The sequence below is a fragment of the Anastrepha obliqua genome, chromosome 3 (genome assembly GCF_027943255.1).
Source record: "Anastrepha obliqua isolate idAnaObli1 chromosome 3, idAnaObli1_1.0, whole genome shotgun sequence".
In the NCBI taxonomy this organism is placed as follows: domain Eukaryota; kingdom Metazoa; phylum Arthropoda; class Insecta; order Diptera; family Tephritidae; genus Anastrepha; species Anastrepha obliqua.
In genome coordinates, this window is record NC_072894.1 from 72,814,304 (window position 1) to 72,958,482 (window position 144,179).

Genomic DNA, 144,179 nt, shown 5'->3' on the forward strand with positions numbered 1-144,179 from the left:
ATTATTGCAGGTGAATTTTAAATTTAAAAAAGTCCAAAAAATTATGTTACATAGGACAATTAAGAACTAAAATATTCTTCGAAAATATGTATTTCTCAGAAATGGTCTTTGGAGATACGAGTACCACTGACACAAAAGTTCTCAATATAAGCATTTACTCGTAGTCGATCGAAATACTCTTCGAGTTTCGCCGAGTTTTCTCTAAACTACATATGTTCATTTACCGCCCATCTTAATGGGGAATGGGAGTTATAGATTGTAGCATCAGAATTATGGACGGAAATCTAGTTTTAACATATAAAGAGTAGGCGTGGCTGTTTTCCAGCCTCACTGATATTTGCGCCTCACTGATATTTACGTATTGAGAAGGGGATCAACACGTGTGCCAAGTTTAAGCTAGTTTTATGAAATCCGTACCGTGGTACATAGGTATAAGCGCATTTATCCAAAAGTCGACGCTGCATTCGCCGTAGCCGAATGGGTTCGTTCGTAGCTACCATTCGGGAGTGCGTAAGTTCGAATCTCCGTGCATGAAACACCAAAACGAAAAAAAAAGTGTTTCTTAATAGCGATCGCCACTCGCCAGGCAATGGTGATCCACCGAGTGTATTTCTGCCATGAAAAAAAACATGTGCCGTTCGGAGTTGGCTTACAACTGTAGGTCCCTCCATTTGGCGAACAACATCAAGACACACTGAAATAAGAGGAGGACCTCGGCCAAACACCTAACATCTGATTTTATTAGACGCCCAGTTTAGCATCGACGTTTTGCACTTACTTCCTATCGAGTTTTACGTTATTTCCATCGCAGCTCAAAGTGCAATCAGGTTGAAGGAGATTGGCCTCTGGAGGCAATCTCTTAAGGGACATGGTAGCATATTCGGGTAGTTAACACCGTATTTCTCTGTACTTCGAACAGATCTCTCTATCCACAAACTAGAGTTTGAGGGTCGTGCTACGACAATATTTTCAAATAGGCTGGATTGGATCAAGGGGAAAATCAGCACCGAAGCTTACACCTCTATCCTCACTGATGATTCCAAGATGGAATCGGGAGTCGGAGCAGGGGTTTACTCTAAATCAGCCAATTTATCTACCTCCTTTAAACTACCGAATGCTGCTAGTGTTTTTCAAGCAGAAGTGTTTGCGATCCTGCAGGCATGCAAAATGCTTAGGAAGCGCGGGAGCGAGTGAGATATTAACATTTTCTCTGATAGTCAAGCTGCGATCAAGACTCTGACGACGCCATGGTGCAGAACGAAATTAGTAAGCTCCTGTAAAGAGGAGATCAAATCTATTGGCTGTGTAGGTAGCATTTCCTTGATATAGGTTCCAGGATATAGGAACATAGAGAGAAATGAAATTGCTGATGAGCTTGTAAGGGGACTTAATTGGCCTCGGAGACCTTCTACCCGGTAATCGGCATCCTCCTGACAGTTGTTAAGGGGGAACTGTACAACTGTACAAATTATTTCTCAAAAAAGCACAGAAAAGATGGCGCTCCATTTCTTCATGTGCTATTTCGTTTCGCATCAGTACAACATACAAACGACTCAGAAAGTCCGTTGGACTCTTCGCCATTCAATTTCCAAACTCCTAGCTGTGCTTACCGGTTACTGGTCGATCGGCACACTCGCGGAAAAGCTAGTGTTACCATTTAATGCCCATTGCAGAGAAATAGACTACTGTACTTACAGTTTCTCTGCAAATGTCCGGGTTTGGCAGCTAGACGACTAAGGTCACTGGTTGCTCCTTTCTTCGACAGACTGGGGCAGTCCGCCAACCTAAGCCCCATCCACCTTCTCCATTATGTCAACAGCTGTGGCTAACTGTAGATATCTGCCCGTTGGAGGTCTCATAATGGTATCAAAACGGAGCTTCGGTGCCACTTGAGGAGTGCCACACTGGCACCGGAAACACTGATTTTATACCCTTTCAACATTCGTTCATAAATTTTCTTTTCTTTTAATTTTTACAAAAATAAAAATTCAATCACGGCACGAGACTTGATTTTTCCATTGCAGAAAATATTGTCGCACGTCAAGAATAAATGGCTTGTAAACAAAAAATTAATTGACAGATAAAAATGCAACCTCAAATTCATTCCAATGTAGAGTGCACCAACATAACAAAAATGAGTATGCTAATGTGTATTTACCAAACGAAATGAAAACAAAATCTTTCTATGCTTATTATCTTTAAGCATTTGCACTCAACGGTATTTGTTTACATTAAAAGTACCATCTTGATCAAAAAGTTTCCAGAAAAAACGCCAGGGGACGTTGTTTTGATATCGCCAAAGATAAGATTTCCAAGACCGAATCCGATCAAACATTCATCGAACGCATCATTACTGAAGAGGTGGGCTTATGAGCACGCCACGCAATCGAGACATTACACGAGTGAGTGGAGAGCTCAGAATTAATCAAAACTCAAAAACCACGTCGTTTTCAGTCAAGAAAGAAAGCGCTGCTTACGGTTTTTATGGATTTAAACGGTATTGCATACCACGAAATATCGCCTGAAGGTCAGACAGTTAAAAGGAACTATTACTTCGGCCTCATGAGTCGTTTACCTAAAGCAATTCGGCAAAAAGAAAAGATTTGTGGGTAAACAACTCGAGAATTTTGCCCCATCACACAGCGCTATCATTATCAGTAAATTTTTAATCAAAAACGAAACGAATACTATCCAAAAGCCATCGAGCTCACCAGATACGAGTCCCTGGGACTTTTTTCTGTTTGATCGAGTCAAAAAACTACTACGGGGAACACGTTTTAACAGCCGAAAGGAAGTTATTAAAAAATCGAAGACGGCGCTGTTGGCCATACCGAAAATAGAGTTCCAAAAATGCGAGGGAAGTACTTGGAAGGTACATTAAATGTTGCTGGCGTGTATTTGGAAGGCGATATCACTTTTGAGGAATAAACTTGTATTTTGAATTTTCTGAACATATTCAGCGAACTTGTCGACCAAGGTTTTGGATGTTTTATTGCTATTTATTTTTGTTATTTGTTTGCGGCTAGAATTCTGTTTCATTTATTGTAGTAAATCACTTGCTTTGCTTTCGATAATTAATGCCATGACCGCAAATAAACTGTGCAATAGATTTCCGTACATACAATACGCAGAAACACAAAGCCAAGTACGTATGTATAGTATGTATAAATATATACTCGCGTGTGTGCGCATGTCGTACACAAGAACTACCTACGTATAGCTATTAATGTGCAAATAAGATGCAGTGGCTCAAACACTTTATAGTACATACTCACTGTTCAAATTTAAAGCAAAATTTCGAAACTGTAAATTAATTCATTTTCGGAAAAACCTGTTTGCCATTTATTTAGGCTCAACTCTATTTATTTACATAAATAAAACATATTGTATGTATGTATGTACATTTTTGATTTTTATACTGAGAAGTAAAAATAGACTGCACCACAGAATTCATGTCAAAACGAATAATCGTACAAAATTTTAATTCCCTGAAATATTATACAAAACTCACTGATCACTATTTCTTCTTCTTTCATAGCGTTGCAACACGGGGTGCGTCAAAGCTTCCTTCAGAATGCTCCTCCAAAGCGGTCTATCTTGAGCTGTTGCTTCGTAGTTACGTATTCCCAGCTTCTTAAGATCATGTTGCACTGCGTCTATCCAACGGTTCCTCGGTCTGTCTTTGGCCTGCACGCCCATTAGCTTTCCTGTCAAGGCTTTCTTCACGGTACAGTCAACAGGCATACGGATCACATGACCTAGCCATCTTATGCGCTGCGCTTTAACAAAACGCACAGCTGTCTCGTTCTGAGTTGGATCATTCAGTTCAGAGTTCAATCGGATTCTTAGGTACCATCATCCATTCTTATTGGGCCAAAGATCTTTCTTAAAATTTTTCTTTCCATGCGAGCAATCTGAGCACAATCATCAACCTTAAGAGTCCATACCTCACAACCATATGTTAGAATTGGTCGAATAAGAGTTGGTTGTTTATGTCTATGCCAGTCTATGCCGAGGTTCCCAAGAAGTGATTTGCCTTCCATAGTGTAGGGCATTCACAGAGGAAGTGGAAGACAGTTTCTTTTTTCTCTGATTAATTACAACTATAGCAGTGTAAGGGATACCCATTTTGTCTGCCTTGTCACTGGCGTGAGTCTGCAGGCATACATTCATTTCATATTTGTCAATGTTGTCGTTTATTTGTGGTTGCAGAGAAGTCATAACTTTCTGCTGACTTTGCAGGTTGTCTGATACCTCTATCTATAATCCGCAATTCGTAGATATTTTGAGGAGATTGCATTATTGATTGCATCCAGTGGTGTGAATACCGATTCCGCAAGAGTGTTATAAATGGCAGATTTCCCCCTGCCAATCCGTCCGCTTTTTCGTTTCCTTCAATGTAACGATGTCCGATTAAAGTAAAGTTATCGTTTGCACTCAAGGTGGTAAGGGTATTTTCTCCAGTTTAGAGGTTGTTGTAGCCGCATCCAATGCCCAACGGATAGCGATATTTCTCTTAAAAAAGAATTCTGGAATTAGTAGCCTACAAGCTTCCCCTATTGTCAATACTTCTGCCTGGAAGACACTGCTAGTATTAGCAAGATGCACAAATTTTTCAATTCTAAGTACAAGAGAATAAATACCAGCTCCAGTAACACAGTCCATTTTTTAACCATCTGTACTGCCGAATTATTTGGTAAAAGTCCTTAACTCCATTCCTTACGAGATGGAAAGAGAGTGGCAAAATTGGATTGTCACGATGTAATCAGTCCTCCTGAGGCCAACTATGTTTACCGCAATAAAAGACTGGTGTGACCATAAGTTTCCTTCCAGCGACCCGCTTCATTTAACCTAAATACACTCATGGTTTAGAAACTTGCCTGGACTTTATCTGTTATTAACTGTTATTTCACAGGCTAATCTTTGTATTCTGCCAAGTAATTTGATGTTGTAATCGCTTGCAAGTGCTTTTCCCCAAACTACCGATCCATATGAAAAAATACTTTTGTTTTCATAAGTGTATGTAGAATACCACAGAACTACGAAATAAGTGCAAAAAGTAATTATTTGGTTATACTTATACTTCAACGTTTTCCAGAAGTCTATATCATAATTATATATTCAGTAGCAAATTTCATAGTATGAGCGCTCTTGTTTTAAGATCTGATAAACGACACCTTTCGCACAATTCATCCGTGGAAGCCATATTTTAATATTTTGCAAAAACATTTTATTATTATAAGTTAACATTAATTCTTTTTGCAGAAGATATTCAGAGTGACAAATTACTTAATTTCAATTTTTAAAGCATTATCGCGATAAAACCAGTAGAAGCGTTGGCACGAATTACTTCAGCACAGCTATAAGAAAAATTAAAAATTACTTTCCTGAGCAATTCAACACGACTCTGGCATTATCTCAACACAAATAGTGACGAAATTCACATTGAGCCATTTGGAATTAATACTGGATCTCTAGAAATTTAAATAGTAAAGCTTTGTGAAGTGAAAAATTTACAGAGTTGAAAAGCAAGTTAGAAGAGTTATAACCGATGCATGGAATAGGCTTCTAACAACTAATTAAATAACAAGTGAAAATTTAGAGTCGTGCTCAAAAATTAAAACAAGAAGTTATGAGCCAAATTTATTCTACTTTTTTAAAGTCATCGGTCCCATTTAATTTTTTTGCTCAATTTTTTTTATTCCATAAATAGATTAGTGATAAATTCTAGATAATGAACAAATAGTTTATTTTTTTATCAAAAAACACTTTATTTATGCAAATACCATTTCTTATTGGCAAGAATACATTGTGTGGATCCTTAAAAACTTTGAAATTATTTCACACTCCCAACTCAAAAGGTTGCAAACCCCTTGCCTAGGCGGCTTTTATTTGCAATCAAAAAGTTTTTTTAAAGAAATTATTGTTATTTCTCTTTATTATGATAATATTGGTATGGCTCAATTACGTATAAAACAAAATATCGGCCAAATGGCCGCCGCGGCTTTGGCGGCACACTTCCATCCGATGGTCCAAATTTTCGATGACGCTTATCTCATCCCTTAGCCCTTGAATTGTTGCTGGCTTATCGACGTATATCTTTTCTTTCATATAACTCCAATAAAAGAAGTTCAACGGTGTCGTTGACGTTTAGGTGTGGTTCACATTCAACATCGGCACATGAAATTTAACCACCCTTTATCTTCTAATTATGTATTGCACTCTGAAATGAGTGTTGTTCATTAAATTATCGATTTCTCTAAAAGTTTTCTCGTCTTCATGCCATTAAACAGTTAGCCGATGCTTCTCTATTCTTGCCTGTTTTCCTGACAGAGCCATTGCTCAAAAACTATGTTTATTATTTCAAAACTTGTAGCAAACTAAAAACTGTAACGCTTTTTATGAAATTTAACATGCATATTAACCGCGCGTATGAAATGCCATATAATGGGATTATGTCGCATCCTAGCCACGTACGAATATGCGTTTCGACATAAATTCACCTAATTTGTTTATTTTTCATTTCTCAGTATAAAAATGTTGAATGTATAAAAATATAATTTTTTGCATGGGGCTAAATTGAGTAAACCATAAATAAATTAAAATCTTGTTTTTCGCAAATAAAATTAATTTATCATTTCGAAAATCTTTTTTAATGACGAACAGTGAGTATGTACGATTCAGCATTTGAGCCACTGTGCATATTTATTGAAATGGTTGCATTCTGAGAAACTGCAAGTAGAAATCGAATATACAAATAAAATAATATAAAATAAAATGTTCCTTTATTCATTTTAAATAAATCCACAGTGTACATGGCATGTAATTTACTTAGAGCATACAAAAAGTGAATGTGGGTTTTATCTAATCTCAATAATATTTATGCCGGGTGTGGCACCGTTCATTTTTTCTTTCATCCTATTTCTGTTTGTGCGTTTATTATTTTTATTAAATTTTAGTAATTTGACTTAATTTCTTTATTAACGTTATAGGAATGGGCGTGGTTAGTGACCGATTAGACTAATTTTTAATGCCTACTTACCTCAGAAAAAGGGTAATATGTGTGTCACGAATTTTGGTTATTTGACGGACGAATATGGCTAAATCGACTCCTTTCATGATTCTGAGCATTTTGGCACATACGTGCGTTTGTACAGATGTATATGTCCACATTATGCACAGAAATAGCTTGAAAAAAGCATGGGGAAGGTTAATAGCTTACGCAAATCCTTAGATGTCATGGATGTTTTAAAGCACACCTTCATGGCTTTGGGCATAAATGGACTCCATACTACGGGCATTGCGAGCCGGGAATCGACGAGGATGCAGAACATGTGCTTTTCCTAGGTTATCTTTTCAGAACACCTAGGAAAACACTAAAAGATAAACTCGCCTGTAGCGTAACGCCTGACAATTTAGTGCCGAAATAATGCAGCAACTTCGATACGGTGAAGAGACAAGGCGAAAACTCAAACGACAAGAAAACGTGTAGGCCATCAAACACGAAAGTGGAGGCAAACTGACACTGCCAGACATAGAAACTTACCTTTCTATGGCACGGACAGAGGCATAGCGAGTGGAGGAGTACTCTCATCGAAAGGCCTAAGCAGTGGATATAAGATGCTACTTTTGACGTATTGCATCAGGACAGTAACGGGTGTTGAGCAATGTGCTCAAACCACCTCCTAACGAAATAATTGACGGTAGTGCCGGGTGGTTCGGTACTTTAACGGTAGGAGATTTTGTTCGATTTAAAGTTCCACACTGACAATTTCAACTCTCCCATTATATGTCATAACTAAACAAAGTAACTCTTTCAACAAAATTAGTTTTTCTGTAACAACGATGCGCCGGATAATAGCTGATATTGTATTGGTAATTGTATTGGCGATATTTAAGTATATTCAGAGGAACCTGTGCCGTAATTGATAATCCACGATGTACGTAACTTAAGTTTGTTTTCAGTTTATATTCCGTCAGTATTAGAATAATAATTTTCTGGAATTCCCAAGGAAATTTATATCAGATTAATGTGTGGCTTATATTTAAGTAGAGATGGGTTACAATAAAATTATTTAAATGGATTTAAATTTGATTTTTTTTTTTAAGTGGATTTGAAAGTAAAATTTTAAACACTACTCAGGCGGAATACTGGACCAATTTCGGAGTTAATAATTTTTTCTTTATTTACTACATCGGTCGTTTAGAAAACAGAATGTCAACAAATACTACTTGTCATGTATGGCCCGAATAAGCCGGCAGCTATTTTCTTTTAGCACAAACTCTTAATTTATTAGTTAATGGATCACCTGTAAATTAATGTCAATCCAATACTAAAAGCTTTACTTATATGAGAGACAGGGCCTTAAGTAGCATTTTCGCTCAAAACTAATTTTGGAAAGAAACATAACACATTTTTTAACAATACCTGAAGTGGGCCTTTACCCAATGAAGTATCAAATATTGCTAAATAAAATTGGCTTAGTTAACTTAATTTCTTTGCATAGACTTTATTGCTTTGATAAAACTTTTTCTCTCAAAGTATGAGTATTTGTCTTTCGAAAGAAACATGTCCTCGCGAGCTTTACTATTAAATTAACTACAAACGGTATATATAAAATCTGAAGTTAAGTTGATATTCAATTTCTTGAAAGTTGATTAATTTTGAATAATTTTGGTCTAAGTAAAAACTTAAACCTGTTACATGCACAGGGTAGTAATGATATTTTTAATGTAGGCTTAAGTAAATCACGAAATATAGGTAGTTGCAGTATCGATAAATGTCAATTTATCAGTTCATTTGCAAAAACGATCTGCGGGAATCAACACAATATTATTGTTGTATCTCTAGGCGATAAAAAATTTAAGGCCGTTCACAAACAAAATTAATTACAACTGAGTTATACTACACAACCCGTATAACTGCATGACTATCTGGAGAAACGTAGTTTAACTTCCTAGACATGCCACTTCTTAAGCATTCACTATACCATTCGATTGTTCGGTTCAGTTAAATCCATTATTCGCAAGGACATTTAAAGAGAAGTGAACTACTCCGGTATATCTTTAAAATGGAAATATTCTCATAAAAAATAGTAGATGTTATCTGATTTCACAAGATAAATGTGTATTTTGCTTTAAAGCATCCTAATCTAATTAATTTGCCATCTCTATGGAATACTCATAGCGTACAACAGTGCGTATGCGTAATATTAATATGAAGTAAATATTCGACTAAAAGCAATTTTGAAATATGACATTAAACCCATCCTCCGCACGAGTTGTAGCAAGAAAAGATGGTCACATTAATTTTTTAGCTTGTGCCATATTAGCATGTATTCCACTACGTTGATAAATAATATCTATTAGTACAGCTATGCGTACAGGCAACATTAAATAATGTCTTTTAAATTGTTTGAAAACCATTTCTGCGAAAAACAATTGTCAAGAGAGAGAAAATTCCCTTAAGCGTGCCATGCTTATATTTTAATATAAAGCAAAAAATTTATAAAATGTAATGGCAAGACAATTCATACAAATATTTAGATCATAGCAGATTGGGCTATTTGAAAGAGGTGGCATGTACATTGTCAGCATCGATACTTATGCCAAGCGATCTTATTAACGACGTGAATCAGTTTATCTACTTTGCATCACTGCTATAACTCTTTCCTCAGACTTCACAGTTAATATGGCCTCTAGACGACATTCTCTCACTGATATCGAAGATGAAACCATACACTACGTCGAAGACTGCAAATACTCCGATAATGTAGTTGCTTCCCCCGGCGTACTGTTCTTCTTCTTGATATGTTTATACGGCAGAATGAAGTTCAAACATTTTCTTGCATTTTTTAAGAATTTATTGTGATTGAGCGAAAAATGTTTAATTCTAATAAAATGAGAAAGCAAAAGGGTTTAACAAATCAAGAAAACGGACAAATCAATAGCTTGACAGCAAACTTTGTAGATCTTTACGTGAAACCGAAGGGGGCCTCTTACGGTAAGAAAAGAGAGAAAGTAGTATTTATGGTAGTGACGAAAAGAATCTGGATGAGCCGGAGGGATCCAATTACAATTTCCATGACTTAAGAAATCAGGAAATGGGGTTTGTCGACTTCACAGCCGTGAATTGAAAACTGTGGACTACAAAATAACGGGAAACAGGTATAAAGCCCTGTTGGAATTATCGGTTTCTGAGATTCGCGAAAGATTTTGCCCTACTAATAGGGTCTTTCCACAGGGTAGTCCACCTGTACACACTACAAGTGTTGTCAACGTTTGGACTGCGTCCCAAAACTTTGAAATTGTAGCATGGTCACCGTATTTCCCAGTTTTGAACATTACTGAAAACCTATGGAGATGCCTTGCTCGAAAGGTTTCTGCAAATGGACAACAATTTGAAGACAAACATGCTTTAACTCGATTCATTAAAACGGCTTGGTCTGGCATTTCATTAGACTTATCTGGAGAATTTGTATAAATCCATTCATCAACGAATTTACGAAGTAATTTATAAACAAGGTGGCCGCACAGATTATTAAGCTTTTAATAGTAAATGTAAAAAACAATATTTCCTGTATTTATTGTTACTTTTTCTTCTTCTGATGTTTCAAATAAATAATTGGCGCGTATATTTCTGTTAGATCGGTCTTTGGCCTAGCTCCTCCTCCTATTTGTGGCGTGTGTCTTGATGGTGTTCCATAAAAGGAGGGAACTACAGTTTGAAGATTAACAACTCTTCCAAATTTTGGGAATTTACTTTGAAAAAAAAACATCTGCTCATGAAGTTCATAGAACACTGGCTCCATCATTGTGTGAATAGCGACGGAATACTGTCTGAATTTTTGTTTCCAAAAATTGATCAACGACATGGTCCAGTATTGGTACCAATAAGACAGCACAACTTGCCATACACCGCGCTTAACAATATATTTATTATAATATTCAATCAACCATTTACGCCATATGGCCAGATGTGTTGGAAAAGTAGTCAAAAATTTAACTAATCGATTGAACCATGCCATGAAATAATCTACCAGATTATAATAAAAAAAATTATTTACAAACATATATTATTTTGTATTATTACTTTAAGTTCTCAAGCTCTTAAAAAAATGCCCGATGTCAAAGTTTTTAGTTGCATTTAGGAACGCGATACTTTGTTCAAGCAGGCGTTTTGCAACACGCCCACTATTTCATTAGGAGTATTATATTTGAATACGAGAATTCAGGCAGTGAGAATGGCAAAGATCTTTCTGAGCCAGTATCGACATCTCTGTCACTATTTGCTATGAAAGTGTCGACATTGTTGGTATTAGTCAGCGGGCAGTCAGTACAACTTTCTGCAATCTTGAAAAAGAATCACGTCGAGTGAGTCTTGCGGTAAACGAGGGCAAGACAAAGTATCAACCAGACCAAAAAGTCTACGCGGTAGGGCAGCAGGTTGCGAATGACAATTACGAGTTCGGCCATAGTCAAGGACTTTATCTACCTGGGATCCAGCATTAGTTCCAATAACAACGTCATTCAGGGAAAAATAACACTTGCCAACAGGTGCTACATTGGTCAGGGCAGATAATTGAAGAGCACTCTCTCGACGCACGAAAAAGCGCATTAAAATTCAGCGGATGCGCTGGGCTCTTTGAGCACATGTACAATAACGCTCTAGTAAAGAATATGCTCTTTTCGAAATGTACATGGGGAACTCGCAAAAAAGAACGTCCTCATCTACGTTGGGCAGACCAAGTTGACGACGACTTAAGCCCTTGATGTTTCTAACTGGCGTCAACGTGCGCAATGCAGAGGCGATTGGCGCAAGATTTTGGTTGCGGCCAAGACCGACCTTAGTAAGTGATCGGGGAATTATGATGGTGCAAATTATATTATGGACATAATAATCCAAATTCCTAAACCAGCGTGTGGATAAGTGTTTCACTAATTTCATGAATTATGTCATAATACAGTGCAACCTCTCCTAACGGGCACTTCCGTTGAGCGGACATTTTTTGCTATAACAAGTTTTCGATATCGGGAGTAAATTACCTTATATTGGGTTTACACCTCTATAAAGCGTACAAAAGTCCGTCCAAGCGAGGTTTCACTGTATGTGGGTAATATGTTTCGTATTATGATTTCATTTTTTTATATGTATAATGCTTTAATTCGTTTTTTTTATTAAATTTGAAAAAGTTTCACTGTATATGGAAATAGTTTAATTCAATTTTGTGTAAAGTTTCGTCTATTTTAAAAAAGTTTTGCTTTAATTCGAAATATTTGAATTTATTTAAACTGAAAATTCAATAACTTTCATATTTTCCGCTGGATTTGTTAAAGTTTGCACTTATTTGAGTGCTTATTAATTACAGATTATTAAGTACACTCCAAAAACGATATGACGGTCGCAGGCAATGGCAAATTGCTGTAAAATTTCTTATATAAAAAATATAATATTTCTTGGTCATTGCATACCTGATATCGGCGTAAATCGGAACCAAATCGACACGAATAATTTATCTTTATTAGTTTTATTATTACATTATACATCAATTTTTTATTTCAAGATGATGACTGTAGGCATCTAAAAGGTGGCTTAAAATTACTTAAGCCATTTTGTTTTTGAATGACGTTTTCAATTTCATTTTTGAATCATTTTTTACTGAATAAGAAAGAAAATGATTTTGAGTGATGTACTGATTTACTTGTCTGTCTATAAACCACAGTTGTTCAGTTCACAAGTATTAAATATGATTGGCATACGACGCCATTTACAAAATTTGTAAATCTTTGAATAGGGGGATTAATTTTGTGTAAACTTGCATAATCCTAGAACCAGCGGTAGTATATAAGTAGCATTGCTTCAAAACGTAAATGGAACTGGCTCGGCCACTCCTTACGCAGACCAAATAACCACATCACCAGAAATGTAGTTAAGTGGAACCCGCAGGGCAGTCGCCGCAAAGAAAAGCCGTCAGACACATGGAGACGGATGATAGAGATGGCGATGGAGAAAACAAATAAAACATGGAGCGAAATTAAATTACTGCCGCAAAACGGGGTCCAGTGGAATCAATTTGTTAAGGCTCTATGTTCCAAATAGGAACAAAAGGATCAAATATATTGCTTCAAAATAAATCTATTCAAATTCACATAGCTATAAATAACAGAATTTTTATAATTAGACACGCGTGCAAATCATTGAACTCATTATTTTGTACAAAATTAACAAATTTTTGCGCAAAAAAACTTTTTATTTCGTTTACTTTAAAAAAGTCCTGCTTACTTCAGAGTGCTCTTGTACTTGCATACCGACTTAAGCACAAAGCGATGAAAGCTTCTTATCTATTTTCCGGCATTTATGTGACATCATTAAATATTCATATATTCACCTTCATGTAAATAGTAAGCCGAAAATTACAAACAACTGTCTGATTTTGCGAGCATCACGTGGGGCATGTTTACATCTTCATGTGCAGACACTTGCAAGCAATTTATGAACTCATCAAATGAGTATCGAATAAGTAAATAAAATAATTATAAGAATAAATCATTATAACAATATATATGTTCACGCGAAACCTACAGTCTGTGTCAGAAAAAAGGAACCGCGATTATTCATGCAGTATAAAAGATATATATTTAAAATTTTTTACATGAAAGTATGTACAAAACTACGAGTCGCAATCACTCAATAAACCGTGTAGTCTTCAAAGTTGTCGAGTATAGCCTAGCATCTTCTTCATGCTTTAAACCAGCTTTTTTGCGTAGCTCGTCGACAAACAGGACTAGATTTTGCGAACTTGACTCATTAAATACTTGACTCTTTAAATAATGGACTGGTCTTCAGGTAAGATGCGTTGTCATAGTTCCCCACACATTTTCAATGGGGTTGGGGTCTGGGGCCTGGGAAGGCCAGTCCAATATAGTGACGCTATTTTTTTTTTTTTTGTTTCTCACTGTGTTTTTCGGTGAGCAGTTGTTTTGATGATGTGGGACGGTAGGATATGTTCGCCTCCTTCAGTCGACGTTCGATGGTGTTGATATTCATATCTATTCCTTTTTTAGCAAGAACTGATCGTGCTTAGCGTAGTTACAAAGGAGAGTCCCGCTTAAAAAGTTGGAAGATCACTTTATCCTGCTTTTTTGTCATCACTCGCTTCAAGCCGCGCTCGGAAAAGTCATCAACATTTTTTTACATCTTATACCGGTGATTCCACATCACAATAAACTTTTTGATTTTTTAATTACTTTTGCTACCGCGGCGTAAGGTAATTTCGGCTCTTTCGAATGCATGCATAAAAATACCGCCTCAAAACGCTGCGCGTATATCTCACTCATTTTTGTTTGGTTGCGTATACGGGAAAGTATCGAACGACACTAACCTGAGTTAGCACTGGCGTCGTAGTCCTTGAGTGGGACTATTACGCAGCAAAAAGCAGAACGCAGAATATCTTGAAGTTACAAGAAAAAAAAGCGGTTCTTTTCTCCTGATACAGACTGTATCAAACATATGAAATAAAGAAAGGTCACTTACAGATAGAGCCTGTTGAAAGGGAGCAACAACAATACAGTGATGAACGGTTATTTCTTTCATATAAAATTTCAGAGAGAATTTCAGTTCAATAGAAACCGACATCGGAAACGGAAACGGCGGCACCAACACTAATGTGAGCAATTGAGGGACATAACTGTGGTTATGCTTACTTGTTTACTTGTCACTTTCACTCGCAAAAGTCTCGATTGCAAATAGATTGGTCACTTAGCAAAATCTTGGTTGTAGGTTAAAAAATATTGTTTTTAATTTTTTCAATTTTTAAATATTCTCAATGTCTTTTTTTTCTTTTTTTGAGATCAACACTCCTTCGATTTCCGTTATATGCTATACATCGCAAGTAACGATTAATTTTTACACTTAAACTTTTTTAATGTATCTTTATTGTGCGTCCGAGTAGATATTTGCTAAAAAAAATAAATCAAGTTAAATTTTAAGCAACTAAATAAATCTTTTAAATTAAAGTCAATTTTTTCAAAAACTTTTAAATATTTTTGATTTAAAAAAAACATTCTAAATTTTCAAAAAACTTTTTATTTCAAAATACTGAGAATTTTTTGTAATTTTATCATTTTTATTATTTTTTAAATCTAAAAACATCTAATTTTAAAAAAATTTTTAATTCCAAAATACTCAGCATTTTTTTCTAATTTTTAATATTTTTGTATAAGATATTTCCCAGATTTAACTAATGCCTTTGACTATACTATTACATTCTGTTTAAGTTTAAAAACCATTCTACATTTACAAAAATTTATTTATCAATTTTCAATTTTTTTTTTCATTATTTTTTCATGAAACTCTTTCACCAACTGAACTAATATATTTTAATATACTGTTACATTCCGTGACTATTTGCTTACAAAAGTTTTGCTTTAAAAAAAATTATTTCTTTTCATTGACTCAATGCATTCATTGCAACGAATATTCTAATACATTCAATGAATATTTCTTAAAAATTGTTTGAAACTGTTTGAAATAAATAAATTTCTAAAAAAAATTGTTTTAAATAAACAAATTTTGAAAAAACAAAAATTTCCTTCTAATAGATTTTTGCAACATATTGCAAAATATTTCATACTCTGGAATACTTCTAGCCTTAACATTTCTTACAGGTATTTTTGTTTTTATATTTTTTATTTTTTTACCATTTTCTAATTGATAGTTTTTTAACTATTATTATTTTTTTTTTTTGCCGTAGTGTTTCACCTTCTGATTTACTCAAATATTTTTATATAATTTATTATACATTTGTTTATATTTATCATTCTTTTGTATGTATTTGCACTACTATATTCGCACTACTGTGTTTATGCCCAACACCACTTCAACTTCCTTAACACAAACACTCCATCATTTGTAAATCATTTTCATGTACATGTAATGTAAGTCTAATATTTGTTTCTATTTTTGTTTAGCCATCACATTACTTCCATTTTCCGAATTCTTTGTTCCTTTACGAACGCTGTAAAACAAGCAACTGAAGTTATTTTTCGTCGGATGCCTGAATTTATATGCCCGCAGTGAATAAGGAATTTGTTTATGTGTCTGAAAAGCTGCGCGACGCAGGAAAGCTCTCAAGCATCGCACGCTCTTCGACGTTCGTTCGCGAAGGCGCTCTTATACAGAGCTCTATGGCTAAACATTCAGTTTTACATATTTCATTACAATGAAGAAGTAAACAAGAAAAAAATATTAAAAAGGATAAATGTTACTGATAATTAAAATAGTAATTACAACAATAATAATAATGATATTTTTTTTGACATTGCCAACCGTTTTTTCGTTATGAAACTATTTATTTAAGGAATTAAAAACTTCAGTAAATGCAAAAATATTTTTATTTTTTTAACGGCATTTCTGCAAGAAATTTATATATATTTACAAATTATATAGGTACAAACTATTCATACCATAACAAATACCTAAATATCATAAATATCCACCTTTTGCTATTTTGCCGCCAAAAAACTCAGCAACACATCAACATTTCACATTTGTTTACACCTCATATAAAAATTCTACCAGTTGCTTTTATAAGAGAATTATGGACGCCAGCAAAACGCAACAGCTGTCTGCCGCGAAATGCCGCCTAGTAAGACTAGGAAAGTATATTAATGAAAACTCAAATAAAACCAAAAGTTTTGTTGTGCCTTTCTCTCTGCAATCTCCAAATCTTCAACAACCGAATAAACCAATGAGAGAGACATTTTTTCAACATTGAGCACTGCCTCGATAGTAATAAACTTAGGTATGAGCCACTTGTTGATCAGATATGGAAACTCATTCCATGCTTATATCCGCACGCATTTGTGTACAAGAGTCTTATAAATTTGTATGTCACAGCGCAAAGGAATCGAGATAGATATAGACATACATACGTATATTTTCAGTCCCAAATGACGAGAGGAATAGATTTAGCCATATCAGCCCGCGCACCCGTTTATGTGAATGATAATTCGGCACAAAATTAACATATTTCAATGAGATTTGGTACACCTAGATGGTTTGATTGAAAAGTAATGAGCCTTCCCGCGCGGAGCGTCTGCCAAGCGATCAACCGAATCGGCTGGTGGGGGAAAATGATCGTTGGAACCCCTTCCACTAGAAACCGGTCCCAGTTCGCTGGCAACAGCGGTGCAGTCAATATCGCTCCGCGTTAAAGCTGTTTTAAAAACGTGTTAGGATTTTGCAGTGGTGCAAATGCAACGATCGTTGGGGCAACGTTACTTGATCAAATTTTGCGTAAAGCTAAACAAAACGAGTACCGAAACCATTGGGCTACTCAAGGAGGCTTGCGGCGACCAATCTCTGTCCAGTGCCCAGGTAAAACGGTGGCACAACTCGTTCAAGGAAGACCGGGAGGACGTCGAAGACGAACAGCGATCTGGAAGGCCTTCGACGACGCGAACAGACGAAGATGTGAACCGGGTTCGTGAATTTTTGAACATTGACCGTCGTGCTAGTCTACGTCAGATCAGTGAAGAATTAAATTTAACTTATTACAATGAACAACGCGTTAAAAATATTAAAACTTTTTATGAAAATGGTCGCTTTTTATGAACAACATGTCGCAAAAGTCGTGAAATTTTGGTGGAAATAAAAGTTCGAATGTGTCGACAATTCAAACGTTGGTGACCCAGTTTCTAGAAACTGGTTCTTCCGAGGATTGAAAAAGAACTGGCAAACGAAAAACTGGACATTCTGTTGAGAATATTGCTGAAGCGCAATTCTGAGCAATCTTTAACATCGATAACTGGACTTCTCAACAATTAAGCATTCATGAATCGACTATTTGGATATTTTACCTATAGACGGGATCTTGGTGGATATTTAAGTGATGCCATTTTTCACATATAATTATTAAGAGCCGTATTTTGAATAAAAATAGTGGAACCTGAAAGAATCTAAATTAAGACCACATCTAGGCGCGTCTTTTAAAAGACGCTTTATTATTGAAATCGGACAAAAACCATGGCCGCTATTTACGTGTTAAGACCGAATTTCCGTACATCCGTCTGATGCCGAAGTTTGAGTTTCGTTCAAATGTACGCAGGTATTGTATATTAAGGTCGCTCCAGACCGTATTTAGCACCTCTTTACTTTTTACTCGTAGACAGTAATTAACCTTATATGGGAGTGGTTTTTGACCGATTTCTCCCATGTCCTGATGGATTGTTTTGGGAAGCCAAAGAGTTAGCACATTTGCATATTTCATACGTTTCATGGGTATTTGACCTACATCTACTATATTTTAATATGTAAATTAACTGTTATCGAGTTAATCACTAAGCCAAGCATAATGCGACGATTGCCAATAAAATTTAATTAATAACCCCAGTCATGTTCAATGTGGACATTTTTATTTTTTTATCATGAAACCTTTTACCTTTTCAGTTTTACATGTGAATTATAAATAGGCCTGTTGAATATTATTAACTTTTCGCCACCAAACGACTCTCCGGTCAATAACTAATCTTGCAACACCTCGCTATCCTTTTCGTTCACTCTCATTACATTTTATGTTAATTACCAGCAGTCTAACAGTGGCTAAACATATTTGTATTACTTTTGTATATGTGTACATATAATATATTTACTTACATATTATACACAAGTATAAGCAGAAGCCCTTTGGCTTTGTGAGCATATGTTATAATATAATAAAAAATCAGTTACAAAAATTCAAAGCTCTGAAAACCCTCAATTTTAAGTAGTAAATTTAAATTCAACATTAAGGCATTTGGGTTAAAACCAAGGCAAAGTGAGAAACTAAGGTGGCGTCATTAAAAAACTGTTACTTTATTTTACGCGATTTTGACAAGTCTGACATCAGCTTCCTTCGCAAAACAAAGCAAACAAACAAAACAAGAAAGAGTAGAAGAAATTACAACAAACGAAGTGCCGCTAGTTAAATTGTTAAAGCACAAATGAATATAAAGCCTTAAAATGCAGTGTGTTCGCGTTTTTGAGGGGAAGACCCCGTGGCCAGGAAGTATGTATGTGTGCATATATATATATTTCTTGTATATATATTTCTTGTGTTTGGTTGTTTCCATTGCTTTCGACTACTCTTCTTCCTCACAAACAAGTAATTCCCCTTTCTTTTATTTGTTTATTGATGGTCTCTTACGACACGGCGAATTCAGATGACGCAACCTGTTTCTCTGTCATTCTTGGGTTAAAACTACGTGCATATTTTTGGTGTAGCTGTTTTAGCTGTAGCTTTTTACCTGAATTGCATATGAATATAGACTATGAAGAAATATTAAATTCAATAAAAGAATTAATTGCAAGCTAAAAAAGAGGTTTTTGTTACCTGAAGTAGTAGACGGTAAAAACTGTGGCGCGAATGAACTATCAAACAAGAGAGGAAGACCGAATTGGTCTTCATCCAGGTCTGGTTACAAATTACGAAAAAAACAACACCCAAAAATTAGTCATCGTTCAGGTTGTCTTCCTTGCTTCCGTTTTTTTTAGTCGGATACTACTTCGATTTATTACTTTAATGTATAAGGCGTGACCGTTGTATTGTTGGAGCTCAACATCCTCTTTGTTAATAATAGGGGTTAGAATTGAATCTGTTGACCGATAGCAGCAACTCATACGAGTAGTAAATTATTCGCTTCCAATCCCCCAATAATATATGGAAAAATGCTACTGGCTGTTATTTCGCGCTTAGGTTGACTCACAGAGATTTTCGGATGATATTTCTTCAGGTAGGTCAAATAAGACATTCTTCTCTACGCCAGAATTATTCAAATAGATCCAGACGGTTTTCATAGCATACCTTATAAATTAGTTTTGAGAAAAGGAAATACAAACAGATATTCGGCCGCCGCAGCCGAAAGGGCTGGTGCGTGACTACCATTCGGAATTCAGACGGAACGTAGGTTCGAATATCCAGGAAAGGCTAAAATGAAGAAAAAAAGCTTTTCTAAATCAATCGCCCCTCGACAGGTAATGGCAAACCTCCGAGTATATTTCTGCCACGAAAGACTCTTTATAAAAAATATCTGCCTTTCGGAGTCAGCTTGAAACTGTGGCTGCCTTCATTTGTGGAATAACATCAAGACGCACACCAATAGTAGGAGGAGGAGCTCGGCCAAACACCCAAAAAGAGTGTAAGCGCCAATTATATATGTACATATATATAATGTATACACATATATATAATGTTAGAGATCCCATTGCACGATTTTCATAATATCATAGCCTATCAGAGTTTTAATGTCCATATTACCAGAATGGAATTATTGTAAGTCTCGCTTTGGGGTTGCTTACTGTATCGAGTCCATAAGCAGCACATATTTGCCCTTTATTCTTTATTCGTAGCCGTAAGGAGTCATTATCGAATATTCTCTTTTTTACCTCTATTTTGGAAATATTGTGCCACTCAACTACCTTCCCATAAAACTATTGAACTTTAATGTCACCTTTGCCGCACAGAAAGCCGTTCTGTTTTTGCACAATAGATCTATTTTGGTCACAGTGCGCAGTAGCCACTTCCCATATAGGAAAAAAGTCAGTATTTTTAAGTTGCCCAGACATAGGCTCGGCAGTTTTTAACTCATTACGCCTATTACTTAACTTAATTAGTAGACATAGACAAGGCAAGTATTTAGGACCACCAGAACTTCATAATTATCACTTAGTGGTTAAACTTTAAGGAAGGGTAAAGGTAGCGGTCGCCTATTGGCTGGCAATAGAAGTTGTACGAGGAAGCTTCCCATAGAATCCGTCGCTGAAGGCGGCTGTGGGTTCGTTACTGTCATACTAGTTGAAATAATAATATGATTCTTGTACGGGCGATAGCCATTGATGTTGTGAACAACATATTAAAATTTCAGACGATTGAATATTTTTTGTTATTTTTTACAACACCAGGCCGAAAAGGTCGTTTCAAGGTAAATGAGTTTGAAGTTTGAGGTATAGGAGCGCGCGGACCGCTCTCTACCTAGTTAATGGGCTGTAGAAGCTATAATATTGGGAATTTCCGAATGAAAATTTCACAGTATATTCTTAAGATACTATACTTTCGAAATATTGGAAAAACAAAAAATTGATTTTTTTAAATTTCTACACCACCGGGTCCCCTTAAATAATTCGACTTACGAGCCAGTAAAGGAAGATTAGTCTAAATTTCCAGTTAAAATATTTAGCGAAAATCGCGGATGAAGGCATTCGAATGGTCCATTTAAACATCTGATGAGCCTGTAACCAGGGATATTCACCTGCTGCAATGCACCTGGTGATTTGAAAAATATGTTAGAACCAAACACTGCAATCACTTTCCGTACTCTAATCCTATTGTGTTGAGCGCCTTGAAGTTATTCTTCAAATTGCCAACAATACTAACTACATATTTATGTTTGTAAGTATATATGTGTGTATATTTCAAAAAATTGATGAAAGTCTTATTTGAATAATTTAATAGGTACGTTCTGGCCTAATTGCATTAAATGCGAGCTAAAAACAAATCAACAAATAATGAAATTGTGTATACTGTAAATGATGCAATATTTCCGTTCTAGAAAAATCTGACGCGCTTCACAACACGGTAATGATAGCCATCGTCAAGAAGGGCAGATGTTTCCTGTCCTGGACCCTGCGCCTCTACTACACCTGGTTCAAGTGGTGGTAGATAGGCGAGTTCTGGCTCAACTTCATTTATTTGTTCTTCTTCTGGAGTTTGCTCAACTGCTGGCTGCTGTTCGGGTTCAAGTGCCGATTCAACTTCAGCTGCCTCTACTGCTTCTGGCTGTGATTCTGGGGCTACATGCCCTTCTGGTACATCTGGCGCTGTATCGGGTTCAGCCACTTTTACCAAAGGTTCCATACCTAGATCGGGTGAAACTGCTGGCTTTTTATAATGGTAACCATCATCAGCAAAAACAGCTATCTCTACGGACATTGCTTCTGTTGTAGGGGATGCTTCGGTGGTTGGTTCTTCTGTTTCCGGTGCTTCAGTATCAACTGTTTCAGTTGTGGGCTCTTCAGATACTAACTCTTCATTCACTGGCGGCAAATATTCATTAGAAATTTTCAATTGTGGTAATTCTTGTGGTACATCCAATTGTGGTGGCAAATAAGTGGATGGTAAGCGCGGATTCGCTACTGGTGGCAGATAGCCGAGGTTCAGATGGGAGACATCACGACGTTGACGTAGTCTAAGCTTGCGTACAGTGCGATATTCGTAGCCATTCTCACCAAACACGGCTGTTTCAGGCACAGCTTCGGTGGCGGCTTCCACAACTTCAGCTTCTTCTGCAGCATTGGCTTCACGGGTATCTGGTGACGACTCTTCTGCAACAACTGGCTTAGGCTCCATTTCAATTACTGGTTCTGCTGCTCCCACTGATTCAACAGGTGGCAAATAGATGCTTTGCATAGATTCAGCAGCCACAGGTGCCGGTGGCAGATATTCTTTCGCTGGTTCGGCTGCTACAATTTCGGATACATCGCGGGCTAGGCGGTGTTGTTGCTGCTGTAAGGGAAGAGCTGCAACTGCTACCCCAAGGCATAAAGCGACGAAAATGATTTTCTAAATGTAGGCAAATACGTTCAATTATTACAATATATTTATTAGCACATTTTTACACTTCGGTTTTAATAAAAATTCATTAATCTATGAACTTTATTTAAATTAAAACAATTTAAATGTGTCTGACATATTTCATTTCACAATTACCATTTTTGATGTGTAATTTGATGTTGATGTGTAAAAATTCATTAATCTATGAACTTTATTTAAATTAAAACAATTTAAATGTGTCTGACATATTTCATTTCACAATTACCATTTTTGATGTGTCCCAACTATGAAGTATTTTCACAATTGCTATTAAATAATTATCTTTCCGCTTGGCAGTGGCCCACTGAGTTGAACGCAATCGAATGATGTTGATACTGAAATCGTATTTTCTATTTATAAGAAAAATTAACGCTTCAACGCCACTATCCAAAAATAAAAATACAAAACTGAAATCAATAATCGAACTCATCAGCTACGATCCACATTAAACTCTTTCAATGAGCTGTCGATAGTTTTTCGCTCACCGCCACTCTTCAGCATTTAAACGCCACAAAACTATATAGTTCACACTTCGTTTCAAAAACGGTCAGACACTTGTGCCAATCGCTGTGAAGAGCGTACGAGACATGAAGAGAGCAAACCGTAAACGTCTGCAAAGTTTACGCATGCGCTAACAAAAAATTTTAACAAATTCAGACAACATCCAGCTACCCAACATCTTAGCAGCAAATCAATCAAACGTACATATCACACTTTGCATGCCACAATTATGAGTATATTTTTCCCTACGCTTGAGGGTCTTTGTACGTTCGAGCAGCACCACTTCAAATTCGGCTGCAGCACAGCGGATAGCAAGTGGTATACGCGCGTATATGTATGTATGTATGTATGTATGTACATACACACATACGTGCTTCTATAGATATGTATATACATTCGTATCTAACTGTCTAGCCATTTATTGCTCAGCATCAACTATCAGCTGTCTTCCGCTTTAATGTTCGACCAGCATTCAGTTTAAACCTATCGCTTTGGCAAGCGTGTAATAGCGTGCATTGCGGCCTTTCAATGTCACCATAGATGAAATTTGATTTCGATTACTGTTAATTTTTAACATGTAATGCGATACCATGGCCATTAAGACCCCGTGGTAATGCAGATTGTGCGGTAGTGGCCTAAAGATCTAAAAACAAAAAAAGGTGTTAACTATCGATTAATGCCTGTAATTCATTGGCGCATGTGTGACAAAATATTGGTAATAGTTTTTTTTTTGTTTCTTCGTTTCTTTGTTTCTAAACGTTACTACTTTAATTGCTCTTATTTGTTTAGTAATGTGTGCATAAGCGTTGAGAATTTTAAGTGCTGAGATAAATTTTTTTGTTGCGTTTCAGCGTTTCTTTGACGTTTATTTAACTTATTTTGCATTTCTATAATTAATATTGTAAATATTTTGTTAAGAGAATATGAATATTTCAGCAGACGTTAACCAGCAAGAAATGATTGATAGCTGCTGGTTTAGCTGAAACTGAAACTGCAACTCATAGTGCTTTCTTTTCTCGAAAAAACTGTGAGCACGTTCTGCGAAAATCTTACATATTTCATATGAGAAAGAACAACCAAAATGCAACCCTTCCACACATTATGTACCGAATATAATAAAATTCGAATTACTTACAGTTTCTGTATAAATTTTGGCGAATTTGTGTACAGAGGTAATTAAAATCAACTGGACAACGCTCATCACCAATCTTTGTATGGGGTAGAAAATGTTGCACTTTTGCCTGGTTAGAGTCTAAAATTTGATAAAAGAACCCTATGAAAATGCTAAAAAAAGAACAGCGCCACTGTGTTTTCCAAGCAGAAGTAGCCGCAATTAAGGAAGCTGTGGATTGGCTGCTCACTTCTGTAATTACTGTAAAGGAGGTAAATATCTAAACCCATAGCCAAGCGGCAATTAGGGTCTTAGGCTCGTTGTTTGTGCGTTCGAAATTAGTCGGGGAATGCCTGACTTCCCTCTCGATTGCATCGGAATACTTCGATGTTAGGCTCATTTGGATTCCCGGTCACAGCGGCATAGAGAGAAACTGTTGGGCCGATGAATTGGCCAGACAGGGGACCCTTGAGACGGCTTCTTCGCAATATGAGAACATTGGAGTTCCTTTAAGTACCTGTAGTCTGCTACTGGAAAGATGGACCTCGTTTGGACTCAGCGAACGCTGGGCTAGTGCGCAAACGTGCAAAGTCGTGAGATCCTTCTGGCCGCGGGTAAATTGGGGAGCTGGAGAGAACTTCTAAGGATAACAAAGCCACAGCTATGGAATTTGGTAGACATCATCACCGGATACTGTGCTTCAGGTATCCATGCGGTGAGGCTTGGCATTTCTTCAAGCCCTTTCTGCAAAACCTGTCTAGAGGATGAGATGGAATCATCTCAGCACCTTCTTCTCAGCTGCTCTGCTCTCGTCAGGCTAAGATTTAAACATCTGGGCTCTCACTTTTTCGCTACACCAGCGGATATTTCGGATTTAAATATCACACATCTGGTGAAATTCATCAGCAGCTTGAAGCGGTTAACACAAACGTAAATCGCCTCTCATTGGTCATCATCCCCAAACCCTCTAATCCAAATTTTAGATTTTTTTGTCCAAGAGGGCCTCTCGCAAGGACAGACATTTAACCTAACCTAACCTACGTGCGTGATTACCATTCGGAATTCACAGAGAGAGTGTTGGTTCGAATCTCGGTGAAACACCAAAATTAAGAAAAACATTTTTCTCATAGCGGTTGCCCCTCGGCAGGCAATGGCAAAAATGAAAAAGCTCCTCATAAAAATATTGCCGTTCGGAGTTGGCTTAAAACTGTAGGTCCCTCCATTTGTGGAACAACATCAAGACTCACACCACGAATAGGAGGAGAAGCTCGGCCAAATACCCAAAAGGGATGTACGCGCCAATTAATGGTCTATGGATAAGTTCGTGCGGTTTTACAACAGATGGCGTAACTTGATTATTATTCCATCGATCCACATTTCCAAACATTCATTGGAGAGCTACTGTCGTAAGGCACAAACGTCAGTATAAGTTTTTTATTTGAAGCGTAAACAACAATATTTTTACCACACTTGAAAATGTCGAATTTCGTGCCAAATAATGTGTTTTTGCGGGGAATTCTTTAATATGAAGAAAAAAGCAGCCGAAAGTCATCGTATCTTGGTGGAAGTTTATGGTGAGCATGCTCTAGCTGAGCGAACGTGCCAGAAGTGGTTTGCACGCTTTAAAAGTGGTGATTTTGGCCGCGCCGCCAAAGTTCATGGATACCGAATTGGAGGAATTGCTCGATCAAGATCCGGCTCAAACGCAAGAAGAGGTTGCAAAAACTTTGGGAGTTGATCAATCAACCATTTCCAAACGTTTAAAAGCCATGGGAATGATCCGAAATTCAAATTTCGAAAAAAAAACCGCACGAACTTATTCATAGACCTATTATATGTATATATGATGTAGTCTAATCTTCCGTATGAATCCAGAATATTTCTGTGACCAAAAAGCCTCTGTGAGAATTGTCCTGGCATCTTCAGTCTTAGAGCAGATCTTTTGGCTGAGGTTTATTGAATGCTAGTTGAAAACTCTTTCTATTAGCGCTGTTGGAGTTGTGCTCATAGCCCGGGTTACATACATATTTTTTTTTTTGTGATGTGTGAGTCGAAGAGATACGCCCCAAGTCTTACCGAGCATTCTTCTGCATACGGCATTAAAGGCTTTCTTTGCTCTTTGGTAAAACAAGTTGTTTATAATAGTGGTCGTCCCTTAAAATTAGTTCATTATGTAAGTTAAGTAGAATATCGCAATGTGGATGTGAAACATAGGCTTTTAAATATATTTTGCGGCAAACTTTTTTCCTAACTTAATGAAATATTGCAAAATGGATATCCAATGAAAAATATTTCGAAAAGCTTTATTAGACAATTTTCTGAAGCGTTAAAACAAGAATTGCCAACATATCATCAAACGAAAATGTTCAAAAACACTTTGAGTCCGGGTTTTTCCTCAAAAGATTTGGTATTGAATTCAAATATCAAAATTTTTACGAAAAGTTTTTTTTTACAGAGTTGAAAAACAAATTATGAAAATGAAACACCAAATGATAGAAACAGGCAATGGCGAATCTCCGAGAGTATTTTTGCCATGAAGAAGCTCCTCCTAAAAAATATTTGCCCTTCGGAATCGATTTGTGTAACAACACCAAGATGCATAGCAGAATTAGCAGGAGGAGCTTGGCCTTTAAAGGGTGTAAGAACCAACTATATATATGTATACGTGCATATACATATCTGTCGCCGAAATATTGGTTTATCTATGTACATGTATACATTGGTGGTATCAGAATTCGTGTATACACATTCTCAGCCATAGATATTTGTGAAAAAGACTTTCTGATATATCGATATACCTATGTACGTTTTGCACTGATTTCAAAATTTTAATTTTCAAAGTTAAAAAATACAGCAACAAACTGAACGCAGTTAGTTTGGCGCAGTTGTGTCAATTATTTGCTAGTACTTTACTGAACAAAAAATTAAGAGCTTTTTAACAAATTTTCATTTTGATCATTTTAGTGATCATTTTTGCGTCGTATTATGCGGAGTCCCGATTTTTCAGAATCGTATTATATGGGGCACCACTGAATTTTAGTTATAAATAAGTTTAAAAGTGGCTAAGTAAGTTTGAGCTCGGACGATGGCCAAATATTCGTAATGAAATATTAGGCGAGTATAACCATGCCTATGGTATATTGAAAATATTGTCGAACAAATATTGCAGATTATGAAGAGAATGCACTAAATATAATCAATTGTTAAAAACTTTGTCTCTTTGTCCTGAACATTTTAATCTCGAGAATTAGTGAATCAATTAGTGAATCCAATTTACGACTACCAATAGGTAGAAGAATCTTTTGAACTACTTTTGTCCTGAAAATATTAATATCCAGCTGACTCTGTCGCTGAAATATTTTTGGTCCGCAATATTTCAAATATTTTTCCAAAAAAAGGCCTTAACCGAGTTGGAATAGTTGTTTGTATTTCTGGTTCGTTTTCGTTCAAATATTCGAGTTGAGATACTTCCAAAAACTGCTTTTAAGGTGCATTTGCGTTCAAGTTCGGCCAAACACCTAACAGAAACGTATGCGCCAATTATTTATTTTTATTTATACTTAACAGACCGGTCATAGATCCATCTGTTGCCTTTCACGCTAAAAAAAAAAAACAAATGTTAAAATTTCTTGGTTTATTTGTTCGCTGAGATGAGTAGAAAAAAAATTTTAATTTATTTAGTTGCACGAATGCATTTAATTTCGGTTGATTTAATTTTAAAATTATTTTTGGTTGAATTTAATTAAATGGTCGGACTTAATTTAATTAATATCGATTAATTAATGTTGTTAGTGGCAGAGATATATAACAGACGCCACTGATTTGTGAAGACTTGAGGGTAGGGATTGGTGTGCGATTTCCGGTTATTATCACTAACAAAAATTCTTTCGCCACAATTTCGGAAAAAAACCATGCATACATGCTCGTATAACTAACTGAAACAGAGTGGCATTTTCAGCTGTTTGTTGACTATAAGCCCATTGTGCACTCATCTCGGCAACTTCTTAAAAAATTTTGCTTTTTCTTCTAACTTGATTCAGCGCACATTTCGAATATTTGTACAAGTCAATGTCAAGCACAATGAGCGTTATGATGCTTCAAAATCCAATGTCAAACGCAGTACAGCAGACAAAACGAAAACAGCCAAATACATATCTTGCTGTATGTATGTATGTATGCCGAAAATCACAGTTACAAAGCAAATCCAAAAGCGCACCATTAACGATGAAAGAACATCAATGTGGAAAGCAAAAGAGGAGCAATGCAAACTGCTACAAAAATAAAGACACCTAAAAATATTAAAAACAACTTAAAAATATGCTTACATAGTGGATGCTGCTACAAGTAAGCTTTTATAGGGTCATTCGAGCTCAAGCTTATCAAATTGAACACATATTGAATATAATTTTATTATCTTTTTATTGATGTAAATATATGATAGAGAGTATAGAGCGTGAACGCTTACAAATAACGATAATTTTAGTGAAATTTTCTATGACATTTAGGCGTATTTGGATCTCTACCTCGCCAATTTCATGCCGAATCCCGCAATCGGGTGACCTTTACGCCCAAATTGTTGAGAATATCGTGCAACTATTATGCCTGGGTATGTCGATTGCCATAGCTTGATTAGGGGAAGTGAAATTCCTGATGAGCTTACCAGGAAGGGGACTGAATTGATCTCAAAGACATCCTACCCGGTCGTCGGCATACCCCTGACTGTTGTTAAAGGGGAATTGCACAACATATTACTGAGGAAAGCGCAGAAAAGACGGATCTCTATTTCTTCACGTGCTATTTTGCAAACCCTTTGGCCCCAGTACAATAAATGGAGAACTCAGAAAGTCCTGAGGACTCCACGCCATTCAATTTCTAAATTCGTAACTGTGTTCACCGGTTATTGGACGATCGATACACCCACCGAAAAGCTAAGTTTACTATTTAGCCCCCATTGTAGAAGCTGTGGGGATCTTTCAGAGAAGGAGATGGCTGAACACTTTCTCTATAAATGTCCGGATTTGGTAGCTAGACAATTAAGATCAGTGGGTGCTCCTTTCTTCAACAGCCTAGGGGAGTGCACCAACCTAGATTTCATCAATCTTCTCCATTGTATCAACAGCTCTGGTGGGCTGTAGATATCTGCCAGCTGGAGGTCTCATAATGGTATCAAAATGGCGCTTTAGTGCTACTCGAGGAGTGCTAGAGTGGTACTTCAACCATTTCACCTAAAGTAACAATTTAGTTTGTTCAGGTGTCCGTTCAAATGAAAACAAAATTCGTCTAAGAAGATGATCATCGTCCGTAACAGATTTTAATTTGTTATATGTATCTGGTTCAAAATCGCATGCCTTTTAGTAAACTGTAGATTTTCTACCTAACATGACATGCCAGTAAACTGTGACAGCTGTCAAAACAAAATGTTGCTAAAAATTAAACTCGAACTGAAACTTGAAAGACCCTGTATGTACTGTACTGTGTTAGTTTCTAAATAGGTGGTGTTGGGGTAATTAGTTTCGATATTTACAATAAGTAAAGTGCTCTAAAAAACACATTTTTTTTAACTTGCCTCCGCATTGGCATTTTTCACGGTTCAGATGAGTAATTGATGAATTTTTCAATTTGCAAATAAATATTTTCGTGACAGATAACACCAATACCTAAAAATATGATATGAAATTTATTTCCTCTTTTATTGAATTTTAACATTAAGAAATGATACGTAATACACAAAGTAATAGCATGCATATGTTTTCAATAAAAATTTTTTTATGTTTCCTGATTATTTTATCATTAAAGAAATCTGAGAAAAAAGCGAACAAGGGTTACTACATATAAAAATCTGCATATAAAGCACCACCGATAGGCCTGCTGAAATAAGTTCATTGTCATGTTGCCGATACCGACAATCTGTCTATTAAGTATTTGACACTTGAAGCGAATTATTGCAAATAATAGAATAAACAATATTTCTGTTTTTGGCAAAAAACCGTGACAAGCCACAAAAATTATTGAACTGATTGAAATCTCTGTTAGCGGTCGGAAAACAATTAGCAAAAGTCGGAAATAAACAATAGTGAACCAACGTACAGTGCAAGCAGTACATTTTGCACTGTAGTTGGATTTAATTCAATTTATTTAATTATTTATTTTATTAACTTCACTACATGTGCCAAATGAAAAAACAAAACGTCAAAGTTATTCTAAAAAATATGCATCCTTCTATATGCACCCAAGAAATTCTAAAGGAAATAAAAGAGCTTGGCTACACAGCATTAAATATCTTCAATATTGAAGACAGAAATACAAAAACACCTCTCCCAATGTTCATCATTGAGTTGAAACCAAGCCCGAACAATAAAGAAATGTATGATGTCAAGTATTTATTCAATACAAAATTGTTTTTGAGCCACCCAAGTCCGAAATGCGAAATCCCTCAATGCGCTAACTGTCAGCAGCACGGCCACACTAACTCACTGCGGCAAAAAACCCGTATGCATAAAATGCGGTGGAGTCCACTTATCCGCGAATAGCTTGCGGAAAACAAGAACAGATGACGTCAAAAGCGTCTTACGAGAAAGAAGTCATTCAGCGAATTACAAATGCTGCATGATATACCAGAAGGTTCTAAAACTCAAATATCCGCCGTTGAAAAAAAAGGATGAAAACACCGCACTCGCTCAGCCTCAAAGCTCAACCAGTTCGATAGCTGTCACCAAACCACTCAGGCACGCCTAAACTCACTCTCATACTCACAAGTTGTAGAACATCTTCCACACAATACGAATGCCTCTTCAATCCCTCAGACTAAGAAAACAGCATCCGACTCCTCAAGTGAAATGCGAGAAATGATCGAGCCTCTCAAGTAAGTATTGCAACAAGTCTCATCGATGGTGAATCTGCTCGCTACTCTCACGACTCAAAAATTAAGCCTTTCAAATCCATGAATATTCTTATCTGAAATGCCTATGGCCTATTAAAACATATATTGGAATTGAAAACTCTGCTCAAATTAATTACACGATATAGATTTTATCCTGATCTCTGAAACTCACTTTACAGATAAAAAGTAATATGAAGCATTACGGCATAAACTCTTTTTGCACAGAAGCTATTCAAGGTACAAATATAGTTGTGGAAAGTTCGAACGGACATGCCACAATCTTATGCTATCAAAACAAGGGAGTATGAAAAATGCTTTAAAAACCTTGGAAACAGGTTTTTAGCTGGAGGAGACTATAATGCCAAACACACTCATTGGGGATTCCGTTTCTCTATCTCAAAAGGTCGCAAACTATTGACAGCCATCACGAAATTGAACCTCACCACAGCCTCCTCAGACTCTCCAACGTATTGGCCCACTAGCACAAATAAAATTCTGCGTGAAATCGCGTTTCCTCTGAGTCATTAAAAGAATGTTTTCATTTGTCATTTTCGAGGCGTCAAAATGTTTTTATTACATCTTACACTATTGCTCACCATGAATTACAATATGTAACAGAGTTCAAAGGTCTTGGAATTACATTCGACGCGGACCTACACTTTTATGCCGCCTCCGAACAGCTGGTGGTTTTTTATGAGGAGCTTTTCATGGCAGAAATACTCTCGGAGATTATTCATTACTTGCCAAAGGGCGAACGACTGCTTTCTATCATTTGCTGTTTCATTCACCAATCCATTCGGCTATGGTTATGACTAAATTTCGCTCCCGAAAGACAGATTATCTAGAAGCCCAACAAAAAGCGAAGTGCTTTAAAAATACTTAAAACAAATTAAACCTCTATACCATTTCATCCTTTCCCTATTTTTTCTTTGTTTTTGTTTCTTTGTTTTGATTCACTTAACAGCATTTGTGGGAAAACTTTTCTTATAAGCCCACTTATAAAAGGCCTCCAATTTCTCAACCTTTAAAGAGACGCTGCATAGCATTTCGCAGCTTTGGAGCAACTATGCACAAGTTAACAAACTTTTTCATAAGCAGCAATTTGTGGCAAAGTTGAATGCAGCAGCTAGGAGCACCTGCTGGGTGGCTATTTTGTTGCCACAAATAGGACTTTGGAAATCCTAAGCAAACACAACAAAGAAGGAGTCAAGTTAATTTGCCTGCATTTAGAAAGAAGAGCTGGTTGTCTGTGGAGCGATTATTTTTATACCCAAGAACACTAGTGAACAAAAGTATTAGATAATTTTGTTCTTACAACGGTTGCTTGTAGTAGCCAAAAGAGAAAGGTACGAGTATAACCACAAATATCTAGATAATGCATGCCAAAAAGTGCAGAATGATGAGGATAAGACGTACATGTCACTAGAAGTATAGGAGCTTTTTATCAAACTGCGAATGTTGTGCAAATCGTGATACAAAAAAAATTGTGGGCAGTAATTAACTAACAGGAATAGCAGTTAATCAAACCTAGAGACGCGTCGTAACCCAAAGGATTCGTGCGTGGCTGGCACTCGTACAGGTTCGCATAATGCACAGAAATTCCGGGCGAGAAAAAAATTTTCCTAAGAGAGCGCTCGCTCCTCGACAGGCAATGGTAAATATCCTAGGGTATTTCTATTATGAAAAAGCTCCTCATAAAAAACCTTATTTGCCGGGCTCTGCATTTGTGGAACATCATCAAGACGCACACCACAAATAGAAGGAGGAGCTCGACCTGAAAATAGCCTACGCCCCAAAAGAAAAATTATAGAATCAAATGGTACAATCTTTAACACAAATTTATTTTTGAGGAGTTTTAATGACCAATTATGCGGACGATATTCAGGAAAAGTCCTGAAGGAATTGAATTTTACCCACTAGGAAAGTGGAACTGACATCATAATGGATTCACCTAAACCTCGAGCTTCAAATAAGGAGGCCAGTAATTAAAACCATAAAAAAGTAAGTTAATTATTCACAGATGTAACACCAGTAGTACTTCGGTAGTGATTCCTTAGTCATAGATCTGAAATAAAATCGCGAGCACCGAAGCGCACTGAAAAAATTATCAAGTTTTAAATAAAAGCTTAAATTATTTTTTTTTTCATCCTTTAAATATTCACTGTTCCAAAACTTATCCCATCATATCCTTTCTTATTCTGCTCTATCCCAACCTTTTCTATTCTATCCTATCCACACGGTCGCTTTTATTCTGTCCTATCCCATCCTGTTTCTATTAGAGCTATTCAAGCATTTCACAGGCATTTATCTGCAATATTTTCAAAACTAAATGAAGTGTTCACGGTTTTCCAAGCCGAAGCATACTCTATTGATTCAGCCCTGATTTGGGTACAGAGGTGTTTGGTTACACACAAGTTACGCAATTTTAGCGAGAGTGAATCGTGTCGTTAATCCATTAGAATTCAAAGGAACACCCCACGAATAATTGCTTCCATACACCAATGTTAGTGTAAACTTCGCCAAAGTCACTCCATCAAATTTTCGTGTGTGTAAGCTCATATTGGCATAACAAGGAATTAACTGACAGACGAAGCTGTAAAAGAAACCGCAACCCAAAAACGTGTGATTCGATATTCTATAAGCGTTTCCCCCGGAGTTACGCTAAGCGGTTAATTACAAGAAAAGCGACTAAGACCTGACAACATAATTTTTTTCAAGAGCAATATTTTAGTGCGTGCTCCGAAGTTACCAAATGTTGAACCAGCTAGAGTATTTGCTTCGGCATATTAATTAGTATTTAGAACGCATATTAAATTTTTGCTGTAGTCTATGGGCATCCCGCTAAAGCTAATTTAGATTTCTATTATGACGCTTACAAATACCACAGCGAAGGTCATTGTGCAAGAAGAGTGTACCGAATCATTTCCCATTATATCGGGAGTTAAACAGGGAGACGCTTTATCAACATTGATATTCAACCAGATCCTGCATGCAGCAATTACCGAACTAAATCCAAATGAGACTTTATACAACAAGCCGTTCCAGCTTTGTGCATAAGCAGATGATATACATATGTACTTACCATGGCGAAAAGCAAGAGTGAATCACATAGTGCGTTTAGGTAGGTAGGTAGGTGAAATGGTTGAATTGCCAGGTCGGCATTCCTCAAGTAGCATTAAAACGCCGTTTTGATACCATTATGAGACCTCCAACAGGCAGATATCTACAGCCAGTTAGAGCAGATGATATATTTAATAGAGAAGATTGATTGAATTTAGGTTGGCGAGCTACCCCAGTCTGTCGACGAAAGGTGCACCCAGTGATCTTATTCGTCTAGCTACCAAACTCGAACATTTACAAAGAAAATGCTCTACAGTCTCCTTCTCTAGAAAGTCCCCACAGGTTCTGCAATGGGGGTTAAATGGTAACCCTAGCCTTTCCGCGAGTGTGCCAATCGTCCAGTGACCGGTAAGCACAGCTACGAGTTGGGAAATTGAATGGCGAGGAGTTCAAAGGACTTTCTGAGCCCTTAGTATATTTTACTGTGGCCAAAGGGTTTTCGAAATAGCAAATGAAAAAATGGAGCTCAATCTTTTCTGCGCTTTCCTGACAAATAATTTTTGCAGTTCCCCTTTAACAACTGTCAGCGTGATGCCAGGTAGGAGGTCTCTGAGGCCAATTCAGTTCCCTTCCTGGCAAGCTCATCAGCAATTTCATTTCCGTATGTGTACCTATGTCCTGGAACCCAGTTCAAAGAAATTTTACCTGCACACCCAAGAGATTAGATCTTACAGGAGTTTGCTAGTTTCGTTCTGCACCATGGCATCGTCAGAACCTTGACCGCGGCTTGACTATCGGAGAACATGTTAATATCTCCCTCGCTCCCGCGTTCTCTATGCATTTTGTATGCCTGCAGGATCACAAAGACTTCTGCTTGAAAAACACTAGCAGTATTCGGCAGTTTAAAGGAGATAAATAAATTGGCTGATTTAGAGAAAACCTCTGCTCCAACTCCCGATTCCCTCTTGTAACCGTCAGTGACAACAGAGGTGCAAGCTTCGGTACAGATTTTCCCCTCGATCCAATCCTGCCTATTTGGAAAGATTGCCCTAGCACGACCCTCAAACTCTAGTTTGCGCATATAGAGCTTTATTCGAGGTTCAGGGAAATATAGTGTTATCTGCCCGAAATTGCTACCATGTCCCTTGAGACATTGCCTCCAGAGGCCAACCTCCTTTAAACTGATTGCACTTTGAGCTTCGATAGAAATAACGTAAAAGTCGATGAAAAGTAAGTGCAAAATGACATTCAGAATAACACTGGGGCAAGTTTTACATGATTTGGTAATGCCAATGCATTGCAGTCGTTTGCATCCTCCCCAGTTTAGTCATATTATAGCCCTTCATATATGTACATCCACAACACGACCAGTGGTTTGAGTCCAATTTTTTACCAAACATAGATTTGAGGGCTATACTGGCCTTCTTTACCCGATTTTCAATGTGTAGCTTCGAATGGAGTTTGGAGTCAAGTATCATTCCAAGATACCTAACTTCCGATGAAAGCCGGAGAACGTGGTTGTTTAAGTTGAAAAGTCGAAAGGGTGGGTTTTAAAAACCAGTGCTTTTAAAAAACTAGAAAAACGTACGAACTAACGGGCTAAGAATTTATACAGAAAAAAACGAAGTTTATAGTCCGGACCAGGCTTAAGACATGATAGTCTCCGATCACGCCTATTTTGGTATCAAAATATCAGCCAATAAGGTTATGTCATTGACAATAAATGACAAAGTTTTAACAGCAAATAAATCTTATTACACTAATTTGAAAGTGCTTAAGTCAAAAGTATTAATATATCTAGCGACCAAAAGGTAAGGATGTAGAAAACCTTAATCGCCCTGTGCTTACATATGGTTGCGAACTATGGACGCTAAAAACCACTGGCATTAATCAACTAATGCTCTTCGAAAGAAAAATTTTACCAAAAATGTATGGACCAATAAGACTGCAGGACGGTACTTATAAAATAAAGTATAATCATAAGCTGGAAACTGTGATACGATTTATAAGATCTCAGAGGATAAGATGGTTTGGACACGTATGTAGAATGCCCAAGGAAAGAACAACTCGAAAGGCAATTGAGTTACGCCCTGTTGGAGGCCGAAGAAGAGGACGCCCCAGAAATACAAGGCTCGAAGACATTGAAGCTGATCGTATGGCAGGGGAAAGAAGTAGCCTTAGATAGAGACGGGTGACGAAAGGTTGTGAATGAACCAATGGTTCACCGAGAACTGTGATGCTAAGAAGAAGAAGAAGAAGTATTTGCAAAGTGTCTTTCAAATGTTTTACAATAATCGAAGAAGGTCCAGTATCATCGCAAGCAGTTTTCAGCTTCTCATTGAATATCCACGCTATGAAAGTGCCAGAAGATATAAATCGACCAAAGAGGAATAATTTTAAAAAGGTATCTACAATACTATCAGTACTCTTAAAAAGTTCAATGAAAAGTTATTATATATTTGAATAATTAATTTAAAGTTTGCTAACTAAAAGAAAAAATGTTTCAAATTTCTCCACCTGACATCAACAGGTAGAAAAAGAATTTCGTGTTTCATTTTTAATAAACTCACCCTTTCCTACGCGATCTTATCCTACAGTATTCTATCATATTCCACATAATTTCCTGCTGTCCTATTCAATGCTATCCTATTTGATCATGTGTTGGTGGCTTTAATATTTCAACATTTCATTCCTAAATTTGCTGTGAATTTACATTATAATCATTCCCAGTTACATTCCCCATTTTACCATAAATGTCACGGATAAAACAAGTAAATACGATTGTTATGCGGGGTTTGTAATATTTGATTTAGCAAACAAGTTGGTGGAGATTATTGGAAATTGAAAATATTCCCAGTTATTGGCGAAAGCGCAGTGGATGGGTGGATAGGTAAGTGAAATCTACATAATCGATGTCGAAATGTTTTGAACCTATTTGTTGGTATGCTATGGAACTGTGCGAAAATGAAAGTATGTAAAGTACATGCATTCCGTCAAAAAAGTACCAGGAATTTTTCAATACAACGCGAAATAATTGTTTAATTATCAAAAACTGTTTTGTCACTTTTAAGATAGGCTCCATTCGAAGCTATACACATAATAGCATCTATCTCAAAGCGGTGTCCGCGGAGTAGTAATTTAAGTTTTGAGAAAAAGAAAAAGTCACAGGGAACTAAATCCGATGAATACGGTGGTTGTTCTATGATATTTGTCAAGTTTTTGGTCAAAAAAGTGTTTATAATATGAGCCTTAACTAAAGACGATTGCCGAAATTGCGTTTGAAAAATATTTTGACTGATCATTCTTTCGGAAGGTACCTGCTGTAGAGGCGAATAAAAATATTTTGTATTTTATTGGCAAATTTTCGGTACTTTTTTAACAGAATGTGTATTGCATAGGTGCCTTGGAGTATAGTTCTACCCTTATTACCACACGCAGATATGCACGTGCTCCATACCACCACACGGCATGTAAAATTAGTTATTTGCTTTTTCAGTTTTCTTTCTTTTTTGATTCGCCTAAATGTTTGCTCTACTAACTGTCTATATATTTTTCTCACTTCCAATGGGATATGCCTACATACAAATAAATATGTTTGCAAGCGTGAGACGAGATCTCGCAAAATATTCAAATTAGGTATTTTCCACGAATAAATTTTCAATTTGAAGATCTTGAACACAGCTCAATGGGAGTAAAATATTATATTAAAATCACAATCTGTTCGCCTTTAACAGCATGGCTGTATTATTCAGTAACTAAAACCAAGCAAATAAAAAATAAAACAAATAAGTGATTGAAAAGTGTCCATTTGTATTTAAAAACACCTTTTATTCTAAAGCTTCGGAGCGATAGTCCGTACACTAATAAATAAATAATATTTAAGCTTCATCAGTCTGCCCTTTCCTCCACAATTTCCCCAACTTTATAAAACGAATAGTTCACTAGATGTTTATTGAAAAGCATATGCGCCACTTCGCGCTTTACCAAGAAGTTCCACGATGGCTTACAACAATTCAAAAGTAGTAAACTTTAATAGCGTTTCAGAGGCCAAGCATTTCATAAGATTTGACCCGTCCCAGTTCATTTAATTTCGATATTCTGATATGAAAAATAATTTGATATATGTAGTTATAGTCTTCAGAAATAGTGGAAGAACTAACTTTCCAGGATTTCATGACGGCTATTGAAGCCCAAAAACACACCAAATCTTGTGGTTTTGACGAGATCCCAGCAGAGCTCTTTAAAAACATGAGTAATAATACTATATATCTGCTGGTTTGCAAAATCTGGAATAAAAAACGCATGCCAAAGATGTGGGAAATTGGCATATTTTGCCATCTACATAAAAAAGGAGACATGTTGATCTGTGAAAATTACCGGCCCCTATCTCCTTTGAACAGCATATACAAAATATTTTCAAATATTCTAAGCGCTAGACTTAAACCGCATGCTAAACGCATCATTGTAGCTAACAGGCTGGTTTTAAAGGGGGCAGATCAAGGATTGACCAAATGTTCGTACTAAGACAGATTTTAGAAAGTCTCGCGAATATGACATGGTGGTGTATCATCTTTTCATAGACTTCAAAGCGACTTGAGACAGCATAATTAGGGACCAGCTCTTCTTAGCGATGGCAGAATTCGGTAATCCCGATAAGTTAATACGTTTAACACGCACGACCAACAATCTGCAGCGAGAGTTCGCAACCTATAACGGACGTAATCATTAATCATGACAACAAAATTTCTGCAGAAATCGGCCAGAGAATCCTTATGGCAAACCGCTGCTATTTGTTTCTGTATCAACATCTAAAGAGTCACCTTCTAGACAGAAAAGATTTCAATAAATCGCTCAATTATAATTTCCATCTTGCTATACGGCAGTGAAACGTGGGCACTCAAAGATGCAGGTAAACAGAAGCTACTGATTTTCGAGAGGAGAATTATGCTTAAAAATTTTGACGCGATATGCGATAAAGGCGAATGGGCAAACGATACAATCATGAACTCGAAAAACTATATGCGCAGCCATCTGTGATAACCACAATCATGATGAACAGATTGAGATGGGCAGTCAACATATTGCCACCACAACAAATACTCTTCGGTAAATCCACCCGCCGCCTAGGTGGATAGACGGCGTAGAAGAAGACGCAGGCTTATTGGGATTTCGAGCATGAAGGACACGGGCACGAAACATTTGGAGGCTTATGCTACAACAGACGAAGACCCAACCAGGGTTGTCCAGCCAACAATGATGATAATGTAATTAGTTATATTAAAGATACGTTTATCTACTGGAAATTGAGCAATGCAACATTTATTCCTCAATTTTACTCAAATAATTGTGTATATTCTCTTCAGCTCACGAATTTGATCAAACTTTTGTAATTAACTAGTTGCAGAAACATCGTTGTATTTCCGTATTGGACTAATATTATGCTCACCGTAGCCGAATGGGTTAGTGCGTGACTACCATTCGGGATTCATATAGAGAACGTAGGTTCGAATCTCGGTGAAACACCAAAATTAAGAAAAAGTTTTTCTAATAGCGGTCGCCCCTCGGCAGGCAAAGGCAAACCTCCGAGTGTATTTCTGCCATGAAAACGCTCCTCATAAAAATATCTGCCGTTCGGAGTCGGCTTGAAACTGTAGGTCCCGCCAATTGTATATATATATATATATATATATATATATATGCTCACATTTCAAGATTATCTCTCCCTTTCGAGTTTAAGGAATTAGCCGCGATTAAATAAGCGGATTAGGTATAAAAATTCTACGCGTCATAATGCTGACTTTAAAAATAAGTACAGGATTGTAACAATAAATAAATACAATTGTAAAACCTATACCCTATATAAATACCCTAAAAAGATTACAACCCTGATACTTAATGAAAGTATTGTGTTCATAACAGACAAAAATTAGAAAAAAGTTCTATGGGAACGGCATGTGCGTAATCTATCCAGAAAAAGTAGACCATTTTTTAACCGAACAAATGGGATCCCCTGTTACAACATAACATTAGACGAAATAGAAAAAGCTGTAAGTTCCTCAGAGGGTAACAAAGCAATTTGTCCTGATAAAATTGCTGCAGAAATTTTAAAACTAATCCTAAACTGCAAAGATGAGCAAAACGATATTTTCTATACCATAATAAAAGCTTTCGACACAATGTGACAAGACAAGCTCTTTGACATCCTAGCATCACTCGACATTGAAACCAGATGGCCGAAATTAACGTTGAAAACGAAAATTCGCAAGAAATCTCCATTCTTAAAGGATGTGTCTTATCACCTCTTCTTTTCAACATCTATGCTGAGAAAATCTTTCACACGAAGTCATAAATGTTAGTGGAGTGGTTATAAATAACATTAGATACGTCGACGATACTACACTTTTAGCAGGTAACTTGACTGGTTTACAAACGAGGCTAACTATATTTAGTTCTTTATCACAGAGAAAAATACGGTCTTAAAATTAGCACCAATAGAACAAAATTTATGCAGGTCAGTAGGAGTCACGCAGGCACAGTCGTTAATCATACACTGAGGTTCACAAGGCACAGATAGAAAAAGTTTCAAATTTCAAATACCTTCTATGCTGACTTAATGAAAATTGAAATTGGATTGAAATAAGAACTAGAATAGAAATGGGTATATCTGCCACGACGACGATATGAATCGTAAAGCTCGTCTTGTGAAATGTTATTTGCTGTCTGTGATCTTATATGGCATGAAATGTTGGACACTCAAATTCGTTGCCATGAAGCGACTGGAGACATTCAAAATGTAGATTTTTCGGCGAATTTTGAAAATTCGGTGGACCGATCTAGTTTCTAACAAAGAGGTTCTACAATGAGTTAATCGGGGCCTCTTCTATTCGCCATTTCCCCGCTCGCTATCTCTATGCTCGATTAACTTGACGAAAATTTTGCATGCGAAAGCAACAACAAAGTTATCGAGTAAGTATCGCCGCTAGCGAGCAATGCTATAGCTCATTAGGCCGCACTGCCTTACCAGCAAATGTAATTTAAAACAGTTCTCTTCCCGCATTGCCGGCATATGTTCATTTGCTTCATCTATTCGCCACTTGCTAAGTCTTGGCGAAAAAAAGGCCTGTAGTTAAGGAACAAAAAGATATAAAATATCGTATGATCTCTATACATTCGTAAACGAATAAGCAAATAAAGAAGAAGGCAATAACTTTCGGAGTGTAAATCTGTGTTTTCGATTACTTTCAATCATTTATAGATTAGTTCTGTGAAGCAGTGGAGAAACGTAAAAAAAAAATAAAAAATGGACACCCACTATTTTTTATTTTGAAATACATAAAATTAATGAATGTGTATTGCTGCAATATTCTTCTGCAATCTTAGTGGTCGCTTCGCTCTGATTTCTGCTAATTGCCTACTCCATACCCTAACTTATTGTGCCATGAACACCTAGGGTTCATCTAAGTCTAACTCTGCTTTCTAACTAAACTACAAGGTTAAGTTCAAAATAAACAAGACTGGCGTCATAAATATATTTTTAATGGCTCCATATTTTTAATGAGTTAGTGCGTTGGAAGTCACATTCCTAGTTGACTTCCAGTGAAAGCTTGACGACATTCGGTTCAGTGAAAGCGAAGTTATTGCTTCTAAAGTGTCAGGATGTTTGTGTCATCGGTACAAAAAAGAGCTCCGGACAAAGAGCTAATATCAGATTTTGTTTTAAAATCGTTAAAACATTTACCGAAAGATTTAAATTGATGAAAAAAGTTCATGGCGATGATCGTCTATCCCAGAGTTTATGAGTGCTTTATACGTTTCAGAGATAGTTGTGAGGACATAAATGACAATGAACAAATTCAGTAATAACCGAAAACTCCATCAAAATTGTTCGTAATTTTATCAAAAATGGACCGAAATCATCGTTTAAATTCATAGAATCGGAGTTGAATATCTCCACAACATCGATATATCGCATTTTAACTGATCATTTGGGCTTGCAGAATGGTCTGTGCACGTTTCATTCCACACAAGTTAACTGAGAACCAAAAATAGGTCAGATCTTCCTTTACAATATTGTAACTAGTCATGAATCGGGGTATTTTCAACATGAACCTAAAACTAAATGTCAAAGGACCGAATGGAGGGCCCCAGACGAGACACCACTCAAAAAAATGCGTTAGGAAAAGTGAAGAATCAAGTCGATGTTCATTTGTTTTTACGATTTCAAGGGAATTGTCCACAAGGAGTTCGTCCCAATGGACAATGCAATTTTCTATCTTGGCGTTTTGAAACGTTTGTTGCATCGCTTTCGTCGAATTCGCCTGGAATACCACGAAGGAGGAAGCTGGCGCTTATTGCATGATAATTCACCATCTCATCGATCCACTCTTGTGACTGATTTTCATCTGATATGGCCCCCTGTAACTTCTATCTATTCGGAAATTGTATTTGGTCATGAAAGTAAAACAGAATATCGAGGCCAGAGGAGACTATTTTGAATAAATAAACACGAAGTTATCAGAACAAAGCTTCTGTCATTTCTATTTCAGCCCAGTCTTGTTTATTTTGGACTTCACCTTATAAGCTTGCACGGTGAATTGTGCACAGATGAACTCAGCTTAAAAACCCTCCACAAATAAATTAACCCTAAATAAATACATTGAATTAATTTGTCTCTAATCGATATTTCTAATACTATTCGCCCTCACTCAATATCAACTAGTCAAAGGTACTCAAACTTTACAGCTAATTCAACTAATCGTAAGTCTGATTGTGTAAATCAGCAAATTACAATAGTTATCGCAATTTGATGCGATAATTTCACATAGGTATAGTTTCTCAACATCAAATAAACCTACCTCGTGCCATGAGTAACTTGCGAAGCAAAAGAGAAAGGAAACTAGAAAAACAAACAACTAAGCTGTTGTAAATCTCACATGCGAATCTCATCTTTACATGCTATGTGGTAGTAAGGAGCACGTGCATACTCAAATGCACCTAAGCAATACACATTCTGTTAAAAAAGTACCGAAAACTCGCCAATAAAATATATAATATTTTTATTCGCCTTCACAGCAGGTACCTTCCGAAAGAATGATCAGTCAAAATATTTTTCAAACGCAATTTCGGCAATCAACTTTAGTTTTCGCCACAAACACCATTTTACGTATTCCATCGTTTAAAAAAGGGTGCCCCGAAGTAGTAATTTGGAAAGAAAAAGGTCAGCCGGAGCCATATCAGGCGCATGCAATGGCTGATTGATAATATTTATCGTATTCTTGGCTAGACATTTTTTCAAATTAATAGTCTTAGGAATGAGCCGTTATTGTAGTCCAAAATTCTTAATTTGTTCCACTAATATCGAGGAATTTGCTCTTACAATTCCTAAATAATATTCTGCCCTTGGCTTTTTTTAATTTTGGCCATCCATTTAAACGTGATTTTTAAATTATCAATGCTCGGTACTTGTTTGCCAGAATGTACATACGAGTGGCACTCGCACTTCACATACTTTTATTTTAACACAGCTTCATACCATGCCAACAAATAGGTTCGAAACATTTCGACATCGATTATGTAGATTTCACTTGCCTATCCACCCATCCACTCCGCTCTCTTCAGTGATTGAAAACATTTTCAATTTACAATAATCTCCACCAACATACAAAACTAAATAATATAAGCCCCGCATAACAATCGTATTTACTTGTGACATTTTTGGTAAAGTGGTGAATGTAGCCGTGAATAATGCATAGGAATAAAATTTTTAACGATTGAAGCCATGATTACATGATGAAATAGGATAGCATTGGATAGCATTGGATAGGAGAGTAGGGAATTGGGTAAAATTCTGAAACATGAAACGTGAAGTTCTTGCTTCTGCATGTTAAGGATCAGATGGAGAAATTTTACACATTTTATCGTTCAGTTAACACAATTGAAGGTAGCTTAAAAAACACGAAAACGTGATATTTCTACTTTAAATGAGGCAAAATTACTAGTTTTTGGTACAAATAGTTAGCCCATAAACCTAAATTCGAAGAAAAGAAAATTTTTAAAAGTAGGCGGTGTCATACCCATCTTTGGGCAAATACGTGTATCTCGATTACAAGTTAAAAATAAACTCGCCCAAATTAGTACACATATTGCTCCCCACCTTATTTAGATCCGATTAACAGATATATTATTGAGATAGGACAAAAGCCGTACCTACATTTTATATGCTAAAATTAAATTTCCGTGCGTGCGTCTGGTATTACAAACGATACAAAATCAGTTAACCACCACGCCTACGGTCAAAAAAACTGATAAATAATGAGAAATATAGTGTTTTTTCCGTTTTTTCGTACCCAGACCTAAAATAAGTTTTACCCGGTTATACAAGGTGGCGCAAAGTTAATCTGTTGTTGAATAACTATTTACTAAATAAAAAAAACAATGATTTTAAGTGATAGAAATCTTTACCGTGTGACCTTTATGCGCTCCAGTTCTGTTCTATATTGATTGACGTACGACTCCATTTGCAAAAATTATAAATCTTTCGATATATATATGTACATATATAATTGGCGCGTACACTCTTTTTGGGAGTTGGGCCGAGCTCTTCCTCCAATTTATGGCGTGCGTCTTGATGTTGTTCCACAAATGAAGGGACTTACAGAATCAAGGTTTGGTTTATTATCTTTCAAACTACATACCTCTGTGTATCCGAAAAACGATTAGAATATATATTTTATATCAAGCATTTACACGTGGAAACATTTTTCTACAGTATTTTAGCCCACAAACTCTCCCACCAGGAAAAAAAATATTCGGGAGATCGCTAGAGGGTTAAAAGGGAATTATTCGGCAGAAAATTTTTTATGGATCTTCTTACTGAAACTATAAGAAGAAAGTATACAGAAAATAAAATAAAAAGGAACCTCGCTAAAAATATCAATAACAATTCCTATTAGAATTTGCACTGAGAATAAACAGAGCTGCTTTGTTTATATAGGGTCCGCCATATAACTTTACGGAATTAAAAATGCTATAAAAAAGAAACTACTCAATATTTTTCCAAACTGTTTTTTTTATTTTGAAGTACAATTCTTCCGGTTAATGATAGAATACAACTTCATTCATATGGCTGCCTCAGCTAGCCATGCACCATCCCATACGATCGGTCCAATTTTTCAACACATTTTCGATTGTATGCGGCGGTATTTCAGCTATGACATCGCGTATGTTGGTCTTCAATGCATAAATTGTTGCTGGTTTGTTGGGATAACACTGGTCTTTGACGGCACCCCAAAGATAATAATCCAACGGCGACAAATCGCAGCTCCGAGGCGGCCAAACGATATCAGAATTTCTTTCTGCTTTTCTTCTTCCCATTGCCTTACGTAATTTTCGTACACATTCTGCAACATTACCATGATTTTCAAAGTAATGTCGCAATATTTCCCAGCGTTCTCTGAGCGTATACACAACCATTTTCGTTCAGCGGAAGAATAAAACTAATTTTCTGTCAAATCAGATGACAGCTAAGTGTTACCATTCTTCAAATAATACCTAGTTCAAATCCGTAACGATAGATGGCGGGCCCTATATTTATCTAACCAAAAATGTGCCTATGTCTGAAATTTTTTCTCTTCTTTACAAAGCTACTTTTGCTAAGCTATTTGAACTCTCTGGTGATCTCCCAAATTCATTTGTTCCACACTTTCCTAGAATTGTCTACAATAATATTTCCGGCACTATCTTAATTTAAGTGGGGTGTTTTTTATTTGCATGAGAACTGTTGATATCGATAGCTATGGATTAACAGCTGAGCATTCAAACAATGCCGTTGCTGTTTTATTTCGAGGTAACTTTGTTCGCTGGCGATTCTATCTCGATAATTTAAGAACTTGATTTCGCATTCGAAGCTCAAACTGTACTCTACCGCAGTGTATTCAAAATTCCTAAATGCAGCAAACTTATTTCTGTGGAGCAGAAGAGTCAGTGTTGACAATAAAATTAAATATTTTTTTTATTTTTGAAGCAGAAATTTTATAGTTCTTGCATCTAAAACGCCACTCAATTTTTTTATATAATATATATTTTTTTTTCTTTGACAAATTATTTCAAAATTTTACATGAAAATTTAGATAGTGATTCATATCGAACTAAGTGGTGTCTCGATACGCAAATTGTAATGTTTTATTTTTATTTCGCACCTGAACCAATCTTCGCTTATATTTAGTTTACTTAACGGAGCACTGTTACATTCATATTCAAATTTTCTTATTTCTTTTCCAGCCTGCTGACCGGATTTCTTATTTTTTTACTCCCTGATATGACAAACTCACGGCATCTTTATAGTAAATGAAACTGATATAAAATTCCCCCCTCCGCAGTCAATGGCAATTTTGGCATGGAAAAATGTTTCATAAAAACCATCTGCAGCTCGAATTCAATAAAAAACTATTAAATAAAAATACACAAATTGGAGAGGAAGCTCGACTAAATACGAGTAAACCTCAGGGTGAACTTTGCCCAACGTTTGACGTTGCATCTTTGTGAAAGTAAGTAAATTTTAGCATCGCAAAATTATTTTCCAAGCATTTTTTTCCCGTTAAACAACTGAGAGTTTTTTTTTTGTATCTTTCATGAAACCTAAAAATTCCCCTATTGTAGACTTTAAACAAACCTAGCAATGCATATAGTACAAGTATTACACTTTCCTCTACGCAAAGTAATTCAATTAAACTCAATTTGTATTTATTTGCATGTTGCTCATACGCCACCGTCATGCAGCTCGGCAGCAGTAGTATTACTACCGCCATGGGTTTCGCGTTTCGCAAGTGAAAAATAGATTAAACACCACCTTTTTAACGCCAAAATTCACACATCTTACAATATTTACTTCGCAAATAACTTTCTAACTTTAATTAAATGAAAACGTTTTACTTTGAATTTGTCCTCATTTCCTTTTTCAAATTTAAGTTGTCTCTTGCTGTTCTCTGCTCCATGCTTTTGCGGTTTAATTATTCCTTGCACTCACATAAACCGCTGATCCTTGTAAATAAGTATTTAATTCACTTATAAAATTTAATTTTTAATTTTTCTGGCTTTTATTTCCTGAGCACTTTGTTTTTGTTTTTCAATCGAAATATATGCGCAAGTACACGCTTTGCAATTGTATGATACTTGCTTCCCTTGTTGTAATACGATACGCACCTTTTCCCTCTCCTTTTCTAAAGACTTTCGAAAGTCTTTGAACAAATTTCAAATTGAAATGCGTCAGCACTTTTGTGCTGGTCTTCGGAGCTATGTAACGCGCAGCACTTTTTGTGTTTTTGTTTACTTGGTATTTAGTTTCTTTGAGTTCGTTAAAATTCGCTTCAGCTCAGCAGATTTTAACCGCCTGTTTTTCTCTTCCAGGTGTCTGCTAATGAGTCAAAAGTGCATTCAACTGTGTATAAAATATAGTATAAATATTTTGGCATCAGTAGAACTTACGGCACCTTACACCAAACCATTTTATGTAAGCTAAGTCGGCAATACATATAACAATAATCCTCTTAGAAAATACGATATTATACTGCTGTTTAATATATTAATAACTTTTGTGTGTATATACATTATCCCACAAAGATAATACGATAAAGTGAATTTTGTAGATAGTTCAGTTGTTACATATCACGCAGGTTGAAAAGCTAAATCTCTTGCTTCAGTTATTCAAACTAGCTTTTGGTTGAAGTTTGTTTTAATAACAAAAAAACTACTACCTTTTGTGCTTTGCTAAAACTGGGAGTCCAGACCAAAAAGTAAGTATATCTGATAACCAAATATACTACATCTGACTTTTCAGAACAAGGCCGCAATGAGATTTTACACATCTATGTAAAGAGATCTCTGTAGAAAGAGGTCACAAAAAACTCTCCTAATGCATTGTTAAAACACTGTCTGCTCCATGAAAATACAATACTAAGTAGTCTTGCAAATAGCAAGTCCCAGCACAGAAAATCGTGTGCAAATAGTTAAAAAATATTTTCTCCTGCAATTTAGTCTGGAATAGACGATGAATCTTGCAGACATTATTTAAGTTATTAATATATTTAGATTTAAAAAGGCAAAAATATGCCGCAAATATGAAAACCCTAATAAAAAAAGGCCGCCCTAGCCGAATGAGTTGGTGCGTGATTACCATTCGGAATTCACAGAGAGGTCGTTGGTTCGAATCTCGGTGAAAGCAAAATTAATAAAAACATTTTTCTAATAGCGGTCGCCCCTCGGCAGGCAATGGCAAACCTCCGAGTGTATTTCTGCCATGAAAAAGCTCCTCACAAAAATATCTGCCGTTCGGAGTCGGCTTGAAACTGTAGGTCCCTCCATTTGTGGAACAACATCAAGACGCACACCACAAACTCGGCGAACACCTCACAGAAGTGTACGCCCAATTATTTATTTATTTATAAAAAAAGGACAGTTAGCTCGAGAAAGAAACATGCAAGTATCTAGCATTCTAAGAAATAAGAATTTAGGGCAAATGCAGGAAAATCGATATCACTGGAAAACTACCATCATGTTTTTGAGCGTAGGAGCTATCCTATCTTACATATTTCCATTCAGTGCGTGTCAAATTGGACTTGGTTAATGCAGAAGCTATCCATTACTCAAAGCGTAGTGCAACAATTGTTATCATTGGATGAAACTTGCTATTGTGTAGCGCAAAAAACATCGAGGTTTCGAAAAACCGATTTAATCGTTTTTTGCTCTGCTAAACTAAGAGCCAAATATTTTTTTTTTACAGGGTAACACTATTAGTTTGTATATCTTCCACATACAATTTAAATTTTATGGCGCACCAAAAACTTCAAAGGCACTAATCATTTTTTTCTTATCTGGTAGCTAAGGAAAATCGATTGTGAATAATAAAATTCCGATTCGGTTTTGAATAAAAAAAATTTCTATCCTCATACAATAAATATGCATTTTAATATAAATATACATATACATACATATACGGTACGTATGAAAAAAGGAAAATTGAATTTAATTTTATATCGATATTTCTTGTGGTGTGTGTTTCAGATTGATTTTTTTCAGTAAATCGAAAAGATCAGGTTTTTAATCCATTTTTTAAACGAAATGAGAAAATTGTTCATTTTTATTTTTGTAATTTAGTAAATGTACAAAAATTAATTCAAGATAAAAAACAACAAATTCAAAAATAGGTTTTGGTTGTTTGAAAATCTATAACTTTAAGACTTTCAATACAAACAAAGTAATTATTGAACTTATTTTGTAAGAAAATCAACGCACCCATTAGAGAAGAGTAATTTTTGTGTGACGTAAGACTGGTACAGGAATGGAAAAAGGAAAATAATGCAAGCAGAAGAAAACACACAAATAACATAATCAAATACTATGTTTATTATCCCCAATTGCACCAGTGTGACGTCACACACACAGCGACTCTGTCAAATTTTTTGACAGCGGAATATCAGTACGATGTATTCTCTACATCATAACCATAACAGCGTTGATGGCCGCATTCAGCTATTTTGAAGGTATCAGCTGATTTTTGATGTGGCAGCGGTTTTTTTACAACAAAGTCCGATTAAAACTGAGATTGTGTTGGTCATGTTCGAAAAAATCAACACTGTCCCTGCCCATGTTACTTCGTAGCCATTTCATTCGTCTCTCTCTTTGTCAAATACCCTATGACGTACAAGTAGCAACCAAAGTTACTCTCACAATTTTACTTCGGATCTCTCTTTTGAGCCCTTTTCAAGCTAGTCGCAACTTCCCATACAGGTTCAGAACCTATCTCTTCCAGCATAAAAAAGGGAAAAAATTCACAGGAAAATATACTGGAATAATTCTCGTATACCAGGGTTGAACCACTACTGGAAAAAGGACTAAAATTCATATAAATATTTGAACGAGACACCATAGATCACAGTGCACTATCCCTTACAATAATAATACTACTAACCTACATATGCTTTTCTTACTATACTTGTCTGTTCTATCCTGTTCCTATCGTTTGGTAATCTTTACTAATATATCCCATTCCTTTTCTATCCTATACCATCCCTAAAATATAGAGGTATAAGATAGACTAAGTAAATTACACAATTCTTTTATTTGAAATAATTTCACAAGAACCTTATTCTAATTTAAATTTAGCATTTAAATATAATAAAATGCGCATTTTATATAAATAAATAACCGTAAAATAAGTAGTGTACTCCATTATTTTCTGGTTTCATTCACTCCATACTTCTTCTACAAAGTCAAAATACAGTACCCCTTGGCTGGGCAAAGTATATAAAGCTCAGTTACTAAAATTACTAGCTTAAGAAGAAACAAGTAAAGAAGTACCAGATTCGGCCTGAACCAAACTTAGTATATCCGCGCACATTTTAGTAAAATTTATTTTTTTTTTTAAATCAAACAAATGCAAACAGACAATAAGAATTATAGCTCGTAAAATCAGATGAAGGGGCAGTAGTTTACTATTGGCACGTAAAAAATGCAGATCGTTTTTGTACAGCCTCAAGGGCCGTGTTCACACAGGGCAACTTATGTAGAAGCAACTCGCACTTCATCTCTGTAGAGAGGGAATGATGAGGAAAGAAACGAAACTCTAAGTTGCTTATGCTCGGACAACTGGCTTTGAGTTTTCCTTCTTCTCAATGTTGTTGTTTGTTGTAGGCAAAACACTAAAACAACTGCAAGCAGCGGAGTTGGCCTGAGCGAACGACACGAACAAGAGTTTCCCTGAACACGGTCCAAATATAGTTTTGCGAAACTCAGCAAGAACATTTATCTTAAAAAATTCTAAGTTTATGCTAATAAAAATCGAAAATATTTGTTAATCACGCCCATCTCCTATTATTATTATTTGCTATCACGCTGCCTGGGGGCGCAAAGTGCCGATACAAATAAATTCTATTGGCGTCAATTTGCAGCTTTAGACTTTATCTGTGGTCAAATGAGCGAGTCGTCGTGAATTCATCTTACAGGCTTCGTCTACATGTTCCTTTCGGCCGTCTCTTCGGCGAGAGCCTTTCGGATTCCAGTCTAGTGAGATTCGGCTGACGTCCTCTCAGGTTTACGGATTGTATCACCCATCTATTTCCCCTTTCGTTGCCGTATTTTAATCTCAACCAGACTTTGTTCGCTTCGAGCAAGGGGCTCGTCATTAGAAATCTAGTTATCTGGCCACCATAAGCGCAATATAGCTCTTAAGCAGCGGTTTATGAAAGTTTGGAGCTTTTTTGTTATTGAAATGTTATGACTCGATTATAAATAAAAGTAAAAACAAAGATCCAAAAAAGTAATGCGATGAATGAAACGTTTTCGAAAATGGACGGAGCCAAACACTTCTAATATTACAAATTGAATATAGCTCTTATTGCCTAAGGGTTTGCTAGATTCCGAAAGTTGAAAGCCAGCCCTAATTAAATATTACTTAAGTGTGTGCGGCAATAAAAAGTTCTGTCCAGAACTTCTTTACTCGTTTACTTTTGTCGTTGTTGGTGGCCCCCAACAGTCTGTGCTCAAAATGAAAGAAATTACACGATGCGTGCGTAATTTTCTAACCCATTAACAAATTGAATTGAAAACAAAGCAGGCCAGAGAGAAAAGTATGCAAGTTGATAAAGTAAAGGAGTAAAAGTAGAGAGGAATTGAGCCAGCAGTATGAGAATAGCAGCAAAAGTTTACGGTAACATTGCTCTGGTAATTGGCACAATTAAGTCGACTTTTTAAAAGTTAAATTGAAAGTGAAAATAATTTTCTCAATGATTTTACAAAGCTGAGAAGTAACTAGATTCTATTATTTTTTTCCGGTACAATACGAAGGAAAATTTAAAATCGTAAAGTGATTCTAAGATAATTGACCTGTTTCGTTCATTTGGATTTGAAATGAAAGTGCAAACGTGGTTGACTTAAGAAATGATAACAATGACAGTTGCGAGTAATGAATAAGACAAACCTGCGATATTTCGAACCTCTCATTAATTCAAAGTTATCACGAGTCCCCTAACTACAAAATCTCTTTATATTTCGAATTATGTCCATACATTTTTGTGCACTCGGTAATTCGAACGAAAAAATCATTGCTACGACGTGGTAATTCGAACTCATATGGTCAAGAACTCGACAATGCAAATTTGCAAAGTTTCTTGGTGTGTTAGTATGAACTGTGAATTATGGGACTCCCTGAAAATATATTTACTTCGCGTGGTTACGTGTTACGCATAAAACATAAGAATATTTTGACACACGCTTTCGCACGAATCGCTTCGTTGGTATACAGATTAAAAATGTGTACTAAATATGAGTCCTAAAAAGTATAAATGTTTGACGATTGCTGAAAAGAAGAAATTAATTGAAAAAGTAGAAGGAGGTGAGAAGAAAAGCGATGTGGCAAAAGAATTTAAGATTCCTCTCAGTACTCTCTCAACCATAATAAAGAACAAGGAGAAAGTTACTGCTGCCCAAACTGCTGGAGCACGGAAAAGAACAACTAAAGGTGAATTTCCTCGTCTGGAAGAAAGCCTGGGCACTTGGCTTAGACAGTGTAGAGGACGATCAATGGCACCAGTATTTGACATCAGCGGCGTGAGTTTTTCTGACTATGTTCAAGTGGATGAAGATATTGCTGTCTCAGGATCACTAACCTATGGCGAAATTTTATCTGCGACAGATACGAATGAAAAGAGCAACGATGAAGATGAAGGCGATACATCAGAACCTTTGGCAGAAATGTCAGTTAAGGTAGCAAGAGCTTCATTCGATAACTTACATAGCATTTGTCTACAAAACGCAACTGAGAAACAGCATATCACGCACTTTTTCTCCTTAAAAAAAATTATTGAAAATCTGAGCAGTAGCAATGTGCTTCAAAGCAAACTCGTATAAATGAGTTCTTTTCAAAGATTAATTAATTCACACTATGAATATGTAAAACATTAGCAGTTAAATAAAAACACTTGATAATTCGAAGTTTATTTTCTCCAAAAAATTTCGAACACTCGATAATTCGTAATATTTTAACAGCCCCTCGAATTTCGAATTAACGAAAGTCGACTGTACATTAGCAGCAGTGCATTATTTTCGTTTTGACAAACTGTTATGTAATAGCATTGTTTTCCAAAGCTAGCTGGATGCAAATGTACGCAAAATATGATATAATAAAAAAATATCAGTACTTATAATTCTCGCTTATAAGCTAAGCGGCTATAAACAAAGTCATTTAATCTTCTTTGTTATAAGTACTTTCACATAAAAATTTTTCTCTTGATGTGAAGCGGAATTCTCTAGCGAGTAGAAAAGTGGCCTAGCAGTAAATGAACACGACGATAACACTAAACAAAATTGAACAGCATGAGCAGTGACGAGGAAATAAATAATTTATTCATTAATATAATGTGATTATGTACCACAATGCAGCAAATCAACAATCAGATGTTTATGTTACAGCGAAAAACCAAAATTCAATTGGTCTTTACAGTTACGGTTATGACTACGGCATTATGTTATATCACCTCTAATCGATTACCGTGTTGCCCATATGTTGGTTCGATCATCAGATTTATGATTTAAGATTATGGCACCTCTACTTTGAGCTTTAAGCAGAAATAACTGATAGCCACCTACATAAACGAATATGCTCTCTGATGTCGTGTAACTAGCGAACATCACACACATATGGCTCTAAAGCATCCCTTGCAGTTGCAATGCAGTCCACTGCTGTAAGAGCAACCAGAGCAATTAATAGCAAAGTGGAATTAAGTGTGAAGTTCACCTTCATCCAATTAGAGTTGGTTAATGGAGTTCTGTTACAAATGTACCAATTTGGAGACCACAACGGTTGCTAAAGCTAGCTAGGTGGTGCAAAATTAGTCGGGTGACGCAAAATTAACTATTCAACTTTTTACTAAAAAAAAATTATTTTGAATGACGGAAATCTTTATTTTGACCCTTACGTGCTCCATTGCTTGTCTGTTTGTATGCTGCAGCTGTCTAGCTCACAAGTGTCAAATATGATTGCCGTAGGACGATATTTGCAAATATTATAAATCTTTCCATAATTGATTAATTTTGCGCCACCTGTTATATAAAATTTTTGTAAATTCTTACTCTTAAAAAACAAATATTTTATAATTTATACAAACACACAAAATGAGGTAAATAAAGGTGAAAATAAAGATATTTATGACTCATTAATTTTTTTTTTTTTTTTAATTTAATAAAAAAGTTATTCAGAAACCAAATTGGATGATTAATTTTGCTTCACCTTGTACGTAGATATGTAATAGGACTATGTTTAAGTTCGTGCGGTTTTTTTTCGAAATTTGAAACTTTATTGACGTAAAATGGTTACAAATTTAATATTCAAAGTATTGTCCATCGCTTGCTACTACTTTTTCCCATCTTTCTGGCAATTCACGGATTCCCTTTGTGAAAAATTCGGTCGGTTTTGCCGCAATCCACGAATCGATCCATTTTTTGACTTCATCGTAATTACGGAAGTGCTGGTCAGCCAGGCCATGTTGCATCGATCGGAAGAGATAGTAATCGGATGGCGCAAGGTCTGGACTATACGGCGGGTGGGGTAGGACATCCCATTTGAGCGTTTCTAAGTATGTTTTGACCACTTGTGCAACATGTGGCCGAGCATTGTCATGTTGCAAAATAACTTTGTCGTGTCTATCGGCGTATTGCGGCCGTTTTTCTCGCAGTGCTCGGCTCAAACGCATCAATTGTCGTCGGTAGACATCCCCCGTAATCGTTTCATTCGGTTTCAGTAGCTCATAATACACAACACCCAGCTGGTCCCACCAGATACACAGCATAACCTTCAGGCCATGAATATTCTGCGCCGACGTCGATGTTGAAGCATGGCCAGGGTATCCATACGTTGCCCGACGTTTTGGATTGTCGTAATGGACCCACTTTTCATCGCCAGTCACAATTCGATGCAAAAAACCCTTTCTTTTGTGCCGTTGAAGCAGTTGTTCGCATGCCATAAAACGGCGTTCAACGTCTCTTGGCTTCAATTCATACGGCACCCAATGGCCTACCTTTCGGATCATTCCCATGGCTTTTAAACGTTTGGAAATGGTTGATTGATCAACTCCCAAAGTTTTTGCAACCTCTTCTTGCGTTTGAGCCGGATCTTGATCGAGCAATTCCTCCAATTCGGTATCCATGAACTTTGGCGGCGCACCCTCGCGTTCTTCGTCTTCCAAGCCAAAATCACCACTTTTAAAGCGTGCAAACCACTTCTGGCACGTTCGCTCAGCTAGAGCATGCTCACCATAAACTTCCACCAAGATACGATGACTTTCGGCGGCTTTTTTCTTCATATTAAAATAATGAAGAAGAATTCCCCGCAAAAACACATTATTTGGCACGAAATTCGACATTTTCAAGTGTGGTAAAAATATTGTTGTTTACGCTTCAAATAAAAAACTTATACTGACGTTTGTGCCTTACGACAGTAGCTCTCCAATGAATGTTTGGAAATGTGGATCGATGGAATAATAATCAAGTTACGCCATCTGTTGTAAAACCGCACGAACTTAAACATAGTCCTATTAGATACGGGTAATCTGATTTTATTTCGATCAGAAAATGACTGCTAGGTAGCCTGTCCTTATGCAGTTGCACATTTGCTGGCAAAAACCGTTTATTTTTAATTACTGGAAAACACAAAACTTGCTCTAGATAAGTTTTCAGCGTTTCAGATACTTTTTAGAGGCGCGCTCCAGGCATTTCAGTATAAAAGATATGCAATTAATAGGCCGAAAACATTCTGTGCACCATGTTTGCTTAGATGTAATTAATTTTCTACACGTATAACTTTTTTGGTCGCATGTCAAACGTTCAGAATTTTTAGAGTTCTCAGCTCCACAGTGGTCATCGAAGCCAGGACTAAGTACGGTGCACAAATTCCCTCGACTCCGACGGCCTCCAATTGGCTTAAAGCATCAAATGATTATTTAGAAGGCAAGATAATATAAAATTTTATTGTAGAAACTAAAATTTCTCTGCCTAGACCGATTAGCCTATCAGCTATCGTCGTCAATATGATCTAACGATTAGACCCAAAAACGAGCTTTTTCGATAGGGTGAGATCGCAGGAGATGCACTCGATATAGGTTTAGTTAGCTCAAGTGCCTTTCCGCACTAAACTGCTCATTTCTCTCAACAAGAATACGAATTCAAAATAGGTCAGAAAAATGCTTGTTGCCTTCTTGCGCACCTCATCGCTATGACATTTATAGTGCAAGAAAATTTGCTGCTGGAGGTTGGCTCTTTCAACTGTATGCCATATATGTAACTTTTAGTCTCCAGTTCTAAACGTAGAATTTTCGGGCACTAGTTCACACTAACCTACCATTGTTTGTTCCTTTTAGCAGGAATTCGATCATAAGCACTCTCATAGGCTTTAAAACAAAAAATATTTCTCCCTCTGAGCCGTGCAACTCTTGCAATCAACGCCCTCGGCACTTTAGTTGGTATTAAAATGAAATGTCGGCGAGTTTATATCATCACCTGATATTTTCCGCTTTGTCGCTGCAGGGGGGTAAACCGAGTATACCACTGCTCTTAGTTAGAGTTGCTACTTTGCCTTGATTTCTTTGACATCTCAGTTATCAATTCTAACACTACAACTAGAGTCCGGTTTGATAAAGCAGTAAATTGCCTTTTTCTTTTCTCCTGCGAATTCGGTGCCAACAGCATACTTCTGTTAATAAGAAAATAGTAATGAACTATTTGCAGCAAGCAAATTTTTTATTTGTCCCATATTGAGTTGAAGGAGCTACAGCCAAAGTCAATGAGCTTATATTAATGGAATAATGGATAGTAGATAGTGGATAATGGACGAATAGAAATTCTCTGCTTGTCCGACCGACTTTCAAACAAATTTAACTTTACTTATTTGTAGGAGAAGTATTCGTATGCAAACTATAAAAATTCACTGCACCTATTTGGATTATAAATTGCAAAACTAATACCTGATAAGAAAAGTAGAGCTGGAATTTTATTTACACAGTGACACACAGCAGGCATTGGCCTTGCATTCGAAATTAAAATCGAACGGAAGCCAATAAATTTGCAACGTAGTGAAATGCATACTTATACATGCGCCTCTTTGCGCACACATACGGAAAAAGATGCCTCAACAAGTATTGTAGTAACCCAATAAACATTTTTGTGTTGAGAAGTTGAGAAGCATTTGGTAACCAATAATTTTCTCAAATCTTAAACGTTAATTCTAAAATGCATCTAAACCTACTGTCGATAGGATTTTCAAATTAAAAGTCATTAGTTCTCCAATTGCAAATGGTGGTCATTATTCAACGTCATCTCTCAAACCGACTGACTGGAACGGCATGAAGTCCACTGCTCCCATATTTGGCTCAAACGTTGGCATTGATACGAACAAAATAAAAAATTGCGTTTCGAACCACTCCTACTCTAGCACTTAATGCAATGTTAAATGTGGTACCTGTAGACATCGCGAGTAAAACTGCCCCTGCACGTACCGCAATCAGGCTGAGAGGTTCGGGCATCAGACTGAACCTCACTTACCGGCACTCAAATATCCTTAGAAACTTTGAGCTCATCACCCTGTCAATGAATCAGTGTCCAAGCGAAACTTTCTCCACTCACATTCCATCAAAACAGGAGTGGACTGTGTACAATGCTTGGGTACAGGGCTTGGTGAATCTGTTCATGGATGGCTTGAAGTTGGACGGAAGAGTTGGCGGAGGAGCATTATGCGAAAATCTCCCTATCAGACTCAAATTCAGGTTACCGGATCAATACAGTGTGTTCCAAGCAGAGGTAGCCACAATCAGAGAAGCAGCTGATCGAAAAATAAATATCGAAAATAAATATTTACTTCGATAGCCAGCGGCAATTAAGGCCCTGGGCTCAATAACGGTGCATTCGAAGCTGGTCAGGGAATTTCTGGTTTCACTTTCAATTGCATCCGAATTCTTTGACATAAGGCTAGTTTTTGCTAACTGGTCATACCGACATTGCGGGAAGCTGCGAAGCGGATGAGCTGGCCAAACAAGGGGCTTGTGAGGTAGCTTCCTGCGAAAGTAGAGGATTGGGATCCCCTTGACAACGCGCGCTCTACTCCTAGAACAATGGGCTTCGCGTCAACTCAGCGAGCGCTGGGTAAGTCCAAACACTTTTAAGATCGCGAAACTCTTTTGGCTACGTGGGGGTCGGAGGCGTTCGCGGCATATTCTGAGAATGACAAAACCTCAGCTCTTAAATTTGCCGTGAGGTTTGGAATTACTTCCAGTCCTTTTTGCGACAGCTGTATGGAGGATGAGGTGGAATCATATCAGTACCTTTTCCTTAGCTGCCCTGCTCTCGCGGGACTAAGATTTAAACATCCTGGTTCTGACTTTATTCCTACGCCTGCTGATATAGCAGGCTTTGATATCAAAAATCAGATTAATTTCATCAGCAGCATAAAGAGGCTAACATAACCGTAAATCCGCCACTGTTTCGTAATCCACAAATACTCAACGCCCTCCTTCCCTTTACACTTTCATCTCTCACCCTTAGTGCTATCGGTTTCCTTCACCTATTTTGCCTTGCAATGGTATCCCAAAGGATGAACTAAAATCCTGCGTCCAAGAGAACTAGATGAACCATATTCTTGGTGTTTGATATTAAATTTTCATAAATCAAAAATCAAAAATCATTAATCATAAAACTGCTCTATACCTCTTTTGTTCGGTCGCATGTAGACTATGCTGCAATAACCTGGCGTCCTTTCCACCAGTTCCATATTCAAAGGATTTGTTTCTAAAATTTTGCTTACACTCATTTGTTTTCCTCGAACGATTTGTATAGTACACATTCAACGCTGCTCAATTTAAAATCGCTCGACAAAAGGAAGTCAATATCTTAAACTTTTACTTTTTGCATTATCCAATAAGTTTATAACCAGACAGGACAGGACCTTTTTTAAAGGATAAATTTCGAGTAATGCACCTATTGAAAGGACCATTTACGAATTTAACCAAATCTCAACATCTGTCTACCTTAGTTCTTCTTTGCCTAAAATAATTTTTGCTAATATTCTTAATTCGATGTTCTAGTTTAAGTATTGTAATTGTAATTGTTAAAGAGTAGGTAAGAAATTATTATCTCACAGACTAAATATGCAAAATAAAAAATACAAAAATTAGTAAACGTGAAGAAGAGATGTCAAAATAAAATTAGGAGAGGTAAGGAGCAAATGAGGAGTGTGTTTTGTTTGTAGTGGGAGCATGGGACCAAATAACGGGTGTTTTTTCAGCTGCATTACAACTATCGGTCAGCTGTGCTGACATTTCTGTTCAGTAAGATGTCAAGTCATCATGAATCGTTTAACACTTGCAAATTCTGAAAATTTACTTTGAAAAAAATAAATCTGACGGCGAAGTTCATAGAGCGAAGTATAGAAGAAGACGCCGAAATGTCCATTTCTCCCAATGACCTATTAGCCTTTGTTCTTCGCCTACGTGGAAAATTTAATGTAGGTATATTGGCTTCCGAACTAATAAAATACACCTCGTGGAAGAATTGAAGCCAAAGGAGCATTGTTTGCTTCGCGTTTTTGCTGGTTGGCCTTATTTAGATTTATTATTCAAATTTATTGGAAAAAGTAGTCAAAACTTTGACTAGGCCATGCAACTCGTTTATTACAAAAATGTTTCTGTTTTGTATTATCATTTTTAGTTCTCAAGCTCTTAAAAACAATAATATTTTGGCTCACATATCATCTGTGTGCAGTAATGAACAATTTTCCAGAAAAAAATGTAATCTACTCAATTTGCCTAATCAATGCAAACACATAGTTTCTCACATACATATTTTTTCAGATCTGTCTCAGCGAATACTAAAATTAATAATAAACATTCAAATGGTAAATAATGCAAAATATCAAATTGAGAACTAACATTTTTTCAAAGGTTTAAGAACTTTTTTTTAACTGTTTAACGGGAAGTCAGACAAGAACGCAAAAACTAAAGGCATGTGACTACAATTCAATATCCGCTTGCTTGTAGAGAAATGCATAGCATAAACTTACATATGACCTTTGCAATTATGCAGCATAAAAGTGACGCTTGCAAACAAGCAACAGGACACACGTAACACAATTAAGCTATAGGTACTAGGTGGTGCAGAATTAATTGTCAATTTTGTTTTTGCATAACTTTTTTACTGAGGAAAAACAATGACCTTGAGTGATGGAATTCTTTATTTTGGCCTCTTCGCGCTCCATTGTCTGTTTGTACCTACATGTACTGCAGCTGCCTAGTTCACAAGTGTCAAATATAACGACTTGCAAGAATTATAAATCTTCCGATAGGGTGAGTCATTTTGTGCCACCTTATAAACGACGATGAAACTTTTCAATCTTGATACTTTTCAATAGAATCGCTGTAGTTAGTTTAGTTATTACAAAAGGCAATGGCTTGTAATTAATTAATAGCTGTAATGATGTTGGAAATAAATACACACAGGTTGCTATGTAATAAAATATTTTTATTTTCTCCCATTCGATAAAGGATAATTTAGTAAAAGCAATATATAAGTACATATGTATGTTCATGTTAACATGGCAAATGTTAATTTTCCTAAACGCCAGTCAACAACACAAGTACAACGGATGTACAACGCTGGCCAGTAGAAAAGACAAACTTAAGCAAAAGCTCAATTGAATTAAGGCACGCGCAACCAAAGCCATCGATTCCTGGAAATCAATCATGCCACCACAGGGAGCCCGGTGCATTATTAAATTTAGCTTGTAGATTAAGAAATTTTTGTATAGTAGTCAACTGAATAAAGAGAGAGTAGCTGATCGCAAGACCTTTGAAAAAAACACAACGCGAAAATATTTAACTTATATACATATATTTTTGCCAGTGTAACTTAACAAGAAGACACAGTTATTAAAGGTAATTTTTGATGACCCCACCACTTTTACCTTTGACCAAGTGTCCAAAATCAGTCAAAGTAGAAATTTCTGGTTGACTGCACTAACCGCATAAATACTTTATAATTCTTCATAAATTTTCAAGTGCACCTTTTATACCAACTACTAAATAACTTTATGACCAGTGGCAGGCAACTAGGATTTTTTCGGGGGCATTTCTAAATGTTGTAAAAAAATAATAGTAATTAATAATAAAAATGAAAATAAATTAAAACCAAATCACAATGGAAGAAAATTAGTCACATGAAAACTAAAAAAAACTGCATTTTGAAGTCAACTCGTCGCTTATTTTCAGCAAATTTTTCTAAAACTTTTTCCAGCGTGAAAAATTAAGTCTCAATAATGACATAAAAAGATTTGGGCCCCATTCATTTATTTTTGATTTTTTGTAAAATTTCTTTTTATTAAATAATTATTTTTCCGAATAATTTAATTATCTTCTAAGAAAAGTGGCGGCTCACGTAGCCGAATAGGTAGGTGTGTGTGTGACTATCATTCGGAATTCGCAGAAACGAGGTTCGAATCTCCGTGAAGCACCAAAATGAAACAAAGTTTTTCTTAATAGCGGTCGCCTCTCGGCAGGCAATGTCAAACCTCCGAGTGTATTTCTGCCATCAAAAAGCTTCTCATAAAAAATAACTGCCGTTCGGATTTGGCTTAAAATTGTACCTATAGGTACCTATCTCCCTCCCCCCCTCTATTTGTGTAACAACGTCAAGACGCACGTCACAAATTGCAGCAGAAGTTCGCCCAAATACCTAGCAGAAGTGTACGCGTCAATTATTTGTTGTTTGAAGAAAAGTGAGGGTAAACAAATCTCCTTCACTCCATTTTAGTAGTAAATTTAAACTTATTTTACTGCATCAAATCATAATCATTAAAAATTTTAAAATAAAAAGACGTTTTGTTATTGGTTTTATTTAATGATGTGTAGGGGCAACAGTTTTTTTATTTTTTTGTTTAAATTCATTTTTTAATATAATAAAAAGTATATATTTTATAATATATGCATGTTAAGAAAAAAGGTTGGAGGCACTTCTTTAATAAATCATTAGTTTAAATGCCACTTCATTAAATCTTATATATGCATGCAGCCTTGAAGAAAAAGTTCCCGAAACAATCGCCAGGTGACGCTCTAAGTCAACTGATTTGAGTTCTGTTTTTATTTTTGTTAGATCGCCACATCCATGATTAACATTCCTATTAAAATTTTATTGTCATTGCTTGACATTTGTAAAAGTTACGTCGCCTTGAGTAATTCTACCTCTGCAAGTGTTTTCGACTTTGTACGGTTTTAAAAATGGAGATGAATTTGCAACAACGAGTTTGTAATCAATTTTCCGTTAGAAATGAAAAAAACATCAGAAAAGTTGGAAAATTACATCGAAAACTGATGAAAACATCAATAAAGTGAAAGAAAAGTTCATCAATAACCGCAAATTAACCATCAGAATGCTGGGAAAGGACTTGAGCATCCGTTCAGGTCATTGCGGTTAATAATTTAATATTGCGCCATGTTGCTGCAAAGTTGGTCACAAAGCACCTGAATTTCAAGCATCGCGTCTCTATCGGCAAAGACATAATTGCCAGGACTGAATCCGACCCAATCGACCCACGCAATCCAGACATAAGGCGGGTGAGCCGAGTGCAACGAATGAACTAAGGCTACCAAAACACGTCGCTGTCAGTCAAAAAAGAAAGCAATGCTCACGGTTTTTGTGGATTACAACGGTATTGTACACCAAGAATTTTTGCCAGAAGGTCAAACAGTTAATAAAGACTATTATTTGGACGTTATGAGATGTTTACGTGAAGAAATTCGCCAAAAATGAAATGTTTTGTGGGAAAACAACTCGAAGGTTTTACACCATGATAACGAACCGTTGCACAGTGTCATCATTATCAATGAATTTTTTACATAGAACGAAACGAAAACCATCCAACAGTCATCGAATTCACGAGATAAGTAAAGGAAAAATCGAAAACGGCTCTGAGGCTATACCGAAAATAGAGGTCCAGAAATGTTCCGGGAGCTGGATCAAAAGCTGGCATAAATGCGTTGCAGTTGATGGGAGTACTTTTAAGGAATAAAGTTGTATTTTTGATTAAGTTGGTATGAAGTTGCCATTATGTGTGGGGTGTGTTATTTGACAAATATAACACACATACGGCAGAAAGTAAGACTTGTGCATGAAAGTGTCCAAGCTGAACAGAAAGAGTCAGAATATTGCAACAAAGATCTATACATTCAAAAAGGATTAATCGTTGGTATAAGTGATCAACAGAGTAAAAAAATATCGGCACGAAATATGGTTAACCATTTTCAACCAATTTCTTAAATAACTGGTTTAGGCAAAATTTCGAATTCATTAAAAATGCTTTCACTTACTGTAGATATTATCGTAAGTTTCTTATAGTTAGTTAAACAATTTGTATGATACAAAAGTGTAGAAGTGACTGTGTTGCATGTTGCCTTCATCGCCAGGAATGGGAGCCAAAGTACGAGTATATGAATTGCATCTCAACCAGTAGTTAATAATTAATAATCGAAGCTGTGATTTACAAATTTTCAGTTTCAAAAATGGCCCTCGACCAAAAGGCATTTTTTAAACTAATTTGAAAAAGAAAATCAAAGTGGGTATATTCGTCGGTCCACAGATAAAGAAATTGTTTACGGACACAGAATTTCAACAATGCCTAGACAGTTCCGAAGCTAAAGCTTGAAAAGCTTTCCAAAAAGTTGTTCATGGTTTCTTGGAAAACAACAGGAGCAACATCGACCGTCAATTGATTCATACAATGATGAAATACTTTCAAACTATTTGCGATTATTGTAAAACGTACATACTCCAAAATATATTTAGAAAATTATGGGAACACTTACAATTAACTTTGTTTTTGGTAACAGGTGCTCGCATGTCGTTAAAAATGCACCTACTTCACAGTCATTTGGATTTTTTCCTCCGAATTTGCTACGATTGAAACGCGTTATGAGGGCTTTTGGGATCAAGGAATGATGAGCGATTACTGCTGTATGCAACTTCGTGAAGATTCCGTGCAACATAAAAGAAGAAGTTTGAGAGTAAAAGCGAATTTTCGACCTCAAACAGAGCCATGTCAAAAGCTGCAAAATCACACGTGTTGACTTTATGGGTCATAACTTCTACAATTTTTCGTCTATTCAGACCAACTTAGGCTTAAAATGTAGGTGACAAAAATGTCTTTCAGAAAATCTATCTTATGTCGGTATAAAAAAAATGTTTGTTCCAGAAAAAAGTTAATAAACTTTGATAATTTAGTAAAAACGTCAAAAATGCCTTCTTTTAACTTTCAACAGCTGTTTTGCAAAAACTACGACTTCCATTGACACGAATTATATATTGCCATGTTGGTTATGTGTGCCTTTCGAAATTTATGCACTTCAAAGAAATGACGCGCACTGTTTTCGAAACTGCAGGTAATAAATGCACTATTGCACAAAAAACTGGTTTTTTGGGAATATCTCGGAAACCGTTCTTTGAAAAAAACAAAATAAAAGTAATTTTTGGTTTCAGCGACCTCAAATTAGTCTAAAAAACGCTTTTTGGTCGAGGACCATTTTTAGTGTAAGCTAGTGTAATCTTTGATCTTATAAAAAATATTTTTAATACCTTGGAAAAGTATATATACCTCAAAGAAACAATTTTGAGAGTTCTAAAAAATGTTATGGAATGCTCGCGAGCACTTACATTGAATCTATTCCTAATGACCTTCTTCTATAATGTTAAAAGTTTTAACCCCAAACCCCCTACCGTGGTTGCACGATGGTTGTGGAATTTGAAAGTATTTCAACTAAAGCTGTGCATATTCGGTGGACATCGAAAATCCGATAAACAAATATACGCAACGTAAACTAAAAAGCCCTTGCCAGTGAAAGATGGCCTACGAATATTAGTGTGAGTGAGCGAGTAGTACGAATGAGCCAAATACGAGGGTTTCTATTTATATTTCTGTCCTAACGATGGAAAAATTAACATTGGTGGTTGAAAGTGATTTTATTGTTTTTCGAAATATTCATTAGTGGAGTGCCCGGGGGTTTTGACCTCGGATCTCATAGGGACTGAATGAATTGCCATGTAACCAACAGGATTTTCTTTTGTATCCTCTAAATTGTAACTTCTACCAATATTATATTGTGCAATTAATTTTTTCATTGTTTAAACAAAAAAATATGAAAAATTAATATATTGGAGCATAATATTTAGTTGAAAATAATTTTTTTTTAGTTCTACGTTAAATTTAACTTAAATAGATAAAGACAAACATTTTCCCAACGTTCCATTTTATTTGAAGGGTCGAAGAGACCTTGAGCAAGTAGTCAAACTTGAAGAGGGGAACGGCAGCTGCGGCGTATTATGAATTTGTTCTGCCTAGTTCAGTTATAAGTGACACGTGTTGAGTGAATGTTGTGAATACGTAATAGTGAAGGCTGCACAAATTTATCTGCAAAATATGAAGGAATTACAGTATAAAATGGATCCAGCAGAGTTCGAAAAATATACAACAGGATATTTCACATCTAGGCGATCAGATTTTTTTTTTCTGGTATTGCAAGTGATCAGACTATTGAGCAGACTTTAATGAAAGGAATGAGCGTCGTCCTTTTAAACGAGGTGCCACTGAAAGTGTAGTTTATAAATGGATCAGAGGAGTTATTTATAGTAAAGATATTATTGAAAGCGTAGAAAATTTTTGTGACATATCTTTCAATAAAAGTCATCAACACAGTGATTCTACAGATGCTAGAATAGAAAGGGATGGTATCGATGTAAAAAGATTTGTAGACTTTTTCAAAGAACACAGTCCTTTTCCTGATACAGATGCAATTATGTCAATTGCCACTGGAATTACCGGTGATAAAAGTATAAATTGTTACAATGCTTTTGAAGAAGGTTTCAAAGTTATGAAGAAAATCGAAGGCAAAAATGTACGCGAATTGAAGTTATTAAGGAAAGATAAAATAAATTCTCTATTGGCTAAAAATAATAAAATAAAAATGCATGACAATGTTATTCCCGTTGATCCATTGTTGCTGTTTCAACGTATTTGTGTGTTGAAAAAAACAGATGATGAACTAAAAACTTATATGAATTATGAACTGGCACCATATCCAGTTGCTCTGTTTGAAGATGGCCAACTGCGAAAGACAAAAAAATCAGCTTTCTACGAATTATTCCCAGAAATTCAGATTAATTTGAAAAGCTTAGAAAATGTTTATTATGTTATTGATGGAGGCATGTTGTTATATCGTTGCAAATGGCAATTAAATGAAACATTCAAAATGATATGCGAACATTACGTAAAATATTTGAGGAATAATTATAATAACGCATACGTGGTATTTGATGGATATAAGAAGGACGGTATTAAATCTGCTGAAAGGAATCGTCGCGCACTAAAAAATATAAGTACAGATATTGAATTTGATGAAAATATGCCGTTAAAAATCGCTCAAGATAAATTTCTAACGAATAAAAAAAATAAATCTCGCCTAATCGAAATGTTAAGAATAGAATTAGCTGATAACAATATTTTTACATGCCAAGCGGAAAGCGATGCAGATAAATTAATTGTTGATACAGCAATTAGTTTAGAATCTCAAAATATTGTTGTAATTTCTGAAGACATTGACGTCTTGGTTGTGTTAACGGCATTGGCGCCTACTGATCGTGAAATATATTTTTTAAAACCATCCCGACTTAACTTTGCTTTAACCAACAAATATTTTCATCGAAAAGTTTAGAAAAATCTCTACCAGCATGCAAAGAACATGTTCTATTTTTACATGCTTTCACGGGCTGTGATACTACTTCTGCGTTTTACAAAAATTAAGTTTATCAAAAATTTTGAGAAGCGGAATGATCTACATGACTCAGCAGCAGTATTTAAAAATGTACATGAAGATGCAAATAATATATTTCAAGCTGGTATTACATGTATTTTGGGACTGTATGGTGCTCCGGCAAAAATGGCAGATTTGAATACATTCAAGTTCAATTCTTTCATCAAAGCAACTGCCAAAGACACAAGTGTTCTTTTATCTTCGTTACCTCCCACATCTGATGCAGCATTTGAACACTTAAAACGGGTTTACCTACAAATCCAGATGTGGATTAATCATCCAAAAAATTGGGGATGGAACTATTCCAATAATACCTGCCATCCAATATTTACGAATCAATTACCTGCTCCAGAAAATTTATTAAAAATGTTACTTTGCAATTGCAAAAAAAGGATGTGGAGCTGCATGCGGATGCCGAAAAAGTGGATTATACTGCAGTGTAGCATGCCTACAGTGCAACGACGACAGCTGTCTAAATGTAGCGCCTATGATTAACATCAGTGAAATTGAAGATGATATTTGAAAAAATGTAAATTTTTCAATAGACAAATTTTTTTGTTAATTAATTTTTTTCTTTTAAATAGTCATCATTTTTTTGTTTTTAATAATTAATTCGATTTTACTTTTATGCTATAATAACAGAAAACAATTTTTTTTTGTATGCTAATTATTTAAATAAACAAATAGTTTACATAATATTTTTTTTAACATTTAATTATCCATAATCTATTTATTTTTTCAGTTGCTTCCACTTCTGTTACAAAAAAAAAATAAATTCTACAACGTTATTTGCATTATAGCACATAAGTTATTGCAATCATAAATTTTTGCTATTTAAAAATCAAATGCACAACTTTTAAATAGGTAGAGATTATTATTTATGTTATTCTTAACACATTTTCGCAAAGATAATTTAATTTCATCTAGTCCCTAAGACATCCTAGGTTTTAATGTTTTTAACGCTCCAGACGCTCCACTACATGGTTTAGCACCATTTTTTGTAAAGCCACTGTGCCTTCAGAGAAAAAATGCCAAACTTCCAATGAAAGCATTAGATGGCACCTGAAAATATTAGAAGCGCCCAAGGTCAGAAATATAAATCCCAGCCCTCGTAATTGGTACATATACCACACATCTTTCAAAACGCGCTGTGTTTTAAGTGTTCGCAGTTTGCTCGTTTGACCTTTTTGACTTTATTTATACCTTGGAGCTTACAGAAAAGTATCAGGTTTCCGCATTTCTCAATTTAACTTAACTACTTTGAATTGCATTTGTAGGAATTCTATTAATTAGAATTTGTTAATTAAACCAAAAGCAAGAAAGGTATCATAATCACGCTTTCGGCAGTAATTCAATCATATTTGAAAGTGCTTGGCTTAAAAAACGCATATAAAATAAGAAGAAGGAAAAATTCAAAGGAATGAATAAAGGAAGGAGAATCGCAGAGAATAGACTTTAAAATCTAGTATGCCCTAATAAATTTGCTACGAATACTCGTAGTAATTAGGTAGAAGTTCAGAGGTACCCTCAATTTAACTTACAAGGGTATGGCTGGAGGAGAGGCTATTGCCAGATGAAAATGGCAGAAGCAGTTGGTCCTGCATCCTTCAAAACTGCTTCGTCGGCGAAAAGCTGTGTAGATGCCATTACCTTTTGCATTACATAAAACCAAAAAACAAATTTGTTGAGCTTACGACATGTGCAACAAAGAATATGCATTTTTCAAAAATGTGATTAATTCATTGCTTCGTTTCTAAAAAACCCTTATTCGCACATTTCGGCAGATTTTTTAAAAACATTGATCTAATAAATTTATATTTTTTTATATTAAAATAAAGCTTTTTTTCGGTTTTTTACTTAGGAAGTGATATGGAGGTGTGACGATTTAAAATGAATCGTTTGAGGATCATATACAGTGGCTCAATAAAGAAACACCCAAGTGATATAGTTTGAAATGCAAAAAAATATATATTAAATCGCATATCCAATGCTGATGTTTTCTTGATAGTACTGGAAATTGTCCTTATTTCCCAACTTTTCAGCACTTTGGACCAAATTTTCTTTCATTATTATTAGCTATTGTTTGTGGTCCATACTGCTATTAATGAAGCACCAATTTCCAGTACCAGCAGGGGACGTACAATCACATACCATTACCGACCCACCCCCATATTTTCCAGCAACTCTTCGTTAGGTCTTCTCCACAACAAATGAATGTTCATCTGGCTTAAATATGTTAATCTGGCTTTCATCTGCAAATAAAACATGCTTCCGGAATTTTAAATCCGTATTCCCATGACGCTTTGCGAATTTTATCTCTTGTGTCGGTTAATCTCGTTGATGAAATGGTATTTTCGTGCAACTTTGCCTTTATAATTATTCCTTCACATAACTATCCGTATAGTTTTGGGGTGGCAGTTAATATCAAGGTGTTGGGTGACTTCTGTTCCGAGGTTGGAGCGAGAAAATCAGGTGAGGTAATCGTTCACTTTGGCGCACAGGCCGTCAATATCATAGCCCGACGCCATTATCGTGCAGTCGTCGGCGTAGGAGACCAGGGAGACTCCCTCAGGTGGCTGGGGGAGTGTCGAGATGTAGAAGTTGAAAGGCTAAGGGTGAAAGGACATCAACCTACGGAGGTCCTTGCTTTACTTTCCTATGTTTACAGATTTGGTCTCGAAATATCACCGACGAATGTCAACCACTCAGATAGTTCGCGGACCACCTCTTCAGCCCTGGCGGGAGCGTCGACTGTAAAATGTCATCTAATAGCGTGGCGTGGCTGACAGTAACGAAAGCCTATTAGCATATTTAGTCCGTCAGGGCCAATGGCTTTAGATGATTTCATTTTGTTGATGACTCCCTTAACCTCATCACTTGAGGAAGTAAGTGCCGCACTGTTGTTCGTAAGTTTGTACAGACGTCTGGTGGCACGACGCTTGGATCTGTCGGCCGAAGAATGCAGAATGAATCGCCGGCTAAAATAGCTCTCGCATCTCTTCGTGTCTGACTAAGTGCAACCATTGAAGGTGATATCCACCTTGTCCTTATGCTTCGTCAAGTTCGACAGGGAACTTACGGTGGGCCAGAGCTTAATCACACCAGAGGTGAAGTTGCAGGACTTCAAATGTTCTTCCCATTTAGTCCGCTTATGTTGGAGAATCAGTTGCCTGATCTCCCAATTGAGATATTTATGCGGGATCGGCCTAGCAAAGGTGATGATGCCTGTTTGCTATTACGGCTGCTTCAGCTGGGAAATTGAGACGCATATCCCCGATCCTTCAAGCAGGTATGAAACGAGCCGCAGCAGCTGTGGGCTTCTTGCGGAATGCGCGTTCGCCTACGCGTACAATCGATTTTCACCTTTGATGAGCGCTCCAATTTCAAGGTGATATCCTGCAGGGCAGCAGGTGACAGGGGTATATAGATATTGAATATTTCGAGCTCGGCATGACCTGACCAGACAGCTGTACTTTACATTCTAAGGTACTGTCCCTGCGTTCGATGCCTTCATCGATGAGACGATACTGCATTGGGTGGTGGACTATGAACGCTAGGCCTCCACCGTTATCTCGCTCGCGATCCTTTCCGTGGACGTTATAGCCATCCCTGGTTATCAGGGAGGAACTGGCATGCAGTTTTGCCTCTTAGACCCCAGCTATCTTGATTCCATGTTGACTCATGAAGTCGACTATATCGTCTATTTTACTCATGAGTCCGTTGCAGTTTAATTGGAGGAGCTTGAAACTGATCGGGAGTGTAGTCGTAACTCGGGGTGTGAGGGACGCGCGAGGTTGAATTCGTCCTGCTGTGCGTCCCGCAGTTGTTGTTGCAGGGCAGCCGCGACACGGGGGGCGGTTGCGGGTGCAGAGCCCTGCAGCAGGGAGCACCGTAGTAGCGTGGGTGATGCGCAGACTCATGGGTGGTACGCAGACCAAAGCACCTACAAAAGTGGCACCAGCCATTGCAAGAATTGCACTTGAGTGATGTCAGGTTCCGAGGAACCCTGGTCTGACACACGGAACAGTGCGGGGCACCAGTACCTTCTGACTTATCCCTGCACTGGGACAGGAGGGTTATGGATCAGCGGCAGCCTGGGGCGGGAGCAACATGTGGCCACATACCGTGTAGATCTCTCCCTCCCTGAGCAGGTCTAAGGATGGTCCGTTGCACTTATTGCACCTAACCGATGTGGAGTTCGAGTGGAGCCGTTGGTGGCATATGCAGCGGTAGAATACCTCTGGTTCAGTGTTGGGTTCGATACCAGCCCTGAAGAGAAGTATTCGGAGCAGACTTGCTGCGTAGGATTGCTCATGTGACGATTAATTGGCGGTCAGGTACGGTACACTAGACACACCTAGTTTACTGGGGCAGCAGCCCTTAGTCGGGAAAAACCCGAGTCATTCCGGTAAGGTAGAATGTTTTGGTCGTCTCGATTTCTTCTTATTTTCGACGGATTTTGTTTTTGGTCTATCTACTATTTCTGCGATTCCCGAAGCCTTTCATGATGACTAATAATAAAATTTCTGAAATTTTATTTGAATTAGTGCAAAATTAATTGTGGGATTCCTTGTTTTAAAATGCCAAACAATCGCAATAATGCCAGATTTGCGATTTCTTTTTTGACACAAATTTTGCTAGTGCTGCATGATACATTTTTTATAACAACGAGGTAATGAATTTATTATTATTACTATTTTTAAAATCCTATTTGAATACACCACAGAAAAAATTATACAGCTTTATAGCCCTTGAATTTTGATAAAATAAAATTAAATTTTCATGTGGTTCAAAAAACGTTTTGATTTTTTATAATTCTTTGGCTACAGTATTCGGTTTTTTTCATATAAAGAATACTCGACATATTTTTCACGTTCACGTTCATTCCATCCAAAGTTTAAATTTTCCAATATTTAGAAAAAGAAACTATAACTTCTTTTCGTGTTTCCTGTGTGTGTTGGTTTTCTAGGCACACTTTTGTAGTTTTTCGTATATTAAATTTAATTTGTTTGCAGCATTGTTGTCCATCATCGAACATCTTTAATATTATATTTCATCATTCATACACTTTTTGGTTGGTTTATTTTATTTTTAGTTTCTTTGGCATTTGTCTATTGGATTTTCAGCGTTTAAGATCATATTTTAATTTATATTTGAGTATCCCACTTACTTACTAACTTTTGGTCTTTGTTTTTATTTAATTTAATTCTTATTCATTTTTATTTTCGCCATTGGAAAATTTGAAGCATTTTTTAATTAATATGAAATCGATTTGACTCCAAATCACATTATCTCGATTATCCTGGGCCGATTTCCTTTTTTTTGGTAAATTAGTGTTGTCCAGTTTCCCACCATCATACGAGTATACATACGCTCTAGGTTCCTATTCTCATTGCACTATTGTGCTCTTTGATTCGTGTATTTTATGTATGCTTACACAATATGGATCAAAAATACACTCTCTACAATAACAAAACTGATTGGTGCAATTTAAAAAACAAGTCACCAACTCTGTTAATTCCAAACTGCCACTAAAAACGGATGATGACATCACTGAAACACGAAAAACACCATTAATTGCGAACTATACTTTGCCTGGATCTCCTGGCCAATACAAATACACAGATCTGCAAAAAAGACTATGCCCTCCTTTATCGAATGCAAGCTCAAAGAAAAGCGCCAAGCTAGAAAAAAAATCCCTCCAAATAAATTTCTATTACTTTATAAACTCGTATCCTGCCGAACTTTTTGTCAAACAAGGCGATGAAGCAGCCAACCTCCACAAAATAAATGCTGGTGGGCGTCAAGGCGTCGTTCTAGGCCCACATTAGACCTGTTATTCACGCATGATCTGCCTGCCTCATCAGGCGCCCTATTCGGAACATTAACCTATGATACAGCTGCCCTAACTTTAGATAAAGTCGTGAACAAAGCATCTCCAAAATTGCAAAAATGTCTCGATGACAGTACCGAATGACTATAAAATTGGCAAATTAAAGCGAATGATACTAAATCGGTTCAAGTAGCATTTACAAACAGACGTGAAAACTGTCCTCCAGTAAAACTCAAAGGCATCGAGATACCAGAATTCAAAGAAACTGCTCAAGCCCACCGGGATTTCAAAGTACAGACGGTTAAAGACGAAATAAAACCAGCTATAAAAAGAGATTACTGTTGTGCCCAAAACTTTGCCCTCTTGTCTAATGAGAGAAAACAGCCATTATATGAGGCTTAAAATAAAAACCTCACTCGAATTACTCTGTTGAGTTTATATTTTTGTTGGCGGTCGCATCACTGGATGCATCCGAACAAATTAATCATAAGAAATTTAATTGTATATTGTAAAGGGTGATCAATTAAGAGGAGTTTTTTTCATTTGCGTTTTTTTTACAGATCGCGCGCGAGTTGTGGCAAACTGTCATCGTGGATTTGTTGAACAGCGTTTGGCATTTCATCATGGAAAGACTCACACCGCAACAACGTCTACAAATTGTTCAACTGTATTATGAAAATCAGCGTTCTGTGACAAATGTTTTTCGTGCGCTTAGACCGCATTATGGTCAACATAATCGGCCTGCCTTAAACACCATTCGACATACCATCAACAAATTTGAATCCGAATATTCATTGGTGGATAATTCTCGACCGAATAGACCACGTCCAGCAAGAAGCATTGAGAATATAGCGGCAGTAGCAGAGAGTGTACGTGAAAACCGCGATGAATCGATTCGGCACCGTTCTCAGCAACTTGGACTGTCGTATGGAACAACTTGGTCAATTTTACGGAAGGATCTTCATTTAAAAGCATACAAAATACAGCTCGTACAAGAACTAAAGCCAAATGACCTTCCTGCACGTCACCGTTTTGCTGATTGGGCTCTTGAAAAGATTGAAGAAGATCCGCTGTTTTCGAGCAAAATTTTGTTCAGCGATGAGGCGCATTTCTGGCTCAATGGTTACGTCAATAAGCAAAATTGCCGTATTTGGGATGAAGAGCAACCAGAACAGGTTCAAGAGCTACCTTTACACCCAGAGAAAACAACGGTCTGGTGTGGTTTATGGGCTGGTGGAATCATCGGTCCATATTTTTTCAAAAATGATGATGGCCGCAACGTAACTGTGAATGGTGCTCGCTACCGTACCATGATATCGGACTTTTTGCTACCTGAAATTGAATCTAATGATCTCTACGACATTTGGTTTCAACAAGACGGAGCCACTTGCCATACAGCTCGTGAAACAATGACTTTATTGAGAAGTCATTTCGGAGAGCAGCTGATTTCACGTTTAGGACCTGTGAGTTGGCCACCAAGATCTTGTGATATCACACCTTTGGACTTTTTTCTTTGGGGATTCCTGAAGTCTAAGGTCTATGCTGATAAACCAGCTACGATTGAAGCTCTGGAAGCCAACATTTCGCGTGTTATTCACGACATACCAGTCGAAATGCTCGAACGAGTGATTGAAAATTGGACCTTCAGAATGGACCACCTTAAGCGTAGTTGCGGCCAACATTTGAATGAAGTCATATTCAAAAAGTAAATGTCAAAGAATGTCCTTTCAAATGATAAATAAAGGTTTTGAACATAATTTACATTTTTGTTTTTTTTTAACTATTGAAAAAAGCACCTCATGATTGATCACCCGTTATATATAATATAATATATGTATTTATTTTTTACTTATGCTACGATTGTATTAATTTTATTCTAAAACATGTTTTCAAATATTGCAAATATTAATTAACAGAAGAAATAAATGCTATTCGAAAATGCCAACATTATCAAACGAGACGGAACATGGCTGGGACTGAGTGGAAAGGGAGCTCCCGCCAAGATAATCCGCCTCGTCGAAGCCCTCTATGAGAGGTTGTCTCCTGTCGCACCTTCTCTTCGCCATCGTCCTTGATGACGTCATAAGCCAATGAACCCGGCACAAAAAAGGCATCATATGGAGTTTCACCAGATATCTTGAGGACCTGGACTTCGCCGCTGACATTTGCTTCCTCTCTCACAAGCTTTCACAGTTTTACACACTTATTCTTTGTTGATTCGATTCATATATTTGTTCTATGTTCTTCTAGGCATTGTTAACAAATTTCTTAATTTTGGCATTCTACCTCCTTGAAGTTATACCCCTTACATTCATAGTTACTGTGCAGCACTTCTATTTTGTCCTGCTTTGATATTTGATATCTTCGACCTTAAAGGTTAATTTTTCTCTTCAAGCCCATTTAAGTTTTGCCGGCATATGATAAATGCCTTGCACTCATACATCGTAGTTGTTCTTCTCCATTCTTCTACCATTTTCTTCATTTCGAATTTTTGGTTCTCCTTGAACAGAGGCGGTCAGTTTGTTTTCTAACCTGATTTGCTTTCTAAGACAACTCCGTTGCATTTTTAATAAACTCTTCGTGCTGTGCTATCAGAGTAGCATTCCTCTCGTCCTATGTTTTTCCCCACTCTTCAAGAGACCAATAAATTTTTATTACAAATTATAATTTATATACTGTGCAATAATAATACGTAGGCACTAACTGCGTAATATTTGCTTCCATTCTATTATTTTCAACTACAATGGATTATATTTTTAAGAACAGACCTTTTTGGCTTTACTTTTTCCATTCTATTTCAATTATTCTTTACTGAACAAATAATGTAAAATATGAATACTACCATATTTTCAGATTTTGATCTACTCATCACACACATTTTTGGGCTTTTTGTATTAATAATTAATCTGTGACATGATTACTCTTATTCCCATGAGGGCAAACGTCAGTTAATCATAAAATGAAAAATTGTAAATTTATTGCCATGCTTAGCTGTAGAATTTCTGACTTGAAAGAATAGGTATGTATTTTATTTAATTTGCTTTGGAATGCTCTTCTCTGTTCTGTCGTCGGTGTACTCAAATTGAAGCCTAGCAGAATATTAGCAGTGTCAACTTCCAAATCCTTTACCATATAACTCTGAATCTTCACAGCATCTCTCTAACTGAACTCATTTTGAATATGTAGAAAATATGTGCGTATGAGTTAAGCTTTGGGAGTAATCGCCTAAAAGCCATCAACGATTCGTAACGTGTAATGTGTATGTACATATGTGTGTCTGAATGTATGAGTGTATCAGCATATGGTTATATGTAATAAAAAAATTATATGTGTGTGTACATAATATGTATATTATTTTACATACATATATGTACCTACATATTATTACATATAAACATATGCCAAGTACATAAATGCTTATGTTAGGCCTGACAACCTGAGGTCGCGTGGCATTTCTTCGCATCTAAGGTGTTGTTTTGTGACGCCATTACATTTGCATAAAATTCAAAGCATTCGTGAATGGGAGTAGTAAATATGTAGCATGTTTTAAATTACGCAAATGAATGAATCCAAACAAATTTAAAAATGAAAATGATTTAAGAACCCAGGCAACACTTTTGGTGAACTCAGCATTTATTTATGTTCTGAGTTAACTGTACTTACTAAGTACTTACTAGCAAAATGCGAGATGAAAGCATTTGTCATATGCATAGGTACCATATGTAATTAATTTCAAATTTTATATCTTTTTTAAACTGAATTTTGAATATTTGGCAGTGCTCGTCTGCATTGTTTACATACTCATTTCTTTATACAAGTTAAAGTTTCATGAATTCAACTTTATTTTAAAAAAAGTTGGCGGACTTGCGTCCCTTATTATCTTTATTATATTGAATCCAAATAAAGATTAATTACAATTATTCCTTTAACTTAAGATTATACCTACTCTTGGCCCCACGTCACGTTGCACTTGCATGTGCCCTCTTTATTGCTGACTTCGATTTTAGACAATTGCTACTAACGGTGGTTTATTTGAATTTGTCAACAGCTCATGAAGCGGCAGCAGTTCTTTGGTTGCTGTTGTGTTAACTTACATGTAATCGTTTGTTTACAAATGTTGGTGTTTTTATACCTATGGAAATTAGTGCTGATATGGTTGATGGTGTTGGTGGCTGATGGTGTTGGTGGGACTGTTATATATAGATACTGTTGCAGGTGTAGATATTCCAAGAACATACTACCGTGGACTTCAGCAGGATACGGTCAATGGACTTCCCTACTTCTGTCAATATTGAGTGGCGAAATGGACCGCTACGGCGCCGCTGAAAATCTTTGGTCGTCAGCCCAAATCTATGGACAAATTTGTACAAAAACTTTCACATTTCTATTTATATATTATATATTCATGTATATTAATAAATGAAGAAATCGTACCGTAATCATACTCACATTTTTCCATTCAACCCCACTTTTTCGCGGAGGTCCGAACGCATTTAATTTATTATCCACTTTGTCCTACTGGGCATCAGATGAGAGTTTTTGAACTCGGAATACAAGAGCGCCTCTTGCCAGGTTTGGATTAGCATCACAAACTGTGTGCTAGTAGTTTTTTAACACTGAAATAAAAACGATTTATTACTAAAAAACAAATATTTCTGAAACATGACCTTTTTTGAAGAGTCCTCCATTTTAAATATAACAACGATGGAAAAATTGTTTTTCGTTTGAATTTGTTTTGCCTACTGTTCGTAATAGGGAATGTTATTTTGGTATGCTTAGCCACTTAAGAACCAGCTGATTTTGTGTTCAGGTTGCAGAATATAGGGTTTTCCAAACAGAGGTGTTATTTTGGTGTTCAAAAAAAAAATGCAATTTTTTAATACAAATGATCGGATGTTTATTTCATTATAAAGAGGAAGGTATGCCGTTAATAGTGGAAAATAACATCAGGCAAATGACCACCACGACCACGCTTACAGGACATTATCCTTTTCATGAAATTTTCCATAACCGAATTGCAAAGTGGCTGCCCTATGTTCTCGATAGCCTCAGGAATTTCCTCTTTGTGGACTTTAATCGACCCTGGGCTGTTGGCGTAGACCTTCTCTTTCACGTGGCATCAAAGAAAAAAGTCTCAAGGTGTTAAATCACAAGATCTCGGTGGCCAATTGTGATCACCTCTTTGAGAGATAGCACCGTCTGGAAACTTTTCCGGTAAAAGATCAATGGTTTCGTTGCTTGTGTGGCACATAGCGCCGTCTTGTTGAAAATAAACGTAATGCAGCTGAATATCATCCAATTCCGGCCATAAAAAATTGTTAATCATCTCTCGATAGCGCAATCTATTCACCAATAACATCTTTTATTGGAAACCTCTTTACAAACGGACGAATGATACAACTCTGCAACGAAACTGACGTTGGTTTCGCAATAGAGAATAATAGCGTAAATCACAGCATCTTCAAAAGGAGTGCATAGCATTTTATCAGAAAGTTGGGCGTCTTTCGCCATCAAATTGAGACTCATTACGTAATGCGAAACTCTTGTACTCTGCTGACTTCAATTGGATTCCTGATCGATATAAATTTTCGAATATAATAAAAAATCGAAAGCAGATGCAAATCATAATAATTCTAAGTTGCCAAATTTATTACTAGCTCTGAATTATTTTTGAAGGTATACATAGAAGCACAATTGCCGCTTCCTGGAATATCGTTCTGTAAAATTCACGACCTGCTTAAATGGCAGAGGGCAAATATATGAATTAAACATGATTCTAAAGCGACTAGAACGAATACCGTTTAATACTTGTAGATTTTCCTACATGGTTGTATGTGAACATTTCTTATGAAAATAAAAGAAAAATTATCCCATTCACTAAATGCTAAAGTAAAAGTTTATATGAGCAAAATAAAAGAGGTTTTCCTATTTGCATGTACACATTTTCATACATACATACGCATATGCAAATGCATATGTATCCGGGCGTAGAGTATGTTGAGTTACGACAAAATATCTATGCTATCTGTGTAAAATGGCAATTCAGTTTTATAGGTTATGTACGAATATATGTATATATTATTTGTGTGCTACCCTTTGCATACTATTAGGCGCACAAAGTGAAATTACAAAACATTTTGCCAAATTTATCATTATATATGAATGCAAATACCTCGCACATCACCATTATCTCGATTTTTACGTAAACAGGAGTAAATCATTTTATTGAAATTTATGGTTCACCGCAGCAGCCTGAATACTCGCACAAACATGCAGAAGAAGAAACTGTTGGTGGTTTAAAACAATACATATAAAGCTTTGCTTATGAAGGGTGTTTCAAAAGTTACGCCTAGAAGCCAGTAGTGAATAATTCCTTTACGGTACCTTTCTTATGCCATCTTTGACATTAATGAAGTAGTAAGAGGTACCATTTTATACAATAGAACAACGCTTTCAAATTATTCAAACTTATTATGAAAATATTCGATTTTTAAGAACAACAACTCGCAACATTCGTAACTTTTTTGGTGAAAATAATCGTTCGCATGAGTCGGCAATTTAAAGGTTCTGTGGAAGATAGAAACAGGACTGCTTGACCAGACTGAGGTTTGTTTGGTAAAGCAAAGTGTATTTGAATAAGACAGCAATGATTCCTGAGCTGAAACACAACATTCGAACCGAGATTGCTGAACTCAATGCGACAACGTGGGAGCAAGCCCTTGCAAATTTTAATTCGCATATAACAGCCAGTAACTGTCTAGCTCATGGAGGACATTTAAATGATGTACAATAATTTTTCTCATATAATGGTTAAGAGCCGTATTTTAAATAAAAGTAATAAAACCTGAAAGAGTCTACATTTTTACCTGTTTTACTTTAAACAGCACTAAGATGCGTTTTTTGAAATTCCCTTTATAATATTTACTCGAGCGCTTTTGTGAAAGCAAAAAGTGGAAAAAATGAGATGTCAAAATCTGTTTAAATTTGGCTAAAATGTTATATAATTAAATGATATACTGTTTCTATACCTTTGAGAGCTGAATACTTAATACCCGTCAACACTACTATAAATAGTTTCAGTAACATAGAACTGTAGGAATTTCAGGTATAGCAATTTTGTACATATTTTTTTAATAGCATGGCAAAACTTGCCTTTATACGAGTAAAAATCACAAAATAATACCTTCTTCGGATCACTTTTCGGAGTACTCCTAACTTAGTCAAATTTGAAAACTTTAAAAAAATTTTACACAGCTATTCGTGCATAAAATATTTTAAGTTATATGTTCGTAACTTGTTTTTAACTGCAGCACTAAAGTAAACAAAAATATTTTATTAATAATAACTATTAAAACTCGTCAGTGAAAGTCACTTAATGTCCCGAATACATCAGTAAGAGTAAATAGTTTTATAAGTTCCCTTAGAAGGCCATGGAAATGCCTTGATCTCAATATAAACACTCACAATTAACCAAAAGTAAATGAATCATGCGAAGCTACTGGGGTGCGTACATAATTTTGAGAATTGAAAATGAAAAGGAGGAATTGAAACTTTTTTTTTTTGAAAAATTAATGGTGACAGAAGTACCTCATTACATACGATGAGGTAATTAATATTTTCCACCCTTCTTTCAGTGATACAAAGCCCACATTGTGCAGGTCTGCCAAAAGCGATTTAACAAAAAATCACTCTATCCTAATATACTTATACATACTAGAGAGTTACATATGTATGTGGAGCTTCTTCTCCATTCTGCTATAAAGAAAAAATTATTTTGAAGTTGCAGCTCCTTTTCATTTATATCTATTAACCCCATGTAATTTTGCCGCAGGAAATATTTTCTTCATGATTTGGATGAATATTAACTTAGAATATCGGATTCATTTGGCCCGTTAGCTACTAATACGCGAAAGTTACTCAGCTGCATAAGAGCATTCGCTGCTCTTTAGTGTTGTGTTTCCGACAGTTTCCCTGCCATAGTCATCCAACCACTAAAAGCCAATGAGCATCAACCTCGCCGTTGGCTAGGTAAGTAAAGCGACTGAGTTGACTAGAAATCATGAACGGAATTTGCTTTTGAACCGTTTGCGAATCAACCCAAATGTTGCCCTTTCACTTACAGAGGTCTGCGCTCAGTTTATTCCCGTGTTCATGATGGCATTAACTTCATATTTATTTGTACAAACATATTTGTGTGCGTGGGTGTCTGATTTTTGTTTTTTTTTTACTGTAGAGCAAAATGGATTGCTTCAAATGTCAGTTGCGTCGCTGTACAATCGCAGTTCATCTTACAAATTTAAGTCTTGTAGTTCCACGATGAATTCCGTTCAAGTAAATTTCCAACAGAGCTCTTTTTTTATTGCACTATACTCTAAGCAGTATACTGATACTTCGCTAAAGGGAGGTGGATCAGTGATTGATTTAAAAAAGAACTCAAAGAGCTGCCACAACTTCTAAATTAAAATAGGAGGTAAACTTCCAAGCAAAATATTTTGAAAAACAATAAAATCACTTTCTTTGTTATTTTACTGTTTTCGTGATTGGGCGGAAAATATAAAAGACAGCCCCGTAATTATGCAACCAAGTGTCCTCAATTCTCTACGTACATATAAAAAATATCTACTTACCTAGAACAACAGTCTTATCCCGGCTCCGAATGGCAGATGGTTTTTTATAAGGAGCTTTAACATATCAGAAATACACTTGGAGCCCTAGCAGGACAGCTATAAAGAAAAACCGCGGCATCATAAAAAGTTCTAGTTATTACCAATTGGACACTGACAACCTTCTGGCAGTGCAAGAGTGTTTTTGGAAAAACGTGGGGTCTTTCTCCTAGCAAGGTCCTATGGATCTACACGGCAATGATAAGACATATTATCACCTATGCATCAGTGGTCTGTATGAGTAGAATCACTTTCATGGGAGTCAAGAGGGCCTTATCGAGACTACAACGCACTGTGGTCATCTGTTGCACCGGAGTTTTTCCAACTACTTGAGGCCCGGGACTAGATGCTCTGGATGGATACCACCACTTGACGCTTTCATCCAAGGAGAGACTTTAAAGGACATCTGCAGGCTGAAACACAATGGAAATCGGTACACCCCTGATCGGCATTGCACAACAGAATAGGCATGGACTTCGATCCAACGATCCTCGCCATGCCCCTTGACTCCATGCCATCCAGAGTCGTGCTTGACAAGAGATGCAGTGTGGTGCTGCCAGAGGCTCAACTGTGATCAAGCTCAGAAAATGAGCCCGACAAACACTGTTTTCGCATTTACTCTAATCCACAAGTGAGCTTGGCAGACTGAGAGAACCTGCAGATGGCCGAAACTGATGTTACCTGTCATGTCCGACCGACTCTCGCAGTTCCTTCTGTCACTAAGCAGAGGGGACTGTAGGATGCTGGGCACGTTTAGCAAAGTTTGTAAACAAAGAACAATATAGATTTTGAGAAGGCTTAACGACGAACGACGAAGTGTTGGAAGCAGAATTCGATGTATTGTATAATAGATAGATCTGTAAAACATAGAGGTAGGCACACTAAAAGTTTGTCGCACAATAGTTGTGAACGGCTCAAAACGGTTTAGTACTGTTACCCCGTATTTGTGGGCTATGTTGATGTGCAAATTCAAACAATAAAAGAAAGTACTCTTGATCAAATACGAGTTTATGCGTAGAAACATTCTGATATGTTTTATTAAGGGGGGAGATACATGTAAAATGTTGAAAAAAAAAAATTTTTTTTCCCCCATAATATGTTAGTATAGACCTTTCAGAATATGTTACCAAATTTTTAGAACATAATTTTCAGTATTTCTCATATTATAGAGCGTAAACCGTGACAACTCTATTCTTTGCCTTCGAGCTCTGGGACTTTTTAGTCACGTTTTTCTCAAAACTATATTTCTCGGATTGGCGTACACGATAACTCGAAAAGTTATTGACCGATCTTCCTGAAATTTTGCACACATCTTTCTAATGATATTACTTTCTATGTGAACCTACAAGTTTCCAAAAATTTTTTGAGAAAATAATTTTTTAGAGCAAAACAACATGAAAAATTAGTGCCAAAATTCATTTTATTTTTTTTAAGCATTGTATTTCGTGAATTTTTAATTTTTTTTAATTTTTTTAGGTTCACCGACAAATTATGACATTAATAAACACAAAAATGTTTGTTTTTTGGTTTTCAGATCACTAGAAACGATGCTAGAATGCCCGCCGATTAAAAAGCCTCGCTCCGACCTTCACAGGAAGAATTTCACGTATACCCGCCATTTTAAATTATTATAATCAAAACATTTTTTTTTTGTATTATTTTAATATTTAAACAAAATACATGCCAATTTTTAAAAACATATAATGACTTTTTAATAAAAAAAATAAATCACAAACATCAAGGAAAATTTAAGCATTTACATGTATCTCCCCCCTTAAAACACAGGTGCCACTTTTTTTCACTTCCAAGCGGTAAGTAAACATGAACAGAGTTAAGAAAAATGAACAACAAAAAAAGTGTATTTTTACTGACTTTAATCAATGTACTCGTACGCCAATACATGAGTATAAATTCTCATTGCTTAGTATTAAGTCCTTGATTTGTATTGCCTGATTGAATATTTCCACATATCACTTTTTACTCGCGGACAAATCAAATTCAAAACACGAAAATCCTTTTAAGCCACAAAAAATATTTGAGCAGACGCTACTCGTGTTGTGTAACAAGTTGCATACGCATATGTAGTTGTAAAGGCATTTGAGTTCGCGTCTGTGACAATGTTAAATTTTACTATGCTCATACATACCCACTATGTGGATTTGTCGCGTCGAAGTAACTTGCAGCGGCAAAACGTGCTGCTAAAGTCGTTAGCGTCTGTGACTTTTATTGTTTAATATGTAAAAGAAAGTAAAAACAGAATGCAAAATTACTTTTTCATTCCACAAAGCCTCGATGTTGGAAAATGACTGGTAAATAATATATAGCTATTTACATACGAATAAATATTATATATAAATAAGTGAAAAGCTTTTTAGCGTTCTGATGAGTTAGTGTAGGCTTTATCCGTTGCGTAAAATTGGAACTGCAGTAACACGACTTTCTTGTAAGTATGTATATATCCATAATTCAATTCACGCACGAACTTGTACTTCAGTAAAATAGCTATCAAGGTAAGGAAAAACATCAACATAAATTTGATCTAGCCGCTATTAATTCGTACCTCTACGGGTTTTCCTTATATACATAAGTATATATTTCAAACTTATTGACGCAACTTCAACTTATTAACGCATCTTCTTTATAAATATTTGTATTATATAAATATTTCACAGAACATATTTTGGTTCGAAAGATGGTGGAATTTCTTTAAGAAAAAATACATTCGAACCTAAATAGTATGCTTACTAATTTTTAATTAAAAAACTCAACATAAAGTGGTCATTTGCAATTGGTACGGCTGTTACTATCTCAAATTAGTACTTAGTGATGTCAGCCCTATCATCAATTACTGATTTGCATCGATTTGTGATGGAATACCGCAACTCCTCGCACTCTGCCAAAATAACAGAGCTCCAAATTTCTTAAATTTTAGCTTAGCTTCAAAACAGTTCTAGAGGGCAGGGTTTCTTAGCCGCTTTTTCATAAGTGCCCATGAAAATTCGATAGGGATAAGTTCGGGACTTGACGGAGGCCAGTCCAAGACATCAATATGGTTTGTCTGGAACCATTTTTTGTTTTGTAATTTTGGCTGTATAGGCTGAGACTCCGTCTTGTTGGCCGATAAATCCATTCATACGAACCATTTACGCAGATGGAATTAAGTTATAACCTAGACAGATGGTCGGGACGATCGGGATTAACGACTTAACTCGGAATTTTCTGAGGAATTAAGTGCAACTAATGCGAATTAGCCGAACTAACGGCAGCTGACGTAGCCGAATGGGTTGTTGCGTGACTACCATTCGGTTTTCTGAGAGAACGTAGGTTCGAATCTTGGCAAAAGACCAAAATGAAGAAAAGTTGTTTTCTAATAGCGGTCGCTCCTCGACAGGCAATGGCAAGCCTCCGATTGTAAGGTTTGCTCCTCGTAAAAAATATCTGCCGTTCGGAGTCGGCTTGAAACTGTAGGTCCTTCCACAACATCAAGACGCATAACACAAATAGGACGAGCTCGGCCAATCACCCTAAAAATGGTGTAAGCGCCAATTATATCTATATATATATATATATATATGGTGTATATACAATGCGGATTGACAAATAGACTTAATTTTCAAAATTTAAGCGGATTAAGGTAGATTCGATGGCAACATTCCCGAAAAATTACAGTTAATATCTATTGTGAATGAAAAATGATAAAACTTTAAAGAGAAGAACAAGAAAGACTGGATGCAATGATAGTTTGCATTAACACATTCGAAATTACATTAATTTTTTTGATGTTTCAAAGCATTTTGAGAAATTGCAATTTAAATTTTTTTCGTATTGTAATAAGTAGTTATGTATATCTTGATAACAGGACAGATAATGCTCGTATTTGCTGCCTCCGGTCCATCTTTTACTGGCAAAACTACCCAATAAGCAAATCAGCTGTTCAGTAATCTTAGTCACAGCTATCTGGCACACTACAATTTTAATCAGAATTAACTGTGCGAGTAGTCCCAATTAACGTCGCCATCTGTCTAGGTTATTAGTTTCTAATAAATTTAAGTAGTCCTGGGCTTTACGGTATCATTTATGAAGTATTACTTATTAACACCCTTTGCTGACACCCTCTTCCATCCGTAACAGATAGTGGCAGTGGTAGACTTCGTTTTTCTTGCATCCCCAGTTTTTACTGATGTCACCAGTGGAAATATCAAATTTTGTTTCGTCGCTAAATATTTTTTGAATCTCACTACCTCTGTTCCCAGTTATTTCACCAATATTAGCCTCTTTAATCAAAAGATTCTTTTTTAACTATGAAAAAAAAATTCAGTGAAACTTAAACCGACAAATTTGTAACAATCATAAAAATTAATGCCCATGTTTGTAGGTTTTTTCTGGTCTACTCGCGGTCTACTTGCTTCTCAATCCAGTCAAGTCATAGAGCTGTGATGCTGCATAGTGCCATAGTGCACAGGAGCATTTACAGCATTTACAGAAAAAGTGTTCAACAATCTTCTCTCTGAAAGATCCCCACAGCATCTGCAGCGGCGATTAAGAGGTAACCCTAGCTTTTCCGTATGTGTGCCGATCGTCCAGTACCGGTAAACACATCTATGAGTTTAGAATTTGAATGGCGTAGAGTCCTCAGGACTTTCTGAGTTCTCCATGTACTGTACTGGGGCCAAAGGGTTTGCGAAATAGCACGTGAAGAAATGGAGATCCGTCTTTCTGCGCTTTCCTGAGAATTATGTTGTGCAATTCCTCTTTAACAACAGTCAGGGAGTATGACGATTACCGGATAGAAGGTCTCTGAGACCAATTCAGTCCTCTTACTGGCAAGATCATCAGCAATTTCATTCGCCTGGAACCCAGATGAAAGAAATGTTACCTGCACACCTGAGAAATTTGATCTTCTCCGTACATGAGTTGACCAGTTTAGATCTGCACCATAGCCTTGATCGCGGCTTGAATATCGAAAAAACTTTTAATATCTTCCTCGCTCCCACGTTCTCCAAGCATTTTTCATATTTGCAGAATCGCAAGGTCTTCTGCCTGAAAAACACTAGCTTGATGAATATAATTTCTGAATATAAAATATATTTCCAGAAATAGGGCAAATATGCATATATAGGTATAAAATAAAGTTTACTGTTAGTTTTCGGAAGATTTATAAGTAGTGGAAAAAACTTTACCCTCCCAGTAAAGATTCTTCATTAGCGCCAGCTTGAGTCCAGTATCTCTAACTGTGCCCTGCTGAGGCCTTGATTGTTTTTTTGATCTACAATCCCTTGAGAGGACACAGTATTTTTCTAGCTTTGAAATGTAGACAACAGTACTATAAGAAGAATATTACTATGTATTTTGTATAGTATGTACATACCTAAAGTAAACACATTTTGTATTTTTTGTAAAATAAAATTTATTTAGAAATAATGAATGTTCTTAAAAAACAAAAAAGAGGAAGAAGCATTTGAGTTTTTTGCGCATTTCAAAAGCCCTTGAAGGCGACGGTATCTTTCTAGCACTGATATTAAATTGTATCACTATGACTATCGAACCCATAACAGCAACAAAGGGATGTAGCCAATGCGACTGATAATAGGATTCCGAACTTAATTCGCAAAAAATTGTTTGCTTGATAGGCTGTATGACTCCTGTTATACTTCTGTAATCAAATATCGTCCAAGCTCCCATCTTAAGTATTCTCTCGAGACTCTGCAACTCAAATGTCATTTTCTTCAGCATTTTTTAATTAAATATGGGCAATAACGCAACTACTGCAAAATACAAAACAAACTTTCAATATCGATAAGTTAGTATGGGTTTCCCTATGTCCAGATATGGTATGGTATATTTGTTCTACATTAGGCTAATATAAATTGTTGAAGTAGCGTTTTTTGCAATCTTAAATGCTAGTCGAAATAGGAAAATCTAAAATACTTTACAGTATGATTGGCCATTTTTGATTATAAGGCAATACCACACCGCATTAGCGAGTTCATTGGACGGAAGTCTTGACTATCTGGTTCCATTCGAAGAAAATTGCAGTGGAGACTTATCGTATACTCTTAAATATTTACCGTGAGACTGACCTTGTCGCGCTATAAACGCTTCAAGAACGGTAATTTTTATGTCCAAAATCGGTAAGTCGGTAGTGCGTTTTAGTCGCTCACTGAGGCGAGAGGCACGATACGGCTATTATCGAATATGCAACGCTCGTCTTCATTTCGCAAAACGGGTAAAGACGTATTTAACCCGAAAATAGGAAGTCTTACCCCATTCACCGTATTATCCATGGTTTTCTCTCTCCAACTACCGCTTGTTTCGGTCGATGGCTCATGATGTACCTGATGACATTTTAACTCTTATAAATAAGTTCATAAATTTATCGATTCATAGATCGCCTCAAAACGCGAGGAGTTCTTCTATTGTGGAATTCTTGCGCTGCCTGAAATATGTGAAATATAATAGTTTCCTTCTACGGACAGTATTTCTAAAACTTTTCTAAAGTAATAACATATGTACCATATGGTATTTATCTTTGATAGATAACACAGGTCTACACTGGACCTAATTTTTTTTGCAACTTTTATGTTTGGTTATTATAGTTTAAGTCTTTATCATGCAGAAATAACCAAAGATACGTTTTTCGGAATTTTTTGTTCTTATTCCCAATTTTCTCAAAACCACTTTAGAACCACATAATCGTCATTAGCGCACAAATGCATGGAAACCAGTCTCCCACAACAGCGACCTCCCAATTTAATATATTCAGTATTTCAAACAAGACTACTACACTTCCGTGAGAGAAAAACTCAAATAAATAAACTGAAATTTAATTCACACATAACAAAATTATGTCTGAGAATGTAAAACGATTACATATATTAATATTTCGGTTATTATTTTCATATTGAATTGAAATAATTGCGCTCTCAGACAATGGCTCTGCAAACGTTGTACAATGTTATCAACCATTGTTTTTATTAAATGAATTGTTTTTGTTTTTGCTAAATTGAGTCTGAATCCTACTGTCAAAGGAACGTTTTTCAATCGGCTTTAGTCGAACTGATTATAAATATCTTGAGTACTTTTTTCACCTGTATGTTCAGGTGGCAGAATTTTCCAACATTTGCTTTCTTTTCGGATACAACCTAGGTCACAGTATGAATGCAATTCGGAAGTGGTATCACGAGGAGTTCCAAGTTTACTTTTTAACCTGTATTTGAACACTAAAACACTTATTTTTTATAAATATTTGTTTTAACAGAACTTTCTCCAAGATTTTGCATTACAATTTCTTAAATAGACATATTGATAGAAAAACGAATGGCAATTATTTCTTAAAACCTATAGTCTTTCGATAATTTTTTGTGTGAATTAGAACCCTCTAGATACCGCTCACTTATATTACAAATGACACTATTTATGAAGTAAAAATAAATTTATTAATTTCACTTCAATTGTGAATTCCTTAAACCCTCGAAAGCGTCGCTAATCCCCTTCATCACAGCGCGTTAATCCTAATAGCCTTACTACTGTGCTCGCAACAAACACAAAACAGAAAATAATCGGTTGGTGGTAAGTCCTTCGTTTGTGCATGCCAGATATCCACTTGTAATTGCTTGCTGTTTAAAAATTCAAATTAACCACACCATGGCATCAAATGCAAAGCTCAGTTGCTTTGCATAACCTTTGCTTTTGCGAGCAGTCTGCGCTTTACTCAATCGGCTGTATTTTCTCCGAAAGTATGATAGTTGGCGTTTGCCCTGAATTCAATCCTCTGTAATACACACATATACATGTGCAAGTACTTACAAATGCTCATTGTGAAAGAGGGTGTAATACTTGGAAGATACATATACACCGACATCTTGTTTGAAAGAGTTTTACTTGGCGCTTAGGCGCTTACCAGTTAATTACTATTCACTGGCGCTTGGCACACGGTGGGATTTTGCAAACTCTCATTTCCGTATACACGCATTGGTACCTACATTTATATGTACATGTTTAGGTTAAATAAATCAGAAAATCAATGTTCTCAGTAGCTGGTAGTTAGCGTACTTAATCCTATAGAAAATGTATAGTACATGTTTTTCACCTGCCTACAAATTGATTAAAACGAAAAAAATCAGCAGGCCATATAGCTTAACGGATTCTTGCTCCAAAACATTTATTCTAGGAAAATTAATCGGAATTAGTAGGTCCTTCATTTGTATGACAACATGAAGATACAAATCAGAAATTGGAGGAGTAACTATACCAAATACCTCACAAAGGATGTATGCACCACTTAAGTCTACATTTGGTCTTGCCATAAATTATACTCGTACTTTTTTGTGGCAAATTTCGCTAGTTAACAATGGAGTGGGAAGCTAAAGAAAATCGTTTTGCAGTGTTACATTACAAAAGTGTGGTAAAAGTGCAAGTGAAATTTATGAATTGTTGTTATTTCGAGAATTTTTGTTTACCGCACGATTAATCGTTTTTCCCAAACGCCGGAATGACAGAGAGAAAAAAGTGGTCGTCCTCGCGTGGTTCGAACCAGTGCAGACATAGAAGTCGTGCGAGAAATAATTCGTAAAAATCCCCTTAAAAAGCAGAAAATTATGTTCAGAGAAATGAATTTATCTGCCAGACTCATGTCAAGATTAATTAGAGATGATCTCCACATGAAAGTCTTGAGGAAAATTATACTGGACAGATGCAAGCAGCTGCTTCGGTGAAATGCGGTCAACGACTGTGAAAATATTATTTTCAAAGATAAGAAAATGTTCACTCTTGAAGAAGTTTTTAGTAAGCAAAACGGCAAAATCTTCTAAATACGCAAAAAATGTTGTTCCAAGGGTTCAGCATGGCCAACATCAAGCCTCCGTAATGGTTTGGTAGGGAGTGTCTTGTAAAGGAATTACATCTCTTAAGGGATTAAGACCGGGGCAAATTGTACCAGGAGGATGTCTTATAAGGCGTGGGAAAGCAGTTGAGCAATATACTCTTCAATGGGGAGCGTTGGATCTTCCAGCAATATTCCGCTCCAACCCATAAGGCAAATATCACCCAGGGGTGACTAAAAGACCATATTCCTGGATTCATAACGAGAGGATTAGCCGCCTGGAAGTCCAGATCTGAATTTTTTGAATTACAGTTTGTGGTAAAAATTGGAGAACAGACCATGAAATTTGGAGAGTCTCAAACAATATCCATGGAAACCGTGCGTGTTCCAATACCTGAATGTCCTAATCGTTTGAAAGCTTTTGTAAAAGCAAATGGTGACCATTTCGAATGAAAATGCTTGATTAACTTTATTAAAAACAGTATTATAATTTCATACCTATAACGGACTTAACTTCTAACAGAACTTATGGCAGGACTAAGTACTTGACACTATTCATTTTTGTGTCATGACAGTAATGGCTGCCCAGACAATGACAGAACCCCCTCCGAAATTACGAGCCATTCTCTCATCCTCTTTTTTCCAATGCCAATACATTTGGAATTCATTTGGTCCTCCCAAATTGAATTTTTTTTTTCACCGGAAAAAATTACTCTTTCCATTCATTCCGAAATCGGTACTTGTCTGCAAATGCCAATCGTATTTGTATCGTGTGGTTACCTTAAGTTTTGATACTCGGTTTACATATTCTAGACTACAATCCGCTTGCAAAATTGCACGACGAGTAGTAACTTCCAAATTAAAAGCGCCATTAGTTTCAGCAGAGTTATTTAAGGGGTTATATACCTCGTGTTGGACAAAAATATTGAAAATTTTGTATGACATATTCTAAAAGCACATCATCTTAAAAATATTAATTGAAAAAATCATAAAGATCGGAGCACTAGAACGAAAGTTACAGACCGTGGAAGCGCGCGACCTTTCTTAAAACGAGAAGTACACGCAAAACTTTAGACGATTATCTCGAAGTTGGGTTTTTTGAAAATTACCGTCGCGATGATCATTATTTATCAAAAACTATTTGACCGATTTGCATAAACTTTTTTTTTAATTATTCGAAGTTACAGCCTCGTGAATCTGAACGGTTCACTTTTTATAAATATTTGCATAGTTCGCTGGAATTAATTTTTTTTTAAATTTTTCAACCCCTCAAAAATCGTTTTTTTTGGTGCAAAGCGGTTTTCATATCGAGAAAAATTTTTGGGTACACCGTTCAGATTCACTAAAAAACATTTTTCTCCAATAATCATTTAATTTTTTTGATTCCAGTTGAGCTGCTCATGCGCTACCGTGATTACGGCAAGCCTCTTCTAAAAAACGGCGTTTCGGGAAGAGGCGATATCAACAATAAATAATAACATTTTTTAAAATAAAAACACCAAAATGTATTCTTCGAGAGTTACCCTTCAATATTATATATGCCTCATTTGAATAAAAGTTCTAAAACATATTTAAAAAAAATTATGACAATCGTGATTTTTACGGGCTCACAAGGTATATAAAACTTAAAATTCTTTATTTATTTATAGCTAGACGTGTAATTTCCTGAATAACTCTGGTGCACTTTTTTGATATTTCACTACTTCTCTTTGTACATCCGCACTTGTCTTTCAAATGAAGTAATGCAAAATCACAGTTTTGCTTCTTTTTAATTTTGAAGCAATCTCTCGCTTTGTAAGGTCTCTCTCATACGCAGACAAAGCTTTTCCGTGCGATATATTTTTTGTTTATAAACCAATACAACCACATAAATATGAGAACGAGATAAAATGCTTCAAATATTCTTGATGAAAATTTGAGTTCTACGACAACTCTTCGGACTGTTTCGTGACCTACTTTTACACCCTGGCTGAGCTACGGCTCATATTCTAAGACTGCACTGCTGTTTTTCCTCAATTTGCTTCCGGGTTGACTTTTACATCCTCGGTGTAAGTTTTTTGGTCTGCCACTGGAGTGTTTCAACCACAACCTATTTAGAAAACTTTTCAGCCATTTGTTTTACTGATTTTCCTTTATGGTGATTATAATAAACCAATTGTTTACTATTTTCACTCATACAATACTCGGCATTATTGCAAATACTTTTTTTATCGATGCGATGCAATGTAGTCACTTCTATCTACCTGACCAATTTACTTACAACCAAAAATATAAAGGTTGATCAGATTGGAGGCACTTTTTCCAATAGGGTTTTTTGGCAGATCACGCGTAACTACTGCCGAATTATTAAATACATAATTTTTTTCAGTATTCGGTGACATTTCATCATGAAAGGTATAATTATATAATCAGGGCTCCGTGAAGAATGTTCATCGCGCACTCAGGCCACCTTATGGTAGCAAAACTTTCATATTTGGGCTGAAGAGCAATCCGAAGCCATTCAAAAACAGTCATTACATCTATTGAGAACAACCGTTTAGTGCAACCTATGGGCTGGAGGGATCATCGGCCCATATTTCTTCCAAGACGAGGCTGGCGCCAAAGTAACAGTTAATGGCGGCCGCTATCGCGCCATGATAAAACACTTTTTGATGCCGGAAATTGAAGTCCGTCATCTCCACAACACGACGGTGAGCAATTTATCTCTCGTCTCGTTCCAGTGAATAGGCCACCGAGATCGTGTGAAATCACTCCTTTGCATTTTTATTTGTGGGGGTATGTAAAGTGTAAATGCTTTGTGGATAAACGAGCTTCGATTGAGGCATACGGTATATATTTTTAATGAAATGTTTTAATTCTAAGGTGAAGTCTAAATATTTGCTAATTTTTTTGATATCCTCATAAAATTCGTATAATCATAATAAAACGTGTAGGCTGTAGTAACGGATATTCTGAGCACCTGACAAAAAAAGAGTTTTAAACGCAAATACTTAGTTTCAGTTTTATAACTCGCAGCTTTTAAAAGAAAATTTGCCTGGAAGTCCACCGACATAAGAAAATCTCAGTAATTCAAAAATCCATCGGTTACCCCATTTCTTCAGCTTTAGCGCATGCAGTTTGACACGTCTGGGATTTATTACCTGTCTAAGTTACCTGCTTTGCTCGTCATAAAAAGAGCTTGCGCTGGCATATATCTCACCTGACACATCGAATTAAGTGTCAGTGCCTTATATATTTCCTCTTTTCAAGAGCAGGAAGCAAAAATATTCTGTAGATAACTTAATTATATTAATAAATATATGACAAACAGATACAATTTTGTCCTTTTTATGAAAATTGATGAAAAACAGTTCACTGAAATGCCGTGTAACTTGAGAAAATTTCGAATTTTTTTCGTTGAACTCGATAATCGCGAAACTCTTGTACCGTGTATCTCGAGGGATACTAAACTTCTCTTTTTGTGAGTATTTCGCACAAATTTCCATACGCCTTACCATTCTACTCTTACAATATACTTGTAAAAAATTCGATTTCCGTTATTTGCATAACCCTGAAAAAGGTTGGTTTCTTATTGAAAATACATTTTTAATAGGCACGTGAAATGGAGCATTGAGTCAAATTCTCCTTCTTCCATACGAATTTTGAAAATAAACGCAGAATTTTTGTATTGAAAAATTTACATAATTTTTTATATGGTCGAATAGAAGTTAGTACAACCCAAAAAACTCACAAACTACTCATATACACACTCATATTTGATGAACAAACATATTTCATTTCCTTTGTATCGTCAAATAAATAATAACAATAATTTAATTTATAAAATAGACTTGAGCTCACAAAATGAAAAATACGGAAACTTTGTAAATACATATGTATGTTTGTTTAGCTAAAACATATTTGAAATAACCACCAAATTCATACAAACTCAATGAGAATTGTTCATTATACTTATTTACATACATATGTACTTATATTTACTGGGTTGGGGAACAAGTTCATAGCAGTTTTATATTTTCTTTTATTTTACAACGATTTGTTGGCAAAGGGAAAGTATTCATTCGATTAAACTGTTTCTGCTTTACAAAACTACGTTAATTGTAATTTGTTAATTGTATTGAAGGCCGTTTACCTTCGATAACAAAGAGGACCTTAAAAACTGGCTCAACTACTTCTTTGTCACAATACCCAATATATATCTCACTTATCTATATATGCAAATTAATAAATGACGTTGCTCAGAATTGGGAAAGCCCTCTCCGAGCCATTTGATACCAAACGAGGTTTCAGACAAGGTGACTGTCTGTGGTGTAACTTCTTTAACCTGATATTGAAAAAGATCCCATGTATACCTATAAATAAATAGAAACAAATGCAAATATATTGGGTATGGTAATAAGTTTCCGCCCTTGTAAAAGAGGTGTCGCCGCTGATACTATTTTTGTGTTCGCTCTAGTGATATACTGGTGATTTGAAAGGGTATATGTGAGGTCTTGATAGCAGTAGTTGACATTCGTTTGAAGCGTAGAGATCATTTTTTATATGACGTCAAAAATGTCTACGTTCGTCCCGAAAAAACAGCATTTGCGGGAAGTTATGCTTCATTATTATCTTTTAAAGAAAAGTGCAGCTAAAGCGCGTCGTATATTGATCAATATTTAAGATACTCACGCTCATCAAATATAACTTGTAAAGTGTGGTTTCGACGCTTCCAAAGGGGCATTTTCAACGTGAGTGATACAGATCGCGAAGGGGCATCAAAAAACTTCGTAGATACTCAACTACAACAATTATTGGATGAAGACGCATGCCGAACCCTTGATAATATGTCTAAAGAGTTGGATGTTGACAGATGAACCGTCGGTAAACGTTTGCACGCGTTGAGAATGGTCCAGAAAGCAGGTAACGGGGTACCACATCAATTGAAGGAGAGGGATATCGAGAGACTTTTGGTGACGTGTGAGATGCTTCTTGACCGGCAGAAAAGAAAAAGTTTTCTGCATCGCACCGTCACCGGGCGATGAAAACTGGATCTATTATGATAACCCTAAGCTTGGAAAATGTTGGAGCCTGCCAGGTGAACCAGTTCTATCGACAGCGAAAAAAAATATTCAAGCTTCAAAGATTATGTTGTGAATTTGACGAGATCAGAAGGGTGTCATCTATTATGAACTCCTTAAACCATCTGAAACCATCACTGGCGATCGTTACCGACTGCATCTAATGCGTTTGAATCGAGCTCTGCAAGAGAACCGGCCAGAATGGGGCGGTAGACATGAAAAACTGATTTTGCTGCACTACAACGTAAGGCCACACGTTGCTCAATCGGTCCAGAAATATTTAAAGGGACTGAATTGGGAAATCTTGTCCCACCCGCCATATTCCCCAGACATTGCATCTTCGGACTACCATCTGTTCCGATCAATATAGTCAACCTTTATTGGAGAGAATTCACTTCTTACGAGAGCATCACTCGCTGGCTGAATGAATAGATCAAGTCGAAAGAAATCGAATTTTTCGGCAGAAGAATCCGTATGCTACCTGAAAGATGGAGTAAAGTTGTAGCTTCTAATGGCACATACTTCACTTAATATCTGCTATTATTTAATTGTTCAAATAATTCGTAACTTTGGCTAGAAAGGACGCAAACTTATCCCCATACCCAATAAAATTCAAAATATTCACAGTTGAAAAATTCCTATGACCAATTTTGAGTGTGACTTACTGTACATATTTTCATTATATCAGGATTTCACTGTACTATATTAAGCTCTTCCGCAGAATTTCTTCGCCATCTTAACGAAATGAAATGTTTGCTTAGGACGCGCCTCAAATTTGTGTCAAAAAAATGTAAAATTCCAAAATTATACCCAAATTTCGTGCAAAATGCTTAAAAGGTAACTACAATTGATGAAAGTTAAACAAAAAACGAAGCAAGCAAATGCAAAAGCTTCAATAATACGAAATAAATGCATTAAGGTCCAATTTTTTCAGCTGTCTTGGCTGACTTGTGAAGAAAATTTTTCCAAGCACGCAAACAAACTATTTATGATACAAACAACAACTCAAACACTAACACTAATAAAAATGTATTTACATACACACACAAAATCTACAATGCTTACTACTATTTGTTGTTATACCTGTCACAATTGATATAAAATTTTCACACTTTGAGTTCAAATTCACTTACATGCATACATATTTGTTGCTGTTACCAACGTTTGTATTGCTTTATTTTACAATTTGTTTATTTTTTATTGAGTCTCGGAGTACCTGTGCCTAGGGAAATTATATTGCTACACCGTATTGCATGGAATTTTACCTTCTACTGCTAAGTTGGCAGCGCAGATTCAGAATCAGTGGGGTAGGCAATTTGCTATGGCTATTTTAATTTTCTTAAATAAATACTATATGCATATACATTCTTTCAAAAAAGTACCGGGAATTGTTCAATAAAACGCAAAATAATTGCTTTATCATCAAAATTTATTTTGTCGCCTTCAAAATAGGCTCCATTCGAAGCAATAGACATATGCCAACGATGAGTCCAGCCATCAAAGCGCCTTTTAAACGCGTCTGAAGGGATCTTTTTCAGCTCCTTCAGCGAATTCTCTTTAATGGCCTCTATTGACGCAAAGCGGCGTCCGCGGAGTGGCAATTTAAGTTTTGGGAAAAGGAAAAAGTGACAGGGGGCTAAATCCGATGAATACGGTAGTTTTTCGATGATATTTGTCGATTTTTTGGTCAAAACGGTGTTCACAATATGAGCCTTGTGAGACGGTGCGTTATCATGGTGCAAGATCCATGAGTTTTTATACCACAAATTGGGCACTTTCCTAAGAACATTCTCTCTCAAACGTCGCATAATTTCCAAATAATATTCTTTATTTTCCATTTACCCTAGAAGCATTTGGAACGAGTTTTGAGTATACAACACCATGATCCAGACCAGAATCAACGAGAACCAGTACCATGACTTTCACTTTTGACCGACTTTGACTTGGTTTTTTGGGTTTCAGCTCATGTGGATAGCGCCATTGAGCTGCCTGATGACTGGTTTGCATGTCAAACTCATATACCCACGACTCATCATCTGATGATGCGCCAGATAAACGTAGGGTCCGAATTCACTTGCTCAAGCATGTCTTCAGCCACCTTCTTCCGATGAATATTTGAAAGAAATTCAACTCTGTTGAAACGAGTCAAGCAGCCACGCGTCTCATGCCCAATTGATGGGTTAAAATATTGCGAATCGATTCGTGAGACACGCTAAGGTCACGAGCTACCTTTCTCAAACTTAAGTGATGGTTTTCCATCGCCAATCTCTGGACTTGTCGACGTTTTCATCCGTTGAAGACGTTGATGGGCGACCTGATCGAGGCAAATCTTCGACGACTTCTCGGCCCTCTGCAAAAGCCTTATACCACTCATAGACCCGTGTTTTTAATAAAGCACACTCGCCATAGGCGATTTGTTCAATATTTTTATCCATAGTGAAAATCGCAGAGTACACCTGCGGTTGACTGATATAATTAAATGCCAAAAACCAAGCTAATTGACAGATCACACTTAAACTCTGCGACACCATAGAGGACAATTGTACCAACATTCCAGCAAAAAAAATTTAGACATATGTGTAACACGCGCTTTTTAAATGAACGCTTCCCGATATTTTTATGACAGAATGTATGGTATGTACGACTATGTGTGTGGCGTACTCGGTGCAGGGGATGTCTCGTGGGGACTGGCATGTTTCGTAGCAATAATACAATAGAATTGGTCAATAGAAGCTTGAAATGTTTGAATCAAGCAGTTTTTCTCTCTTGAGATTTCCGGCTCGTTAATGTTTGCCATCGCCTGGGTGCTTTCATAAAACTAATGTTGTATCAGTTTTCACTGTGCTTCAATGGGTATATTCTGCACAAGCACACTTACTAACGGAGAAACAGCTAATTATACCACATAGTAAGCGCAACAGGCACCAAATACATAAGAGCTAGTGACATCTGTACTTTGAAAAAACAAAATACAAACAAAATTCTAATTTTTATTTAAGTTTTCGAAGGCCTTTTTCGCATTACATAAGTATTTCATGTACGATCTCCTGACGTCATATACTGTAAAACGTTGTAATAACTGAATTTTATAAAAACTTAAATTAACTATTATGTAAAGCAAAATGAAAAGACGACCCAGAAAAAAAGTACGTTACACGGAAGCACTGCATTCTTTGATGAAAAGTGTAGACAAAATTATCTTTTAAAATAAAAATACAAAGAATTGTTGAATGGAATTACTGGAAAGGCAGAATTTAGTCTATTTCATTCAGACAACTAATTAGCAATATTTGAATTACTAAGCTTTTAAATTTTTTATTTACAAAATTTACAGCGAGCTACAAGAGCGTGGTTTCATAATCAAAATTATTTACAGTATTTTTATTTAGTGCGTGCAGTCACTCCTTACAGAGCAGCCCGCTTAACGCACTTTACCTAATAAACTAATGCTTATATCTTTGAAGTTGTTAGGCCAAACTTCTCCTACCATTTGTAGTATATGTCCAGTATAGGATGGAAATCTTTTTAGGTATTTTTAAAAATATAGAAAATCCCGGGACTATTTGATTAATTTTTTTTTTAATTTTAAGCCATTGAGTATGTAATAGCATAGAAACACAATCTCGAAGAGTATATGGCAGCCAATCTCAATTCAGACATGTTTTCATTTTTATGAAGTAAGGCAAATCACGATGAGTTGTAGAGACAAACAACGATGTCTGCTCGTACGAGTATACATAAAGAGTGAACGGCGCACAGTACTACAGCTCCATATAAAAAGAAAAAGGCCAAAATAGGAAAAAGGATCGATTTTGCTAAAAAAATTCCTGGTACACTATGATATGCTGAACCCAAAAATCAAATTTGATTTATATTTATAATGAAATTAAGAATACGATCAAGATTCCAAATTCTTCTTTCTGAAGCATTCCAAATACATCTCTAGAGGGACCGGCACTCAAAAAATAAACAATTAAAAGGGCCATAAATTTAGCTTGGAAAATTACTTTTATTCAATTCAAAGGAACAAATGTGTGAAAATAATACAAAATTAATGTGAAAATAATACAAAAAAATGTGTGAAAATAATACGAATCGCAATCTGCCCGAATGTGACTTGCAGGTATTTTGGCCCACTCGTGGAGAATGTCTTTTTTCAGCGCATCGAAACTGGTAAATCTTTTAGTTCGGACCTTCCTGTCCAAAATAGCCCAAAGAGAATGATCCATCGGACTCGTAACTGGTAAATTTGAGAGCCATTGTGTGGACGTTATGAGCTTCGGAACGTTGTTTTTTAGCCATTCTTAGTTCACTCGAGCTGTATGAGACGGTGCCGAGTCCTGTTGAAACGTCCATGGCCTGCCACCAATATGTTCGTTTACCCACGGCTTCAAAGCAACCTCCAGAATACTTTCCCAATAATATTTCGCATTTACCTTGACGTTAGGCTCGATGAAAACGATTGGAGAGCGCCCATCTGCGGTAACAGCGGCCCAAACCATTACCTGTGGCGGATGCTATCTTCAATGACTCAAATTCTCGTATGAACGGTCTGTCAAATAAACCCTATCGATTTGGTAATTTATGAATTGCTCAATTTGAAAATTTTCTCGTCAGGAAATACAATGTTCGGAAATTTACCATTTTCGGCCAAGCCAAGCAACTGCTTCGCTCTCTCAAGTCTCTTTTGGATCTTGTAAGACTTGACTTTGAGATTTGATTTAATATCTCAGTATGCGACGGATGCTCCGGTCAAAAATTTTCAGTTCTTTCGTCATTTGATTGACACTTCATCGGAGATTTCGCTCAAGTTACTTAGGGAGAACTTAAGTCTAAACTAGTGGTATCTCAATGGGCTTCCAGGCCTAGATGGATACCCTGTACACTAGGCCGGGTCGATTTGTGGGGAGGCAAAAAAATCGCCCATTGCTCTGTGAAAATCATATTCTAGGGATCAAAATAAGAAACTTTGCTGAAGGAACCATACCTCTAAAACGAATTCTGATGTCACCCAATTTGGGTCGAACTTTTTAGTTTCTTTTCTCATGTAAAGGTCAAAAATGGTGATATTTTGAAATGATTGTATGGGGAACCAGGGGAGTTCCAGGGGGTGTGCCACTGGCATGGTTGGATCGGCCGTCCAAAGTTAGTGGTGGTCGTTCATACATTTGGACTCGATTGGAGCACTCTAAATGGGTCAAAGTGGGATTTTTCGTTCGACCCAAATTGGGGGACATCAGAATTCGTTTTAGAGGTATGATTCCTTCGGCAAAGTTTCTTATTTTGATCCCTAGAATACGATTTTCACAGAGCAATTAGCGATTTTTAAATCGACCCGCCCTACTGTACACCCTTTGAAGAAAGGCAAACATCGTAACCTAACCTAACTTTCACAATCTTCTCTTATTAATCTTTGCCCACAAGGGCTCGAAGTTCGTATTTAATTACTGTACGGATTGCACTAGCGAGATATGTTAAACAAGATTTTTTAGTCTTTAGGGCAAGACAAAGTATATGCTGTACGTTTTGTATTCAGCATTTCAGCGGGCAAATATTCTTTTGAAATTGTCTAGGAAATTATATATTTTAGCGCCGCGGTCACAACAACAAATGATGTCAGCCCGGGGATAAACCGAATAATCACGCTTACTAATAGGCGTTACTATGATCTCAATAAGCAAATGTGTAGCAGAGACCTCCTTCACCCGACAAATTAGCACTCTAGAAGATGCTCATCTTATCCGCTCACTCTATGGTATTGAAGTGGGCTGGTGTAGGCTGTGTCAAAGACTAATGTAGCCGTTCTTAGAAAGATGCTTCGAAAAATTTCCAGCCCCCTCCGTGTTGTCGATAACTACTCCCGCCGAATGAACCACGAGTTGTATAAACTCTACGACTACATGGACACAGTTAAGCGCAACAATATTCAGCGCTTGCGCTGACTGGTCAACGTTAAGCGTATGCATTGCTGATTGAGTCGAGGTAAGATTTTTTTTTCAATTTTATATTAAAAAAAACTTTAAACGCGTTTTTCTCAAAACAACGTTTTAAAAACGGTACCAAGGAGTTTACAAAAACTATTAGACCGATTCTTTTGATATTTAAACCACATAATCTACACATACTAAACGAGGTAGTCCACCTATAAAATATTAAAATTTTGCATTGTTACTAATTCTTTATTTAAAAAAACAGCGAAAAAAAAAGTGCATTTTTTTCAATTTTTGTCCGCCATTTTGATATTTTTCGATAAATATTGATTTTTATAGGTGGATTAACTAGTATTTGTTATACTGAATCTAACCCATTTTGATTTTTTTGTTTCAGACTAGCCGTTCCCGAGATCTGCTTGGTACCGTTTTGCACTTCGATTTTAAGGCGTTTACGCGCGTCCACCATTTTGTACATTAAAATGCATTAAAATGAATAAAAAAAAATTTACACAATTTAAGACTTTATTTATTATATCTAACAATATCTATACCTGTATCTTTCATTACATACTCAAAAATAATTCCCAAAAATAGCTTTTTTTTAGCGCATGATCTGGACGGTCCCCATAAGTAAGTTAGTAAGATTAGTTTGTGTGAGATTAGTTTGTGTGAGTTTATATTAAAAGCTCAGAAAAAGCTAAGCTTTAAAAGATAGATTTCGATGTGAACTATGCTTAAATGTCATCGAAAACTTTACCATATGAAGCGAAATAGATAAGAGGAAACACCAGGCATATTTGTTAAATATAATTCATAAGCAGTTAATAAATTTACGTTCAAAATATGTATTTAATTTTAAGTTAAAAATGATACGCAAACTTGCTATAAAATCATGCTATTTTCTCCCGATTAGGGCAATATATAGGAGAACAAAAAAAATATCTCGATTGGCATGCTGTCATTTATAAGTTAAGCGCCTCGTTTTACGTCTTCACCTGTCATCGTCATATTTTGTTTGTTTTGTGTTTATTTCACGATAATGGTTTCTGTAATGGCGCACCACAATGACAACGTCACTTATAATGGTTGTTATTATTTTGCGTTAAATTTGGCATGTCTTTATTACATTTGTTCCTTCTACTATGTACTTTCGCGAAACAGTACCACCTACCGTTCATGGTTATTAACACGCTCGTTGTTAATCAGTTATGCACAGTTATGTAGCTAAAATTGTAAGCTCTTGCCAACTGCGCTGCAAATATGTGCACACCTCTCCTTAAATATTCTGCCCGATTCATTTTCTCCTGCTACGATTTACTGCCTCTCGTATTCCTTACCCAATTAGTTTCTATGGTCAATACAATACACTGCATTTTTTATTAGACATCTCCGAACATAACCTCATTTTTTTCACAACATTTCGGAAGTAGCCTAAAGCAACTGCACAAGAAAAATCATTAACTTTTACGATTCAGGTAATAGCCATTGGGAATAGGCTATAAGCTCAGTCAAGTATGCAATCGTTTATTTTATTTGTATTCGAAGGCCAATGATTATTTTATGATTTCATATCAATTAAACGGAATTTTAGTACCCGAAATTGCAGTTTGATTGGCGTAAATACAAAGTCAATAATAGCTGAAAATTTACGACTGTAACAAGTTGTTTCCTAAAATTTGTGGCAATGATTTTTAGGTAAAAGCTATTTCATTTTAACTTTGTAGGCGTTATCCATATGCAGACGTACCCGAGAATGGTGATAATAAAAGCAAAGACTGTGAGAGAACACGAAAATTAAATGAGGAGCAAGCTCTTCTTCTCGTAAAAATAAGTGTCTCCAACTCCTTTAAATTTAGCGTCCTTCCTCCTTTTCTTTCCACATTACCTTTCCAACGGCAAGGGGACTTTCTTTTCCTCTGCTACCCCCAGCAGGTGCCGCAACGAATGTTTTCATGACTGAAATGTTCGTATTTATCATACGTCCTAGCCAGAGCAGCCGCTGGATTTTTATTCGCTACACCATAGGGCCGTCAGCATCCGTAGAATGTTTCCCTCAAATACTCCAACGGCGCTTCATCGGAGTGGTTATTGTTCATGTAATGGTTTTCTTGGTGGTTCCAAATAAAAAATGTCCCTTACAACTTTTTTTTTTTTTTTTTTTTTTTTTTTTTTATTTTACATTGCGACTAGTTACAAAGAAAAAAATTTATTAACTAACGAGCAATTTGTTTAGAATTTAGAAAATGAGGTATATACAACAGTTAACGTTAAGGTGTGGTTAGTACATTAAGTCTTTGGGCTTTCTGCGTTTCAGTCTTCTTCTCCAATTAGCTGGATTAGCGAGAATAGTGGCCTCCGTATTGACGTGGTTTTTTAACCTTTCATCATGGGCTTTTGCTATCTTTTTTATCGTGTCTACCACCGAGTCAATATTTAGGTCGCGTTCAAGATCGGAGCTACGGATATACCACGGAGCCCCGACTGCACATTTAATAATTTTGTTTTGGAGCCTTTGTATAGATTGAATGTTACTTTGGCTGGAGCAACCCCATAACTGTGCGCCGTAGGACCATACAGGCTTCAGAATTTGTTTGTATACAATTATTTTATTATTGGTGGATAGTGCTGATTCCTTTCCCATAAGCCAATACATATTTCTGTATTTTAATTCCATTTCTTCTTTCTTTTTCTTTACATGGGCTTTCCATCTTAGCTTGGCGTCTAGAGTCATGCCCAGATACTTTGCAGTATTTGAGTATGGAACCTGTCTACCATTTAAATATATTGGAACATATTTGATTTTGTTTTGGGTGAAATTTATATGCACAGACTTGCTTTCATTTAATTTAATATGCCATTTATCGGTCCAGTCGTATATTTCATTTATGGCTAATTGTAATTGGGATGTCGATGTGTTTTCCGTGTTTCCTATCGAAAGAATAGCTGTATCGTCGGCAAAAGTAGCTGTTACGCAGTTTGAATTGCATGGCAGATCGCATGTAAAAAGCAAATACAATAAAGGGCCCAGTACGCTTCCCTGGGGAACCCCTGCTTTGATTGGTTTGAGACATGAATATGAATCTTCTTGTTTTACTCTGAAGTAACGGTCGGATAAATACGAATGTAGGATTGTGGAGTACTGCTTGGGTAGCAACGCATTTATTTTCTTCTGTAGCCCATAGTGGCATACTTTGTCGAACGCCTTGGATATATCAAGGAATACCGCAGAGCAGGTTTTTCTTTCTTCAAAAGCATTTTCTATTATTCGCACTATCCTATGTACTTGATCGATAGTCGAATGCTTCGTGCGGAATCCAAATTGGTGCGTCGGTATAATTTTTTTGTTTTCTATTATTATGTTGATCCTTTTGATTAACAATTTTTCCACCATTTTCGATAGTATTGGAAGAAGGGAGATAGGCCTGTATGATGTTACATCGTGAGTATCTTTACCTGGCTTATTGAACATAACGACTTCCGCTGTTTTCCAATATATTGAAAAATATTTCAGCTTAAATGTGGTGTTGACGATATTCGTCAATACAGCAATAATATTGTTCGGGAGCTGTTTCAATATTTCAGCAGTAATGAGGTCGTAGCCTGGCGATTTTTTTATCTTAAGATATGAAATTTCTTCTAATATTTCGTCTTGTGAAACCGGAGGGATCTCATTTATAGCATTGCTATCGCCGTCGTGATCCATATCATCAGCCATTACCGATCCATATGGTGTGAACGTCTCCTCGAGGTAGTTTGCGAATGTATCTGCTTTTTGTTTATTTGTTTTGGCCCACTTATTGCCATGTATCTTACAACTAGCTGACAATTCTCAAGATGTTTATTTTTTTATTCAACTTCAGTTATATCTTCAGTCTTAATCTCTCCATCTCTATCTTAATCTCTATTTCTATCCTATGCGAATCCCACAGCTGAGATCACCTCATTCCAAAACGGTCTTTTATGTGAAATGGTGCATAAAAACTGATTAAATTTGATAGCAAATCGTATCAAAAAAATTTTAAAAATGTCACACAAATTTACATATTTGTCAATAAAAAAGCATTATTATAGCTAAGATATATAATGTTAATTGAGGAAAAAGAAATCCATTATTTTTGCGTACAATTTTTGCGTAAATCGTTTAAAACTATTTTATGGTCGGCCTTGCGCTCCTGGGCGATGCTACGACTACTAACATGCGGGCTAACTTCGATTATTTCTGTGATTTTATCGACATTTTCTTTAACATCAAAAATGCTTGAACGGATTCGACGAAACGTAACAGTGTTACAGTATCAGCACCATAAGCGGAAGAAAAACTGTAAAATGTACCGAATTTTCTCTTTGTTGACTTCCATTGTTAACACCCTGTAACTCACAACTGAATGAAACAAACAAAACACAGCAAAAGAATTTTTTAGTGTGAAATATCACCTTGACAATGAGCATACGAGTAAACTTTAAATTGTTTGATCGATACATTATGTGATACAATCATGTACCTAGAAAATATTGAATTTGTTTTTCCCCAAAGTAATATATTAAAAATATTTGATATTGTAAATTTTCCAAGTCAAAGATATTATTTTCTATTTTTGTTTTTGTCGATATTCTATTGCTTTTAATGTTACTATAAAAATTCTAATTTGGCATAGGAATCAAAAATGTTTTTACTTGTAATTTTGTACAATGTACATGGCTAATGATCGAGTACCTTCACGAGAAGAAAGTTTAAGGGAAAAGATAACTGTAAACGGCCATATTTTCCCTGATTTTCATTAAAATTATTTAAAATAGAGAAGTCAATAGTTTTTTTCAAAATTGGCATACAGTTTATTAGTACATTAAAATAATATAAGAAATTTTTTTTTATTTTAATCATTTGAAATGGCGGATGTACACTTCCAGGAAGGTCGCAGCGGTGCTTCTCAATCGGCGCGCATTGTAGCATCGGCGTCAGTGACCTGAATACAAAAAACCAAAAAGTTTTTTGTTTATTAATGCCATAAATTCTATATGAATTAACAATAAATGGAAAAAGAAAAAAAATCGCGGAATAAAATGCTTCAAAAAAAACGAATTTTGGGGCGACTTTTCCTACTATTTTGGCTTCAAAAAAATTATTTTTTTGAAAAATTTTCGAAAACTTAAACACATAGAAAGTAATATCATAAAAAAGATGTGTGCAAAATTTCAGGGAGATCGGTCAATAACTTTTCGAGTTATCGTATACACCAAAAAAAGTAAGGTGAATTTATTTGTCAAAGTTCGCGGGATTAAAATTTCGCTCTAGTTATTTTTTTCATGATTTGGCAGCACTGTCAATAACATCTGGGCCAACTTTCATGTGAATGTCATTATCAGTAATATATTTACGCTTGTGTTTACCAAACGACCAAGAGTGTATTTTTCGATTTTTACAATGTCTGATTTGATTGAGCAGAGAAGTGCCAGCAAATTTTGTTTGCGGAATAAAATTTCGGCTGCGGAAACGTTTAGCATGTTACAGAAGGCATTTGGTGATTCGACCATGTCGCAGAAGAATGTTTATAAGTGGTACAAAGACTTCAAAGAGGGTCGAGAACGTGTTGATGACTTGGAGCGCTCCGGACGACCATCGACGTCAACAGATGGCCAACACGTCAATAAAGTGAAGGAGTTAGTGCTCAAAAATCGTCGGTTGACTGTTAAAGACCTTACTGATATGATCGGAATATCAGAAGGATCTATGAAAACCATTTTAAAGGGGATTTGGGCCTACGAAAAGTCAAATCTCGTTTGGTACCGAAAACTCTCAATTTCTTGGAAAAAAGTCGTCGCGTTGATGTGTGTAAAACAATGCTTTCAGACTATCAGGACAAGCTCAAATGCATCATTACGGGAGATGAGACTTGGATTTATGCTTACGACCCTGAAACAACCGACCAGTCAAGCGAATATCGTGCTAAAGGCGATGCCAGACCGAAAAGAGCACGTCAAAGTCGTTCAAAAATAAAGGTCATGATGACAGTTTTTTTCGATTTTCATGGTGTGGTGCACTATGAATTCCTTCCACCTGGCCATCCTGTTAATAAGGAATATTATTTGAGCGTTTTGCGTCGTTTACGTGAAGCAATTCTTCAAAAAGACCAGAATTATGGGCCAACATCTCTTGGTTTTTGCATCACGATAATACACCGTCTCACACTGCATTCGTTCTTCGTGACCATTTCGCCAAAAATTCCACGCATATCGTTCCGCAACCACCGTATTCGCCTGATTTGGCTCGAAGAAGGTGCTGATGGCTATACCGGAAATGGACTATTTGACATGTTTCGGGGATTGGAAAAATCGTTGGCATAAGTGTATTTCATCGAGAGGGGATTATTTTGAAGGGGATGAAATTGATTTACAAGAATAAATAAAGATTTTTTATTTTACAACCAAATTCACCTTACTTTTTGCCCACAGTAGTATACCTCTCCCAGCGCTCGAACGCAAAGAATAGAGTCGTCACGGTTGACGATCTATAATATAAGAAATACTTAATTTTACCTTCTAAAAATTGTTTGACATATTCTTAAAAGATTATATTAACATTTTATGAATAAAAAAAATTTTTTTTTTAATTTTACAGGTATCTGTCCCCTTAATTGTACCTAACTTATAAACTATGGTTACTGTTACTTGTGAATAACCTCTTCGCTCAACTTCAAAAAATTATTTAACTGAACCACCACCTTTTCGAAAGTCTTGCTTATTAAATTTGAGGATGTCAAAGTATAAGTATAGTAAGTAGTGGAGTAAGCCATTTTATTGAATACCATATTTTACAGTCCGATCTTATTGTGTTTTAGCAGGGCTGTTCCGCAAATCATATCTCCCTAAACACAAAGAAATGAAATGTGATTTCATACTCCAAAACCCTCAGTAAAAATCGTATTGTCAAAATTAAAGGTCTTGGAACCATATTCGACACGAAATTAACCTTTAAAAACATGCTTTTTCCTAAGAATTTCCTATGCTGATGTTTACAACTCATTAGTAAGGTGTGGAGCCCATACCATACGTCGCTTGTTATTAAAATTGAAATTTTTCAAAAACTTTTGCCAAGATGGTTTCACCCAAACTAAGTATGCAAAAAGACTCCTTGGTATACAATCTTTGCAAGCTCCGCGTACTTACTTCACACTAATATTTGTTTAAAATATAATAAATCATGGAATTGATTGTGACGGACTTTTTGAGTTTGAATTAAGGCATAATCGTTTGTTTGTCGAATCATCTCATAGAACTAATTATGGCTATAATGAACCAGTTGCTAAGTAATGATTCGGGAACCTGATAGATTTTAAGGCAACTTCATCTATTTAAATTTATGTGCTATATTAAATTAAAAATAGTCTGCATTTCCTATATCATATTTCTTAATTTGTTTTTGAGTCACTTTTTTGCTAAAAAAAAAAAACTATTTTGAAGATTTCCTTCACCTTTATTTTGACCTTTATGCACTCATTGATATGGTCATTGATAACTGGCCATTTGCAAAAATTATAAACCTTTCGATAGGGTACGTATAAGCCATCCGCTCCAAGGCAGTCTCCTTTGTTGAACCGATTGTGTCAACATATTCTTTAAATTGAAATTCGTTAACAATACCTAACCCAGAAAAATTGACATTCCGCTTGTAATAACTTAACATGCATTACAATCTAGCTATTGTACATAGCTACATATACTCGTCTATACTCGTCTACACAAATATATTTAAAAATTAATTTGGTGTAAATCTGATTTTCATTACAACATCAATTATATTGTTGATGTCAAAATATTAATTATTAATGAAACTAATTTCGCAATGTTTGGTTAAAACAGAGCGACTACGTTCCATGTTAATCATATGCATGTACTTACATCCATGCATACATACACATACATGTACAATACATTTTATAGAAATGACCAGAACAATTCAGGATGCTGTCAAAAGCCAAACCGCGCATAATTAAAATGGCAGGAATCGCATTATCACTAAATAGTATTAACAGCAACAAAAATTACGGCTTGCCTACATACATAGGCTTGCTAATGAGTTTGTGCGTGACTACCACTCGGTACGGCCCATGTTTGAACTCTGCTGTGGGCATGATGCACTAAATGGTTTCTTCTAAAGAGGTCATCCCTAGAGGCAACCAATGGCATGATTCCGCTTGTATTTCTACCATGGAAAAGCTGCTCATTAAAAGCCATTTGAAACAATATAAAGACACTTATCACAAATTGGAGGAGAAGCTAGGCCAAACAACTAACGAAGGATGTACGCGTCAATTTTATAAATACATCGACACATAATAAAGGTAAATTGTTAACGACACCAGCTATGAAAAAAATGTTGTACTGGTCGTGTCACATTTATGTATAATCGCTCTGACAAAATTTATAACCACATAAGGTGAGAAAGCATAAATTGGTAGATTAATCCATTTCGTGCATTATCGAAAATTAAATTAAATATATGACCACGACTATCACTATCAATTTTTTTCAATACCTGAATGTTCGATATACACTGAACAGCCATATGGTGCACCTGAATATGTGAATACAATTTTGCAAAAAGAAAAAAATTCTTGCAGCTTTATGAGCATTTAAAACAATTATTTTCCGATTAATCATTTTTCAACATAAAATGAATTAAAGAAATAGAAATAAAAACTCAGTTCATACAAAAATTTAAAAAGGTCCTCCCTGTAATATTTAATTTTTTAAATTCAAATTTTTATCCTAATTTCGTTTTCATTAATGTAAAAAAAATGCATTCAGCTGCTGCCAAATTAAAAATGTCCCTGTATGTATTCTCGATTGAAATCAAATCTTATTAATAATAAGTTATTATCAATTGGCGAGTTCTACATAAAAACTTCGTATAGCACATTTAATGCATTTTCAATCATCATCGGAGCAATTAGTATCATATTTTGTAAATTTCTCCGAAAATGCTACCATGTCCCTTGAGAGATTGCCTCCAGAGGCCAACCTCCTTTAACCTGATTGCACTATGAGCTGCGATGGAAATAACGTAAAAGTCGATGGGAAGTAAGTGCAAAACGACATTAAGGGCAGTACTGGGGCAAGTTTTACATGCTCCGGCGATGCCATAACATGCAGTCCTTTGCCTCCTTTGTTTAGTGATGTTGTAGCCCTTCCGAAGAGCTTCCCACCAAACCAGGCATCCATACGTTAAAATTGGCAAAACCACAGCACATATTTTTGAATTATTGCCTATTGCTAGCCACAACTTTTTCGCATTCTTTTGGCGTTTCATATCAAAATTGGGTTTTCCAATAAGAGGTGTTATTTTGATATTCACACCTGTAAGTCTGAAACAACCTGCGCTTTTTACTAATCATTTCATTCACTTAGCAAATGGCTTCTAGAATGCTGAATTGAAAACGTGAAAAACTCTTCCCATAGAATCCTGTGAGCAATAAATTTGATTGATGCTCTAACACGTCTACTCCTCCTAAACTACTCACATCTTTTTGTTTGTATTTTGCGTCATAAAAACTATTCGCCTTTTGAAGCGATTGAAAAAAGCTAAGACCTTTTTGCGTCACCTAATAATTTGAAGGTATTATTGTACATTCCAATTTACCTAATAACCATACCTGCATACATACATAGGTATGTGCAAAGTTTGCTATATCCTTTTGATTGTAATTTAAAATGAGTTCATAAAATTTCATATTACTTATTTTTGATCGCCACAAACCTAGCCACAAAAAATTCCCACAAATATCGTTTTCATTACATTTGTGGTCAAAGTGCGTTATTTGTTATTCAAATTCTAATAGCACAACGCCCAGCGCAGCCTACGTATGGGAGTTTAGGTAGCTGCGTACACATGTATCTAAGTATCGGATGTGTTTTTAGAGGCATCAGAACTATCGATAATCGATAACTACGGTTTGACAGCTGAAAATGACAAACTGTGTTGACATTTCAATTCAGTAAGGTCTGACAAGCCATCATGAAACGTTTAATACCAGAACAACTCTTTCAAAATTGTGAACATTTTCTTAAAAAAAAAAGAAAAATGTTTGCGAAGTTCATAGAACGAATTGTTGAAGAAGACGCCGAAATGTCGATTCGTTGTTGGCTTTTGTCCTTCGACTACGTGGAAAATGTTACGTATGGATCTTGGCTTACGTGTCTATCAAATACAGTTCGTGCAAGAATTGAAGCCAAATGACCATCGCTGTCGTCGCATTTTTGCTGTTTGGGCTCATTTAGGTTTATTATTCAGATTTATTGGAAAAAGTAGTTAAAAATTTGACTGAACGAATGGGCATGTTACGCGTAACCCCGGTGGACATATGCCGGATATCATACAAAAAAAAAATAAATGCCATGAAATTATCTATGCATTATCAATTTAAGCTCTCAATCTCGAAAAACCAAAGTAGGTATGTCATGTTATGATAAGGTAAAGTAATGTTTCTTTTTTTTAATTATTTATTTATTATATTAAGCCAATAATATAAAAAATTTAAGTAGACATATTTTAAACTTAATAGGGGTAAAAAAGTACAGATAAACTATTTATAATAAATATTCAAAGAATTCAATGGGCGATTTTTTTTCTTTTATTACGTTTGCTGCCTTACTAATATTGAATTCAGTGAGGATTTGGGCACGTGAGCATCAGCTGACGTAAGAAATTTGGTTATAAAAATTAAGGTAATAGAGGAGTAATAATTATATGTTAAAACTGCTAATATATATTGTCTGTGCACTGAGAGTTTACTTTCGCATTCAATATTGCACTCAAACTCAATCTTTTTGGATGGGCTTGCGAATACTCTTTCTCGAAGCAACCGCAAAACTATTTAGCAACTTCAACTCTAAAAAAATCAACACGCACATCACCCTACATTCAATTCCCGCCAAAACCTGCAGCTACCAAAACCAACAATAATCCTGGGTCGCGTAAGAGCTGACAGCGGTCTCTTGAACGGGTAATTCGAGTAATAGCAGGGTATTAAGTAAAATGTGTGTGTGTCTTGGTGGTGTTCCACAAATGGAGGGACCTACAGTTTCAAGCCGACTCCGAACGGCCGATATTTTTATGAGGAGCTTTTTCATGGCAGAAATATACTCGGAGATTTGTCATTGCCTGCCGAGGGGCGACCGCTATTAGAAAAATGTTTGTCTTAATTTTGGTTTCACCAATATTCTACCCTACGTTCTCTCTGTGAATTCCGAATGGTAGTCACTCAACAACCCATTCGGCTACGGCGGCCGTCAGCAGCATAAGAAATAAAAAAAGTTATATGGTGAATTTTAAACTTTAGTCAACCGTACCACGCAGTGTCCGCCCGAGGAGACTTTTGCTAATTTCTTTGAGAAAAGCCCGTAAGCTTCACTAAGGTTCGCGAAAAAAGTTTTTTTACAAATGAGTGAAAGTTTAATATATTTAGCAGCGATGGGAGAACAACGGCTTGGCGGGGAAAAATACTGCACTTAATTTAAAGAATTTAGTATCAACTGTGAAGCATGGAGCACCTGGAGTGAGAAGAACAGCGAAATTAGAAAAAAACAGGTTTCTAGCGCTACTCTACTCAAAGAGCGCATATTAGAAGCTTGGAATAGAGCGAGACAAATTTAATTGCCTTGTAGCCACATCGACTTCAAGCCATTATTGATTGTAAAAGTGGACCTACTCAATACTGCAAGCAATAATAGTTAGGATTAAGTAAAGTTTTCATTCAAGTTTTCAGACTAAGTTACATTTGTGCTGCATGTAGACTTTCGTCAACGATATTGTTGCAATTTGTCGCCATAATTTGGTGTTTTTATGATAAAAAATTGATTTTTTTAGTTTATTACGATTATAAAAAGGTTTCAACTGCACCAACACAATTTTCGATAAACTATTTGGATTTTCGATAAACTATTTGGATTTTCGAGCCAACGAAAGTAGGGAGTGTATGTAGACATTTGTCCATCACTGTGACATATATATCTATATATTTATGAGTGTGTATGAAGCAAGAGGTTGAAACTAAGAAACCCTAAAGTATGCAGTTCATTTATGAAAATGGCCTTCTTTGAATAATTTAAATTAAAGAGAAGAAGAACAAAGTGATTTATTTGGCTTTGTAAGAAGTGGGTACTCTTGACATTGCAATTATATAACGACGACTATACTGTAGGCACGTGAAAACGTGGTAAGAAACCATACGCGTATGCATACAACAGTCATGCATATATACATAGTTATGTATGTTGAGCATTCACCACCTGAGGCTGTGTACACATATACATATACATATATAAACAAAATTTTGATTTTCATGCCAAAAATATACAATAATAGATAAATTAAGCAGTCGACGTATTTTAGTTTTGAATGAGGCTCAAGTGGGGCAGAAGTGGACACTTCAGTACCAAATTGTTAGCCAAAATTGTTGCCCAGCAAATATTATTAACGTTGAATTAGTTGGGCGGCTATTTGGTTATTTATTATTACACTTGTTTTTGCTGAAATGTAGCTCATAAGTTGAAGTATTAACTATTTCGATGAGTTCTTCATTTTTACGGGTTTTCAATTGTTTTTCGATTATGATTTTGAAAGCCATATTTTTGTATAAAAACATTAGTATTCGGCAGTAAAGGTATCATTAGCAATCTAGCAACTGTACAGATAAGTTCAAAAAATATAATATTAAATTTAAAAACCTCTTTAAATAAATTGTGCTCAAATTATTTCGGAGATGGTGCGTAAAAAGTATAAGAATTAGTGCATAAGTGTACCACCAAAAATTATATTGGCAAATTAATTTAATTACAAGCACAGTAAAAGTAGCAACAAAAATACAAAACAAAATAAACAACCAGTTCAGTTGTTTGAACATATTATAAAATTTTAAATTTTCAACCAAACAAAAACTTAAAACATCTAAACTGTTCACATAATTGGCAACTTTATATAAAATTAGAAAGAGTTTTAGTTGAAATCATAACAAAATAATATCGTTACTTTCTACTACATTACCAATTAACCTACATATTTTATGTATAATTTCATTTTCGTAAACTTTCTCCTGCAGAAATTCACTCTAGTATCGTACCTGTTGCTGGCTACAGCCACTGCTATCGCAACAGCCTTGCCACTGCAACGATTGCAACGTGACGTTTCCGAGTTGCTACCACCACAACCATCCTACAGCTATCTGCCACCCGAAGCCAAACTTGCTCTACCCGAAGACGCGCAGTCGACTACAGTTGAACCTATTGTGGCTGAGACTGAAGCACCCGCCACCGCCGATGCCGAATCTGATGCCATGTTAGAAGGAACTGCTCTTGGTGCCAACGGCTATGAATACCGCACCGTACGCCGTCTTAAGTACCGCCAACGCATACGCCGTGACGTCTCGCACTTATCGCCTTCCTACCTGCCACCAAGCCCATCGTATTTGCCCCCAAGTGCGAACACTGATGACTCAGATGTAGTGAACGCTGCCCAACCTAAAATCGCTCCGATCTATTTGCCTCCAACTGTTGAGGACGTCAGCACAGCAGCACCAATTGTTGTGGAAGAAGAAATGGAAACTGAACCACCAGTAGCACAAGAGGAGGAACAAGAAGTGCCAGCTCAACCAGAAGTACGTGCTCAGGAAGAAGAAGCACCACAAGATAGCGCCATACTAATGGATGACGGCTATCACTACAAGCAACCGGCGGAAGAAATGCCTCTGCCAAAGGCAGTAAGCGAGAGTGAGTACTTGCCACCACTAGAGGAAGGTCAAGCGGAGGCTGAGGGTCCTGAGGAAAGCGCTGTACTAGCCGATGATGGGTACCATTATCGCGCTATCAAGCGTTTAAGATTGTAAAATTGAAAAGGCTCATACACACACATAATGTATTATTTTGTTTATTAATTGAAATTGTTAGATCCTGTAGTTATGCATGAATGTTTTAGTATAATAATAAAAGAAATTTGCTTTATCATTATTTGGCATTTAATTTAATTTTATTTTCTTATTTATTTATTTTTTTTACTTAACCTTTATTATTATTTTTAATTTTATTTTCATTTAAATTTCAGTAATATTCTAATTGATTTATTCTTCTTCTTATAACTGTATACATAGATACTAGGCGTATACATTTTTCTCTAGGCATTGGGTACTAAGCATTTCCCCGTTATTTTTAAAACTTGAATATGCCCAATTTTTAACTTAGTATGGAGTTGGAGAAGTTAATATATCATACTTATCATAGTATTTTATTTTTGGACAATCTGGTACTTATTTATTGAGGTCCATATTCATTTTTTTAATTTATACTTCGAAGATGTGTAGCATAGCGTAACAAATGATATTCACCCAAAGTTCAGATAAAAGCCCGAATCTCTTATGGTTTGCTAACATGCGTCAAGTCTCGTTTTAAAACCTTGGCGAGAATTGTGCTAGGCAAGTGAATGAAACTTAGGCCGTCTTCGATTCGCTTCCAAACAAATTGAATCCTCTTTTTTAAACGCTCTTTTATACTCTTTAAAACAAGCCTGGGAAAAATTTAATTTGGTTTAGTGCATTGCTTTTGAAATTTGTACAGTTTATTTTAATTAACATGGCGCTCAATAATTTAGAATTTCGAAAAGAGCAATGACTAATAAATTCCTTAGGGTCATCAATACCTAGTGGAACCATTATTTCTCAAAGCACTTTCAGCCAAGATTAAATTTTAGTAAGATACCAAAAGCAAATAACATTTCTCCTGTGTTATGCAGCTTCGTTTATCTATGTAAGAATGTATGTATATGTAATTACACCTAATTATTGGAAAATTAGCCATTAACACATATATATGTGCCAGCACACATACACAGTTGCATTTGCTGCACACTAGCCCACTCGGAAATTTCGTCAGTTCTGACTTGTTAGTCCTGCACGTGAATGGTAATATGCATCCTCAAAAAAGGTGTGGTGTTATTTGAGCGCTCCGTTTTGAAACTGTCAATTAAAAGGAAATCGGAAAGGTAACAAACTAGTAATGTTACTCTTAAAATGATATAACTGTGGATTTTTTGTAGAAGATTTAACAAATTTCTTCATTTCTATTTTTTGCATTTGCAACGTGCACTTTCAGCTCTAGTTAACTGGGTACAGTCCAGCATTCGGATACATATGTATGTCATTGTCGGCCTGATCATGCTTTTGTAGATGACTTTGTCGTGTGCAAGAAGGGCTACATCGTCAGCATATAGCTGTGTCCAAGGAAGGTTGCCTTGGATTTCAAGCGTAAGGAAGTCCATCACCAGATTAAAGAGAAAAGGGCTTAAAGCTGAGCCTTGATGACCATCTAATTAACGTTAAAGCTTCGGGTATGCCCACTTGCACATTTTTACGTTAAATATGAAATACAATTTTTATAACTTTTTCTTTTGTTAAATTTTTTCCAAAAGAGGGTTACCAGAAAACATAAAAAAAATATTTTAGCGCATATGACAGAAGGCATACTGGAATGCATAAGCCCACTCAATAGAGAGAGGGAATAAGATTGTAGAGAGAGAAAGAGTAAGGGAAAAAAAAGCAAACGAAGGGAATGTTCATTTAACATCATTTTCTGCCTTACTGTGGCATCTATAAACACTTACATGACTTTCCTACGACATCGGGAAAATATGCACCCTGAAATGTATGTATATATTATACATGTTCTAGTTACAGGACTATAAACGACTATTTCCAACTGGGAAGTTAATCCCCGCTGAAAATAAATCGGATGACTTCGCCTAATGTCAACAATAACAAGGCCAGACAATAACAAAAAAGCAACAGGAGAGATTAATGGCACTGAACAGAACGTGCAAAGGCAAATTGTTGCCTTTAATTTGCAAACATCGAGAGCGTAGAGGTGACACAAAAGCACACGGGCTACATAAGAATCTATATCAATATATGTACATACAAATGTATGTACTTATATACATACATACATGCATACATGCGCATGTAGTATCCAACAAACGTAAGAAAAAATAATATCCAACGTTTCATACACCGTTAGTTTTCAAGTTGAGTTTTATCATTCTTTATCATTTGGTATGAACCATTTTTTCCAGCCTGTTACAAATGTTTGAGAAACCATTAACAACTTTTTCGCAGTACTTTTATTCTTGCAATTTTTTTATATACAAAACTTTTAAACAAGTTTTTATAATTAATTATAAGTGCTTCATATTTTGTTACGAAATGTACCCTACTTGTATCGGGTGTTTTCCTAGCTGCATCAGAACTATCAATATCGATAAATATGGTTTGACAGCTGAGAATGGCAAACTGTGTTAACATTTCTGTTCAGTAAGGTTGAGCAAGTCATCATGAATCGTTTAACGTCAAAACAACGCTTCCAAATTGTGGAAATTTACTTTGAAAAATTTATCTGTTCGCGAAGTTCATAGAGCGAAGTGCTGAAAAGGACTCCGAAATGTCGATTCTTCGTCATTCTCAACCTGTTAGCCTTTGTCCTGCGACTACGTGGAAAATTGTATGAAAGGATGTTGGCTTCCGTGTCTATAAAGTACTAAAATACAGCTCGTGCAAGAATTGAAGCCAACTGATCGTCGTTTGCGTCGCATTTTTGTTGATTGGCCCACTTAGATTTATTATTCAGATTTATTATAAAAATTAGTCAAAAATTGGACTGATGGAATAGACTATGTATCCCGTAGCGACATATGCCGGATATCATATTCAAAAAATTAATGCGAGGAAATTATCTTCTGTTTTGTATTGTAATTTCAAGTTTTGAAGCTCTTAAAACACACCGGATATATTAACTCTTAACCTTTTTCTTGTGTCGTTGTTAAGTAAATGTACTTTTCGAGTAACGTATAAGTTTTCATGTCAATTAAATGTCAAAAATGGAATTAAATTTATTTGATAAAATTTATTTTTATTTAGAAGAATTTAAATAAAAAATTAAATGCAAATAATAATTGCAAGCATTCATTTTCATTTTTCATTTCATTTCATTTATTGTCCAAAATCATTTGGGTTGCATAAAATAAGAAATTAATTAAAATTATAAAATAAAAACAAAGATTATTTAGTTTGATACCAATTGGATAAATTCTTTTGTGTTCTAATAGAGAATTACGAATTTCTCAAGTTGGTATAGGTTAAGGTAACAGAGGCTTAAAAATGATATGTTAAAGCTACTGTCTAATATTACAAAATAGCCGTTTTTTTTAACGGAGTAAAAGTTTGTCGTTGCCCGTTTACCAACATCTGAATTTTGGCGCGTACTGTTGCAGTTATTAATGCATTTCTAAAAAACAGCACGCACATCATCCTACAATAAATTTGCGCCAAACCCGGTAGCTATCAAAATTAACAGTAAGTCTGGTTCGCGTAAGAGCTGACAGTGGTCTCTTGAATTGAATTTGAGTGATACTTGATACATTAAGAAAATGTGATTAAAGCGACTAACATCGCAGTACACGAAAATAAGAACTTCAAGCATTTTTATTAATAAGAAAAAGAAAACTTCCATTTAAAAAAGTGCCTTTTAAGTTGGGAATGAAAAATGAAACCGCTTGTTAAGATGCTGTTGAAGGTTTGAGAAAGCTGTTTAATATAAAATTCAGCCCAAGTTGATATCAAACAAAAAGGTTTGTTGGGATGTAAAGAAGAGCCAGTTGTTGTTGTGAAATACAGTGGTCACGCAATTCATTCGTACCGTCACAGTTTATAAACAGATACACCTGATACTTAGGACGATTTATACAAAAGAAGAAAATTTTAATATATTCATAAAAACTAACATTTTAATTCAATATTTAAGGAACAAAAATTTCCAAATTCATTTGTGGAGTTAGAGAACTTAAGGTAATTACTTCGTTATTTTATAAAAAAATATTATTCGTACATAGCCATATAAGGAATATTTTATTGAAAAAATAATGAAAACAAACTAGTATTTAGTACTTTGTTGGGCCGCCTTTAGCTTTAATAACTGCTTCCAAACGTCGTTGCATTAGCTGCAATTTTCTCCCACTCAACACTTAAAGCTGTCTTTAATGACGCCTTTGATGTTATTTTGTACTTTTTGATTCTCCTTTCTAAGAGCTCCTAGACATGCTCAATTGGGATCCGGTGATTGAGGTAAATATTTAAGCTGCTTACAGAGGTAAATAAGCCATTCTTGCAAGAGATGAGTGTTTTGGGTCATTATCTTGTTGAAAAAAAAACCCTTTAACACTCACTCCAAGTTGAATGGCACTATCATGCAAATTATTCTTCAAAGTGCTTAAATACAGATTTTTGTCCATTTTATCATCAATAAAGACCATGATGCAGCTTTCGCACAATTACCTTATCAGATAAATTAAAATCAGCTGGACTACTCGCACCCTAATTTTTTATATAGGATAAAAATGTTTACCCTTTTGCTCAGTTAGTGCAGAAGGCGCTGAAAAAAATTAATTATTATTATTATTACTCTTATAAAGTAGTAAAAATAAACAAAAGCAATTCTGTTATTACCTAATATATGAGATTATTATGTAAACAGAGAGAGGCGACAAAATTATCCGCGCTATTGAATATAAGTTGTTATTCCCCTCTCTTCTTATTAACTTGTGGTAAACACTTAACGAAAATTTTCTGAGGTGTAAATTCCTAACAAGAATGATAGAATTCAAGATAACGCCCATTGGAGAGCGTGAATGCAAGAAGAAAAAGAAGTTACACAAACAACACAACAATAAATTTCACAAGTATATAATAGTCAAACTTCGTGCATAGGTACCTACTTACATATGTATATATGGCCAAGACTGATTGCGCATGATGGTAGCTCTTTGATAAGCCAAGGCTCAACTGTGATATCACAGTAAACAGAAAATACAAAATGCAAATAAGCAAAGATAAGCGGATGTCGATGAAATTGAGTTCTAGAGATAAAATGCGTACGTGAGCATAACTCTCAAACCACACTTAAGGAAAAGCAGCTTTTTTCGCAGCAAATTTACGATGCTACTGTATGACGAAATCACGTTATAGTATGTGAAAATGAAAGCCTAATTAAACAAGTTTATTAGTATGCTTAAGCATATTATGCCTCTTAAATTGTTGGCTTTGTCTACTGGTGAGGAACACCTAAAACGCAAGGCATGCAGGATAGCATGTTCGCCTAATGACACACCTAATCATGTACATATATAAGTACATACGAGGTGTGTTCAAAAAGTCGCAGGCTACGTATATTCGAATTTCGATTTTTTTGTGGCGATATGTTGGTACTCATGTCTCTCATGGTGGTACAAAATGTTCTCAGAAGGCCGAGAAGATGTGAATGACGAAAAGCGTGCCGGACGCCCGAGCACAGCAACAGACGAAAAAATTGATGAAGTGAAGAAAATGGTATAGGCCAATCGTCGAATCACCGTAAGAGAAGTTGCTGAGTACCTAGGCATATCGATTGGCTCGTGGCATTCGCTTTTTTTCAATGATTTGGGCATGAAACGGGTTGCCGCAAAATTCGTACCAAAACTGCTCAATTTCGATCAAAAGCAGCATCGCGTGAGCATTGCTAATGAGATGATGGACTCCGTCCGCGACGACCCAAGTTTGCTCCAGAGGTTCATAACTGGTGACGAATCGTAAATTTATTGTTATGATGTGGAAACCAAAGCTCAATCATCTCAAAGGAAGCTGCCGAAAAAAGCGCGTCAAGTTCGGTCGAATGTAAAAGTTTTGCTTACCGTTTTCTTCGATTGCAGGGGCGTTGTGCATGTTGAGTTCTTCCCGAAACTGAAGGGGCCCATGAAAGGACGACGCTACGTTACGATTTACGAGATAAAGACGGTGTCGAAGGAGCAGCTGAACAAGATAAAAAAAATGATTTTTTGAAGTGCTTCGAAGATTGGAAAAAACGTTGGCCAAGTGCATAATATCTCATGGGGATTACTTTGAAGGGGTTAAATTAGATATTAATGACTAAATAAATAATTTTGGAATACCACAAAATTCGCGATACTTTTTGAACACACCTCGTATACATATATGTACAAGTATTCCATGCAGGAATATACTCGGAGGTTTGCCGTTGCCTGCCGATGGGCGATAGCTATTCGAAAAAGCCTTTTCCATCATTTTGGTTTTTCGAACTCGAGCGCTGCCGAATGGTAGTCACGCAGAAAGCCATTTGGGGCTACTGAAGCCGGCATAGATATATGTTTGTATAAGATGTATAATATTAAGGTTGAAAGATAAAAAATAAAACAGGAAGCACGTCACATCAAATACATACTCGTTACTGTAGACATCTCACAAAAAAAGCAAATTATTTATTTTGTTCTTTCCAGAAAATTGAAATTATTTTTTAATTTAAGTATGTTACTCCAGCCACCTATGTGCGTGTAGATGAAGTTTTGTGCCTTTGTCGTGCTTGTTTACATTTTAAGGCAATCATAACAAGTAATATGTATAAACTTAATAATCATAAATACAATTTTAACAATATTTGGCTTGCGGCCTTAATTATATTTTGCAATACTCGTACAAAACACCATGCCAAGGGCTGAGAGCGGGTGGCTTTTGCCAACAATAAACAGGAAAACCTACATACGCGTATCACATTGAAAAAAAAATAAACGATTGGAAACCCCCTAGAGCGTTTTTACTAAAGAAAGGACGACAGCTTGAGCTCATACGGCATGTCTTACTGGCACAGACGATACACAGTTCTTTTTGTTTTTGGTTTTGTCTTGAGGTGACATCAACACTTCTTTTGATTATTTTGCTTACACAATAGGTTGATTACAAAATGTAATTGTAATTTTATCGCAATTGTAAAATTTTATACAACCGAATAATATAAGAATTCATACTGATTTATATAGGTATGTACATATACAGAGTGTTCAAGGAAAGTGTCTGCACACTTTACGGCTTAAAAGAACAGTATACAGTATACAATTGGATAGGGTACAGATTAAAAGTACAGATGTGAAATTTATTTATGCAGCCCAAATCTTTCAATTGTTGCTCATTTTGAAATGCCAACCAGGCGCGCCGCTTGCCGAACAGATTTTCTTAAAGTTTTGCCATAAGTTTGCAGTTGTTCTTTGTTCTTTTCTTGAAGCGCTTATAGATGTCCAAAGCCTTCTAAATTGCTGTTCGGCTTTTTTCGAACCAATCTCTGATGCGAATAATTAAATACCTTCCCAAGGTAGATCTAGGGATCTTCCTCCTCTCTCAAACCCCCTTCTTAGCACTTAGCGGCCGCCGAAGTCTACATAGTATGTACGTACATATAATATCATCCACTATTGGGAATAAGTTGTACGAAATCTCCAATTGTTACAAAAAATAGAAGTAAACCTTTCTATTTTATTATATTAATATATACATATCTTATTGTATTAAATATTAGTTTGGAGAGAAAGAAATCCATTATTTTCTAGGTAGATAGCTGTAGTGATCGATATCTCGTAAAGTATTGATCAAACAATTTAAAGATTATGCCCATTGTCAAGGGGACATTTCATTCAGTTATGAGTTACAGGGTGATAACAATGGAAGTCAACAAAGAGAAAATTCCGTACATTTTACAGTTTTTCTTTGAGAAAGGTAGAAATGCAAGCCCTACCGCTGAAATTGTGTTTATGGTGTCGATAATGTAACAGCACCAACTGGCAATTTTGGTTTGGTCGATTCCATTCAGGCATTTTTGATGTTAAATAAAATGTCGAAAATCGAAGGTGAACGGGTCGTAGCATCGCCCAGGGGCTGAAGATCGACCTTAAAACAGTTATAAGCCATTTGCGCGAGAATTTAATGGAGAAATAATGCATTTCTTCTGCCCCAAGCTATATATAATTTGTGGAAATGTTAAATTTTTCTTGTTCTATTCTCATATAAAATGCGCAACATGTTCAGAAGGCGTATGGGAATTTTTTCACAAAGTCATCGTATAATAAGATCGCATTTTTTCGCGAAAATAAACTCCTACAAGTTTGTATTCCATGTGTTCAAGCAGCACACCAAGATATTTTGCTTCTTTGAAAAAAACTTATCCTTGTAACCGCTAGATTCGGTTCCATCATAAATAGTTTCCTTTTGCGGGTGAATGACACGGGTTGGTTTTTTTTTGGATTTTATAGAATATTGATATAATAACTAATAAATATATTAATGTATTAATAGAATTCTATAATAGATATAATCAACATTTTTTCCTCATGTTTCCCTGAGATGCAGTTCACTAGATCGTCCGCATAGCCTTGCGTGTCAAGCCCACTGGAGTACACCCACCTGTGAGTGAGTCCGCTTGTTCAATGTTAATGCAGTTGTGCTATGGAATGCTCCACCTAATGCTACAAAAAACTTAATACAGACTTAATGCTTTAATTTGGCACTTCTCGAACATTTTCAGAACATCTCTTTCAATCTTTTTAATCTAATTACCACTACAAATCATATAGCGCGAAAAGCATATCCTTATCCTAATGCTGTCTTTACTTAAAAATTATAATAATTTTAATAAAATAAAATTAAAAAAGTAATAATAAATTAATTAAAACAACTTTAATTGAATAAATGTCTATTGATGTAAAGAGTTAACGTGCAGCACTAGTCTTAACTTGTACAACTTATAAATAAAAATGAACTTAATCAAATTATGGCATCTGAGTTGTTATTTAATAGCCACATCCTATACATGGATACATTTCTAAACTCTTCACTTTCACTAGCAACTAACGCCACTAATTGAATGTCATAAACACATTACACATTCCCATGGCATAAGTTAACAGCCTCACTAATTTAACCATAACAAACAACTATGTATGTATGTACTAGTATGTTATATTTTAGTTAAGTATGTAAGAAATATTTCATTAAATCTTACTAGCTCATACCATGCAACATTATTACACATACATATGTAGGATGTGTATATTATATTAATGCGCAATCACAGCAAATGATAATATTTGGCAGGCCTCTGGGTCGGTAGTTTATGTAAATGATCTAATGTCGGCAATTTAGTACTGGGAGTAAATTGGGATAATCAGTATTAACAGCTGGTTAGTAAGATTTATATAGGTTAAGATGCGTGCATATAAATCTACTATCATACAATTGCAACATACATATCTACAGGTATGTTCTTGTGCAACAGACCGGCAAATGAACATCCGAGCTCGCTTATAATTTACTCTAGTGTCGCCCGTGGTCGAAAGTTCGAACTCTCATTGTTATTAGTTGTATTTATTTAATTTCAGTTTCTTTATTTCTTATTTTTATCTTTACTATTGCCTACTCATCTTTATCTCTATTTGAACCCTATGCTTTATCTTAGTACACACCAAAGAGAATTCACAAAGTTGAAGCAACAAATGCATCAAAGTATATACGTGATCTTACAAATACTCATTAAGTGCATCCAATCATATGAGCTCTTTGGCAGCTCCTTTCTAATGAGACGTAAAAGATGTGTCGCTGTTGATACTATTTTTGTGTTCGGTCTAGCAATATACTGCTGATTTGAAGGCTTATATGTGAGGTCTCGATCACAGTAGTTGACATTCATTTGAAGTGTAAAGATCATTTTTTATATGACGTCAAAAATGTTTACGTTCGTCCCGAAAAAACAGCATTTGCGGGAAGTTATACTTCATTATTGATGCTTTCCATTTCAATTCAACTGGGCTATTCGGGTCATGTTCTTCGATTTCGATGTAACTGAAATATGTTGCTCTCTGGTCAAAATAATGAGACACGTATTTTTTTGTTCGCCCAAAAAAAATTTTTTTCAAGAGTTATCGGCAATTTTGTTTTTCGGCTCAAACTCGACTTTTTTAAATGCCCATAACTTAGTCAAAAATGAACCGATTTTAATAATTCTGGGTTCAAAATGATCGTAATTACTTACACGAGCGACTTCATCTAGAAACAATTGTAAAAAGTAGTTAAAAATTTTTTATTTAGCAAAAAAGAAAAAAAATTTAAATTTTTTCGAAATTCAATTATTTTGACCAGAGAGCAACATATTTCAGTTACATCGAAATCGAAGAACATGACCCGAATAGCCCGGTTGAATTGAAATGGAAAGAATCTATTACCTTTTAAAAAAAAGTGCAGCTGAAACGTGTCGTATATTGACCAATATTTAGGGTAATCACGCTCATGAAATATAACTTGTAAATGATGGTTTCGACGCTTCCAAAGTGGCATTTTCAACGAGAGTGATAAAGTTCGCGAAGGGGCATCGACTTCGTAGATACTCAACTACAACAATTATTGGATGAAGACGCATGCCGAACCCTGAATGATATGTCTAAAGAGTTGGATGTTGACAGATGAATATTCAAGTTTCAAAGGTTATGTTGTGCATCTGGTGGGATCAGAAAGGTGTCATCTATTATGAACTCCTTAAACCATCTTAAACCATCACTGACGATCGTTACCGACTGCAGCTAATGCATTTGAATCGAGAAAAGCGGTTCCGGCACAATAGACATGACAAACTGATTTTGTTGCATGACAACGTCAGTCCACACATTGCTAAATCAGTCCAGAAATATTTAGAGGGACTGGATTAGATAAACTTGTCCCACCTGCCGACATTGCACCTTCAGATTACCATCTGTTACGGTTAATGCACTCAGCCTTTATTGGAGAGCGGTTCACTTCTTACGAAAGCATCGCACACTGGCTGAATGTATGGATCAACTCAAAAGAACTCGAATTTTTCGTTTGAGGAATCCGTATGCTGACTGAAAGATGGAATAAAGTTGTAGCTTCCAATGGCACATACTTCACATACCATGTGTTATTTATAATAATTGTGTAAATAATATGTAACTTTGGCTAAGAAAGGACACAAACTTATTCGCACACCCAACATATTTTTTTGTTTATGTCATCTATTCGTCACTCGCTAACGCGGTGCAAATCGAAGATAGCTAATAATTATAAATTTCATTACATTTTATTATATATTTATGTATGTATAGGGTTGTTCAATAGGTGCGCTTCAACTTTTTTTCCGATAGGGAGGGCGAACGACGCAATATTTTTTATTTTTCGCTTGTCATTTGTAAACTTCATTAGTATACATTTTATCATGGAAATTTACACACTTGAGCAATGATTGCAAATCGTGCAAATTTTTTATGAAAATAATCGTTCTGTTGCTACTACTTTAAGAGCATTACGGCCATTTTACGGTCCATTTAACAAGCCGTCCCGTTTTGGGGTTATGTGAAGTCATTGGTCTACAGTAACAAGCCGGCGACGATTTGTGAGCTCAGAGCCAATATTGAACGCGAAATTGCTGGAATTTCGGCCGCTTTATGCAAAAGAGTGGTCGAAAATTGGGTTCAACGATTGGCCTTCGTAAAACGTGCACGCGGTGGTCATGCAAAAGAAATCGAATTTCATACTTAAATGTATATGTTCAAACTCGATAATAAAAAAAAAATTAGTTAAAAAAGTCAAACCGTTTGTGTTTTATTCAAAAAAGTTCAAAAGTTGAAGCGCTCTTACTGAAAAACCCTATATATATTTATATGGTACCGAGAATTCAATTTTATGTGCACTTTTTGTGTTGCCCGGGCGTATGAGCAACAAACACCGTAAATCTATTCAATGGTCATTACTCAAAAATTTTCGGAGGTAAGCTCAAGCATATCAAACTTTTCCGAGTAATTTAAGGGATGCTTGTCTTGATGCTTGTTTCTGGTCTTTTGTCAGCACTTTTATTTAGTTTTACAAATAATTCAGTCACAGTGCTAATATCGTTGGAGTAACTTGGAATACGCAAAACTTTATGCAGGCAGATTTATTATTTAAAGAATTGGATTTAAAACCGAGCGTATTTAATTCGCATAAGTGCCAGCAGGAGTTATTATTGATATGTATTAGAGTAGAGCGGCCGCCGTAGCCGAATGGGTTGATGCGTGACTATCATTCTTAATTCAGAGAGAACGTAGGCTCGAATCTCAGTGAAGACCAAATTGAAGAAAAAGTTTTTTCTAATAGCGGTCGCCCCTCGGCAGGCAATGGCAAATCTCCGAATGTATTTCTGCCATGAAAAAGTTCCTCATAAAAAAAAATAAATATCTGCCGTTCGGAGTCGGCTTGAAACTTTAGGTCCCTCTATTTTGTGAAACAACATCAAGACGCATACCACAAATAGGAGGAGGAGCTCGGCCAAATACCCAAAAAGGGTATATATATATATAAAGGGTGGTTAAGTTTCAAGGGCCGGTGTTGGTTTTGAATAAAATACAAATTTTTTTAAAATTATTGTCATTTCTCTTTATTATGATAATATTGGTTTGGCTCAATTATGTATGAAACAAAATTTTGGCCAAATGGCCGCTGCAGCCTCAGCGGCACACCTCCATCCGATGGTCCCAATTTTCTATGGCGCTGAGGCATAATTGAGGTTCTATGCCGTTAATGTGCCGAATTATCTCATCCTTAAGCTCTTGAATTGTTGCTGGCTTATCGACTTACACCTTTTCTTTCAAATAACCCAAAAGAAAGAAGTCCAACGGTGTCAAATCACATGATCTTGGCGGCCATCAAATTTTTCGCGCAAAAGAGCCATTGTTTCATAAACTGTGTGACAAGTGGCACCGTCCTGTTAAAACCACATATCGTCCACATCCATATCTTCCAATTCGGGCCATAAAAAGTTCGTTATCATCTCACGATAGCGAGCACTATTCACAGTAACTGCCCGACCGGCCTCATTTTGGAAAAAATACGGCCCAATGAACCGGCTCATAAACAGCACCAAACAGTCACTCTTTGTGGGTGCATTGGTTTTCGGCAATCTCTCTTGAATTATCATTCGCCCAAATGCGGCAATCCTGCTTATTGACGAATCCACTGAGATGAAAATGTGCCTCATCACTGAAGGTGATTTTCTTTGATATGCATTTTGATTTGAACGCCCGTTTTCATAATAAGCCTGAATAACTTTAACACGTTGCTCGATCTTTGCACGGTTCAAATTGAGTTAGTCTAAAATTAAAAAATATCAAATGAAATGCAGAAAAAAACTAGAGATTTAGGTGTGGTTTACATTCAACATCGGCCCTTAAAATTTAACCACCCTTTATATATACATATACTAGCTTTAACCCGCGGCCCCGCTCGCGTAGGAGTAGTTTTGAGGGATATAAGATATGTATATAAAAGAATTACAAACAATAATTTCATAGAAAATATTTTTTTATTAATAACCATAATATTACAATACCCGCCATCTGTTGCTATGCCTCGTTGAATAAATCAAAACAACCAATCAGAAAAATATCAAGCAAAATTATTTTTATTAATTTTCTTTCTCAAACCGTTTTTGAACTTTGAATTTGGGTCATAGCTGAACAGCTTATGCGGATTATGAAGTCTAGAGTGTGCTATAAATAGTGGGAAATAGGAAAAACTAAGATTTTTTAGATTCGATTATTAGTGACGAATGAGAGTGGTGGCGCGGCCTGGGGGCTGTGGGAAGGGAGTTCCATCATAAAAACATGCCTATAACCTTCATTGGGTGAAAATATGAATATATGTATAAAATTTTTTACGTCATTTGGTGTTGTCGTTTCGTAGTGATGCGCGGACAACGTACAGACATTCACCTTTATAGTATAGAGATTAGAGTCATACATACAAACATACATATGTACATAATATGAGTACACGGATCTCTATTTGTATTTCCTTTTCCAATCAAAATTGGAATCATTTATAAACAAAGAATTAATTTTAAAATAAACAATGTGATATGACATTTGCTAGATAAACAAACATACCTACATATGTATATACATACGTTTGTAGTTATGTAGTAAGAGCAATGAATTAATTACCATTTGTGGCAGAAATCGGAAACAAAGCAGAACATTAAAGCGTAAGATAATATAAACAGTGAAATTAACACAAAATATTACAGATAGAACCGTTAATTTGTCCAATGAACAAATTACTGCATTTGTTTTCCTTCGTAATGAAATTAAAACAATAAACAAATGGTTTATATACGAGCTTCAGAGGTTGTCCATCTGCTGAATTTATGCACATATTTATGTATGAAAGTAATTAGCAATGTATGTGTACTTACATATGTACATAAATATAACAATTCAAGCGAGAATGATAACTCACATGCATACTTATACATACGTGCATATTTATGTGCTTACTGTACCCCGCCAAGAATTAAGGCACATTTGAGTAACGAATTAATAACTTTGATTTGATTATTTTATCTCTCCATCTGGTGGTAGCAGAGGAAGAGGAAGGCGTCCTCTGCGTTGGAAAGATCAGGTGGAGAAGGACTTGGCTTCACTTGGTGTGTCCAACAGGTACCGGTTAGCACGAGAAAGAAACGACTGGCGGACTCGGCCAACATCGCGTAAGCGGTTGTCGTTCCAATTAAGAAAAAGAAGAAGGCATTTACATATGTATGTACATACATAGATGAGGTCTATTTGACGAAAAGAGGAAAAGCAAACCATCGCAGCAAGTTGTAGAGGTGAGAAACGATGCCTTGCGTGGCCTTTGGTCGTATACATAAAAAGTAAATCCAAAGAAAAAAAGACAAATGCATGCATGAATTAATTTATATATGAACGTACATATGTATATGCATGGAAAAAACTATAACCGACCTCCGAATATACCATATGCCGCTGCGCGAGTAACATCTTCGCCAGAAACTCCCTTTCCCGAGGACTTCTATGAAACCCTTGCTTTGACTTTCGTTGCTCTTGTTATTTCTCTTTTTTTTCTTCCTTTGTGGAAAGCAAGTAAACCAAAAGAATTTGATATTTGAGTAGTTTAAATTGAAAATAGTAAAACATGCCTTATGCCGTGAGACAAAAGATGATATGTGAATAAAATCTTATTTGGCTAAACATGAATAACTTCGTGGGTATCGGCCTTTGCCAAGCAACTATTTATCGTGAGACAAATAGTGATATTGGTGTAGTCGGAATTATTGTTTTTTTGTATTTAATCTTTTGAATAGAATTCAGAGATAAGAAGAGTAGCGAATATCGAGCAGTTGCAAGCTGGAAAATAAATATTTAGTTAGTTTAAGAAAATTCTTCGTAAAAATTTCAGTCAATTTACAAAAATTAAGTTTGAAACAACAAAACTAAAGTTTTTGATTATCTGGAACAAATATAATTTGTGTCACGCACTTGGCACACAACAACTATGGTAAACAACCATCAGTTGCTGCAACAGTATCGCCCTTGCCCCTACCCATATAAAAAACATATGTACACATATGTAAAGGGGGTTTTTTAAGAGCTATAGGAAAGTTTTTCAGATAAACACACGTAAAATTCAGAACAATTCATGAATTTTTTATTTAAACCGATAGTACAGTCCATATAATTTAATATTTGAAGATTATTTCAAATGATCCGCTTAGTCCAATTTTGGCATATTCTTTCCAATGTTTCGGCCGGTATCTCACATATAAATGCTTTAATGTTGTCTTCCAATGCGTTAATTGAAGCAGGCTTGTCTGAATAGACATGAGCTTTAACATAGCCCCACAAAAAATAATCTAAAGGCATTATATCGCACGATCTTGGTGGCGAATTGACAGGTCCCGAACGTGAAATAAAATGTTCAACAAACTCGCCTCTCAACAAGTCCATTTTTACGCGTGCTGTGTGGCATGTGGCACCGTCTTGCTGAAACCACATGTCATGCAAGTCAAGCTGTTGCATTTTGGGCAAAAAAAGTTGGATATCGTTTCACGGTAGCGCTCACCATTCACAGTTACGTTACGATTCGCAGCATCTTTGAAGAAGTACGGTCCAATGCTACCCCCAGCCCATAAACCGCACCAAACTGTGACCTTTTCTGGATACATTGGTAGCTCTTGCAATTCTTCTGGCTGATCGGCACTCCAAAATCGACAATTCTGCTTACTTACGTACCCATTGATCCAAAAATGAGCTTCCTCGTTGAACACAATTTTTCGATTAAAAAGTGGATCTTAAACTTTCTTAACAGAACACGCATTTTTATAATAAAATTCAATGATTTGCAGGTGTTGTTCGCCTGTGAGACGATTCATGGTTAAATTATAGACGAAACTGAAGATGTTTGACAGTGAAACAAAACACGAAACGTGTGTCAGCTGTTTAAACCAACTGTTTAAAAAGGTAATAGCTAAAAAATCACCCTTTATTTGCAAAAACCTTGCCACTGTAAGAAAATTACGTTTCACCAAATTCGTCGAAAATTCTATATATTTCGAAGTTAGCAATTTTCATCAAGAAAAAATGGATTATGGACGGCACTTGTACATATATATACGCAGTGCTTTCGTCGTCCGCCAATCGATCGAAATTTCAAATATTGTAGTTACAAAACAAAATACGTACTATCATAGCGGCAGAAACAGCAGCATGCGCACCACAATGGCCGCTTCGCCACCCAGCTTTCTAAAATGAAATAAACCACATCATTCTTCACGCACCTGAGCCGTCCATAAGCGCATTTTTTCGACGAAGACAAAAATTTTAAATCTAAGTTTGAACAAATTACTTACGACCACTGGACCAATTTGCCAATATTTGGCGATCCGTTAATTTATTTCATGACGAGTTCCCGCAGCTCCGTATATACAGTACAAAACTCGAACACCTCGATACTTGCGACAAAATTTTTTGTTTTTTTTTTCATTGGGTACTCCGACATTAGAAAATTTTAACCTCGATGCTTGCAACATTTTTTGTTTTGTCTTTCCCTTCTGCTCTTTTTACCTTCTATTTTTGAGAATAAAGCACGGCGAAATACCATCGATGTCATTCTGGCAACGACATTTTTTGAATTGAATCAGCTGAATGAATTTAGGGAAAGTACCGTCTACTTCATTTGCTGACGAAATGACAATTTTGTGTTAACTTTTGAATGGTGTGGTCCCATAGTGGCAAAGAGAAAATTTACGCTGCTTACAATAAAAGAAAAAGTTGACATTCTGAACAAATTAAAAGCGGAAATTTCTTTTATTGCATTAGCTGAAAATGTTCACGTGCACAGCGCAACAATAATTCGTATTAAAAAAAACAGTCCATAAATAAGTTTGTTATGCGATATGAATCCGGTCCAGGTAAAAGGAAAAGCTTTAAGATTTCAGAGTTTCCAAAAATGGAAAAGGTTTTGTCCAGTTGTTTTGCGAGTCAGAGGACCAATGGCAAATAAGTCTGACTTATTTTGGGTCTTACCTAATAAGACTCATGTGCACTCTAAAATCAGTAATTCTTGCATGTGCAAATGCTGCTGGAAATCATAAAGTAAAAATAATGGTTATTGGGAAATCGGCGAATCCGCGTTCATTAAACAATTTTACTGATATGCCTGTTGTCTACAAAGGAAATAAAAGTGCTTGAATGACCTAAGCTTTATTTGAAGAATTGTTTCAGAGAACATTTGTTCCAGAGGTATATTCATTTTTTGTCAAAACAAAGAGTCCTGTTTTAATCATAAATTGCTGAAATAAACAGAGATCCTTTGTATGCAAAATCTTCCGGGGAAAACACTTCTAAGCACGAGTTAAAAAACTAAAACCGCCAAATATCGGTAATTCGCTTTGCTTCAAACTGTAGGGCTGAAATACAGCATATGTATCAAAACATCATAAGGCTTGAACTATAAAAAATCCTCTTAAGTCAGAATGCTGCTCGTGGAATAACTATCGACTGTGAAATATCGACCTGAAAAATGCAATATGCTTTTTAGCTAGAGCATTTGATACTTTTACTGCAACTTCGATTCAGTCATCGTTTCAAAAACTATTTGAGAAAGCGTCTGACTCGGATTGTGACGATATCATTCCTCTTTCGGAGTTACGATTACAAATAGCGGATGATGCATCCAATATTCCAATCATTGCAACTTCGTTTCGGAAAGTAAAATCATTGCAGCACGTCTCCCAATCTGAAATCGAGCAATGGATTGTTGAACCTCATTCGAAACCAGCTTTAGGTTAGCTTTAAATGAAGAATAATGTAATGAAGGCGACGAAACAGTCGGTGAAGGAACTAACGATGTGATGCTAAGTACAACTAAAATGACATTGGAGGAGGCATTCAATTAGCTTGGATTTAGCAACGCAAAACAATTCTTGATGGATTGCTATCAGTAAAAAAAACTATTTTAATTTGTATAGAAAAAATCCTCAGTACTAGTGACAAGCTCGAAACTTGAACATGGCGCGGCTCTCATTACGTTCAAGGATCGAGTTGCTCCTGTGCTATAAAGCGTTTTTCAGTAAGAGCGCTTCAACTTTTTTTTTTGAATAAAACACAAACGGTTTGACTTTTTTAACTAATTTTTTTTTATTATCGAGTTTGGACATATACATTTAAGTATGAAATTCGATTTCTTTTGCATGACCCCCGCTTGCACGTTTTACGAAGTCCAATCGTTAAACCCAATTTTCGACCACTCTTTTGCATAAATCGGCCGAAATTCCAGCAATTTCGCGTTCAATATTGGCTCTGAGCTCACAAATCGTCGCCGGCTTGTTACTGTAGACCAATGGCTTCACATAACCCCAAAGAAAATAGTCTAGAGGCGTCAAATCACACGCACGCGGCGGCCATTCGACCGGTCCATTTCTGGAAATAATGCACTCATCGAACTTACTCTTCAACAAATCAATTGTAGCGTGTGCTGTGTGGCTTGTGGCCCCGTCTTGTTGAAACCACATATCGTCTAAGTCCATACCATTCAATTGCGGCCAAAAATAATCGTTTATCATGTCGCGGTATCGATTTCCATTCACAGTAACGTGGCGATCGTTCTCGTCAACGAAAAAATATGGGCCAATTACGCCGCCGGCATGTAAACCGTACCAAACAGTGATTTTTTCGGGATGCAACGGTGCCTCATGAATCACGTGTGGATTGCTTTCTGCCCAGTAACGCATATTTTGCTTGTTGACAAAGCCATTGAGCCAAAAGTGAGCTTCATCACTGAAGATAATTTTTTGGAAAAAAGTAGTCTTAAAGTAGCAGCAACAGAACGATTATTTTCATAAAAAATTTGCACGATTTGCAATCGTTGCTCAAGTGTGTAGCGTTCCATGATAAAATGTATACTAATGAAGTTTACAAATGACAAGCGAAAAATAAAAAATATTGCGTCGTTCGCCCTCCCTATTGGAAAAAAGTTGAAGCGCACCTATTGAAAAACGCTATATATGCACCCATGTATGTATGTAAATATGTCTGCTAGGTCCGCGACAGTCGCAGCGAATGGTGATTGTTTTAACTGTTTTGTGTCAAAAGCGCGCAAGGGCATACACTAAGATGCAAAAAAACCGCCGATATATATATTATATTATATTATATAATTGGCGCTTACATCCTGTTTGGGTATTTGGGCGAGTTCCTCGTCCTATTTGTGGCGTGCGGCTTGAAGTTTCTCCACAAATAGAGTGACCTACAGTTTCAAACCGACTCCGAAAGACAGATATTTTTTATGAGGAGCTTTTTCATGGCAAAAATACGCTCGAAGGTTGCCATTGCCTCGCCGAGGGGCAATGGCTATTAGAAAAAAACTTTTTCTATCGTTTTGGTGTTTCATGTACGGTGAACGTAAAGTAGAGTGATTCAGCATGGAATTTAAGTAAACCAAGTAACTTTAATTGGCATAAGTTTGTGACTTTTATTTATCAATACAGTGATTGAACTCAGAGGAGTTATAGGGAAACGTTCTATAGTTGAGAATAACATAAAAGTATTGTTGTCGTGGATTATGAACCATAAGGCAGTCTAAACTTTCCATTACTACCGGATGTATTTGGATTGTGGGCGAGGAGAGGAGGACGTTACAAAAGCAAGGACCCACCATTCTAAATACAGGGTCCGGCACTCGAAATGCTACCAATTAAAAAATAGGCCATAAATTTAGTTTGGAAATCTACTTTTATTCAATTCAAAGTAAAAAATGTGTGAAAATAATACAATATTAAGAATCAACCACGAGGCAATCTGGGGAGCACTTTACTGCAAAGGAGTACCTGAAAAAATCATTTCACTTGTCAAAGAACTGTACAGTGAAGCAAGCTGCCGTGTGAGACATGAGGGCATCCTGAGCAACGCTATTCCAGTTCGAACAGGAGTAAGACAGGGATGCGTGCTATCTCCGCTCTTATTTAATCTGGTACTGGACTTAGTGATGCGACAAGCCTCAGCGGCGAACAGAGGCATATCCTGGGGCCTGAGCGGCAACCTTGAGGACTTAGACTACGCTGACGATATTTGCCTGCTATCACACAAACACTCACATATGCAAGCAAAAATAGATGCGGTGAGCGAACTCGCAGCGAGGGCTGGACTGAAAATAAACATTGCGAAGACAAAGATAATGCGCATCAACACCACCGATTCACATATCTTTCAGATACGCGGCACTAACATCGAAGCTGTAGATGAATTCTGCTTCCCAGGCAGTGTAATAAATAAAAACGGCGGTTCAGCGGCTGACATACGTAACCGGATATCGAAAGCTCGCGTAGTGTTTGGCATGCTTGATAAAGTTTGGAGAACAACGCATATAACGAGGCGTACGAAACTGAGAATCTTCGAGTCCAATGTGAAATCTGTCCTCTTGTATGCATGCGAAACGTGGAACGCGTCAACACGTGACATACAAGCAATGCAAGTATTCATCAACCGCAGCCTTCGCAAGATCACGCGCATTTTTTGGCCTAACGTCATATCAAACTCCGATCTGTGGACTATAACGAAACAGATACCAGTCTATCTCGAAATTCGACGCCGCAAATGGAAATGGATCGGTCACACACTTCGAAAGCCATATGGTGATATCACTAGAGCAGCCCTGGATTGGAACCCCCAAGGCAGCCGCAGACCTGGCAGACCATCTAACACGTGGAGGCGACTAGTAGAAACAGAAGTGCAACAAGCAGGCCGCTCCTGGCGGCAAATAAAATTCCTAGCTTCTAATAAATTTAACTTTAACTTGTTCATTGAGGCCCTTTGTTCCACCTAGGAACCACGGGAAAATATATATATATATAAGAATCAATTTACTTTTGCTCGACATTACCTCCTTTTACCTTGACAATGGCGGCCGCGGTAGCCGAATGGGTTGGTGCATGATTACCGAATCTCGGTGAAACCAAAATTAATAAAAACATTTTTCTAATAGCGGTCGCCGCTCGGCAGGCAATGGCAAACCTCCGAGTGTATTTCTGCCATGAAAAAGCTCCTCATAAAAAAATATCTGCCGTTCGGAGTCGGCTTAAAAACTCCCTCCATTTGTGGAACAACATCAAGACGCACACCACAAATAGGAGGAGGAGCTCGGCCAAACATCCAAAAAGGGTGTACGCGCCAATTATATATATATATATATATATGGCCTTGAGAAGGTCCAGAAACGAAACGCCAGCTGCCCGAATGTGACTTGCAAGTATTTTGGCCCATCCGCGGGTAATGGCTTTTTTCTGCGCCTCGAGAGGTGTAAATCTTTTAGTTTAAACCTTGCTCTCCAAAATTGCCCAAAGAGAATAATCTATCGGATTCGCGTCTGGTACAGGTGAGAGCATTGCTGCTTTGGTGTGAGATCATGCGCCTTTTGGATGTCGTATGGCTTGACTTTGAGATAATTTTTTAGTATGCGGTGGATACTAAGGTTAGATATTTTCGGTTATTTCGCCATTTGATTGGCACTTTGACGGGGATTTCACTCAAGTGCCTTCTTCACTTTTTGAACCATTTCACGTGACGTTACAGTATTTTGATGACCACCTCCATGACGTTTCGCGATGCTACCAGTAAGATTTCAACGAGTAATGTTGCGATAAACAAAAACTTAATTTACTTTAAGGTGTTGTGATTTTCCAGCCAAATATAATGCAATCACACTATTACGTTTGAAATCGAATACTGATTTTCTTTTTTCGCGTTTACTCTCAGCAAAATGCTTCTGCGCCCTTGTAAACAATACTCTGGACTATCATTTAGCCAACTAACAGACAACTGATGCACGGGCAAGTAGTCTGAAGTTGGTTACACTTCGAGTGCCGGATCCTGTATAAGAGTACCAACCTCCTATAGAACCCTAGGGAACCCCCATGGAAAGCGTTTCATTGTTACTCGACCGTATCTGCTTATTATACCAAAATATCGTTGGAATGCGTCTAACTAATGTTTTATAATTCGCGCGATTTTTTATTCGAAAATTTCACTATTTATTAAAAATTGTTTTATCTGGGACCAAAGGTCAATTTCACTCATTTTATTCCTTAACCCACGAATACTGTCAGGATCATAACCCTCAATAAATAGAATTCGCTTTTTTATATTTTCTAAAATATTATTGTATAAAAATTGTTTCCTCTTGGTTGATTGAGTTTTTTCTTGTTTCGGTTTATTCTTTTCTCACTTGCGTTCCTTTTACTGTTCGTCCCACACATTTATTTTGGACGGTAATACAAACTTTTAGGACATTTGTAATAAGAGAATTTTAGTAAAATGTGAAGAATTATTCAGTAAAAAAAAGCTCCAAATCAAACGTATTATCAATAAGGAGTGTTTATAAAGGGGTTTTTGTTGCTTTTCGATGTTTGTATTTAATAAGGATTTTTTTGAGAATAAAGCAAAAAATGTTGCAGATTTACAAACATCCTTCCAGTTAACGTGTCTGCATACGAACTTCGTTCATAGTTCAGATGTCTGGCAACACCAACTTTTCGCTAAAGTAAACAATTTTAACTATTTTAAATTATTTAAAAACTATAAGCCTCTGGAGGGTCCCTCTATGCCTGCTTTACATACATTTTATAAAGCGTGCTAAATTATACTAAAAATTTTCCCTACATTTTTGTGTAATAATTTTTAGACATTAGGAGCAAAATTTTCATGGTTGTAACGGAGACCCAGTCTTGTCTTAGGGGACATTTTAATTAAAACATCGCTTAGAAGAGTTTTTTTTCTCGTATGTATTTATTTACACAAAAATCGACCTCTGCAACTCTTCAGTGCTACCCATCCAATATTTCAAATTTGTTTACCAGCACTTATCGCTCGTTGTCAGTTTTTTTCAGGTTTGTTTTCATTTCGGCTTCTTAGAAATGCGAAAGCGAAACTGTGCAAAATAGGAAAGTCACTGTTTGCGGGAACGTTTATAGTTTTTTCTATTTTGTATAAATATTGTCAACCAGAAGTTCAAATTAAAGGTTTTATTTAAGTTTTGGTATACAAATATTCGCGTGAATCTTTTTCTTTAGGGATTTAAGTTTTCAAATCGAATTATTAATGAACAACAAATAACTGAAAGCCTCAATGTATAATAATCCTCTATTATTTCAGACCAAAAACTATCGGTGCAAATTAAGACCGCAAAATATAACAAAAAAGTTTAGATAGTTGGAAAATGTTATCAACATTTTAAAAGAGGAGAAAGATTAGCGCTAAGGAGGAATCGACAATATAAATCATGTCTATATTTTGCTGGGGCAACACAGAACATGGCGAACTTGGACTTGGCGACATTGAGGAAGAAAAGGTTATATTGGATGTTTTAGAATAAAAATATAATGACACGTGTTTTATTTAGGTTTTGGATCCACGAGAAATGCCCTGGAAACCAGAAAGCGTAGTGATCAGCATAGGATGTGGCTTAGAGCATACAGTGTTCTTGACTGCAGATGGAAAAATATATTCTTGCGGCTGTAATGATTTTGGTCAATTGGGCCACCAACAGATGACGACTAGGCCACGTATGTGATTACAATAGATATAAGAAATTATAATGGTGTTTGCGTGCGATAGCAAACCCCAAAAATATTTTTGAACTAAAAAACCGCGATGCCTACTTATTAAAAGCAATCGCGAAACCACAAACCACAACTTATATTATATATTGTCATTGTTGTAGTTTGTAGTCATTCTCGAACTAGCACGAATATTAACATTTCAGAACTCATAAATGATCTCGAAAATACTGTGATTACGAAAATAAGTTGTGGTGCAAGGCATTCGTTGGCGCTCAGTGAGTGGGGTCAACTATACAGCTGGGGTCATAACGATTATGGTCAACTAGCACTTCCAGATGGATCCGATATTGTGCGTTCACCAAAAATTGTCAAGAAACTTGCTACTCAGACTGTTATTCAAATCGCAAGTGGATATAACCACTGCCTTGCACTAACTAATTGTAAGTGTGCAATAATAAGTATTGATTTTAAAGTATTTTTAGAATTTGTTTTTATTTGTAGGTGGCGCCTTGTATTCTTGGGGTTCAAATATTTATGGACAATTGGGCCTCTCGCCGCCAAATGAATTGGCCCACTCTGCTCATCCCCGATTAGTAGACTCATTGGTGGGGATTCCCATTGCTTTTATTACATGCGGAGACAATCACTCGTTCATTATCTCAAAATCTGGGGCTGTGTTTGGTTGGGGACGGAACAATTGCGGACAATTGGGGCTGAATGACTGTACGCAAAGACATTTTCCAACGCAGCTAAGAACACTACGCAGCCTTTGTGTGCGTTACATTTCCTGTGGGGAACAATTCTCTGTATTTTTAACGAACGACGGAGGAGTATTTACTTGTGGTAAAGGGTCGTATGGCCAACTTGGTCATGGCGGCAACATGAACGAAGTTCTGCCTCGAAAAGTAACGGAGCTAATGGGTAGCACCGTAACGCAAATTTCTTGTGGCGCGAAACATACACTAGGCTTAGTGCCATCTCGAGGTCGGGTCTACGGATTTGGTTTAGGGTGTTTTGGACAGTTTGGGGCAAGCAAAGTGAATATTTGTTCGCTGCCGCAAGTTATAGTTGGGCCTTGGGTAAATTACATGCATATATTTAAAAAAACTCAGCTCTACGATAAAATCGAATGCCTTCTCATTTTAGGTATCTCCCAGCTGTTCGAAACTACTAAATATTGAGCCCAAAGAAAATCTAGACACAGATTTCTTAATACGACAAATCTTTTGTGGTGGTAATAATTCGTTTGTAACTACGTCTAATATGCCTACGGTGGATTTTCGCATTTATGAGTATATTTTTCAAGTCGACAAATCACCATTTATTTATTTGATTTTGTTTTCCAGACCTAAGTCTCAAATCATGTGTTTAACTAGTGAATTAGCGGAACAGTGTGCAACGATTGAAAAGAATTCCTCAATTGATTTGGATTTACTAACAACCATTGAAGTGATTTTTAAAAGCCAAGCTTGTATAAATGGTTCTTTCTTGTTAGAAAATAAGCATTTCTGTTGCACGTCAAAGCAACCTGGTGTAGATTTGGCAGAAGTTAAACAGACATTTGATAACATACGCAAAGTAGAACATGAAAGCCTTAAGCAAATCGTAAGTGCAATTATTGATTTTAACTTTTCATAATTTTGGAGTTTACCTAACATATTTTTAAAAATTTTCAATTCTTTCCAGATTTGGGACAAAATTACAAATGAAATAATTGCATCGTTAATGCCATCACCGGCGGATGTTGAAACTTTAAGACTTTATTTAATATTGCCTTTATATCATGAATTTGTTAATTCTAAAAACTATGAAAATCTACATACACCCTTCAGCAATGCTGTTCTACGACTCAAAGAAATACCGAGAAAAATTGTTATAATGTGGTGGGCACATACACCACTTGATTGGTTTGAAAGCTTGGTATCCAACTACAAAAACGTGGTGGCCCATATAATCAGCTTTAGAATATCTGCTAACTCCGGTGGTAGCTTTGAAAAGAAGGTAATTAAAAACTCTTTATGAGTGTGCGTAATTTCGCAACATAATTTCTTACTTGTATATATTTTTCTCATTCAGCTCGTTACTTATAACTCGAATTTGTCAGCAGCTTTAAATTTGCTAGTTGTGCTTCACCGAATTAATCATAAAGAACGTGCAGAAAAAGTTGATTACGACATTTTCCACTGGCCAGAGCTGACAGATTATGTCGATATCCAACAAGATTATATACATTGGCTCTTCGAAAAAAATGTAAGTTAATAAGAAAAGGTAGCAATATACTGCAAAGTAGTTAAGTCCCGTTTTTAATTGCAGCCAGACTCTTTTAATATCTGTAATTATCCGTTTTTGTTCAATGCGTCAGCTAAAACTACACTTCTACAGACGGATCAAGCTATTCAAATGCATACTGCCATGCAAAATGCTGCTAATTCGGTAAATTTACAATGAATTTCAGTAAAGACCAAGAACTTATCCTGCTAATTTTTCTTACAGGGTATACTTTCCTTACTAACATTTGGGACGCCTATTTCGCAGTTTATTGTGTTGAATGTTTCTCGCGAGAACTTGGTGCAAGATACTTTACGAGAAATAATGCAATATAATCAAAGTGACTTGAAAAAACCACTAAAAGTATGTATGGTCAAATAAAGTTTTTTTTTTTTTTGTAATCAAAATACGGAAAACATTTTCATAAGAGCCTAAAGTTAACTTCAAAAAATTTAAGGGGTTGAACAAAAGTCCTAAACACAAAATTTTCAAGTTCACAATTTTATTTATATACTGATATAATTTATTTTGAACAGATAAAATTTCATGGTGAAGAGGCGGAAGATGCTGGCGGTGTCCGAAAAGAATTTTTCATGCTCTTACTAAGAGATCTTTTAGACCCAAAATACGGAATGTTTAAAGAATTCGAAAACTCACGCGCTCTGTGGTTCGCTGATGTAACATTTGAAACCGAAGATATGTACTTCTTAATTGGTGTAATTTGTGGCCTAGCGATATACAATTTTATAATAATAAATTTGCCATTCCCGTTGGCGCTTTATAAAAAACTGCTTGATGAGCCTGTTGATCTTGGTGATTTGCGCGACATTTCACCAACGTTGGCTAATTCTATGGAATCCATTTTAAATTACGATCAAATTGATTTCGAAGAAGTTTTCAATTTAAATTTTGAAATAAGTCGTGATATTTTCGGAGAATCGAAAACGGAGGAATTAAAACCGAACGGAAGTCAAACAACTGTAACTTTGGAAAATAGGTAAGTTAGTTTTAGTTATTTTCTACTAAAATATAGTCTATATGCATGTGAGAAAATATATAATCTAATCATTTTTTACAGAAAAGAGTTCGTGGATTTATATGTTGATTTTATATTTAACAAAGCAGTGGAAACACAATTTAGCGCGTTTCGTAAAGGATTTATGAAGGTACCTTTGACAATTACATACAAAGTTTGAAAAAATAATAATTGAAACCATATAGGTATGCTGGGGACGGGTATTACAAATATTCAAACCTGATGAATTGATGGCGGTTGTTGTAGGAAACGAAGAGTACGATTGGCAAGCGTTTGAGCTGCAATGTGAATATAAAAATGGTTACAATTCTGGAGATCAGACGGTTAGTTCATATGTTGTACCAAAAACGAACAACAACTAACACTTAATACAATTTCATTTGTGACTCTTAACAGATACGGTGGTTTTGGGAAGTTTTCCATGACTTTCCGGAAAGCGAAAAGAAAAAGTTCTTACTATATTTGACAGGAAGCGATCGTATTCCTATTCAAGGAATGAAAGCAATCAAAGTAGATAATTTCCTTTATAATTTATGCTCATTATTCATAACATATGTACTTATATTTTTCAGATTTGTATTCAACCAACAAATGACGAACGGTTTCTCCCCGTAGCGCATACGTGTTTTAATCTATTAGATTTGCCTCGTTACAAAACTAAAGAGCGTTTAAAGTATAAGTTGCTTCAAGCCATTCAACAAACTCAGGGTTTTAGTCTAGTATGACTTATAAATAAAAAATTCAAAACCAAACTTACCTTAAGAATAATGAAACATTTTCATCAAACAAAAATTTGCTGTAAATAGTAACATATTCGTTGTTCTTGATCGGTTGTTTTTAGCATTGATAAAAAATTTAAATTTGTGTTTGATCAAAATTTGTATTGAAACTGTTGCAAATAAAAAATGTATTGGAAGTTTTGGGTTAAATGAAAATGGATACATTACATTATTAAGGATATGGAACAGTATGGTGTCCAGTGCATGGCCGAGGAAATTAAGTAAAAAATATAATTTAAGAAATTCAGGTAATTGAAAAAGTTAAATAAATACAAGTAAATATTTCTATGCGAATAGGAAAGAGAAATCAGTAGTGGGCCACCTTCGCTGTGGTCACTATGAACAAAAATGATTGCACTTCTTCCAAGTGTCCAAGAATCCAGCAAATAATATAGATCTTTTAGGACAGAGCATATATATTATTGGCGCTTACTTCCTTTATTGGGTGCTCGACCGAGCTCCTTCTCCTATTTGTGGTGTATGTCTTGATATTTTTCTACAAATGGAGGAGCCTACAGTTTTAAACTCCGAACGGCGGATGTTTTTTTTACGAGGAGCTTTCCCAGGACAAAAACGCACTCGGAGATTTGCCAGCGTATTTTATTACAAGCAAATTTGTTCTACCATTTAATGTTTCTAGCCCAGAGAATCGAGTCTAGGCACTTCTGAATAAAGGTCATGCGCCAACCCATTGGGCTACGGCGGCCGCCATATAATATATATATACACTAATTTAAGTGAAGTGGTATCTGAAAAGATGATGAAACATATAAAGTATACGTCCATGTATGTGTATCAGAACTTCAAGCATTTACCTAGTATCTACTAATGCAACCAGAACAGTGAAATGCTATAAATAAATTTTATATGTATTAATCTACATACTTCTAAAAAAATAACAAGATGCCAAAAGGATTCCAAACTCAAGCG

General features: G+C 36.1%; 3 protein-coding genes across 4 annotated transcripts; 2 read left to right on the forward strand and 1 right to left on the reverse strand.

Annotated features, from left to right (window-relative positions):
* Positions 1-21,581: 21,581 nt before the first annotated feature.
* On the reverse strand, positions 21,582-105,084 carry LOC129242064 (uncharacterized). Its single transcript, XM_054878624.1, has 2 exons — positions 104,806-105,084; positions 21,582-22,595 (listed from the first exon to the last, which is right to left on the reverse strand). The coding sequence occupies exons 1-2, from the start codon at positions 105,082-105,084 to the stop codon at positions 21,582-21,584; spliced, it is 1,293 nt and encodes a 430-aa protein (XP_054734599.1).
* Positions 105,085-106,058: 974 nt separating this feature from the next.
* On the forward strand, positions 106,059-115,384 carry LOC129242065 (uncharacterized). The gene is made up of 2 exons (XM_054878625.1): positions 106,059-106,118; positions 114,464-115,384. The coding sequence occupies exons 1-2, from the start codon at positions 106,059-106,061 to the stop codon at positions 115,244-115,246; spliced, it is 843 nt and encodes a 280-aa protein (XP_054734600.1). The 3' UTR covers positions 115,247-115,384.
* Positions 115,385-138,504: 23,120 nt separating this feature from the next.
* LOC129241012 (probable E3 ubiquitin-protein ligase HERC4) lies at positions 138,505-143,405 on the forward strand. Of its 2 annotated transcripts, none has more exons than XM_054877129.1 (16): positions 138,505-138,626; positions 138,760-138,955; positions 139,007-139,169; positions 139,370-139,606; positions 139,668-140,245; positions 140,313-140,458; positions 140,513-140,771; positions 140,853-141,167; positions 141,243-141,416; positions 141,480-141,599; positions 141,660-141,797; positions 141,971-142,431; positions 142,513-142,600; positions 142,656-142,793; positions 142,867-142,980; positions 143,043-143,405. In XM_054877129.1, exons 2-16 carry the CDS (start codon positions 138,887-138,889, stop codon positions 143,193-143,195), a joined length of 3,153 nt encoding a protein of 1,050 aa, XP_054733104.1. In that variant the 5' UTR covers positions 138,505-138,626; positions 138,760-138,886; the 3' UTR covers positions 143,196-143,405. The 2 variants fall into 2 exon arrangements, with proteins under 2 accessions (XP_054733104.1, XP_054733105.1); XM_054877130.1 differs by having other exon boundaries at positions 138,510-138,643.
* Positions 143,406-144,179: the final 774 nt, after the last annotated feature.

Bases quoted from the DNA above. Each gene is read 5' to 3' on its own strand.
- LOC129242064 (XM_054878624.1), bottom strand. From the start codon at position 105,084: ATGGCTGATGATATGGATCACGACGGCGATAGCAATGCTATAAATGAG. The intron at 22,596-104,805 runs GTAACATCATAC...GCCTACATTTAG, and splicing joins CAGGTAAAGATACTCACGAT to AAAATCATTTTCGTCGCTTT.
- LOC129242065 (XM_054878625.1), top strand. From the start codon at position 106,059: ATGTACATGGCTAATGATCGAGTACCTTCACGAGAAGAAAGTTTAAGG. The intron at 106,119-114,463 runs GTAAACGGCCAT...TTTCTCCTGCAG, and splicing joins GTTTAAGGGAAAAGATAACT to AAATTCACTCTAGTATCGTA.
- LOC129241012 (XM_054877129.1), top strand. From the start codon at position 138,887: ATGTCTATATTTTGCTGGGGCAACACAGAACATGGCGAACTTGGACTT. The intron at 139,170-139,369 runs GTATGTGATTAC...TTAACATTTCAG, and splicing joins ACAGATGACGACTAGGCCAC to AACTCATAAATGATCTCGAA. The intron at 140,772-140,852 runs GTAAGTGCAATT...AATTCTTTCCAG, and splicing joins ATGAAAGCCTTAAGCAAATC to ATTTGGGACAAAATTACAAA.